Raw genomic sequence first — 144179 nt, forward strand, 5'->3', positions numbered from 1 at the left:
TGCCATTGGCAGCACTGAGACTAGGTGTTACGCAACATTCAAGATCAAATGCAGTCTCAAACTATCAACAGTATTATACAGTATGCCCTTCATCTTCATTGGCCGACTGTGCAAACATTTGAGAAGGATGAATGTGCTAACATTTGAGATCAAATCAAATCAAACTTTATTTGTCACATGTGCCAAATACAAGTGCAGACTTTACTGTGAAATGCTTACGTACAAGCCCTTAACCAACAGTGCAGTTCAAGAAGAGTTAAGAAAATATTTACCAAGTAGACTAAAATAAAAATGTACAATAAAAAGTAACACAATAAGAATAACAATAACGAGGCTATATTACAGGGGACACCGGTACTGAGTCAGTGTGCGGGGATACAGGTTAGTTGATGTAATTTGTACATATAGGTGGGGGTGAAGTGACTATGCATAGATAATAAACAGCAAGTAGCAGCAGTGTACAAAAGGGAGGGAGGGGGGGGTCAATGTAAATTGTCCAGTGGCGAGTTTATTAATTGTTCAACAGTCTTATGGCTTGGGGGTAGAAGCTGTTGAAGAGCCTTTTGGTCCTAGACTTGGCGCTCCGGTAGCGCTTGCCGTGCGGAAGCAGAGAAAACAGTTTATAACTAGGGTGACTGGAGTCTCTGACCATTTTTAGGGCCTTCCAATGACACCGCCTATTATGTAGCTCCTGAATGGCAGGAAGCTTGGCCCCAGTGAGGTACTGGGCCGTTTGCACTACCCTCTGTAGGGCCTTACAGACTGCCTAGCAGTTTCCATACCAGGCGGTAATGCAACCGGTCAGGATGCTCTCGATGGTGCAGCTGTAGAACCTTTTAAGGAACTGGGGACCCATGCCAAATCTTTTCAGTTTCCTGAGGGGGAAATGGTTTTGTCATACCCTCTTCACGACTGTCTTGATATGTTTGGACCATGGTAGTTTGTTGGTGATGTTGACACCAAGAAACTTGAAACTCTCAACCCGTTCCACTACAGCCCCGTCAATGTTAATGGGGGCCTGTTCGGCCCGCCTTCTTCTGTAGTCCATGATCAGCTCCTTTGTTTTGCTCACATTGAGGGAGAGGTTGTTGTCCTGGTAGCACACTGCCAGTTCTCTGACCTCCTCCCTATAGGCCGTCTCATCGTTGTCGGTGATCAGGCCTACCACCGTTGTGTCGTCAGCGAACTAAATGATTGTGTTGGAGTCGTGTTTGGCCACGCAGTCGTGGGTGAACAGGGAATACAGGAGGGGACTAAATACACACCCCTGAGGGGCCCCAATGTTAAGGATCAGCATGGCAGACGTGTTGTTGCCTACTCTTACCACCTGGGGGCGGCCCGTCAGGAAGTCCAGGATCCAGTTGCAGAGGGAGGTGTTTAGTCCCAGGGTCCTTAGCTTATTGATGAGCTTCGTGGGCACTATGGTGTTGAACGCTGAGCTGTAGTCAATGAACAGCATTCTCACATAGGTGTTTCTTTTGTCCAGGTGGGAAAGGGCAGTGTGGAGTGCGATTGAGATTGCGTCATCTGTGGATCCGTTGGGGCGGTATGCAAATTGGAGTGGTTCTAGGGTGTCCGGTTTGGATGCTGTTGATGTGAACCATGACCAGCCTTTCAAAGAACTTCATGTCTACCGAGCGGTAATCATTTAGGCAGGGGCGGTATTCATTTAGGCAGGTTACCTTCACTTCCTTGTGCACGGCGACTATGGTGGTCTGCTTGAAACATGTAGGTATTACAGACAGGGAGAGGTTGAAAATGTCAGTGAAGACACGTGGCAGTTGGTCCGTGCATGCTTTGAGTACATGTCCTGGTAATCCGCCCAGCGGCTTTGTGAATGGTGACCTGTTTAAAGGTTTTGTTCACATCGGCTACCGATGCATTCCTTGCATGGTTCTTTGTAATTAGTAAGAAGAGAAAGCAAGCCTGTTATTAACATAGGAACAACACAGCAAAGATGGTACAATATACAACAACAAAAAAATCTCCCAAAAGCTATTAAAAAAAGTACATCACCTTTGAACATTACTGTAATTACTTTAAATGTTTTTCAAAACCAAAATAAAGAACAGCAGTAGATTAATCATAATCGCACTGCAATTCATCATAGTCCCACTGCGTTACATCATAGTCAATCAATCAATCAAATGTATTTATTAAGCCCTTTTTACATCAGCCGATGTCACAAAGTGCTATACAGAAACCCAGCCTAAAACCCCAAACAGTAAGCAATGCAGATGTAGAAGCACTGCATTACATCATGGTGTCACGCCTGCCAGGCTGCCCTGCATTACGCACACCTGCCTTCCATCATCACGCGCATCAGCAATATTGGACTCACCTGGACTCACTCAATCACATGTTTATTACCTCCCCTATATTTGTCAGTTCCCCAGCTCTGTTCCCCACTGCTGCATTTATTGTCATATGTCCGTGTTCCCTGTGTTCCAACGCTGTTCCTGTCTTGCCCGTTCCCTAATAAATGTCTGACTCCCTGTACCTGCTTCTCCTGTCAGTCTTTACATTTACATTTTAGTCACTCTTATCCAGAGCGACTTACAGTAGTGAATACATACCTTTCATTTTCACTTCATGCATTTATTTTTAATCTTTTTTGTACTGGCCCCCCGTGGGAATCGAAACCACAACCCTGGCGTTGCACACACCATGCTGGCGTTGCAAACACCATGCTCTACCAACTCAGCCACAGGGAAGGCATGGGACTATGATGTAAGGCGCGGTCCTTACACATAGTCCCACTGTATTACATCATAGTTCCACTGCATTACATCATAGTTCCACTGCATTACATCATAGTTCCACTGCATTACATCATAGTTCCACTGCATTACATCATAGTCCCACTGTATTACATCATAGTTCCACTGTATTACATCATAGTTCCACTGCATTACATCATAGTTCAACTGCATTACATCATCGTCCCACTGCATTACATCATAGTCCCACTGTATTACATCATAGTCCCACTGTATTACATCATAGTTCCACTGCATTACATCATAGTCCCACTGTATTACATCATAGTTCCACTGCATTACATCATAGTTCCACTGCATTACATCATAGTCCCACTGCATTACATCATAGTTCCACTGCATTACATCATAGTCCCACTGCATTACTCTGTCAATAGTAATTCACATATTTCTGTGATTCAGTATTTGATCATTGGTGAGGTTTCCAAATTGAGTAATAGGGAAATACTAAGGTGTGCACTTTGATAACATCACAGTTATCAAGCATACCACACACTGTCCAAGAAGCATAAAACACACTGTCCATGAAGCATACCACACACTGTCCATGAAGCATACCACACACTGTCCAAGAAGCATACAACACACTGTCCATGAAGCATACCACACACTGTCCAAGAAGCATACAACACACTGTCCATGAAGCACACCACACACTGTCCAAGAAGCATACAACACACTGTCCATGAAGCATACCACACACTGTCCAAGAACCATAAAACACACTGTCCATGAAGCACACCACACACTGCCCATACCAAGAATACTGCACACTGTCATACCAAGAATACTGCACACTGTCCATACCAAGCATACCACACACTGTCCATACCAAGCATACCACACACTGTCATACCAAGAATACTGCACACTGTCCATACCAAGCATACTGCACACTGCCCATACCAAGCATACCGCACACTGTCCATACCAAGCATACTGCACACTGTCCATACCAAGCATACCACACACTGTCCATACCAAGCATACCACACACTGTCCATCCAAGCATACTGCACACTGCCCATCCAAGCATACCACACACTGCCCATACCAAGCATACTGCACACTGCCCATACCAAGCATACTGCACACTGTCCATACCAAGCATACTGCACACTGCCCATCCAAGCATACCACACACTGCCCATACCAAGCATACCACACACTGCCCATACCAAGCATACCGCACACTGTCCATACCAAGAATACCGCACACTGTCCATACCAAGCATACTGCACACTGCCCATACCAAGCATACTGCACACTGCCCATACCAAGCATACTGCACACTGCCCATACTAAGCATACCACACACTGTCCATACCAAGAATACTGCACACTGTCCATACCAAGCATACTGCACACTGCCCATACTAAGCATACCAAACACTGTACACGAAGCCTACCTAAATTGAGAGACTGAGTTTGTCCATGTGCTCCATGACCATGTTGTGAAATAGAAAGTTCTAATGATACTAGACTGTTGCTGTGTAGAGGTTTTAGTGATGGAAGGACCTGAGTTGGAGTTGCTAATTATGATCAATGCTGTGAGTACAGTTGAAAAAGATATGGCAAATAGAAATCAAAACTGGATGTTCAGAGCTAGATGGGATGGGTTGAGGGGAGCTGAAGGGTGGGACAAAAAACAGGGTTAGGGAAAATATTGACAAAATATATACACTTTTGAGCCTGTATATACACCATTTTGAGACTGTAATCGAACCCACAAATGCTGACGCTCCAGATACTCAACTAGTCTAAAGGCCAGTTTTGTTGCTTCTTTAATTAGCACAACAGTTTTCAGCTGTGCATAACATTATTGCAAAAGGGTTTTCTAATGATCAATTAGTCTTTTAAAATGATAAACTTGGATTAGCTAATACAATGTGCCATTGGAAAACAGGAGTGATGGATGCTGATAATGGGCCTCTGTACGCCTATGTAGATATTCCATAAAAAATCTGCCGTTTTCAGCTACAATAGTCATATACAACATTAACAATGTCTGCACTGTGTTTCTGATCAATTTGATGTTATTTTAATGGACAAAAAATTGCTTTTCTTTGAAAACAAGGACATTTCGAAGTGAACCCAAACTTTTGAACGGTAGTGTATATACAGTTGAAGTCGGAAGTTTACATACATTTAGGTTGGAGTCATTAAAACTCATTTTTCAACCACTCTACAAATTTCTTGTTAACAAAATATAGTTTTGGCATCTACTTTGTGCATGACACAATACATTTTTCCAACGATTGTTTACAGACAGATTATTTCACTTATAAATCACTGTATCACAATTCCAGTGAGTCAAAAGTTTACATACACTAAGTTGGCGGTGCCTTTAAACAGCTTGGAAAATTCCAGAGATTTATGTCATGGCTTTAGAAGCTTCTGATAGGATAATAGACAGCATTTGAGTCAATTGGAGGTGTAGCTGTGGATGTATTTCAAGGCCTACCTTCAAACTCAGTGCCTCTCTACTTGACATCATGGGAAAATCAAAAGAAATCAGACAAGACCTCAGAAAAAGAATTGTAGACCTCCACAAGTCTGGTTCATCCTTGGGAGCAATTTCCAAATGCCTGAAGGTACCACGTTCATCTGTACAAGCAATAGTATGCAAGTATAAACACCATGGGACCACGCAACCGTCATACCGCTCAGCAAGGAGACGCGTTCTGTCTCCTAGAGATGAACGTACTTTGGTGCGAAAAGTGCAAATCAATCCCAGAACAACAGCAAAGGATCTTGTGAAGATGCTGGAGGAAAGGAGGTACAAAAGTATCTATATCCACACTAAAACGAGTCCTATATCGACATAACCTGTAAGGCCGCTCAGCAAGGAAGAAGCCACTGCTCCAAAACCTCCATAAAAAAACCATGCTACGGTTTGCAACTGCACATGGGGACAAAGACTGTAATTTTTGGAGAAATGTCCTCTGGTCTGATGAAACAAAAATAGAACTGTTTGTCCATAATGACCATCATTATGTTTGGAGGAAAAAGGGGGAGGCTTGCAAGCCAATGAACACCATCCCAACCGTGAAGCACGGGGGTGGCAGCATCATGTTGTGGGGGTGCTTTGCTACAGGAGGAACTGGTGCACTTCACAAAATAGATGGCATCATGAGGATGGAAAATTATGTGGATATTTTGAAGCAGAATCTCAAGACATCAGCATGGTTGCAAATGGGTCTTCCAAATGGACAATGACACCAAGCATACTTCCAAAGTTGTGGCAAAATGGCTTAAGGACAACAAAGTCAAGGTATTGGAGTGGCCATCACAAAGCCCTGACCTCAACCCTATAGAAAATTTGTGGGCAGAACTGAAAAAGTGTGTGCGAGCAACGAGGCCTAGAAACCTGACTCAGTTACACCAGCTCTGTCAGGAGGAATGGGCCAAAATTCACCCAACTGATTTTGGGAAGCTTGTGGAAGGCTAACCGAAACGTTTGACCGAAGTTAAACAATTTAAAGGCAATGCTACCAAATACTAATTGACTGTATGTAAACTTCTGACCCACTGGGAATGTGATGAAAGAAATAAAAGCTGAAATAAATCATTCTCTCTACTATTACTATTTTACATTCTTAAAATAAAGTGGTGATCCTAACTGACCTAAGACAGGGAATTTTTAGTAGGATTAAATGTCAGGAATTGTGAAAAACGGAGTTTAAATGTATTTGGCTAAGGTGTATGTAAATATCTGACTTCAACTGTATATACAGTTTTTTTTACCCCAAAATATATGGGGGGATGATGCAGAAAATGACATTAATAGAAGCCACAATCTATCTCCAATAGTAAAGCTGATCTACCCCCTAAAAGAGAATTTTCAAATTAGAAGATAAGAAAATGTAAAAAAGTTGTGCATGTATGAATTCTCCAAAATCCTCCATGACGTGCATGCAAAGACGCGTTATCTAAATATAGCTGTTCTTTCTGAAGGTGTCTTCCAGGTTAGCAGCTGTTGCTTACAGCTAGGATGAAACGACCCACCCCAGCAGATGTAACCTTGTCTAGACACCTGGCCATTAAATATGTATTTCTCACTTATCAGTTCAGCTGGTTGAAATATAAAATGTCTGGTGCAGTATCAATTACTCACCATCCCATGTCTTTAACACTAAACCCATGTCTCTCTAGAGCCATACCTCTGTACTACTTTGCATGGCACTTGTTAAAGTGAAAAACAAGTGAGGAAAACTAAGGATAAATAGAAAGAACATTTAAAAAAGAGAAAAAAATAGTGGGAAACAGACCGTATTCATCCTCGTTTATATCCTTGTTTTGATGTGGTGATCCATCAATGGGATATAGGTAGTATGAAATAAAATAATGAATTACTACTGGGAGCATTTTTAAATTATAGTGAAGTGCCATACAATGCGCTGTTTTAAAAAAAAATACTATTTTGAAAGTCTCAAACTCATTGCATCTCCGTTGTAAAAGTAGCATGAGTACCCTCGGGTGGTTAGTTACAACAACACATGGAATATAACACCAAACACTCTGTGGTAACTGTGCCAGTTGAATTTCAAGCACTTAGGTTCTTTGACAAACTAAAGTTGGCTAAGCTGTGTCCATTGAATAGTCCAACATCAAATAGCACTTACTACAGTGGGGTCCATAATTATTGGCACCCTTGATAAAGATGAGCAAAAATTCATCAAATTCATCAAGGGTGCCAGTAATTACAGACCCCACTGTATGTGCCACACAAAAAACAGTCCCCCCCATAGTCATTGATTATGGCACTGTAACTTTGTTTTCATGACCACATCCTAGATGTCACGTGGTATCTGTGATCAATGTCTCTGCCCCAACAAGCAAGTGACCTGGAAAGCATTCTGGGCTCTGCTGTTAAACCAATATACGTAACTATACATGTTAATTACAAATACCATTCACAGAGTGTATGCACTTGTTGAGCGCTCTAATGCCTTTTGTAAAGGGGAATAGATTATGTTTAGAATGTCAGCAGGTCTATAATGAAAGTAGGTCCCCACATCCATATGACTATGGGTGCTAACCAGCAGGGGGGTTGAAACTCAGTTGTTAGTTATAGGCAGAGAGCATGATGGGAAGCCAACACATCTAGGACGATCAGTGATATAGACGCTGTGGGACGGAAAACCCGTTTGAAATCTGTCCCACCCAGCTCGCCATGGTTCAGTTGCCTGTGCGAGCGATTTCTGACGGTGCAGCTCCAAGCTCCAAGCACCAAATGCAGAACGGATCAGCAAAGGGATCAACGAATGGATCGGCGAAGACAGGTCGCGGGACAATGGCCAACTGGACCACCGGTGCCCCGCAGCGGCAGAACCATCCCCGGCCCCAGACGGCCAGGACAACCTCCTTCACCCGGCAGGAGTGCAGTTCCTGCTCTTCCATCGCCTCCTGTCCCATCTTCTCCAGAAGGCATACTGACCAGGAGGAGGACCCACCTCCACGCTGCCCCTCCAGCCTCTCCTCCCCCAGCCTCCACAAATTCATCTCCAATTCCAGCCAAAGTACCAAGGGCTCTCTACCCAGTCTTTACTCGTATGGCCCCAGCCCCAAGGGCTCTCTACCCAGCCTCCAAGGCTCCTTACCCAGCCTGAAGGGATCCATCTCTGGGTTGAGGCGCTCTTTGGCGAGTCTGGATCGCTCCAGCCCGGGCCCGCGTAGCTCCAGCCCCAGCCCGAGCCCCAGCTTGCGCAGCTCCAGTCCCAGCTTGCGCAGCTCTAGCCCCAGTCTTCAGAGCACATCTAGCTCCAGCATGTGCAGCGGCAGCTCCAGCGAGGATGACAGCTGGGATACCAACAGCTGGAGTTCCGGGGCCACTTGCCTGCTGCGCACCTCCATAAAGCAGCACAGCGACGAGGTGTTCCGGGCCCGTGCCAGCTCCCCTGGTCCTGGTGGCAGGGCTAATGAGGCCGCCACCAGTGACACGTCTACAGAGAATGTCTACCAGACCTTGGGGAACTGCGAGGGTGATAGCGGAATGGATAGAGCCGAAAACCAGGAGGAGGCGGAGCGAGTGTTGAAAGTAAAGTGGGATTCAACCCAAAGCCTGTCGTCATCCAGCAACCAGGGCCAAAGCAAGATTGTGATCTTCTCAGCACAGCAGGAGCAGAAACTGGAGGAGCGGCTCAAGTTCTCCCAGTTCCTAGATGAGGTCACAAACAGGGTGCTGGTTCCAGGGAGTCCATGGGAGTCCTTCAACCCAGTCCGACAGAGAACACTAGCTGCAGCTGCAGCCTCCTGGTACAGCCCAGTGTCTTCCTCTCTACAGCCCATTCAGGAACTACAAGAACCGAGGGTGGACTGTTTCCAACTGGAGCACCAGTGGAACAAGTACAGCATGCCCAGCTGTAAGGTGCTGGACCCTGGAGAAGGCCTGAGGAAAGTAGGCCAGGTGGAAAGCTGTGTCCACTCGGAGCTGGCGTCCGTAGGGAGAACCTATCTGGAGACGGACATCGACATTGTTAGGAGACAGGATGAGCTGGAGTTTAATGGTACCCTGGAGAGAGGGAGGGAGAGCCCTCGGGACAGAGAACGAGGGAGGGAAAGGGAGAGAAGAACTATGCATGGCAGTCCTGAAACTCCTCAAGTGAGCTTCGAGGGACAGAGAAGCCCAAGTCCATGTCCTGTCTTGTCCTGGCCCCAAGGCTTTTCCAAATACCCCAACAGGTCCACTTCGCTGCCTAGACCTGTCAAAACGGTGAGTACTAGTTCCCTTTAAAATACCACACATACATAATACACGTCCTCCAGATTACAATGTCTTCATTATGACAATGAATTAAGCATTTCATTTAAACGGGACTGCTTTATACACCAGATGCGAAGTCCTTATCAATGAGCTGCCTAGTGAGTAGAGCAAAACAGAGATTAATTATCAACAAAAAAACAAACTGGGGAGCAGAAAGGAGAAGATTACAGAGATCCATAATGACTTGACTTGGTCATGTTCAAGGCATTGAAATATAATTTGATCATAAGCAGCCTTGTTTAAAAAAAAAATACTGCAATTATACTTGACACACTCGGGTGTATATGCCATTTTCAAGCCTTTTTATTTGATCCATTGCTATTAAATGTGTCTGACAGATTGTCTAGTTATGGTGCACAAAACTACACACGCAGGACAGAGACCAGAGCTTGTTTGTATTGGCGTGATATTGTTTTACAACAGATACAGTATGTTTCACACTGCAGTTAAAACCATAAATTCAAAGGCACACACATTTAACACGCCTATGAATGGGATTCCTCTCCCGTTTCAAACATAATTTTACACTTAACCCAAGCATTTTTTACCAACCTTCATGGATTTGTGAAATGTCAATGGAATACACTGCAGTTATAGTATGTCTATTCTAGACATCTGTTACCCATATTAATTGTTCTAAATCGTAAGCAGCCAGACCCATAGACATACTGGTGGTAATCCTTCCCTTTGGCATATGTTGTAAAATATACATAGGCTTAATCCACAACCCTCTCACTCACTGTCCAGATGGAGAAGAAACCTGGATTTCCACCATTGCGCCTGCCTGTGAAGGTAGCCAGCATAAATCATTCACAATGCTCCTTGTTTCGTCTGAGCTGGGCTCTACCATTACAGCTTCTGCAATGTCTCTTTAACACTTCCTAAGGGCCCTATGGTATTATAGGCCACTGTATGTTGTTGCTGGTGTGGACTGGACTAGACACAAAGCCTACAATCAGAGGAGGGTCGTTTTCCTCATTAGAATTCAATGTGAATTCAACGTGTGCCAGCTCCCTAGCAACTCGGAACAACTGTCTGTCAGTGTGTGGGTGTGTGTTGGGGAGGGAGGGGAGGGAGGGGGACTCTGTCAGGAGAGATGGTCTCTGCCAATGAAGATGGGAAGCAGGAGAGATGGGAGTAGCACGGTGTGTGTGTGTGTGTGTGTGTGTGTGTGTGTGTGTGTGTGTGTGTGTGTGTGTGTGTGTGTGTGTGTGTGTGTGTGTGTGTGTGTGTGTGTGTGTGTGTGTGTGTGTGTGTGTGTGTGTGTGTGTGTGTGCGTGTGTGTGTGTTTGTTGTTGTTGTTTGTCTGCGATATACAGTACCAGTCAAAAGTTAGGACACACCTACTCATTCAAGGGCTTTCCTTTATTTTTACTATTTTCTATATTGTAGAATAATAGTGAAGACATCAAAACTATGAAATAACACATATGGAATCAAGTAGTAACCAATTTTTTTTTAAACAAATCTAAATATATGTTAGATTTTAGATTATTCAAAGTAGCCACCCTTTACCTTGATGACAGCTTTGCACACTCTTGGCATTCTCTCAACCAGTTTCACCTGGAATGCTTTTCCAACAGTCTTAAAGGAGTTACCACATATGCTGAGCTCATCCCAAACCATCTCAAATGGCCAGGTCATCTGATGCAGCACTCCATCACTCTCCTTCTTGGTCAAATAGCCCTTACAAAGCCTGTACAAGGGCCTTCTCTCATTCACTAGTGAGTCGTGACTCATCCTGCTAGATCACAAACACACTGTTGCTATGACTCGCACACACACACACACATACACACACACACACACACACACACACACACACACACACACACACACACACACACACACACACACACACACACACACACACACACACACACACACACACTGTTGCTATGACACACACACACACACAGTTTTTGCCTCTCATAGAGAAGTGTCAGATATGCTGAAGGGTTTATAAGCTGTTATGATGCTTAATAACACAATTGCAATGTCTGTGAAGGAGTAAATTATTTTTTATATAATCTGAAGTGTTCATTTGAATTATCATCGAAATCATAAATATAATGATAACAGTATAATGATAATAACAGTGAGAACCATCTGTTTTGTTATAATATTGTGCAGTATACTGCGTATTAGAACACGATCCAGAAGATCCATTGATTAATTGGTTCTGCACCACAAAACCCTTTTGTGTATAACCCATGTGGGGGAGACGCAAGCATACAAGTGAAGTCCTTCTCCACATTCATCTCCACATTCATCTCCACATTCATCTCCAGGGATCAACAGAGTGAAAAAACACAAAGATATTGGTGAGAATTATGTTCACGTGTAAAATTCAACAGATTCCGTTATCTGTTACTCGTGTTACTCCTCCCTCTCTCTCTCTCTCTCTCTCTCTCTCTCTCTCTCTCTCTCTCTCTCTAGCTCTCTCTCTCTCTAGCTCTCTCTCTCTCTCTCTCTCTCTCTCTCTCTCTCTAGCTCTCTCTCTCTCTAGCTCTCTCTCTCTCTCTCTCTTTCCCTACCCATGGCCCTGGGGCATCTGGTCCCAGCACACTGCATTTTTTCTCTCACAGTAAATCTGATGTTTTCCTCTCCTCTCTCTCTGCTGATGTTGTGTGTGTAAGTGAGTATGTATTTGTTTACGAGCGTCTTTGAAAGACACTTATACCACGAAAGCCTGCCCCATTAAAGATACTAGAGTGAGTGTCTCTGCTCAGTAACACCCGGGATGAAAAATTGCTTTATCCATCTAATCTTTTAATTTCTTCCCTCTTTCCTGCATATCTTCCCCCACTAGGTGTCTGATGGGAAGATGTATGACATGAGGTAGGCCACTTTCACTTTTCCACTTTTCTCCCATGCTGAAACACCTCAACCCCCTCCTCTCTCTCTCTCTCTCTCTCTCTCTCTCTCTCTCTCTCTCCCACTCATCTCTCTTCCCTCCTGCTTCATTCAGCTCTGATGTCTGTGTCCAGTCAGTATTGGTGGAGGGCTTATTTCATAGTGCATACCGCTACTGCTGCTACTGCTCAGAGCGCCGGATGCACAGACACATGAATACTGTGATCTTACTCGGTGAAAATGAGACGTAAAGCATATAAACGGTAAGCAGAGGAGATTGAGGGAAGCATACGTTCATGAGTGGGTGTGTGTGAGAGAAAAAGCTGCCGTACCATTTACACGTAATGATTGGGAATTCTTTGCTGTGGGTCTTATTGCGTGCCTTGTGGTGCTTTGCCTTGTTGCTAATCTGACACTCTGTGAAAGAACCATTGGCTGAGTGATGAGATGATGAGGGGGTATTGCCAGGCATTCAATGAGCTCCAAATTATATGTTTGTAGAATGTATGCAGTACAGGAAGTGGACTGGCATGTGTATTTATCTGTGCTGTGTGTTACTGAGAGATCTCCCAGTTAGTTGGATAATGGATATGGTTAATAGAGGTGTGTTAACAATTCAAGTCCATTCTTTTTCTCTTTGCCCATTGAGTTAATTTGTATTGTGAATGAGATTACATTGGGAATTATATAATAGGCTAAGCATTTTATCTGTCATTCAGTGACACCTCTGTAGCTTTACAAAAATGGTACCAAGAGAGACCAGGATGGAGGAATGTGTAACCTGAAACAAAGTTGTTATTATCTTCACCTGAATTGTTCCTCTTTTTATGTGTCCAAACTCATGACGACAATATTTTGTGGGAACATGGGAGATTGGTTAATATTTTATTTAGCAAAACGCTGAGTGAATTAGAACATTATTTCCAGCTCTCCATCGACTTCATAATGTTGTCTTCAGCACAATGTGGCCATAACATCTTAGGAGTTAATTGCCTTCACCTCAAGAATGAACCTTGAGGTGGGAAATTGATTGATTGATATGATGCCCATTTGCCATTAGTAAATTAAATGGGTAATCTTCAGTTACTACATCAATGTTTGGACTTATAAATGAATGATATATACCCCATTGATTCTTGAAGAATATCATTTATAAATGCTTCATGAGCTGAATTTAAAATGTCGTACCCCATCAGAAACCAAAATATAAGCTTGTTTTACTCCAATGTTTGTAAACAACGTAAATGTAAACAAACACATGGTTTAAAGTATCATTTTGATATCATGGATGCATCCAAAGCTCTGTCTATGAATTGAAGGGTGGTTACAGCGGTTCCATTTCTCCAGCACCATCTCTTTACCAAAACAGTGGCGGGGTGTTCGCTTTTGTTGTTGTTTCTACTGCAGATTGCCCCTTTAAAACAAGTAGCACCTTTGCCTTGACTGAGTCCAGAGGGATATTTGGAATCTCTGAAGTGTTTCACCAACAGCCTCAGGTGATGCATCTCATTTATCCACTCAAAGAGGGAAACAGCGTTGACATTTACATTACATTATAGTCATTTAGCAGACGCTCTTATCCAGAGCGACTTACAGTAGTGAATGCATACATTTCATACAATTTCATACATTTTTTTTTTTTTCTGTGCTGGCCCCCCGTGGGAATCGAACCCACAACCCTGGCATTGCAAACACCATGCTCTACCAACTGAGCTACAGGGTAGGATGCTCCTAGTGCCATGACATAGGTAGTTGACACCAAGGTGAAGGCTCAAAACTTAAGCGGTGTGTTCAGTGCGACCGAACTGTGTTAAAAGTTGAATTCAATGGAAACGGTACCAAACGACCAGTTGAATAATGGTGTGATTATGGTGGTCCAGAGAGCGATTGTGTACGGTGTACAGCATGAGATTTGCGATTTCAAATGGTCACACCCACATTGATCAAGCAACACCTCGCCAGTCACCACGCACACCAAGCGGGAACAAACGTACCTCAAAGGCTGTTTAAGAACGGTGCAACCATTTTGGGGGAAATGTGTTGTTCAGTACAAACTGCACGTAACGTGGCAAACGCTGTACTGAACGCACCACAGCACCACTGTATTACTGCAGTGCTCCACTACCTGAATAGTGAAGGAGGAGATTAACAGTAGCGCTCATCTATTAGCTCTCCCTATCATATGATGTTAGTATCCTGAGTATGATGCGTCCGTCGTCGATACACACTGTACACATTTTCAAACAACAACAATAACAACACTGGCGTTGTATGAACTGCCGCTGAGTGGGTGAGGGCTTGTGTCTTACCACATTCTCTTCATTAGATGTATACATCAACCACAGGAAGGTAAACTGTAGCTCTATTCCCCTGAGACTAAGGCCTCACACCAACAGCTGCTCCGAGGCCAAGTTAAGCCAGGCTTCTTTTATTTAGACTTTGAGATATATGCTTGTGTATTCTTTTGGGTACAGTACACCGTTAGTCTTTCCACTTGAACAGTGTGAGGAGTAGCATCCAAAGCTTAAGCTAGGGGGTCGGTGTTTACCCATGAGCCTAGCCTGGAGTAGTGTACTGAATGGTACAACCTCTCTCTCTCTCTCTCTCAGTCTAACACTCTCCCTCTGTCTAATACTCTCTCTCTCTCTCTCTCTCTCTCTCTCTCTCAGTCTAACACTCTCCCTCTGTCTAACTCTCTCTCTCTCTCTCTCTCTCTCTCTCTCTCTCTCTGTCTAACACTCTCCCTCTGTCTAACACTCTCTATGTCTCTATGTCTAACTCTCTCTGTCTAACACTCTCTCTCTCTCTCTCTCTCTGTCTAACACTCTCCCTCTGTCTAACACTCTCTATGTCTCTATGTCTAACTCTCTCTGTCTAACACTCTCCCTCTGTCTAACACTCTCTCTCTCTCTCTCTCTCTCTCTCTCTCTCTCTCTCTCTCTGTCTAACACTCTCTATGTCTCTATGTCTAACTCTCTCTGTCTAACACTCTCTCTATCTATCTATGTCTAACTCTCTCTAACACTCTCTCACTCTTATTATTTCCAAGAGGATGAGATCTGATGTTTATAAAAGCAATTTGTGTGGTCTGGCATCTGGAGGAGGTTGATGAGAAATAATTGGACTCGGAACACACTCCAGGGTTGTGGTTTGGTTACACATCCCATCGAATCTGGTGAGAGTTACTAAACAAATCAATTTCTGTTTATTGAGAATTTGTCTGACAGGTACAACACATCTCGTCTGGCTTTCTCACTCAAACACCCACACGCACAGCCACACTCAGCCCCCGAGTTCCGCCCCCTTCCATTACAACTGTTTGATCCAAACAAAGAGAGGTCTCCCCCCCCAGAAAAAAAATACATTGGAGTGAACCAATTTTCTGAGTGAATATTGCATTTACAAAAGCCTCCTGTCCAGACCAGTGTGTCACAGCTCTCTCTGCACTGTGATTCACGTGAGTCACGTCAGCCAGGCTTCAAGACACCCAATTCCAAAATGTAATTTTAACTAAGGGCTCACAGTATATTTCAGCTTTTATTTCTTTCATCACATAACCAGTGGGTCAGAAGTTTACATACCCTCAATTAGTATTTGGTAGCATTGTCTTTAAATTGTTTAACTTGGTTAAACGTTTCGGGTAGCCTTCCACAAGCTTCCCACAATAAGTTGGGTGAATTTTGGCCCATTCCTCCTGACAGAGCTGGTGTAACTGAGTCAGGTTTGTAGGCCTCCTTGCTCGCACACGCTTTTTCAGTTCTGCCCACACATTTTCTATAGGATTGAGGTCAGGGCTTAGTGATGGCCACTCCAATGACTCCAACCTAAGTGTATGTAAACCTCCGACTTCAACTGTAAATGCCCAGTCCCTCCTCCTCCATCTCATCTCCATCCCATACTACCTGTGCTCTGTTAACTCCCTACATGTCAGTCCTAGGACAAATCTAGCCAATTGGAAATGTGTCCAACTGTCACAGAGCCATTTGACCAGCATGTCAGAGAGCAGATAGGAAGCAGGGGAACCAGCACACCCTAGCAAAGCCTGACATCTCTGGATAACTGGTTCTCTCTCTCTTTCTCTCTCTCTCTCTCTCTCTCTCTCTCTCAAGGGAATGCTGACTCCTCTAAAGACAGAGGTACAGAGGCTTCCCTCCACTCCCTTTCCCAGCCCAGCACAGGGCTTTTGTAGGGAGAATATATCCAGCTGTGGATTCACAACCTCTGGATTGGGCTGATGAAGTGAAAAGGGTTTTGAATGTAAAAGCCTTTGCTGAGGAGCCAAATGTGAATGTCACGCTCCTTCGCTGTGCTGTACTGTGCAGAGGAGATACAGGATGCCCCCACTACTGGTTGTAAACTAAAACATGCATATCCATCATTCTTTAGGATTTCAGTAACTTCCTTGTCTTATTGGTGCTCAGTATATGTAATTGGTAGCAACAATGCATGCTGAATTTGGGTGGTCTGTTCACAGTTCCTTGTGAAAGTCTACCCACCCTTTTGCACAGTCTTCACATTTTGCTGCCTTTAAATTACATCTAAAAATGGATGTTTCCCATACCTGTTCCTACCTTTTTGAGTATGTCCTCACATCCCAAAGTTATTACTTGTGTAATTTTGAGAAATACAAATGGTTAAATGTTGCCCTGTGCAAAGTTGGTAGAATCTAATTCACAATGATTTACAGCTGTAATGGCTGCCAAAGGTGCTTCCATCAAGTATTACCTCTGGGATGTGAAGACACATGCAATCAACACTTTTATTTGATTTATTTTTTGGGGAAGATTTCTATATTTTTCTTTCACTTTCAAAATGTAGAGTAAGTTGTGTAGATAGGTAGGGTAAACATCTAATGTATTATATTTTTAGATACATTAAGAGTGCAAGGGGTGTGTAGACTTTCCCTAGTGACTGGTGTTGTCTTGGCAACCTCAGGATCAGTAAGGATTTTACACAGTATCAAATCAGATTTCTCTCAGGTCAGGCAGCATGCAGAGACAAGTTCAATTATTTTCACCTTTCTCCAAACCAGGGTATGAAATTAATCACAGTATTATACAGACAATATGGTGATGGATACCTGGGTTCAATCTTGGTTAACTTAGATGCTGTCTTTTGAAGCCTGCTTCGAGAGAGAGAGAGAGAGAGAGAGAGAGAGAGAGAAAGATTTAGACCCAACCAAATCATGAGAAAACAAAAACATAAATACTTGACAGATTGGAAATAATATATATATATACTCTGTATACACAGTACCAGTCAAGATTTTGGACACACCTACTCATTTAAGGGTTTTTCTTTATTTTAACTTTTTTCTACATTGTGGAAAAATAGTGAAAATATCAAAATTATGAAATAACACATATGGAATCATGTAGTGACCCAAAAGTTATTAAACAAATCTAAATATATTTTATATTTGAGATTCTTCAAAGTAGCCACCCTTTGCTTTAATGACAGCTTTGAACACTCTTGGCATTCTCTCAACCAGCTTCACCTGGAATGTTTTTCCAACAGTCTTGAAGAAGTTCACACATATGCTGAGCACTTGTTGGCTGCTTTTCATTCACTCTGCGGTCCAACTCATCCCATCTCAATTGGGTTGAGGTGGGAGGCCAGGTCATCTGATGCCAGGTCATCTGATGCAGCACTCTATCACTCTCCTTCTTGGTTAACACCCACCAAGTTTGGCACTCACCAAACTCAGATTTACTATAAGAAAAATTGGATTACCTTTGCTGTTCTTCGTCAGAATGCACTCCCAGGACTTCTACTTCAATAACAAATGTTGGTTTGGTTCAAAATAATCCATAGTTATGTTCAAATATCCTCTGTTTTGTTCGTGCGTTCAAGACACTATCCGAAGGGTGACGAAGGGTGACGCGCCCGACGCGTTTCGTGACAAAAAAATTATAAATATTCCATTACCGTACTTCTAAGCATGTCAACCGCTGTTTAAAATCAATTTTTATTCGATTTTTCTCAGAAAAAAGCGATAATATTCCGACCGGGAAACCCTGTTTTCGTTCAAAGACGAAAAAATAAAAACATGGAGTCGTCTCGTGCACGCGCCCCCAGTCTCATTGTTCTCTGATCGACCACTATCCAAATGCGCTACTGTTTTTAAGCAATGGGCTGCAAAGTCATCATTCAACATTCTGCCGCCTTCTGAGAGCCTATGGGAGCCGTAGGAAGTGTCACGTTACAGCAGAGATCCTCAGTTTTCAATAAAGAGAGTGTAGAAGGCCAAGAAATGGTCAGAGAGGGCACTTCCTGTAAGGAATCTTCTCAGGTTTTTGCCTGCCATATGAGTTCTGTTATACTCACAGACACCATTCAAACAGTTTTAGAAATTTTAGGGTGTTTTCTATCCAAATCAAACAATTATATGCATATTCTAGTTTCTGGGCAGTAGTAATAACCAGATTAAATCGGGTACGTTTTTTATCCGGCCGTGCAAATACTGCCCCCTACCCTAGAGAGGTTAAATAGCCCTTACACAGCCTGGAGGTGTGTTGGGTCATTGTCCGTTTAAAAACAAATGATAGTCCCACTAAGCGCAAATATGGACTTGGTATTTTATATGATTCCATATGTGTTATTTCATAGTTTTGATGTCTTCACTATTTATTCTACAATGTAGAAAATAGTACAAATAAAGAAAAACCCTGGAATGAGTAGGTTTGTCCAAACTTTTGACTGGTACTATATATATAAATATATATATATATTTATATATATATATACACCAGTCCCCTGACTCCTTAATTTTGTATCACATTCAATAAGCTGCACTTTACTGTACAGTGTGTTACAGTGCTATACAGTGCAGAGCCTGTTTTCCCTCTTTTTAATTTCCGGAGCCCTCCTGACAGATAAGAGTCGGGATTCAGGAAGGAGAGAAAGCTCAGCCCTCCTGACATAAGAGCAGTCAGGAACGTCAGGACTAAGGAGGGAGAGAAAGCTCAGCCCTCCTGACAGATAAGAGCAGTCATGAATGTCAGGACTAAGGAGGGAGAGAAAGCTCAGCCCTCCTGACAGATAAGAGCAGTCAGGAATGTCAGGATTCAGGAAGGGAGAGAAAGCTCAGCCCTCCTGACATAAGAGCAGTCAGGAATGTCAGGACTAAGGAGGGAGAGAAAGCTCAGCCCTCCTGACAGATAAGAGCAGTCAGGAATGTCAGGACTAAGGAGGGAGAGAAAGCTCAGCCCTCCTGACAGATAAGAGCAGTCAGGAATGTTAGGACTAAGGAGGGAGAGAAAGCTCATGCTGCTTTTGATCCTTTCCCAGTAGAACATCTCTTCTCTCCTTCAGCCCTACAGTAGAAGGTTCAACTTCCTCCCTTCTTAATCTCTCTAGCCTAGACTTCCTCTCTGCTGAATATCTGTGTTTTTCTAGACACTGAAGGAAGCTGGTTATACTTCATCAGCAGAGAACAAATGGAGCAGGAGAGAGGGAGCAGGCAGATTAGGTCTGTCATATTGTTCAGGAGAAATGTGAGCCAGGGCTGAAGTTACTGTCCTAGCTAAACCTACTTGGTTCTGTATGCTGTTGATAGTTTTCAAGCTTTTTCTTCCTGTATCGGAAACACTGTTAATTGAAATCAATTTCAAGGACTGTCGTCTCACTCTAGCAAAGTAATAATACAGGGTGCTTATATAATCCTGTTTCACTGTATGAAGTGGCTAACCTGTATGGGTATGAGATGTGAAATGGAAATGCATTTTTTGCATATCCCACTCTCCCTGGGGTCACAGCCAGGGGATCAGCCATTATTGATGGCGACCCTGGAGCAATTAGGGTTAAATGCCTTGCTCAAGGGCATAACAGCAGATTTCTCCCTTGTGGCTCAGGGATTCTATCCAGCAACCTTTCGGGTAACCGGCCCAACACTCCTAACCACCAGGCCACCTGCTGCCCTCTCATTCGGATTCTCTGGAAGTCATGTAGAAATGAGCTGGTCCCAGCTCTGTCATTGTTGTACAGCCAATTCTTATGGTCACATAGCAATAACAATAACCACTGGAGTTGTCTATACTGCACAAAGAGATCTGGAATCAGACTGTGTTAATGGGTGTTGTTGCTGGGCAACAGGAGAATAAGGATGGAGGATATGAACAGTTGGTGTTCAACTTTCCAGATGGTCATTGACTGGAAAGACTGGCCGTCCTCACAAGTTTCGCCACAATTCACAAGCTTAATTTGTCTGGTTAATGACTCCTGTGATATTTTTTATTGCCGCAAAATCTAATCTTATCTTTTTATATGGTATTTCAAACATCGTTATAATGTCTTTAACAACTTTTTCATTGTGATGAAATTTGGTGATTTTGTAAAAAACTTTGTTCTAACTAATTAGTGAAGCTATTTGGGCGTCATTTCAAATTGTGCTTCAATATGTCTAAGATCCTGTGCCAGATATTGTTAATGGACAGATGCTACGCAGAAACCGGTGTAGAGGACATCACTGAATACACAGCATGACAAAGTGATTTTAAATTGCACTGTGTGAACCAACAGTATAGAGCTGCAAGTAGAAAACCACACAGCTCTTAGTCCGGAGCCAATTACTTCCTGTAATTTCCACCTATTTAAAGCTCCTACCTCCAAGGTTCAACACTCAATCTGCACCGAGCCATATGGAGATGGTTCCTCTAGGCAAGACAGTCATTTTTGCCATGGCATGAATGGCAGGGCCGCTGGGCAAACTGGTCTTGATACTGTTGACTCCTCATTGGAGACCTCTCCAGAGGGAGCATGTGGCTCAGTGAGATTGGTTAGATTGGTTAGATTGGTGAACCTTAAAGGATAACCAATCTCATAGAGCCACATGCTCCGTCTAGAGAGGTGTCAGAGACTGATCCAGTCCACGATGTGCTTGTCACACCAATACACAATGACACCTCTACACTCTGACAACTCTACACTCTGACACCTTTACATATTGACACCTTTATGCACTGACACCTCGACAAACTGACACCTCTACACACTGACACCTCTACACACTGACACCTCTACACTCTGACACCACTACATACTGACACCTTTACATACTGACAACTCTACACACCGACACTGACACCTCTACATACTGACACCTTTACATACTGACACCTCTACACACTGACACCTCTACATACAGACACCTCTACATTCTGACACCTTAACATACTGACACATCTACACACTGACACCTATACACACCGACACTGACACCACTACATACTGACACCTTTACATACTGACACCTCTACACACCGACACTGACACCTCTACACACTGACACCTATACATACTGACACTGACACCACTACATACTGACACCTTTACATACTGACACCTCAACACACCGACACTGACACCTCTACACACTGACACCTCTACACTCTGACACCACTACCTACTGACACCTTTACATACTGACACCTCTACACACCGACACTGACACCTCTACATACTGACACCTTTAAATACTGACACCTCTACACACTGACACCTCTACATACAGACACCTCTACACTCTGACACCTTAACATACTGACACATCTACACCCTGACACCTATACACACCGACACTGACACCACTACATACTGACACCTTTACATACTGACACCTCTACATACTGACACTGACACTTCTACCTACTGACATCCCTACATACTGACACCTCTACCTACTGACAACTCTACATACTGACACCTCTACACACTGACACTGACACTTCTACCTACTGACACCTCTACCCACTGACACATCTACACACTGACATCTCTACATAATGACACCTCTACAGTCTGACACCTCTACACACTGACACCTCTACATACTGACATCTCTACACACTGACACCTCTACACACTGACACCTCTACAAACTGACACCTCTACACACTGACACATCTACATACTGACACTGACATTTCTACACACTGACACCTCTACACACTGACATCTCTACACACTGACACCTCTACCCATTGACATCTCTACATACTGACACCTCTACATACTGACACCTCTACACACTGACACCTCTACAAACTGACACCTCTACACACTGACACATATACATACTGACACTGACACTTCTACCTACTGACACCTCTACCCATTGACATCTCTACATACTGACACCTCTACATAATGACACCTCTACACTCTGACACCTCTACACACTGACACCTCTACACACTGACATCTCTATACACTGACACCTCTACACACTGACACCTCGACACACTGACACCTCTACACACTGACACCTCTACATACTGACAACTCTACATGCTGACACCTCTACATACTGACACCTCTACATACTGACACCTCAACACACTGACACCTCTACATACTGACACCTCTACATACTGACACTGACATTTCTACACACTGACACCTCTACACACTGACATCTCTACACACTGACACCTCTACACACTGACACCTCTACACACTGACACATCTACATACTGACACTGACATTTCTACACACTGACACCTCTACACACTGACATCTCTACACACTGACACCTTTACACACTGACACCTCAACACACTGACACCTCTACACACTGACACCTCTACACACTGACACCTCTACATACTGACAACTCTACATGCTGACACCTCTACATACTGACACCTCTACATACTGACACCTCAACACACTGACACCTCTACATACTGACACCTCTACATACTGACACTGACATTTCTACACACTGACACCTCTACACACTGACATCTCTACACACTGACACCTCTACACACTGACACCTCTACACACTGACACATCTACATACTGACACTGACATTTCTACACACTGACACCTCTACACACTGACATCTCTACACACTGACACCTTTACACACTGACACCTCAACACACTGACACCTCTACACACTGACACCTCTACACACTGACACCTCTACACACTGACACCTCTACATACTGACACCTCAACACACTGACACCTCAACACACTGACACCTCAACAGTACTGACACCTCTACATACTGACACCTCTACATACTGACACATCTACATACTGACACTGACACTTCTACCTACTGACACTTCTACCTACTGACACCTCTACACACTGACATTGACACCTCTACGCACTGAAACCTCTACACACAGACACCTCTACACACTGACACCTCTACATACTGACACCTCTACATACTGACACCTCTACACACTGACACCTCTACAAACTGACACCTCTACACACTGACACATCTACTTACTGACACCTCTACATACTGACACTGACATTTCTACACACTGACACCTCTACACAATGACATCTCTACACACTGACACCTCTACACACTGACACCTCTACATACTGACACCTCTACACACTGACACCTCTACATACTGACACCTCTACATACTGACACCTCAACACACTGACACCTCTACTTACTGACACCTCTACATACTGACACTTACATCTCTACACACTGACACCTCTACACACTGACATCTCTACACACTGACACCTCTACACACTGACACCTCTACACACTGACACATCTACATACTGACACTGACATTTCTACACACTGACACCTCTACACACTGACATCTCTACACACTGATACCTCAACACACTGACACCTCTACACACTGACACCTCTACACACTGACACCTCTACACACTGACACCTCAACACACTGACACCTCAACACACTGACACCTCTACATACTGACACCTCTACATACTGACACATCTACATACTGACACTGACACTTCTACCTACTGACACTTCTACCTACTGACACCTCTACCTACTGACACCTCTACATACTGACACCTCTACAAACTGACACCTCTATACACTGACACCTCTACTCAATGACACCTCTACAGACTGACACCTTTACATAGTGACACCTCTACACACTGGCACTGACACCTCTACACACTGACACCTCTACACACTTACACCTCTACATATTGACACCTCTACATACTGACACTGACAATTCTACATACTGACACCTCTACACACTGACACCTATACACACTGACACCTCTACACACTGACACCTCTACATACTGACACCTCTACACACTGACACCTCTACACACTGACACCTCTACATACTGACACATCTACATACTGACACTGACACTTCTACCTACTGACACCTCTACATACTGAAACCTCTACTTACTGACACCTCTACATACTGACACCTCTACACACTGACACCTCTACACACTGACACCTCTACATACTGACACCTCTACATACTGACACTGACACTTCTACCTACTGACACCTCTACATACTGACACCTCTACATACTGACACCTCTACATACTGACACCTCTATATACGGACACCTCTACACACTGACACTTCTACACACTGACACCTCTACAAACTGACACCTCTACACACTGACACATCTACATACTGACACTGACATTTCTACACACTGACACCTCTACACACTGACATCTCTACCTACAGACACCTCTACCCATTGACATCTCTACATACTGACACCTCTACATACTGACACCTCTACACACTGACACCTCTACACACTGACACCTCTACAAACTGACACCTCTACACACTGACAGATCTACATACTGACAATGACACTTCTACCTACTGACACCTCTACCCATTGACATCTCTACATACTGACACCTCTACATAATGACACCTCTACACACTGACACCTCTACACACTGACACCTCTACAAACTGACACCTCTACATACTGACACATCTACATACTGACACCTCTACACACTGACACCTCTACACACTGACACCTCTACAAACTGACACCTCTACACACTGACACCTCTACATACTGACACCTCTATACACTGACATCTCTACACACTGACACCTCTACATACTGACATCTCTACACACTGACTTCTCTACACACTGAAACCTCTACAAACTGACACCTCTACACACTGACACCTCTACATACTGACACTGACATTTCTACACACTGACACCTCTACACACTGACATCTCTACACACTGACACCTCTACACACTGACACCTCTACACACTGACATCTCTACACACTGACACCTCTACACACTGACACCTCAACACACTGACACCTCTACACACTGACACCTCTACACACTGACACCTCTACATACTGACACCTCAACACACTGACACCTCAACACACTGACACCTCAACACACTGACACCTCTACATACTGACACCTCTACATACTGACACATCTACATACTGACACTGACACTTCTACCTACTGACACTTCTACCTACTGACACCTCTACACACTGACATTGACACCTCTACGCACTGAAACCTCTACACACTGACACCTCTACACCCTGACACCTCTACATACTGACACCTCTACATACTGACACCTCTACACACTGACACCTCTACAAACTGACACCTCTACACACTGACACATCTACATACAGACACTGACATTTCTACACACTGACACCTCTACACACTGACATCTCGACACACTGACACCTCTACACACTGACACCTCTACACACTGACACCTCTACATACTGACACCTCTATACACTGACATCTCTACACACTGACACCTCTACATACTGACATCTCTACACACTGACACCTCTACACACTGACACCTCTACACACTGACACCTCTACACACTGACACCTCTACACGCTGACACCTCTACATCCTGACACCTCTACATACTGACACCTCAACACACTGACACCTCTACATACTGACACCTCTACATACTGACACCTCTATACACTGACATCTCTACACACTGACACCTCTACATACTGACATCTCTACACACTGACACCTCTACACACTGACACCTCTACACACTGACACCTCTACACACTGACACCTCTACACACTGACACCTCTACACACTGACACATCTACATACTGACACTTACATTTCTACACACTGACACCTCTACACACTGACATCTCTACACACTGACACCTCTACACACTGACACCTCAACACACTGACACCTCTACAAACTGACACCTCTACACACTGACACCTCTACACACTGACACCTCTACATACTGACACCTCAACACACTGACACCTCAACACACTGACACCTCAAAACACTGACACCTCTACATACTGACACCTCTACATACTGACACATCTACATACTGACACTGACACTTCTACCTACAGACACTTCTACCTACTGACACCTCTACACACTGACATTGACACCTCTACGCACTGAAACCTCTACACACTGACACCCCCTACACACTGACACCTCTACATACTGACACCTCTACATACTGACACCTCTACACACTGACACCTCTATACACTGACACCTCTACTCAATGACACCTCTACAGACTGACACCTTTACATAGTGACACCTCTACATACTTGCACTGACACATCTACACACTGACACCTCTACACACTTACACCTCTACATATTGACACCTCTACATACTGACACTGACACTTCTACATACTGACACCTCTACACACTGACACCTATACATACTGACACCTCAACACACTGACACCTCTACATACTGACACCTCTACATACTGACACTGACACTTCTACCTACTGACATCTCTACATACTGACACATATAAACACTGACACCTCTACACACTGACACCTCTACATACTGACACCTCTACATACTGACACTGACACTTCTACCTACTGACACCTCTACATACTGACACCTCAACACACTAACACCTCTACACACTGACACCTCTACACACTGACACCTCTACATACTGACACCTCTACACACTGACACTGACACTTCTACCTACTGACATCTCTACCCACTGACACCTCTACATACTGACACCTCAACACACTGACACCTCTACACACTGACACCTCAACACACTGACACCTCTACATACTGACACCTCTACATACTGACACTGACACTTCTACCTACTGACATCTCTACATACTGACACCTCTACACACTGACACCTCTACACACTGACACCTCTACATACTGACACCTCTACATACTGACACTGACAGTTCTACCTACTGACATCTCTACATACTGACACCTCTACACACTGACACCTCTACACACTGACACTTCTACCTACTGACACCTCTACACACTGACAGTGACACCTCTACGCACTGAAACCTCTACACATTGACACCTCTACACACTGATACCTCTATACACTGACACCTCTACACACTGACACCTCTACACACTGACACCTCTACACACTGACACCTCTACTCAATGACACCTCTACAGACTGATACCTTTACATAGTGACACCTCTACACACTGGCACTGACAACTCTACACACTGACACCTCTACACACTTACACCTCTACATATTGACACCTCTACATACTGACACTGACACTTCTACATACTGACACCTCTACACACTGACACCTCTACAGACTGACACCTCAACACACTGACACCTCAACACACTGACACCTCTACATACTGACACCTCTACACACTGACATCTCTACATACTGACACCTCTACACACTGACACCTCAACACACTGACACCTCTACATACTGACACCTCTACATACTGACACTGACACTTCTATCTACTGACACCTCTACATACTGACACCTCTACAAACTGACACCTCTACATACTGACACATCTACATACTGACACCTCTACACACTGACACCTCTACACACTGACACCTCTACACACTGACACCTCTACAAACTGACACCTCTACACACTGACACCTCTACATACTGACACCTCTATACACTGACATCTCTACACACTGACACCTATACATACTGACATCTCTACACACTGACACCTCTACACACTGACACCTCTACAAACTGACACCTCTACACACTGACACATCGACATACTGACACTTACATTTCTACACACTGACACCTCTACACACTGACATCTCTACACACTGACACCTCTACCAACTGACACCTCTACACACTGACACCTCTACACACTGACACCTCTACATACTCACACCTCTACACACTGACACCTCTACACACTGACACCTCTACATACTGACACATCTACACACTGACACCTCTACATACTGACACCTCTACATACTGACACCTCAACACACTGACACCTCTACATACTGACACCTCTACATACTGACACTGACATTTCTACACACTGACATCTCTACACACTGACACCTCTACACACTGACACCTCTACACACTGACACCTCTACACACTGACACATCTACATACTGACACTGACATTTCTACACACTGACACCTCTACACACTGACACCTCTACATACTGACACCTCTACATACTGACACCTCAACACACTGACACCTCTACACACTGACATCTCTACACACTGACACCTCTACACACTGACACCTCTACACACTGACACATCTACATACTGACACTGACATTTCTACACACTGACACCTCTACACACTGACATCTCTACACACTGACACCTCTACACACTGACACCTCTACACACTGACACCTCAACACACTGACACCTCTACACACTGACACCTCTACACACTGACACCTCAACACACTGACACCTCTACACACTGACACCTCTACACACTGACACCTCTACAAACTGACACCTCTACACACTGACACCTATACATACTGACACCTCAACACACTGACACCTCAACACACTGACACCTCTACATACTGACACCTCTACACACTGACATCTCTACATACTGACACCTCTACACACTGACACCTCAACACACTGACACCTCTACATACTGACACCTCTACATACTGACACTGACACTTCTATCTACTGACACCTCTACATACTGACACCTCTACAAACTGACACCTCTACATACTGACACATCTACATACTGACACCTCTACACACTGACACCTCTACACACTGACACCTCTACACACTGACACCTCTACAAACTGACACCTCTACACACTGACACCTCTACATACTGACACCTCTATACACTGACATCTCTACACACTGACACCTATACATACTGACATCTCTACACACTGACACCTCTACACACTGACACCTCTACAAACTGACACCTCTACACACTGACACATCGACATACTGACACTTACATTTCTACACACTGACACCTCTACACACTGACATCTCTACACACTGACACCTCTACCAACTGACACCTCTACACACTGACACCTCTACACACTGACACCTCTACATACTGACACCTCTACATACTGACACCTCAACACACTGACACCTCTACATACTGACACCTCTACATACTGACACTGACATTTCTACACACTGACATCTCTACACACTGACACCTCTACACACTGACACCTCTACACACTGACACCTCTACACACTGACACATCTACATACTGACACTGACATTTCTACACACTGACACCTCTACACACTGACACCTCTACATACTGACACCTCTACATACTGACACCTCAACACACTGACACCTCTACACACTGACATCTCTACACACTGACACCTCTACACACTGACACCTCTACACACTGACACTGACATTTCTACACACTGACACCTCTACACACTGACATCTCTACACACTGACACCTCTACACACTGACACCTCTACACACTGACACCTCAACACACTGACACCTCTACACACTGACACCTCTACACACTGACACCTCTACACACTGACACATCTTCATACTGACACTGACATTTCTACACACTGACACCTTTACACACTGACATCACTACACACTTACACCTCTACATATTGACACCTCTACATACTGACACTGACACTTCTACATACTGACACCTCTACACACTGACACCTATACATACTGACACCTCAACACACTGACACCTCTACATACTGACACCTCTACATACTGACACTGACACTTCTACCTACTGACATCTCTACATACTGACACATATAAACACTGACACCTCTACATACTGACACATATAAACACTGACACCTCTACATACTGACACTGACACTTCTACCTACTGACACCTCTACATACTGACACCTCTACATACTGACACCTCAACACACTAACACCTCTACACACTGACACCTCTACACACTGACACCTCTACATACTGACACCTCTACACACTGACACTGACACTTCTACCTACTGACATCTCTACCCACTGACACCTCTACATACTGACACCTCAACAAACTGACACCTCTACACACTGACACCTCAACACACTGACACCTCTACATATTGACACCTCTACATACTGACACTGACACTTCTACCTACTGACATCTCTACATACTGACACCTCTACACACTGACACCTCTACACACTGACACCTCTACATACTGACACCTCTACATACTGACACTGACAGTTCTACCTACTGACATCCCTACATACTGACACCTCTACACACTGACACCTCTACACACTGACACCTCAACACACTGACACCTCTACATACTGACACCTCTACATACTGACACTGACACTTCTACCTACTGACATCTCTACATACTGACACCTCTACACACTGACACCTCTACACACTGACACCTCTACATACTGACACCTCTACATACTGACACTGACAGTTCTACCTACTGACATCCCTACATACTGACACCTCTACACACTGACACCTCTACACACTGACACTTCTACCTACTGACACCTCTACACACTGACAGTGACACCTCTACGCACTGAAACCTCTACACACTGACACCTCTACACACTGATACCTCTATACACTGACACCTCTACACACTGACACCTCTACACACTGACACCTCTACACACTGACACCTCTACTCAATGACACCTCTACAGACTGATACCTTTACATAGTGACACCTCTACACACTGGCACTGACAACTCTACACACTGACACCTCTACATACTGACACCTCTACATATTGACACCTCTACATACTGACACTGACACTTCTACCTACTGACACTTCTACCTACTGACATCTCTACATACTGACACCTCTACAACCCGAAACCTCTACACACTGACACCTCTACACACTGACACCTATACATACTGACACCTCTACACACTTACACCTCTACATATTGACACCTCTACATACTGACACTGACACTTCTACATACTGACACCTCTACACACTGACACCTATACATACTGACACCTCAACCCACTGACACCTCAACACACTGACACCTCTACATACTGACACCTCTACACACTGACATCTCTACATACTGACACCTCTACACACTGACACCTCAACACACTGACACCTCTACATACTGACACCTCTACATACTGACACTGACACTTCTATCTACTGACACCTCTACATACTGACACCTCTACAAACTGACACCTCTACATACTGACACATCTACATACTGACACCTCTACACACTGACACCTCTACACACTGACACCTCTACACACCTCTACAAACTGACACCTCTACACACTGACACCTCTACACACTGACACCTCTACAAACTGACACCTCTACACACTGACACATCGACATACTGACACTGACATTTCTACACACTGACACCTCTACACACTGACATCTCTACACACTGACACCTCTACCAACTGACACCTCTACACACTGACACCTCTACACACTGACATCTCTACACACTGACACCTCTACCAACTGACACCTCTACGCACTGAAACCTCTACACACTGACACCTCTACACACTGATACCTCTATACACTGACACCTCTACACACTGACACCTCTACACACTGACACCTCTACACACTGACACCTCTACTCAATGACACCTCTACATACTGACACTGACACTTCTACATACTGACACCTCTACACACTGACACCTATACATACTGACACCTCAACACACTGACACCTCAACACACTGACACCTCTACATACTGACACCTCTACACACTGACATCTCTACATACTGACACCTCTACACACTGACACATCAACACACTGACACCTCTACATACTGACACCTCTACATACTGACACTGACACTTCTATCTACTGACACCTCTACATACTGACACCTCTACAAACTGACACCTCTACATACTGACACATCTACATACTGACACCTCTACACACTGACACCTCTACACACTGACACCTCTACACACCTCTACAAACTGACACCTCTACACACTGACACCTCTACACACTGACACCTCTACACACTGACACCTCTACAAACTGACACCTCTACACACTGACACATCGACATACTGACACTGACATTTCTACACACTGACACCTCTACACACTGACATCTCTACACACTGACACCTCTACCAACGGACACCTCTACACACTGACACCTCTACACACTGACACCTCTACATACTGACACCTCTACACACTGACACCTCTACACACTGACACCTCTACATACTGACACCTCTACACACTGACACCTCTACATACTGACACCTCTACATACTGACACCTCAACACACTGACACCTCTACATACTGACACCTCTACATACTGACACTGACATTTCGACACACTGACACCTCTACACACTGACATCTCTACACACTGACACCTCTACACACTGACACCTCTACACACTGACACCTCTACACACTGACACCTCTACACACTGACACATCTAGATACTGACACCTCTACATACTGACACCTCTACACACTGACACCTCCACATACTGACACCTCTACATACTGACACTGACATTTCGACACACTGACACCTCTACACACTGACACCTCTACACACTGACATCTCTACACACTGACACCTCTACACACTGACACCTCTACACACTGACACCTCGACACACTGACACATCTACATACTGACACTGACATTTCTACACACTGACACCTCTACACACTGACACCTCTACACACTGACACCTCTACACACTGACATCTCTACACACTGACACCTCTACACACTGACACCTCTACACACTGACACCTCAACACACTGACACCTCTACACACTGACACCTCTACACACTGACACCTCTACACACTGACACATCTACATGCTGACACTGACATTTCTACACACTGACACCTCTACACACTGACACCTCTACATACTGACACCTCTACATACTGACACCTCAACACACTGACACCTCTACACACTGACATCTCTACACACTGACACCTCTACACACTGACACCTCTACACACTGACACATCTACATACTGACACTGACATCTCTACACACTGACACCTCTACACACTGACACCTCTACACACTGACACCTCAACACACTGACACCTCTACACACTGACACCTCTACACACTGACACCTCTACACACTGACACATCTTCATACTGACACTGACATTTCTACACACTGACACCTTTACACACTGACATCACTACACACTTACACCTCTACATATTGACACCTCTACATACTGACACTGACACTTCTACATACTGACACCTCTACACACTGACACCTATACATACTGACACCTCAACACACTGACACCTCTACATACTGACACCTCTACATACTGACACTGACACTTCTACCTACTGACATCTCTACATACTGACACATATAAACAAAGACACTTCTACACACTGACACCTCTACATACTGACACCTCTACATACTGACACTGACACTTCTACCTACTGACACCTCTACATACTGACACCTCTACATACTGACACCTCAACACACTAACACCTCTACACACTGACACCTCTACATACTGACACCTCTACACACTGACACTGACACTTCTACCTACTGACATCTCTACCCACTGACACCTCTACATACTGACACCTCAACACACTGACACCTCTACACACTGACACCTCAACACACTGACACCTCTACATACTGACACCTCTACATACTGACACTGACACTTCTACCTACTGACATCTCTACATACTGACACCTCTACACACTGACACCTCTACACACTGACACCTCTACATACTGACACCTCTACATACTGACACTGACACTTCTACCTACTGACATCTCTACATACTGACACCTCTACACACTGACACCTCTACACACTGACACCTCTACATACTGACACCTCTACATACTGACACTGACAGTTCTACCTACTGACACCTCTACACACTGACAGTGACACCTCTACGCACTGAAACCTCTACACAATGACACCTCTACACACTGATACCTCTATACACTGACACCTCTACACACTGACACCTCTACACACTGACACCTCTACACACTGACACCTCTACTCAATGACACCTCTACAGACTGACACTGACACTTCTACATACTGACACCTCTACACACTGGCACTGACAACTCTACACACTGACACCTCTACACACTTACACCTCTACATATTGACACCTCTACATACTGACACTGACACTTCTACATACTGACACCTCTACACACTGACACCTATACATACTGACACCTCAACACACTGACACCTCAACACACTGACACCTCTACATACTGACACCTCTACACACTGACATCTCTACATACTGACACCTCTACACACTGACACCTCAACACACTGACACCTCTACATACTGACACCTCTACATACTGACACTGACACTTCTATCTACTGACACCTCTACATACTGACACCTCTACAAACTGACACCTCTACATACTGACACATCTACATACTGACACCTCTACACACTGACACCTCTACACACTGACAACTCTACACACTGACACCTCTACAAACTGACACCTCTACACACTGACACCTCTACATACTGACACCTCTATACACTGACATCTCTACACACTGACACCTATACATACTGACATCTCTACACACTGACACCTCTACACACTGACACCTCTACAAACTGACACCTCTACACACTGACACATCGACATACTGACACTGACATTTCTACACACTGACACCTCTACAGACTGACATCTCTACACACTGACACCTCTACCAACTGACACCTCTACACACTGACACCTCTACACACTGACACCTCTACATACTGACACCGCTACACACTGACACCTCTACACACTGACACCTCTACATACTGACACCTCTACACACTGACACCTCTACACACTGACACCTCTACATACTGACACCTCAACACACTGACACCTCTACATACTGACACCTCTACACACTGACACCTCTACATACTGACACCTCTACATACTGACACCTCAACACACTGACACCTCTACACACTGACATCTCGACACACTGACACCTCTACACACTGACACCTCTACACACTGACACCTCTACATACTGACACCTCTATACACTGACATCTCTACACACTGACACCTCTACATACTGACATCTCTACACACTGACACCTCTACACACTGACACCTCTACACACTGACACCTCTACACACTGACACCTCTACACGCTGACACCTCTACATCCTGACACCTCTACATACTGACACCTCAACACACTGACACCTCTACATACTGACACCTCTACATACTGACACCTCTATACACTGACATCTCTACACACTGACACCTCTACATACTGACATCTCTACACACTGACACCTCTACACACTGACACCTCTACACACTGACACCTCTACACACTGACACCTCTACACACTGACACCTCTACACACTGACACATCTACATACTGACACTTACATTTCTACACACTGACACCTCTACACACTGACATCTCTACACACTGACACCTCTACACACTGACACCTCAACACACTGACACCTCTACAAACTGACACCTCTACACACTGACACCTCTACACACTGACACCTCTACATACTGACACCTCAACACACTGACACCTCAACACACTGACACCTCAAAACACTGACACCTCTACATACTGACACCTCTACATACTGACACATCTACATACTGACACTGACACTTCTACCTACTGACACTTCTACCTACTGACACCTCTACACACTGACATTGACACCTCTACGCACTGAAACCTCTACACACTGACACCCCTACACACTGACACCTCTACATACTGACACCTCTACATACTGACACCTCTACACACTGACACCTCTATACACTGACACCTCTACTCAATGACACCTCTACAGACTGACACCTTTACATAGTGACACCTCTACATACTTGCACTGACACATCTACACACTGACACCTCTACACACTTACACCTCTACATATTGACACCTCTACATACTGACACTGACACTTCTACATACTGACACCTCTACACACTGACACCTATACATACTGACACCTCAACACACTGACACCTCTACATACTGACACCTCTACATACTGACACTGACACTTCTACCTACTGACATCTCTACATACTGACACATATAAACACTGACACCTCTACACACTGACACCTCTACATACTGACACCTCTACATACTGACACTGACACTTCTACCTACTGACACCTCTACATACTGACACCTCAACACACTAACACCTCTACACACTGACACCTCTACACACTGACACCTCTACATACTGACACCTCTACACACTGACACTGACACTTCTACCTACTGACATCTCTACCCACTGACACCTCTACATACTGACACCTCAACACACTGACACCTCTACACACTGACACCTCAACACACTGACACCTCTACATACTGACACCTCTACATACTGACACTGACACTTCTACCTACTGACATCTCTACATACTGACACCTCTACACACTGACACCTCTACACACTGACACCTCTACATACTGACACCTCTACATACTGACACTGACAGTTCTACCTACTGACATCTCTACATACTGACACCTCTACACACTGACACCTCTACACACTGACACTTCTACCTACTGACACCTCTACACACTGACAGTGACACCTCTACGCACTGAAACCTCTACACATTGACACCTCTACACACTGATACCTCTATACACTGACACCTCTACACACTGACACCTCTACACACTGACACCTCTACACACTGACACCTCTACTCAATGACACCTCTACAGACTGATACCTTTACATAGTGACACCTCTACACACTGGCACTGACAACTCTACACACTGACACCTCTACACACTTACACCTCTACATATTGACACCTCTACATACTGACACTGACACTTCTACATACTGACACCTCTACACACTGACACCTCTACAGACTGACACCTCAACACACTGACACCTCAACACACTGACACCTCTACATACTGACACCTCTACACACTGACATCTCTACATACTGACACCTCTACACACTGACACCTCAACACACTGACACCTCTACATACTGACACCTCTACATACTGACACTGACACTTCTATCTACTGACACCTCTACATACTGACACCTCTACAAACTGACACCTCTACATACTGACACATCTACATACTGACACCTCTACACACTGACACCTCTACACACTGACACCTCTACACACTGACACCTCTACAAACTGACACCTCTACACACTGACACCTCTACATACTGACACCTCTATACACTGACATCTCTACACACTGACACCTATACATACTGACATCTCTACACACTGACACCTCTACACACTGACACCTCTACAAACTGACACCTCTACACACTGACACATCGACATACTGACACTTACATTTCTACACACTGACACCTCTACACACTGACATCTCTACACACTGACACCTCTACCAACTGACACCTCTACACACTGACACCTCTACACACTGACACCTCTACATACTCACACCTCTACACACTGACACCTCTACACACTGACACCTCTACATACTGACACATCTACACACTGACACCTCTACATACTGACACCTCTACATACTGACACCTCAACACACTGACACCTCTACATACTGACACCTCTACATACTGACACTGACATTTCTACACACTGACATCTCTACACACTGACACCTCTACACACTGACACCTCTACACACTGACACCTCTACACACTGACACATCTACATACTGACACTGACATTTCTACACACTGACACCTCTACACACTGACACCTCTACATACTGACACCTCTACATACTGACACCTCAACACACTGACACCTCTACACACTGACATCTCTACACACTGACACCTCTACACACTGACACCTCTACACACTGACACATCTACATACTGACACTGACATTTCTACACACTGACACCTCTACACACTGACATCTCTACACACTGACACCTCTACACACTGACACCTCTACACACTGACACCTCAACACACTGACACCTCTACACACTGACACCTCTACACACTGACACCTCAACACACTGACACCTCTACACACTGACACCTCTACACACTGACACCTCTACAAACTGACACCTCTACACACTGACACCTATACATACTGACACCTCAACACACTGACACCTCAACACACTGACACCTCTACATACTGACACCTCTACATACTGACATCTCTACATACTGACACCTCTACACACTGACACCTCAACACACTGACACCTCTACATACTGACACCTCTACATACTGACACTGACACTTCTATCTACTGACACCTCTACATACTGACACCTCTACAAACTGACACCTCTACATACTGACACATCTACATACTGACACCTCTACACACTGACACCTCTACACACTGACACCTCTACACACTGACACCTCTACAAACTGACACCTCTACACACTGACACCTCTACATACTGACACCTCTATACACTGACATCTCTACACACTGACACCTATACATACTGACATCTCTACACACTGACACCTCTACACACTGACACCTCTACAAACTGACACCTCTACACACTGACACATCGACATACTGACACTTACATTTCTACACACTGACACCTCTACACACTGACATCTCTACACACTGACACCTCTACCAACTGACACCTCTACACACTGACACCTCTACACACTGACACCTCTACATACTGACACCTCTACATACTGACACCTCAACACACTGACACCTCTACATACTGACACCTCTACATACTGACACTGACATTTCTACACACTGACATCTCTACACACTGACACCTCTACACACTGACACCTCTACACACTGACACCTCTACACACTGACACATCTACATACTGACACTGACATTTCTACACACTGACACCTCTACACACTGACACCTCTACATACTGACACCTCTACATACTGACACCTCAACACACTGACACCTCTACACACTGACATCTCTACACACTGACACCTCTACACACTGACACCTCTACACACTGACACTGACATTTCTACACACTGACACCTCTACACACTGACATCTCTACACACTGACACCTCTACACACTGACACCTCTACACACTGACACCTCAACACACTGACACCTCTACACACTGACACCTCTACACACTGACACCTCTACACACTGACACATCTTCATACTGACACTGACATTTCTACACACTGACACCTTTACACACTGACATCACTACACACTTACACCTCTACATATTGACACCTCTACATACTGACACTGACACTTCTACATACTGACACCTCTACACACTGACACCTATACATACTGACACCTCAACACACTGACACCTCTACATACTGACACCTCTACATACTGACACTGACACTTCTACCTACTGACATCTCTACATACTGACACATATAAACACTGACACCTCTACATACTGACACATATAAACACTGACACCTCTACATACTGACACTGACACTTCTACCTACTGACACCTCTACATACTGACACCTCTACATACTGACACCTCAACACACTAACACCTCTACACACTGACACCTCTACACACTGACACCTCTACATACTGACACCTCTACACACTGACACTGACACTTCTACCTACTGACATCTCTACCCACTGACACCTCTACATACTGACACCTCAACAAACTGACACCTCTACACACTGACACCTCAACACACTGACACCTCTACATATTGACACCTCTACATACTGACACTGACACTTCTACCTACTGACATCTCTACATACTGACACCTCTACACACTGACACCTCTACACACTGACACCTCTACATACTGACACCTCTACATACTGACACTGACAGTTCTACCTACTGACATCCCTACATACTGACACCTCTACACACTGACACCTCTACACACTGACACCTCAACACACTGACACCTCTACATACTGACACCTCTACATACTGACACTGACACTTCTACCTACTGACATCTCTACATACTGACACCTCTACACACTGACACCTCTACACACTGACACCTCTACATACTGACACCTCTACATACTGACACTGACAGTTCTACCTACTGACATCCCTACATACTGACACCTCTACACACTGACACCTCTACACACTGACACTTCTACCTACTGACACCTCTACACACTGACAGTGACACCTCTACGCACTGAAACCTCTACACACTGACACCTCTACACACTGATACCTCTATACACTGACACCTCTACACACTGACACCTCTACACACTGACACCTCTACACACTGACACCTCTACTCAATGACACCTCTACAGACTGATACCTTTACATAGTGACACCTCTACACACTGGCACTGACAACTCTACACACTGACACCTCTACATACTGACACCTCTACATATTGACACCTCTACATACTGACACTGACACTTCTACCTACTGACACTTCTACCTACTGACATCTCTACATACTGACACCTCTACAACCCGAAACCTCTACACACTGACACCTCTACACACTGACACCTATACATACTGACACCTCTACACACTTACACCTCTACATATTGACACCTCTACATACTGACACTGACACTTCTACATACTGACACCTCTACACACTGACACCTATACATACTGACACCTCAACACACTGACACCTCAACACACTGACACCTCTACATACTGACACCTCTACACACTGACATCTCTACATACTGACACCTCTACACACTGACACCTCAACACACTGACACCTCTACATACTGACACCTCTACATACTGACACTGACACTTCTATCTACTGACACCTCTACATACTGACACCTCTACAAACTGACACCTCTACATACTGACACATCTACATACTGACACCTCTACACACTGACACCTCTACACACTGACACCTCTACACACCTCTACAAACTGACACCTCTACACACTGACACCTCTACACACTGACACCTCTACAAACTGACACCTCTACACACTGACACATCGACATACTGACACTGACATTTCTACACACTGACACCTCTACACACTGACATCTCTACACACTGACACCTCTACCAACTGACACCTCTACACACTGACACCTCTACACACTGACATCTCTACACACTGACACCTCTACCAACTGACACCTCTACGCACTGAAACCTCTACACACTGACACCTCTACACACTGATACCTCTATACACTGACACCTCTACACACTGACACCTCTACACACTGACACCTCTACACACTGACACCTCTACTCAATGACACCTCTACATACTGACACTGACACTTCTACATACTGACACCTCTACACACTGACACCTATACATACTGACACCTCAACACACTGACACCTCAACACACTGACACCTCTACATACTGACACCTCTACACACTGACATCTCTACATACTGACACCTCTACACACTGACACATCAACACACTGACACCTCTACATACTGACACCTCTACATACTGACACTGACACTTCTATCTACTGACACCTCTACATACTGACACCTCTACAAACTGACACCTCTACATACTGACACATCTACATACTGACACCTCTACACACTGACACCTCTACACACTGACACCTCTACACACCTCTACAAACTGACACCTCTACACACTGACACCTCTACACACTGACACCTCTACACACTGACACCTCTACAAACTGACACCTCTACACACTGACACATCGACATACTGACACTGACATTTCTACACACTGACACCTCTACACACTGACATCTCTACACACTGACACCTCTACCAACGGACACCTCTACACACTGACACCTCTACACACTGACACCTCTACATACTGACACCTCTACACACTGACACCTCTACACACTGACACCTCTACATACTGACACCTCTACACACTGACACCTCTACATACTGACACCTCTACATACTGACACCTCAACACACTGACACCTCTACATACTGACACCTCTACATACTGACACTGACATTTCGACACACTGACACCTCTACACACTGACATCTCTACACACTGACACCTCTACACACTGACACCTCTACACACTGACACCTCTACACACTGACACCTCTACACACTGACACATCTAGATACTGACACCTCTACATACTGACACCTCTACACACTGACACCTCCACATACTGACACCTCTACATACTGACACTGACATTTCGACACACTGACACCTCTACACACTGACACCTCTACACACTGACATCTCTACACACTGACACCTCTACACACTGACACCTCTACACACTGACACCTCGACACACTGACACATCTACATACTGACACTGACATTTCTACACACTGACACCTCTACACACTGACACCTCTACACACTGACACCTCTACACACTGACATCTCTACACACTGACACCTCTACACACTGACACCTCTACACACTGACACCTCAACACACTGACACCTCTACACACTGACACCTCTACACACTGACACCTCTACACACTGACACATCTACATGCTGACACTGACATTTCTACACACTGACACCTCTACACACTGACACCTCTACATACTGACACCTCTACATACTGACACCTCAACACACTGACACCTCTACACACTGACATCTCTACACACTGACACCTCTACACACTGACACCTCTACACACTGACACATCTACATACTGACACTGACATCTCTACACACTGACACCTCTACACACTGACACCTCTACACACTGACACCTCAACACACTGACACCTCTACACACTGACACCTCTACACACTGACACCTCTACACACTGACACATCTTCATACTGACACTGACATTTCTACACACTGACACCTTTACACACTGACATCACTACACACTTACACCTCTACATATTGACACCTCTACATACTGACACTGACACTTCTACATACTGACACCTCTACACACTGACACCTATACATACTGACACCTCAACACACTGACACCTCTACATACTGACACCTCTACATACTGACACTGACACTTCTACCTACTGACATCTCTACATACTGACACATATAAACAAAGACACTTCTACACACTGACACCTCTACATACTGACACCTCTACATACTGACACTGACACTTCTACCTACTGACACCTCTACATACTGACACCTCTACATACTGACACCTCAACACACTAACACCTCTACACACTGACACCTCTACATACTGACACCTCTACACACTGACACTGACACTTCTACCTACTGACATCTCTACCCACTGACACCTCTACATACTGACACCTCAACACACTGACACCTCTACACACTGACACCTCAACACACTGACACCTCTACATACTGACACCTCTACATACTGACACTGACACTTCTACCTACTGACATCTCTACATACTGACACCTCTACACACTGACACCTCTACACACTGACACCTCTACATACTGACACCTCTACATACTGACACTGACACTTCTACCTACTGACATCTCTACATACTGACACCTCTACACACTGACACCTCTACACACTGACACCTCTACATACTGACACCTCTACATACTGACACTGACAGTTCTACCTACTGACACCTCTACACACTGACAGTGACACCTCTACGCACTGAAACCTCTACACAATGACACCTCTACACACTGATACCTCTATACACTGACACCTCTACACACTGACACCTCTACACACTGACACCTCTACACACTGACACCTCTACTCAATGACACCTCTACAGACTGACACTGACACTTCTACATACTGACACCTCTACACACTGGCACTGACAACTCTACACACTGACACCTCTACACACTTACACCTCTACATATTGACACCTCTACATACTGACACTGACACTTCTACATACTGACACCTCTACACACTGACACCTATACATACTGACACCTCAACACACTGACACCTCAACACACTGACACCTCTACATACTGACACCTCTACACACTGACATCTCTACATACTGACACCTCTACACACTGACACCTCAACACACTGACACCTCTACATACTGACACCTCTACATACTGACACTGACACTTCTATCTACTGACACCTCTACATACTGACACCTCTACAAACTGACACCTCTACATACTGACACATCTACATACTGACACCTCTACACACTGACACCTCTACACACTGACAACTCTACACACTGACACCTCTACAAACTGACACCTCTACACACTGACACCTCTACATACTGACACCTCTATACACTGACATCTCTACACACTGACACCTATACATACTGACATCTCTACACACTGACACCTCTACACACTGACACCTCTACAAACTGACACCTCTACACACTGACACATCGACATACTGACACTGACATTTCTACACACTGACACCTCTACAGACTGACATCTCTACACACTGACACCTCTACCAACTGACACCTCTACACACTGACACCTCTACACACTGACACCTCTACATACTGACACCGCTACACACTGACACCTCTACACACTGACACCTCTACATACTGACACCTCTACACACTGACACCTCTACATACTGACACCTCTACATACTGACACCTCAACACACTGACACCTCTACATACTGACACCTCTACATACTGACACTGACATTTCTACACACTGACACCTCTACACACTGACATCTCTACACACTGACACCTCTACACACTGACACCTCTACACACTGACACCTCTACACACTGACACCTCTACGCACTGACACATCTACATACTGACACTGACATTTCTACACACTGACACCTCTACACACTGACATCTCTACACACTGACACCTCTACATACTGACACTTCTACCTACTGACACCTCTACATACTGACACCTCTACATACTGACACTGACATCTCTACATACTGACACCTCTACATACTGACACCTCTACATACTGACACTGACACTTCTAGCTACGACACTTCTACCTACTGACACCTCTACATACTGACACCTCTACACACGGACACTGACACCTCTACGCACTGAAACCTCTACACACTGACACCTCTACAAACTGACACCTCTACATACTGACACCTCTATACACTGACACCTCTACACACTGACACCTCTACACACTGACACCTCTACACACTGACGCCTCTACATACTGACACCTCTATGACACCTCTACATACTGACACCTCTACATACTGACACCTCTACATACTGACACCTCTACATACTGACACTGACACTTCTAGCTACTGACACTTCTACCTACTGACACCTCTATACACTGACACCTCTACACACGGACACTGACACCTCTACGCACTGAAACCTCTACACACTGACACCTCTACACACTGACACCTCTACAAACTGACACCTCTACACCACTGACACATCTACATACTGACACTGACTTCTCTACACACTGACACTTCTACCTACTGACATCTCTACATACTGACACCTCTACATACTGACACCTCTACACACTGACACCTCAACACACTGACACCTCTACACACTGACACCTCTTACTACACAGGGCGGTAGTAATTTAGGCAGGTTCCCTTTGATTTGTTGAGCACAGGGACTATGGTGGTCTGCTTGAAACGTAGGTATTACAGACTCGGTCCGGGAGAGTTTGAAAATGTCAGTGAAGTGTCACGACGTCCGTCGAAGTCGGTCCCTCTCCTTGTTCGGGCGACGTTTGGCGGTCGACGTCAGAGGTCTTTTAGCCATCGCCGATCCACTTTTTCATTTACAATTTCTTTTGTCTTTGTTTTCTACACACCTGGTTTCTATTCCCCAATTACATGTTCATTATTTAACCCTCTGTTTCCCACATGTTAGTGTTTATTGATTGTTCATGGCGGTACTTGTCGGCTGGTTATGTTTTCCGGGTTATGTATTTACGCCCGTTATTTTCGAGTGACCAGTATTTCTCCACACTTTGAGTATTGTCTGAATACTGGTGCTGTCGTGGAATTAAATACCTTGTACACTCATTTCTGCTCTCCTGCGCCTGATTCACTGCACCAGTTAACCACCGCCTGACATGAAGACACTTGCCAGTTGGTCCAGGCATTCTCTGAGTACTGCCTTGATCGTTATTTTCGAGTGACCAGTATTTCTCCGCACTTTGAGTATTGTCTGAATACTGGTGCTGTCGTTGAATTAAATACCTTGTACACTCATTTCTGCTCTCCTGCGCCTGATTCACTGCACCAGTTAACCACCGCCTGACATGAAGACACTTGCCAGTTGGTCCAGGCATTCTCTGAGTACTGCCTTGATCGTTATTTTCGAGTGACCAGTATTTCTCCGCACTTTGAGTATTGTCTGAATACTGGTGCTGTCGTTGAATTAAATACCTTGTACACTCATTTCTGCTCTCCTGCGCCTGATTCACTGCACCAGTTAACCACCGCCTGACATGAAGACACTTGCCAGTTGGTCCAGGCATTCTCTGAGTACTGCCTTGATCAGCCTGTTGCATGATGACGAGGAACATCATGGCCCGGTCCTAGATGACTTTGTAGAGTGGTGTGAGGAATCACACTTGGTCCTCAATACCAACAAGACCAAAGAGATGTGCATAGACTTCAGGAAGCGTACAAAACCTACCTCTGCAACTTCTATTAGAGGTCAGAATATAGAGATTGTAGAGGAATACAAATACCTGGGTGTCCTCTTGGACAATAAGCTTCAGTGGAGTAAATGTACAGACCTGATCTAGAAAAAGAGCCAACAGAGACTGTACTTTCTCAAAAAGCTGGGATCTTTTAATGTAAACTGTACTATACTGACTGTGTTTTACAAATCTTTCTTTGAGAGTATTTGAACTTTTAGTATTGTTTGTTGGTTTGGCAATGCCACTGTCAGCCAAAGAAATATGCTGAGAAGGATTATCACCACAGCAAGCAAGGTACTTGGAGTCAAACAGACAGGCCTGGATGAGATCTTTAAGGTCAGGGCCCTCCACGAGGCTCACAAAATAATTTTAGACCCAAGCCACCCCCTGTACCCGGACTTTGAACTACTCCCCTCTGGGCACAGGTATAGGGCACCCCTCAGCAGGAAAAACAGAACTAGACAATAATTTGTGCCAGGTGTGATATCCCTCCTAAATAGCTCGGGCTAATATTCCTTTCGGCTCAGTAAGGCCAGCAGGCTAGTCTTTAAAAAAAACATGTTTTATTGGTATGTATCTGTTATGAAAGTTGTATTGTGTAACGTTCGTCGTATATACTGGACCAAGGCGCAGCGGGTTGAGTGCTCATTTTATCTTTTATTTAGAACACTTAAATAACAAAACAAGAAAACGTACGAACGAACAGTATTGCAGGCTAACACAGCAGTGCAAAAACAACTTCCCACAAGGGACATGTGAAAACAGGGCTACCTAAGTATGACTCCCAATCAGCAACAACGATGTACAGCTGTTCCTGATTGAGAGCCATACCAGGCCAACACAAAGAAATACACAACATAGACAGATCATAGAAATACAAACATAGAACATAACCAAAAACCCCGGAATACTCTAAACAAACACCCCTCTACATAAACACATATCCCAACAAACCCGAACCACATAAAACAAACACCCCCCTGCCACATCCTGACCAAACTACAATAACAAATAACCCCTTTACTGGTCAGGACGTGGCATATTGTCAATTTTGTTTTGTATTTAAACGCCACTTTAAACGTGTACATGACGCTGCAACAAAATTTCCACATGGGGACAATAAAGCCAGTAAGTAAGTAAGTAAGTAAGTAAGTAAGTAAGTAAGTAAGTACACGTCCTGGTAATAAAGTTTTAAAGGTCTTGCTTACATCAGCTACGGAGAGCGTGATCACACAGTCATCCGGAACAGGTGGTGCTCTCATGCATGTTTCAGTGTTGCTGTCACGTCCTGACCAGTGTAAGGGGTTATTGGTTATTGTAGTTTGGTCAGGACGTGGCAGGGGGTATTTGTTTTATGTGGTTCGGGGTTTAATGGGATATGTATTTATGTAAGAGGGGTGTTTGATTTATGTGTTCCGGGGTTTTTTGGTAATGTTCTTGTTTTGTATTTCTATGGTTTTCTATGTTGTGTATATCTTTGTGTTGGCCTGGTATGGCTCTCAATCAGGAACAGCTGTACATCGTTGTTGCTGATTGAGAGTCATACTTAGGTAACCCTGTTTCACCTGTCCCTTTGTGGGAAGTTGTATTCGTGCACTGCGATGTTTAGCCTGCAGAACTGTTAGCTGTCATTCGTGATTTCGTTTTGTTGTTTTTGTGTGGTGTTCGTAATAAAGTAAATATGAGCATTCACGTACCCGCTGCATTTTGGTCCACTTCCTACGACGGCCGTTACAGTTACTTGCCTCGAAGCGAGCATAAAATGCATTTAGCCCGTCTTCTAGGCTCGCGCGACTAGGCAGCTCACGGCTGGCTTTCCCTTTGTGTAGTCGGTGTAGTTGGATTCAATCTTAGTCATGTATTGACGCTTTGTCTGTTTGATGGTTCGTCTGATGGCCTAAGTGTCCGGATTAGTGACCCGCTCCTTAAAAGCTGCAGCTCTAGCCTTTAGCTCGGTGACGATGTTGCCTATAATCCATGGCTTCTGGTTGGGATAAGTATGTACGGTCACTGTGGGGACAATGTCATCGATGCACTTATTGTTGAAGCCGGTGACTGAGGTGGTATACTCCTCAATGCCATTGGGATTACTCAGGGTCAGCCATATTAGTACTCAGGGTCTGCCATAGTAGTACTCAGGATCAGCCATAGTAGTACTCAGGGTTAGCCATAGTAGTACTCAGGGTCAGCCATAGTAGTACTCAGGGTCAGCCATAGTAGTACTCATGGTCATCCATAGTAGTACTCAGGGTCAGCCATAGTAGTACTCAGGATCAGCCATAGTATTACTCAGGGTCAACCATAGTAGTACTCAGGGTCAGCCATAGTAGTACTCAGGGTCAGACATAGTAGTACTCAGGGTCAGCCATAGTAGTACTCAAGGTCATCCATAGTAGTACTCATGGTCATCCATAGTAGTACTCAGGGTCAGCCATAGTAGTACTCAGGGTCAACAATAGTAGTACTCAGGATCAGCCATAGTAGTACTCAGGGTCAGCCATAGTAGTCCTCAGGATCAGCCATAGTAGTACTCATGGTCATCCATAGTAGTACTCATGGTCAGCCATAGTAGTACTCAGGGTCAGCCATAGTAGTACTCAGGATCAGCCATAGTAGCACTCAGGGTCAGCCATAGTAGTACTCAGGATCAGCCATTGTAGTACTCAGGGTCAACCATAGTAGTACTCAGGGTTAGCCAAATTAGTACTCAGGGTCAGCCATAGTAGTACTCAGGGTCAGCCATAGTAGTACTCAGGATCAGCCATAGTAGCACTTAACCCCCCCCCCCCCTCCCCAGACAAACACACACACACACAACAAACACACAAACACACACTTACCCTTGGCCTCGTTGTGACAGGCATGCAGTTTCAAAGGCAGGGATGAGGCATGAGGGAGTGTTAGTGAGTTTAGTAAGTTTAGTGATGAGTCACCACAGCAGGGGAGAACTATTTATTATGAACAAATTCCACCCAATGAGCTTCAAGTGTTACAATAACACAATGTGACGGATTCCCTCCTTGTTATGGTATACCTCTATGGTATATCTCTATAATGCAGATGCTCATCAAGCATCATCATCCTCCACTTGATCCACAAGTAACTAAATTCAAACATGGCCGATACACTTGTGTTTCTTAAACAATATACGAGACCTGGGTTCAAGTAGTATTTGACATATTTCTAATACCTTGATGAACCTTTGGTTAAACCTGTCTGGAGTGACAGAGGGGATGATTGTGCACTTTTGGAACTATGCCTTTGGGTTCAATTGCATTTGACAAAGCTCAATCGAGCACAGCTAAATAATTTGAACGATTTTAAATACTATTTGAACCCAGGTCTACAACTGGCAAATCAAGGACAGATTAAACAGATGATGTTGGCTGCTTGTCTTGTCTACTCACAACGTCATTAATGTTCTTCTTCTCATGGATAGAGCTTGCTGTGAGGATGTGGTTTCCTCAGAGAACATTCGAAAAATAGAGAACATACGAAAAATGGAGATACTGTATGTAAGTGTTGTTACATAGATGCTGTGTTCACTATGCATGATTAATACATAATTCAAGGTTTATTTGATGTAGTAAATAAATAAATGATTTATTGATGTATAGATAAGAATTTAAATGTGATGTAACAGGTAAATTAACGTTAGGCCATTGATTGTGTTTTTATGTTCCATCCCGGAACTAACGTTCTCTGTGTTACTGCTACGGAATTTGTTAATTGACTGTGTGCAATCTAACTTAAGCAGATCTTAGTCTGAGTCATAATTGTTGATGGCAGAGGCTAAGAAAGATAGTAAAGGGACTTTCAAGGGACTTTAAGAATTCAAGAACCTCTTTTCAGGACAAGCAGCCAACGAGGTATTTTGTTCAACCTATAGAACTTTGTTTATAGTCGCGCCAAGTTCCATTTGTATTGTCGCGCCAAGCGCCATTTGTATTGTTGCGCCGAGCGCCATTTGTATTTCTTTGTTTCAGTACTGTATAATTTATCAACGTTACTGTGTTCATTCAAACATATAGTTCTCACGGCGTGACGTGGATGCATCGGAGAAAAAGACGTGCAATGCAATAAACGCCCATTTCAAAGAACCAACCTGTGTCTGTTGTCGTGAAGAGAGCTACACTGTATGTATGTATGATATTACATGATTTATTTGACAATTAAAATTGTAAAAATACAACCACACATGTGCATTTAAAAATAATCGAGGACAACAGAAAAAAGTTTAGAAATGTATTTCCATTGTGGTCTTCAATGGAACATCAGATAATCCCTTTTGGGATGTAAACATTGAGTTGTATTTTTCCCCAGTCATTGCACAGTTCCCTAGTCTCATATTGTTGATTAGTAATTACTCTGCTGACAAGATCCACAGTGTTGGTTATTGCCTTTGGTGAAGTACACCGGGGAATACATAAGAGAAGCGTACATTTCTGGAGTGTTGCATCACAATCAATTGCTCTGCTTCGCCCACAGATAAAGTTGGACGAAACCTTTTTAAATTCTTGCCATTCGTACAGGCAACATTTCAAAATGTTGTTTTCACGTTTCTATACAAAGCACAGTTTTTGCATTGATTTACACCAGTTGCCTGTATTTAATTTTGGTTTGTTCTCATACTTACACCAGTGTCATTACAATGTAAGTACTGTAGACATTATTACCTAGCAAATGGGTCGGCAACAGGCAACCGGCGGGCCAAGTTCAGCCCGCAAGTGCAAAAAATGTGCTTCATTTTAGGAAATCTGTTCCTAAGTAGTCCCACAAACAAACAAAAAATATAGATATGTGATCATGTCTCAATGTAATCAAGGTATGACATTATTGCTATTTTCAAATACAATCTCTTTTTGGGCTTAGTTGTAGTCAATTTATTATAATTATGTCCCCCACTGACTAATCGCTCCGACAGAAATTGGCCCGCGGCTGAACCCAGTTGACCTCTGACCTAGTACCTACAACTGTTATACTACATCATGTAAAGTGGGACGGCTACTCCGCCAGTACGTGTTGTGGTCATTATGAAGTCAATCTGGTTCCTTGAATAAGATTTTAACAGGCCAGTCTGTTTTCCCTGAAAGGACCACACAGTCTCTAGGCTATAAAGTGTGATTACATTACATTGTGGGCATTAACATTTCAGACGTCCGTTAGCTCATTTATAAATATATCTGGGAGGTAGCTCGATCTCACCTCCCATGACTCATAGACACCAAATAACCTCCTGACGCTGGCACCAGGCACCACACTTAAGATAGATGGCGCATTGCAGACCTGTTCATCTGAATTAAAGAGCGTTTATATTTCATTAACACAAAGAGCCACGGGAGCTGCTCTCTCTGAGAATGGAATGAGAACGTTACGATTTTACAAAGGTTTTGTTCAGGGTTTGTTCGATGAGTGGTACATTTCTTCAGGAGGACGACTTGGCTGCTTACATGGGTCCTTTTAAGGACAGTGAAGACATACAGCTCATCTCGTGGCTTGTTTACATCCTCCAGCATCAGAAGCGTCTTACGTCGTAGGCCCAGTCCTTTATTGACTCTGCTGTGAGGTATTCTAGTACAGTCACAATAGCAGACACACAGGGAGGGAGTCACAATAGTAGACACACAGGGAGGGAGTCACAATAGCAGTCACACAGGGAGGGAGTCACAATAGCAGACACACAGGGAGGGAGTCACAATAGCAGTCACACAGGGAGGGAGTCACAATAGCAGACACACAGGGAGGGAGTCACAATAGCAGACACACAGGGAGGGAGTCACAATAGCAGTCACACAGGGAGGGAGTCACAATAGTAGACACACAGGGAGGGAGTCACAATAGCAGACACACAGGGAGGGAGTCACAATAGCAGACACACAGGGAGGGAGTCACAATAGCAGTCACACAGGGAGGGAGTCACAATAGTAGACACACAGGGAGGGAGTCACAATAGTAGACACACAGGGAGGGAGTCACAATAGCAGACACACAGGGAGGGAGTCACAATAGCAGACACACAGGGAGGGAGTCACAATAGCAGTCACACAGGGAGGGAGTCACAATAGTAGACACACAGGGAGGGAGTCACAATAGCGGACACACAGGGAGGGAGTCACAATAGCAGACACACAGGGAGGGAGTCACAATAGCGGACACACAGGGAGGGAGTCACAATAGTAGACACACAGGGAGGGAGTCAGAACAGCAGTGGGGAGTAAAGGGGAAAGAGGGGGGCGGGTAGCAACAAGCACAACTCCTTACTCCAGCAACTGCATAGTTCCGACCTCTCACTCTGCAGCTGACAGATAAGGCCACGGCTAGCGACCGTATTGAGCGTCTATCCCGGCTCCTCTTTGTCTTCTACCCGGCAGTGTCAAAGGGAGATTAAAATACAATAAGTAGTAGCGTCTTTGGAGCGAATGAGGCAGGCGACAAACATTCATTTTGCCTCGCTGTTCTGCCGGGCCCCGATAAAGTTTTACTGCAGCCCTGTTGGTATTTACACTGAAGGTTTGGCTCTTTAAGCACAGTGATAACACTTTCCCGGGGATATTTAGAACTTCTTTGTCATGATATTATCAGGTTAATAGGTGCCTGTAGTTGGCAGGAGTATCGTTTATCGGGTGAATTGCTAGACATTTACAGTATCTAGGCCTATTTTGTTTGTGCTGTTATTACAATAAGATGCTATCTGAGTGATGGGGAGTACTCAGTGGAGTCACAACTTTACACTTGACATTCTTTTCGAAATTCCCTCATGTATTTCAACTTCGTTTATGCCTTCAACCTCTTGAAATCTTGAAAAGAGATCATTAGTGGAGAGATTTTCTTTACTAACTGTCAAAAGCATACAATGCCGGAAGGTTCCATTCGACTAATCACTCACCGTACCCTAGATCCTGGAGTAAGGACGAGCATACGCATTAAGACTGGTGTCATTGTGAATTATCTGCAGCCTGAAGTTTCTCTTTCATTTTAGATTTTTGGGAGCCAATTTCTAAAGATGGGTAAACTGCTAAACTGAATTAGAGTTTGTACCGATCCATCACATCCTCCTTTGAAATGTTTGAAGGACAGAAACCAGTGTTGAAAAAAATCAGTGTTGAAAAAAATCTGTGTTAAAAAAACAGAATCTGTGATCGAAATCTGTTTTAAAGACATCTGTGTCACCATAATAGAAAATGACTCAAGTTCAAGTGAAAATACTAATTGAGTAAAAGTATTTGGTTTTAAATATTCTTAAGTATCAAAAGTAAATGTAATTGCTCAAATATACTTAAGGATCAAAAGTAAAAGTAGAAATCATTTCAAATTTCTTATATTAAGCAAACCAGACGGCATCATTTTTTAAATTTACAGAAAGCCAGGGGCACACTCCAACACATCATTTACAAACAAAGCATTTGTGTTTAGTGAGGCCGCCAGATCAGAGGCAGTAGGGACGACCAGGGATGTTCTCTTGATAAGTGCGTGAATTGGACCATTTTCATGTCCTTCTAAGCATTCAAAATGTAACGAGTACTTTAGGGTGTCAGGGAAAATTTATGAAATAAAAAATACATTATTTTCTTTAGGAAAAAAAGACTACTGAAGTAGTACTTCAAAGTATTTTTACTAAAGTACTTTATACCACTGGAAATGAGTGATAGAGGAATCAGTGTTAGAGAAATGAGTGATTGAGGAATCAGTGGAAATAAGATGTCTGATCACCTCCCATCCTTCAAGCTCCTCTTTGTCCTGTGTTAGTATCATCTCGTAAACCAATGTGGTGGCTAATTTCTGCATTACCAAATGAGGAGAGTTACAAACACACCAGTCCGAGTTAACTACATCTTTAATACTTAAGATACTTTTGCAAAAGCACTTGACCTTCAATGATGCACTCTTTCGAATGAACCAGGAAGGTGATTACACAATGGCTACAGAGATATTTTATAGCAAAGATACACCCCCTTCAACGTACATTGACAAACCACAGATACATAGAATGGGTTACAAGGTTAAGTTTTGTATGACAGATATCCATTTAACACAGCAGGCAGTAACTGCTATATCAACAGGGTTCATTGTATAGCCCAGTATCTGGTACCCCTAGAACCGTCCCTCCCTGGTACGGTATTGAACAAAAACACAATTTCATCCAATGCCATATATCAATTGTCAACTCTAGATACTCCCATCTCAAGCAAACCCCCTCTTGACCCTACTCCTGGACAGGCTCACTGGGGGGAGTGAGCCTCTAGGCCATATATTATCACAGGATAAGTGTGAGATCTAAGAGAGGACATACAATGGTCCAGATATTGCCATAAATCTCCCCACAATAAGGAAAAAGGAGGGAGTGACCTGCGCACAGACATTGTGGAGACAAATAATTGGTTCCCCATTAATCACACCATCCCTTCACATGGTTTAAGACTAGGTAAAGACATTCACATATGAAGACAATGTTTCACTCAGTCCTCCTCTCTTGCTGATATTCTGCATAGCAACAGAGACATGTAAAAAACAAGTCTGACCTCTCCCCTCTCTGGGCCCCAAGTGACTGAGCCCCAGCTAAGGGAAACGTGCAACTGAAAAAGACACCTGAGTCCAAAGGACACTTTCTAATGACAAGTATCTCACATAAGCATATTATACTAATAAAACATCTTAATTATCTATGTTACCCAACTAATTCTGATTCGTCCACCACACCATGCAGTCAATACTGCCAACATTAGCCTAGCAGCAAAGCAGCAGTCCATCTCTGCTTTAATTTACCTCCATCTCACAATTAGTCAACCAGACCTTTCCACTACTACTATTTCCAGGGTGACTGTACCAAGGTTAGCAACACTAGCTAGCTCCTTCACTGATATAACAGTCAGCCCAGGTGGAGCGTGATGAATAGACACACAATACAGTAGGTTCTGTCAGCTCTGAAGTGCTGATTTCTAAGGGAATAACCTGCCAGGTCATTTCATCGATGCTGCATAGGATTTAGCTGTTTGTGGATGCGTCTGTTGATGATTATGAATTGGACAGAGGGAGAGATATGAAAGGGGAGCTCATCAAGTTGCACATTGGGGCCTTTTGGAGGAAGTACTAATCTTACCTTTGACCTTCATCGATATCATCTGTGAAGAATGTGAGTTTGTTCAATAAGAGCAAATGAATGCATGAATTCACAGCACATAAAAGCTAGTAGTAGTAATGTATAACATGTACAATTGAATCTGTGACTGCAACGCTGTTTCTGTGATCTATTGGCAGGGTCAACACAGATAGACAACTGCTATCTGACTCCACAGGAAAAACTTATGGCCTGAGTGGTTGAGATTAGAGGTCACACTCTGCATCAGCATTATTGGGAATCGACTAGAAAACACATGAAAGTGAATGCAGAGCGAAGAATATGAAAAAGATATATATTGGGAAAACAGCCCTTAAAGCCCAGAGAAATGGTTGCAAACATCAGAAAAGAAGGTAAGATGGAAGTTTTCACTTTTAAAAGCCACCCTTATCATTTCATTCGATCATATCCACTTCAAGCCAAGAATCCACTTCATTCATTTTATTTCTTAACACCATAAACTATTTAAAATGCTGTGGTGGAAAAAGTACCCAATTGTCATACTTGGGTAAAAGTAAAGATACCTTAACAAATGACTCAAGTAAAAGTGAAAGTCACCCAGGAAAATACTACTTGAGTAAAAGTCTCAAAGTATTTGATTTTAAATATACTTAAGTATCAAAAGTAAATGTAATTTAAAAAATATACTTATATGTTGACGATTTTCTTGTTTTTTTTTAATTTACGGATAGTCAGCGGCATACTCCAACACTCAGAAATAATTTACAAATGAAGCATTTGTGTTTAGTGACCCTGCCAAATCAGAGGCAGTAGAGATGAGCAGGGATGTTCTCTTGATAAGTGCGTGAGTTGGACCATTTTCCTGTCCTGCTAAGCATTCAAAATGTAACGAGTACTTTTGGATGTCAGGGAAAATGCATGGAATAGAAAGTACATTATTTTCTTTAGGGACATAGTGGAGTAAAAGTAAAGGTGGTCAAAAATATAAATATTAAAGTAAAGTAAAGATACCCCCCAAAAAACGACTTAAGTAGTACTTAAAAGTATGTTTACTTAAGTACTTTACACCACTGTTCAAATTTCATCTCAACTAAAAGCCATTGTCATGGTACCAACTTCATTACATCAGTCTGTTATTCATTGAACACCTTATTTCTGTGTCAACTATTCAGATAAGGAAGACAAGCAACCTTGAAAAGCTAATGTTCTGCTATATGTTACCAAATACAGTCTATGATATTTCCCAATTTCAGTATACTAATTAGTATTTTTGCCTCAGAAATCAATGCAATGTGCATACTCCAGAGTAACTTTGGTCACTTGATGATAAGACCAAGAGCTATAATTAATCACATGTACTTCAGTCCATGGCACTATGCCTGCCAATCACTTACTGCTTTCAGTGAGAGTCTTGTAAAGACTTTGTAGGAAATGCAAGGGCTAGCCTAGCATGCCAGAGTCTGGGTTTAACCCACAACTGAAGTCTCTAAGACACCTATCATAAAGTCCAGACTGGCAGGCATAATGTGTTTACAGTAGACTTAAAGCTGCAATATGTAACTTTTTGGGGCGACCCAACAAAATTTACATAGAAATGTGGGTTATAGATCTGTCATTCTCATTGAAAGCAAGTCTAAGAAGTGGTAGATATGTTGCTATTTCTATTCTCTTCCCGTTCTTAAGTTTCGTTTTTGTGTCTTTTACTTTTGGCTTTGTACACCAGCTTCAAACAGCTGAAAGTACAATATTTTTGGTTCTGGAACATATATTTCACAGCAGTTTAGATGGTACAATGATTCTCTATGCTCTGCTTGCTTGTTTTGTCATATAAACTCAAATTAGGCAAACTATTAGAATTTTTGCAACCAGGAAATGGTGGAGCGATTCCTGCATAGTGCATCGTTAACTGACGTATTTCCTACAACCTCACTGCAGTTTTGAATACCATACATCAATAATTTGATACATTTTTAAATTATATATAGTTTTGGGCTCTTTTCTCCCCCCCTTAAGCTTGAAATGATTGACGTAAATAAGCAGACAGAGTCAAGCCTTTGTCCTACCTCATTCTAATGCACTGTAATGTCTTTAATCTTTCAAGTTGGTTAGCCTTGTCAATCTATTTCTGCAATAGCCAACCAGGCTGTGAGAGAGTCACATGATCCCTTAAAAGGGGCCGTCCTCTGAGTTTGGCGCTGGACTGCTGTGACATGAGACCAGTGTGGCACTGGTAGTGTGATAGTGAACATCTCCAGGAGTATTGTCTCTGAGCCAGAATCTATCAGTCTCCTCTAAATCCCCAGAGAAAACTGCCCCCTGCTCTTCATTCCCTTTCCTACCTACTTCATTCCCAGCCTCTCTCTTTTTCTTTGTCTGTGAATGTCTTTGTCTCTCACACAAGCACACACACAAGCACACACACACACACACACACACACAAGCACACACACACACACACACACACACACACACACACACACACACACACACACACACACACACACACACACACACACACACACACACACACACACACACACACACACACACACACACACACACACACACACACACACACACACACACAAGCACACACACACACACACACAAGCACACACACACACACACACACACACACACACACACACACACACACACACACACACACACACACACACACACACATATTCTCTCTCTCTCATTTACTATAGAAGGTCAGAGAAACTCATTACATCAGAGAAACTAATTGACTCATGCACTCTCCAGATAAAAATTCTCAGTATTCTCCTATAGATACATACTGTACACAATCTATATAAAACCAAACGTATTCACCAACCAAGCCCCACAACACCATTCACATCCTCCCTCCTAAACACACACAAATCCCTCATGGTGCTGCATCTCGATAGAATCAGAATCTCTTCCTGGTTTGCCAGTGATTTCATGCTGGAGAGGTGTGTAACGGGAGTGACCCATTACAGAATTGTGAGCTGGTTCCTGTTCCCTGGCTGTCAATGGAAAATCATTAGCGCTCTAGCTTCCATCCATCAATACATACCCACAGGCCTTCCTTGGCTGGGACTTTTCACACCAGCTGAATTAGATTTCACCTCCATTTCATACCTCTCTCTTTCGCTCTTATCTAAGTCCGATTGTGTTTTTATTTTGAACCTTTATTTAACTAAGTCAGTTATGAACAAATTCATGTCATGCAACTATACTGTAAACAATTAGTACCTTTTGAGAATGTCAAATGTATATTTTTAATCGCACTTCAGAAGACAGTCAATATGTAGATGACATATTGTATAATTATCAATACATGTGCAGATATTATATTATTTTTCAGAATGAGTGAAACATTGTGTTTAGGTCATGAATATCTAATGTATGTTATGTCTAGTCTTGAACTTGAATTAGTACATAAAGAATATTCAGCATTGCTCACATCCATGGTTGTGGAGTAATTGATTACGGTTACATGCATGAAAAAATACATTATGACACCTTTCTGTTTTATCAATTACATTTAATTCAACATTGAAAAAATGCGCTAGTTTAGGTTTGTTCCACCTTAGCGAGCCTGACCACAAGTCTGAGACCACTATGATGTCAGAGACTAGTATGATGTCAGAGACCACTATGATGTCAGAGACCACTATGATGTCAGAGACAGCTATGATGACACACCAAATGCATTTGATGGATCTTTTTTGTTTTCTTCTAATGCCTCTTAAGGGGAAAGTAATCAAAAAGCAACTGAAAGTAATCAGATTACATTACTGATTTTGGGTAATCCAAAAGTTACATTACTGATTACAATGATGGACAGGTAACTAGTAACTAATGGATTACATTTAGAATATAAACAGTACGGGAAAAAAATGTATGAAATGTATGCATTCACTACTGTAAGTCGCTCTGGATAAGAGCGTCTGATAAATGACTAAACTCCCCAACCCTGCTCACAGCCTGAATTAAGACCTAATGATACCATGAGCTGTTTTGACCTCGTTGTCTGTCTGCCTGTCACTCTACTTCCTGCCTAGTTCTCTACATGATCACAAGGATGATCTTCGCAAGCGTCTGTCTTACACCACCCACAAACTAGAGATGGTGGAGTCTGAGTTTGACTCCACCCGACAGTACCTGGAGACGGAACTCCGTCGAGCCCAGGAAGAGTTGGAGAAATTCACTGACAAACTACGCAGGTATGTCAGTCCCATTACACTATGTCATTCCTGTTACACCATGTCAGTCCCGTTACAACATCTCAGTCCTGTTACAACATGTCAGTCCCGTTACACCATCTCAGTCCTGTTACAACATGTCAGTCCTGTTACACCCTGTCAGTCCTGTTACAACATGTCAATCCTGTTACACCCTGTCAGTCCTGTTATACCATAGCAGTCCTGTTACACCATGTCAGACCTGTTACACCATGTCAGACCTGTTACACCCTGCCAGTCCTGTTACACCATGTCAGTCCCATTACACCATGTCAGACCTGTTACAACATGTCAAACCTGTTACACCCTGCCAGTCCTGTTACACCATGCCAGTCCTGTTATACCCTGCCAGTCCTGTTACACCATGCCAGTCCTGTTATACCATGCCAGTCCTGTTATACCATGTCAGTACTATTACACTATGTCAGTCTCGTTATGCGATGTCAGTCCCGTTACACCATCTTTAGTCTCTTACCACAGCTGTTGTGTCTAACAAATCGTGACTGTGTCATCGTTAACCTTAACTCAATGAGTCAATGTATTTACAAATCTACTAATTCAACTGAATCTGCATTGGGAATAATCAAATGCAAGGTTCTCCAACTATTGTCTATGATCCCTCCCTGCAGTAACACACCTTGATTCAACTAATCAATGTCTTCAGTCCAGACCATAATTAGCTAAATCATCTGTGTTACTGCAGAGCTGGATCAAAAGCCAGTAACTGTGAAAGGTAAAGCAATTTACAACCGAATTACTTATGTAGCCAATGGCTTTTCATTTCCCTAAATTACCCCTCATTTGGGCCAGATACAGAGAAAAATAAGTTTTGATTTGGAAGTTACCATATTGACATAAAGTAATAAACATAGCAAATGACTTAGGGGAGACGGGGACAATTCGAACACATTTTGGAGTTGTTTAAAATAAAATATGTATTTACTCTAACAATGTAGAGATTTCAAAATTTCACACAAACAATTTACATTTCTCTGCAAATGTTTAGAGACCTGTGTAAAATGTGGATTCTTCACAATTATATCTTGAAGGCCCAAAAGTCAGAAAATGTCCTGATGTTACAATTAACCCCAATTGCAAGGTTAGTTGTAACAGTATATGGGACAGTTGTACCAATGTCTTTAATTGTCAAAATGAGGGGTAGTATAACAATGTCACTGATATTTGGATGAAAATACACTAAATTTACTAAAAATATTTTACTTTTATCTTTTAGGGATGTCATAGTGAAGTATTATACTCTGTATTAGTTGTGAAAATGTTACATATGGACTTTTTTCCTTTTTCTAAGGAATTTTCTTAGTTGCACTGCCAAAGTTGATATAAAGCAGTGAAATGTGCTATAAATATATGAATGTGTCTCTATATTATATAATTCTAGATGAGAGTAAGTTGTAACACGGCGTTAAAACCAACCCCAAGCATAGGAGCCTTTACTTATTAATTAAAGTCTATACTAATCAAAAGATCATATCTTACTGATAAAAATTATATATGATAAAATACATGGAGAATGTTCCACAGATCAAAAATCCAAAAAGAGAAATAACCATATTTAAAAAATATATATATAAAATCCAAAACAAATCTTCATAGACATGTTGAGACACTAATCAAGCATTGGCACATTGAATAACACCTTGGTTTCTAATTTGAGTTATTTAACCTGTTTACAACTAACCTGTGTTACAATTGTCCAATGTATCCCCCCGCAATAGCAATATCAATTGAACTTGTGACAGTGAACAACGTAAGCATACAGAACATGTTCTGAGAGAAACCATTGTTGACCATTCTGCCAGGTAACCTCCAGGCCCACTTCAGTTCTAGAGCGACGTCGTTTCTTCTATAACAGACGTTTTGTAACAATGCAATGGATCTCCACAGCTCCTTCGTAAATGGGGTCATAAATACTACAATGTATCCAAACCCCCATGAGACCAGGGCCAGTGATAATGACATGCAGCACTATGTGGTAAAAAAAGAGATAGTAGCCTAATGCTGGTAATGATTGAACTAATGGAAAGTGGAGGTGAAAGAGCAGCTTATTCCATTAAAGCCCAGTAATGTTTTGGAAGCCGACCAGAAACAGTGTTTTGTGCTAGGAAACACACCTCGACGGGCGCTGAAACGTTGCCAAAATTCCTGCGCTCATTCATGAGTCATGCATCAGTCCTACGGGTTTGATGATGCATTTTTCACCGCTTTTTCTCTCCAAAAAAAAGCACGAAAGGAATTCAAAATTCTGCTTTGATCACATGAAATTGTTTTTTCCTTGCTTCCATTGTGAGGCTAGGATTCTCGTCCAAAAAGAATTACTGTACAGTATAAATAGTACAGTACAGACAACCAGAGATATCCATTGAATAATTTTTAAATCCAAACCATTGCTTTGGATTTTCATTTTCATCATCTTGAAAAAAAGTAAATGAATACTTGATTTTGAAAGCATGTTCATTCTCTGACTTACATAGCCAATGTTTCACCAATATGTACTCTTTCCTGTCATGCAGGATCCAGAGCAGTTATGCAGCTCAACAGAGGATCAATCAAGACCTGGAGGACAAGGTGCACAGGACGGTAAGACACCTGCTTCAGCCATACTGTACAGCAGACTGCTTCAGCCGTACACCACACTGCTTCAGCCGTACACCACACTGCTACAGCCGTACACCACACTGCTTCAGCCGTACACCACACTGCTTCAGCCGTACACCACACTGCTTCAGCCGTACACCACACTGCTACAGCCGTACACCACACTGCTACAGCCGTACACCACACTGCTTCAGCCGTACACCACACTGCTTCAGCCGTACACCACACTGCTACAGCCGTACACCACACTGCTACAGCCGTACACCACACTGCTTCAGCCGTACACCACACTGCTTCAGCCGTACATCACACTGCTACAGCCATACACCACACTGCTTCAGCCGTACATCACACTGCTTCAGCCGTACACCACACTGCTTCAGCCGTACATCACACTGCTACAGCCGTACACCACACTGCTACAGCCATACATCACACTGCTACAGCCATACACCACACTGCTTCAGCCGTACATCACACTGCTACAGCCGTACACCACACTGCTTCAGCCGTACATCACACTGCTTCAGCCGTACATCACACTGCTACAGCCGTACACCACACTGCTTCAGCCGTACACCACAATGCTTCAGCCGTACACCACACTGCTTCAGCTGTACACCACACTGCTTCAGCCGTACACCACACTGTTTCAGCTGTACACCACACTGCTTCAGCCATACACCACACTGTTTCAGCCGTACACCACACTGCTACAGCCATACACCACACTGCTTCAGCCGTACACCACACTGCTTCAGCCATACACCACAGTGCTTCAGCTATATATTCCTTTGAAGCCCACTCCAATACCACACAGTCAGTGGAAGCTAGTGGGAGGAGCTATAGGAGGACAGGCTCATTGTAATGGCTGGAATGGAATTAATGGATCGGAGTCCAACATGTTGTTTCCATATATTTTATGTGTTTGATACCATTCCATTTATTCCTTTCCAGACATTACATTGAACCTGTCCTCCTATAGCTCCTCCCACCAGCTTCCTCTACACACCGTGTTGGCACCTTTGGGACTTTTCGATTGGTTCCGCCAGTCAAAGTCAATCAGGCAGAACTAAAGTAACATCAACCTTCCCATTTGACATCATTGAGCTGATATGCATTGTGTAATGACCTAAAATCAACTCTATTGTTGCTGGCAGTTTGTTGCAAGACGTCAACAGCAAGGTGTCTGCCTCTGACAGTCTATACTGGTGTCAACGAAGCAGCTCAGATACAGCATCTAATCTCAGGTCTCCTGGAAACAGACATCCAAGACCAGCCTACATCAGACAGTGTGGGTTGTCAATGGCTCTCCTACAGCCCTTTCCTAACTTATAGGCTATTGAACTAAAGTGCACTCCATTTAGCCAGACTTGTAAAGGACTAGCCTTGTATATACCAGAAAGACAATTTGAATTGGCAACATTCGCACCTTAATTGGCATTCCGACCTTAAAGTTACTGTGTGTTACATCACCTTATGCGCCCATAAAGTTCTGTCGCTTTAACATCCACTTCTTTACCCCATCTCTTCACAGCTGGGAGGGAGGGGCATTAATGAGATGCTGGTATTGACATTACTGGGATAGATTTGTTGTGTCCTAATGATCCCTGTAAGTACCTCAGCTCTCACTCACTTTGTTCTCATAAATAATGTAGGAGGTGTACAGAGGCTTGCTCTGCTCTCCCTGTCAGCCATTCCAGTCATTCCCTGGGGTCTTGCAGCTCACCATGTCAATAAAGCATCTAAGGAATAAGCAATCTATAAAGCAGCTGGCCAGGAAGAACTTTATAAGGCAGCTGGACAGGCAGCTCTCTATAAGACAGTTTTCCATAAGACAGTCAGTCAAGTAGCTCTCTATGAGGCAGCTGTCTATAAGACAGTTCTCTATAAGACAGTTCTCTGTAAAACAGCTCTCTATGAGACAGTCGGACAGACAGCTCTCTGTAAGACAGCTCTCTATAAGACAGGACTCCATAAGACAGCTTTCTATAAGATAGTCGGTAAGACAGCTCTCTTTAAGACAGTTCTCTATAAGACAGCTCTCCAAGAGGCAGTCATTCAGGCAGCTCTCTATAAGACATATATCTATAAGACAGTCCTCTATAAGACAGCTCTCTATGAGACAGTTCTCTATAAAACAGCTCTCTATAAGACAGTTGGTCAGGCAGCTCTCTATAAGGCAGCTCTAAAATACAGCTCTCTATAAGGCAGCTCTCTATAATACAACTCTCTATAAGACAGCTCTCTATAAGACAGTTCTCTATAAAACAGCTCTCTAAAAGGTGAAGCAGCTCTCTATAAGACAGCTCTCTATAAGACAGCTCTCTAAGAGGCAGTCGGTGAGGCAGCTCTCAATAAGATAGCTCTCTATGAGACAGCTCTCTGCAAGACATCTCTCTATAAGGCAGCTCTCTATCGGACAGCTCCTTATAAGACAGCTCTCTATAAGACAGTGCTCTATAAAACAGCTCTCTATAAAACAGCTCTCTATAAGAAAGCTCTCTAAGGCAGCTCTCTAAAATACAGTTCTCAATAAGACAGCTCTATAAAACAGCTCTCTAATTGGCAGTCGGTCAGTCTGCTCTCTATAACACAGCTCTCTATAACACAGTTCTCTATAAGACAGCTCTCCAAGAGGCAGTCGTTCAGGCAGCTCTCTATGAGACATATATCTATAAGACAGCTCTCTATAAGACAGTTCTCTTTAAGACAGTTCTCTATAAGACATCTCTCCAAGAGGCAGTCGTTCAGGCAGCGCTCTATAAGACATCTCTCTATAAAACAGCTCTCCAAAAGACAGTTGGTCAGGCAGCTCTCTATAAGACAGTTCTCTACAAGACAGCTCTCTATAAGGCAGCTCTCTATAAGACAGCTCTCTATAAGACAGTTCTCTATAAGACAGCTCTCTATAAGACAGTTCTCTATAAGTCAGCTCTCTATAAGACTGCTCTCTAAGAGGCAGTCATTCAGGCAGCTCTCTAAAAGACAGCTCTCTATAAAACAGTTCTCTATAAGACAGTTCTCTATAAGACAGTTCTCTATAAGACAGCTCTCTAAGAGGCAGTCAGTCAGGAAGCTCTCTATAAGGCAGCTCTCTAAAATACAGCTCTCCATACGGCAGCTCTCTAAAAGACAGTTCTCAATAAAACAGCTCTCTTTAAGATAGCTCTCAATAAGACAGCTCTATAAAACAGCTCTCTTATTGGCAGTCGGTCAGTCTGCTCTCTATAACACAGCTCTCTATAACACAGTTCTCTATAAGACAGCTCTCCAAGAGGCAGTCGTTCAGGCAGCTCTCTATAAGACATCTATCCATAAGACAGCTCTCTATGAGGCAGTTCTCTATAAATCAGCTCTCCATAAGACAGTTGATCAGGCAGCTCTCTATAAGACAGCTTTCTATAAGACAGTTCTCTATAAAATAGCTCACTATAAGATGGCTCTCTATAAGATAGTTCTCTATAAAACAGCTCTCTAAGAGGCAGTCGGTCAGTCAGCTCTCTATTACACAGCTCTCCATAAGACAGCTCTTTATACGGCAGCTCTCTATAAGACACCTCTCTAAAATACAGCTCTCTATAAGACAGCTCTCAATAAGACACCTCTTTATAAGACAGCTCTCAATAAGACAGTTCTCTATAATACAGCTCTCTAACAGGCAGTCGGTCAGGCAGCTCTCTATATGGCAGCTCTCTATAAGGCAGCTCTCTAAAATACAGCTCTTTATAAGACAGCTCTCTATAAGACAGCTCTCTATTAGACAGTTCTCTATAAAACAGCTATCTATAAGTCAGTCGGTCAGACAGCTCTCTATACGACAGGGCTCTATCAGGCAGCTCTCTATAAGACAGCTCTCTATACAGCTGCTCTCTAGAAGGCAGCTCTCTATAAGACAGCTCTCTATACAGCTGCTCTCTAGAAGGCAGCTCTCTATAAGACAGCTCTCTATACAGCTGCTCTCTAGAAGGCAGCTCTCTATAAGACAGCTCTCTATACAGCTGCTCTCTAGAAGGCAGCTCTCTATAAGACAGTCGGCAGGCATCTCTCTATATGACAGCTCTCTTTAAGGCAGCTCTCCATAAGACAGCTTTCTATAAGACAGCTGGTCAGGCAGCTCACTATAAGTCAGCCTGGCATGCAGCTCTCTATAAGATAGCTCTTTATAAGACAGTCAGTCAGGCAGCTCTCTATATGCGTCACACTTTAGTGAGTTGAGAAATCATGTTTACTTCCCCTCCCACCATTCCAATCAGCTTTAGATTCCGCTCGGTAAATAAACAAGTCGATGGCTTGATAGTTATTGGTCCACAGGTCTCCGCGGCACTCCTTATGGGACATTTACAATGGAGTTCTTTGAATATTTTATAGCGTTTAAGACAGAAGGCTATCAAATATTAATGTTGATGATAAGGCTGACCTGTTGCTCAGGGTCAAGCATGAGTGCATTAAAAAGGGAGAGCTCCATCTCTGTCTCACTGAGCAACACACAGAGCACAGAGAGCACCACACACACCCTAATCTCTCGTGGACAGACTACATAACATAAATGGTATCTTTAACGTCAGTCAAAAGATTGCTGGATGTGACATCTAACCAGCGACAGTAGTTCTAGTGCTTCGATCTTCCGTCACTGCTTATTTGGATGTATAAGGTTTGGTGGAGGTGGTGCTTAAAGTGGGTGCGGAGTTTCAAGCAGAACGTTTTTGGAAAGGGGGAGGGGCTTTGGCTGAGTTTCTGTTTTAGGCTAGTGGAGACTTAGCTAGTCTCATTAGTGTATTTTCTCATGCATCTTCCCTAGAACCTAATCGAGCATCTGATGCAATTACGCAAGATTTTTTGGGGGTTTCCAAGATTACACACACTCAGCCACCCGTCACACACACACACACACACACGCACGCACGCACGCACGCACACGCACACACACACACACACACACGGTAAACCCTGGAGCTGGAACAGATTGGCTCTAGTGTGTGTGTGTGCTTCTACGTAAATCATCTATAAGCATATGTCACACTCTAAATGGTGTCTAACGTGTGACATAACAATTCCCACTGTAGGGTGAATTGTCAAATGTGACATAACGCACTATGTTTGTTTATACCCCATTTATAGAGTGTGACTTACGCTCATTAGATGATTTGTGAAGCATTCATGTAGTGCTTATGAAGCCTTTATGTATGCTATATAAAATCGTTATTAGTTGTACTTTGCTTAAAGTAGGGCCCATTATAACATAGGCATAATAACCAACAACAACTATCATGTAAAAAAAAAACGATCCAAAAAACTATGATGAAAATGATAAGAGTAAGAACACCTAAGAAGGGTTTACTGATTATTCCATACTCCTGCTGAATTGAGGTGGGGCAGTCTCTCTCAGTGATCGGCTACTGTATGTGGTCTGTGGTGTGAGATCTTAGATGAGAACTCCGGTATAAATCGATCGAAACACACGCAGGCCCCTCTCTTGCCACTCTCAAAGTAGTTACATGATCAGAGACGCAGCGCAATCAATGTCCAAAGTGATTGCCCTGCCATGGAACCTTGTTAGAAAACTATTAATCCCCCTATCTCCCCAGTCGAGAGCTCCCCTTCCCCATTCGTTCCCCCTTCAGACACCAAAGACAATGTCATTACTGTTCAAGATGAGTCCGCGGCCACGCTACAGGTCCATATTTAAGACGTATCATGATTAAAACTATATATATTTTTTTTATCTCATCAGAACAGAACTTTGAGTCACCATGGCTCCCTGTCTGTGAGGACATTTTAATAGAAGACGACCGTGTGTGAAATTAATTTATTTTCCCAATCACCTCTTCTTAGATGATTAAAGACAAAGTGATTTCCTCAGGCAACTGTTCATACAGAAGATAGTGATTTGACTAGTTCCAAAAGTATGGCCAATGAAGCACAACCAACGCACAACGTTGTCTCAACGTTGATTCCAGCCATCCCTATTTGTGGGCTACATGTTTTGTATTCTATCCATTGGTGCTGAGGTATAAGACTACATGACCGATTTTGAACATCGATCTAAGAAAACTCTGTAATTTACACCAATTCTATAGTGTTTGTGTATTATTCGTTGTTTCTTCACCCATCGCTTAGCCTGGCTTTTTGTAAGGTCTGAGTAATCCTCATTGCATCGTCATACGGAGAAAAGACAAGAGCCGAAAAATGAATCACAAATCATATTCTGTCACACACACTTCTTTTGTATTCCAGTCGTAAAATTATTAGTGGTTGGCTTTTCAAAAGAATAGTCTGTCTAGCGACCTTGGTGTAACTAATCACTGTTCATGACAGGAAATAGTAAAGGATTTCCTCAGAAGCATGGCTCATTCTGATTGCCATTCCTTTTTTATGTCTCGCAATGGTATTTTCAAGGGGAAAATATTTATCGAGCAGGAAACGGTCTTAGATAGACACTGTGAGAAAATAGGTTAAATCAAATCAAACATGCAATTAAAAAGTTCTGAGCAGAAACCAAGAAGGTCATTCAAAAAAAATTACAAACCAAACAATTGGACCAACACACTAAGAAGTTTACATTATTTTAAGTAGCGACAGGAGTTGTTTCTAAATGTGTTACCGGACTAGGGCCCAGAGATTTTCCTGATCAAGTCACATGGTCAGGGAACAACTCCTGGCCCTATTTGTGTGGAATGCAGCCCTCCCTGGCTGTGGTGACTGTAGTGTTGACAGAGGATTCTTGTTCATTGCTACTCCCCCTTCTGGGACGGCTACAAGGCTCTCCCTTTGGAAAATCAGATCACGCCTCCATTCTGCCCCCCCCCCCCCCTTCCTTCTATAGGCAGACACTTAAACAGGAGGTACCCGTAGTAAGGACTGTTCAACATTGGTCTGACCAATCGGAATCTATGCTTCAAGATTGTGATATGTTCCGGGTTGCCTCTGAGAATAATATTGACGTATGCACTTGCTCGGTGACTGTGTTCATCAGGAAGTGCATAGAAGATGTTGTTACCACTGTGACAATTATAACTTATTCAATCCAAAAACCGTGGATAGATGGCAGCATTCTCACAAAACTGAAAGCGCGAACACCGCATTTAACCACGGCAAAGTGACTGGGAACATGGACGAGTACAAACAGTCCAGCTATGACCTCCATAAGGCAAACAGACAGGCAAAACAGTGGAGTCACAATTCAACAGCTCAGACATGAGACGTATGTGGCAGGGACCAATGTGGGCCACCGCCACTCACGAGGACTGTGAGCTCTTGTTCTCCGTGGCTGACGTGAGTAACACATTTAAGAGTGTTAACCCTCGCTAGATTGCCGGCACAGGCAGCATCTATAGCAGCGTCCTCAGAGCATGTGCAGACCAGCTGGCTGGAGTGTTTACAGACATATTCAATCTCTCCCCATCCCAGTTCCTGAACCCAAGAAAGCGAAGGTAACTCAACTAAACGACTATCGCCCCGTAACGCTCACTTCTGTCATCACGAAGCGCTTTGAGAGGCTAGTTAAGGATCATATCACCTCTACCTTACCTGAACGCCAAGACCCACTACAATTTGCATACCGCCCCAACAGATCCACACTGATGCAATTGCCATCACACTGTACACAGCCCTATCCCATCTTGACAAGAGGAATACCTATGTAAGAATGCTGTTCAGACAACAGCTCAGCCTTCAACACCATAGTACACTCCAAGCTCATCACTAAGCTCGGGGCCCTGGGTCTGAACTCTGCCCTGTGCAACTGGATCCTGGACTTCATGACGGGCCGACCCCAGGTGGTGAAAGTAGGCTACAACCACTCGGCTATGCTGATCCTCAACAAGGGGGGCCCCACAAGGGTGCGTGCTCAGCCCCCTCCTGTACTTCCAGTTCACTCATGACTGCATGGTCTCTAACTCCATCATCAAGTTTGCAGATGACACAACAGCCTGATTACCAACAACGACTAGTTAGCCTACAGGGAAGAGGTGAGGGCCTTGGCAGAGTGGTGCCAGGAAAATAACCTCTCCCTCAACGTCAGCAAAATGAAGGAGCTGATTGTGGTCTTCAGGAGACAGCAAGAGGAAAACGCCCCATCCACATCAACGGGCCGCATTGGAGAGGGTGAAAAGCTGCAAATTCCTCGGTGTTCACATTACCGACAACCTGAAATGGTCCATCCACACAGACAGTGTGGTGAAGAAGGTGCAACAGCGCCTCTTCAACCTCATGAGGCTGAAGGAATTTGTCTTGGCCACTAAGACTCTCATAAACTTCTACAGATGCACCATTGAGAGCATCCTGTTGGGCTTTATCACCGCCCAGTACGGCAACTGCACCATCCATAACCGCAGGGCTCTCCAGAGGATGGTGTGGTCAGGCGGGGGCACACTGCCTGCCCTCCAGGACATCTACAGCACCCGGTGTCACAGGAAGGCCAAAACGATCATCAAGGATTTCAGCCACCCGAGCCACGGCCTGTTCACCCCCCTACCATCTAGAAGGTGGAGACAGCACAGGTGCATCAAAGCTGGGATCGAGAGACTGAAAAACAGATTCTATCTCCAAGCCATCAGACTGTTAAATAGTCACCACTAGCCGGCCTCCTCTGCCCTGAACATTAGTCACTGTTACTAGCCGGCTACCACCCAGTACTCAACCCTGCACCTTAGAGACTGCTGCCGTATATACAGTTGAAGTTGGAAGTTTACATACATTTAGGTTGGAGTCATTAAAACTCATTTTTCAACCACTCCATAAAATGTATTGTAAACAAACTATAGTTTTGGCAAGTCGGTTAGGACATCTACTTCATGCATGACACAAGTAATTTTCCCAACAATTGTTCACAGACAGATTATTTCACTTATAATTCACTCTATCACAATTCCAGTGGGTCAGAAGTTTACATACACTAAGTTGACTGTGCCTGTGCATGGCTTTAGAAGCTTCTGATAGGCTTATTGACATAATTTGAGTCAATTGGAGGTGTACCTGCGGATGTATTTCAAGGACTACCTTCAAACTCAGTGCTTGACATCATGGGAAAATCAAAAGAAATCAGCCAAGACCTCAGAATTTTTTTTGGAGAGCTCCACAAGTATGGTTCATCCTCGGGAGCAATTTCCTGAAGGTACCACGTTCATCTGTACAAACAATAGTACGCAAGTATAAACACCATGGGACCATGCAACCATCATACCGCTCAGGAAGGAGACTCGTTCTGTCTCCTAGAGATGAACGTACTTTGGTGCGAAAAGTGCAAATCAATCCCAGAACAACAGCAAAGGACTTTGTGAAGATGCTGGAGGAAACGGGTACAAAAGTATCTATTTGCACAGTAAAACGAGTCCTATATCGACATAACCTGAAAGACCACTCAGCAAGGAAGAAGACACTGCTCCAAAACCGCCACAAAAAAAACAGACTACGGTTTGCAATTGCACATGAGGACAAAGATCATACTTTTTGGAGAAATGTACTCTGGTCTGATGAAACAAAAACAGAACTGATTGGCCATAACGACCATCGTTATGTTTGGAGGAAAAAAGGGGATGCTTGCAAGCCGAAGAACACCATCCCAACCATGAAGCACGGGGGTGGCAGCATCATGTTGTGGGGGTGCTTTGCTGCAGGAGGAACTGGTGCACTTCACAAAATAGATGGCATCATGGGAATGGAAGATGATGTGGATATATTGAAGCAACATCTCAAGACATCAGTCAGGAAGTTAAAGCTTGGTCGCAAATGGGTCTTCCAAATGGACAATGACCCCAAGCATACTTCCAAAGTTGTGGCAAAATGGCTTAAGGACAACAAAATCTAAGTTTTGGAGTGGCCATGACAAAGCCCTTACCTCAATCCTGTAGAACATTTGTGGGCAGAACTGAAAAAGCGTGTGCGAGCAAGGAGGCCTACAAACCTGACTCAGTTACACCAGCTCTGTCAGGAGGAATGGGCCAAAATTCACCCAACTTATTGTAGGAAGCTTGTGGAATGCTACCCGAAACGTTTGACCCAAGTTAAACAATCTAAAGGCAATGCTACCAAATACTAATTGAGTGTATGTAAACTTCTGGCCCACTGGGAATGTGACGAAATAAATAAAAGCTGAAATAAATCAGTCTCTCTACTATTATTCTGACATTTCACATTCTTAAAATAAAGGGGTGATCCTAACTGAGCTAAGACAAGGAATTTTTACTAGGATTAAATGTCAGAAATTGTGAAGAACTGTGTTTAAATGTATTTGGCTAAGGTGTATGTGTCTCGTCCTGACCATAGTAAGTTGTTATTTTCTATGGTAGAGTAGGTCAGGGCGTGACAGGGGGTGTTTGTCTGTTTTTGTATTTCTATGTTCAGTTTCTAGTTTTGTATTTCTATGTTGGTGTTGTTTGGGTTGATCTCCAATTGGAGGCAGCTGATCCTCGTTACCTCTAATTGGAGGTCATATTTATGTTGATGTTTGTCTCACCTGTGTTTGTGGGTGATTATATTTTGAGTAGTGTGTTTTCTCTCTGCGCCACGGTTTGTTGTTTTTGTGTTTCAAGTATTAGTGTATTGCATTTCAGTTTCACGTTAAATAAAATATTTGGAACTACGAACACGCTGCATTTTGGTCCGATCCTTTTGACAGCCGTGACAGTATGTAAACTTCCGACTTCAACTGTATATAGAGTCATTGAACACTGGTCACTTTAATAATGTTTACATACTGTTTTACCCACTTTATATGTATATGCTGTATTCTATTCAAGTCTCATCCGATATTACTACTGCTCCTTTACACACCTTTTCTATTCATATACTGTCCATAATGTCTATACAAAACATCATATACGTACATTTACATTTTAGTAATTTAGCGATTTACAGTTAGTGCATTCATCTTAAGATAGCTAGGTGGGACAGCCACATATCACAAGCATAGAAAGTAAACATTTCCTCAATAACATAACTATTAGTAGAGTCAGAACTAGAAGGTGGGGGGGGGGGGTCAGTGCACGTGCTGGTTTATTAGGTACTCCAGAACAGCCTGAATTCTTTCGGCATTCTACAAGGTGTCAGAAACGTTCCACAGGTCCATGCTGACGTAGTTGCTGCAGATTGGATGGCGGTACATTCATGCTGTGAACAGCCCATTCCACTTTGCATCACTTATTTGTTGAACGCGGAACGGGGGAGAGCTCTGTTTGTTTTTTTGGAAAGTTTGTTGTTTTAAGTGTTCTATTGATCAAGTATGGTTATTAGCTAGCTACCTTTAAAGTCTGGATCCCGTGACGCGGTTGGCATCAGTTGCTGGGACCGCTGTTATCTGTCCAAGGATCCTGCTGACCAAGGGTCTGAGGAGCTGCTTGGCGTAGCAGCTAGCCTAGCTGCATATCAAGCTAGCAGGGTTTTCTTGAGGGCTTGAACGCAGCCCGCGATGTGGTTAGCCAATGTGGTTGGGACTCCGGATTGTCCCGGGCTTGTGGCTGTCTAGATCCCTGCTGTTTGTTGCTGTTTCCAACGTGCCCTGTCTGGAACTGCGAGGAGTAACAGCATGGCCTACGTTGCTACTATGACAAAGACCAAAGCCGGAGGGAGTACCGTTCAGGACAGTGGTGTCTCCCTATAACAGGTGAAGGATTTTTTATATAAAAAAATGGTTCTACAAGCAGTTGTTACAACAGCGAGAAAATAGCTTCAAGTGTTGTGTCCAATTACTGGTGGAGTCAACTAATAAAGGAATGGATGACCTGACCAGAGAGGTCCAGGACCTGAAGAACAGTTTGCAATTCTCCCACGGTCAGCTCGATGAGTTGAAACAGGAGAACGGCAAGATTACAGCAATCTGTAAGTCATTGAGAGAGGACATCAGTTCTGCATGTGAATCTATGATATAAATTATGGAGAAATCGGATTATTTCGAGGCACAGTCAAAAAGGAACAGCATTGTTGTGGACAGAATTGCAGAGCCTCCAAATGGACGGAGTCTGAGGACAAAGTGAGGGAAATTATCTCGGAGAAACTGAAGAGGTTGAGCGCGCCCTCAGGACTGGAAAACCCACCACCGGCCTAGGTGACAGGCCCAGGCTGAGAGTGGTCAAGTTCCTGAGGTTCAAGGACAAGGTAGCGGAACATACATCTTCCTCAACGAGGACTATCCGGAAGCTGTTCTCCAAAAGAGGAAAGAACTAAGCCATGAAAGCTTCCAGAGCGCTTGGGGACATTGCTTACATCTGCTATGACAGCCCCATTATCCACCCTCCCACCCAAAAGCCTGGAAGGGATGAGAGAGCCAAGCCTATGGGTTTGTAGTTTCAACCCCAAAACACACATACACACTTACGCACACTTACAACTGATTAATGGACTGCTGAATTTTTTTTTTTCACTTGCTTTGTTTGCTCTTTTCCATATTACGTCAACCTCTGAGAAGTTACCCAGGAAAGGGCTATAAATAGCCCATAGTAATATATGTAGCCTTAGAAATAAGGTTCATGAAATCGATAACTTGCTAACATCAGATAACACTAGTACATTAGAAATTTCTGAGACTCATTTAGATAATCCCTTTGATGATAAAGCAGTAGCAATACAAGGATATAACATCTATAGAAACGACAGTAATGGTTATGGGGGAGGTGTTGCTGTATATATTCAGAGCCATATCCCTTTAATGCTTAGAGAAGATCTTATGTCAAGCATTATTACATTGTTGTGGTTGCAGGTTCACCCGCCTCATCTAAAGCCTATTATTTTGGGGTGTTGCCATAGGCCACCAAATGCTAACAGTCAGTATTTAAATAATGTGTGTGAAATGCTTCATAGTATATGTGATGTAAACAGAGAGGTCTACTTTCTGGCTGTCCGCTCAAGAGGAATCTTCTCACTGTAAGCGGTGCCTGTAATCTGGATCAGGTTATTAATCAACCTACAGTTAAAGTCGGAAGTTTACATACACCTTAGCCAAATACATTTAAACTCAGTTTATCACAATTCCTGACATTTAATCCTAGTAAAAATCCCATTTTAGGTCAGTAAGGATCACCACTTTATTTTTTGTCACAACTTTGGAAGTATGCTTGGGGTCATTGTTCATTTGGAAGACCCATTTGCAACCAAGCTTTAACTTCCTGACTGATGTCTTGAGATGTTGCTTCAATATATCTACATAATCTTCCTCCCTCATGATGCCATCTATTTTGTGAAGTGCACCAGTCCCTCCTGCAGAAAAGCACCCCCACAACATGATGCTGCCACACCCATGCTTCACGTTGGAATGGTGTTCTTCGGCTTGCAAGCCTCCCCCTTTTCCTCCAAACATAACGATGGTCACTATTTACATTTACATTTAAGTCATTTATCCAGAGCGACTTACAAATTGGTGCATTCACCTTATGATATCCAGTGGAACAACCACTTTACAATAGTGCATCTAAATCATTTAGGGGGGGTTAGATGGATTACTTTATCCTATCCTAGGTATTCCTTAAAGAGGTGGGGTTTCAGGTGTCTCCGGAAGGTGGTGATTGACTCCGCTGTCCTGGCGTCGTGAGGGAGCTTGTTCCACCATTGGGGTGCCAGAGCAGCGAACAGTTTTGACTGGGCTGAGCGAGAACTGTGCTTCCTCAGAGGTAGGGAGGCGAGCAGGCCAGAGCTGGATGAACGCAGTGCCTTTGTTTGGGTGTAGGGCCTGATCAGAGCCTGAAGGTACGGAGGTGCCGTTCCCCTCACAGCTCCGTAGGCAAGCACCATGGTCTTGTAGCGGATGCGAGCTTCAACTGGAAGCCAGTGGAGAGAGCGGATGAGCGAGGTGACGTGAGAGAACTTGGGAAGGTTGAACACCAGACGGGCTGCGGCGTTCTGGATGAGTTGTAGGGGTTTAATGGCACAGGCAGGGAGCCCAGCCAACAGCGAGTTGCAGTAATCCAGACGGGAGATGACAAGTGCCTGGATTAGGACCTGCGCCGCTTCCTGTGTGAGGCAGGGTCGTACTCTACGAATGTTGTAGAGCATGAACCTATAGGATCGGGTCACCGCCTTGATGTTAGTGGAGAACGACAGGGTGTTGTCCAGGGTCACGCCAAGGTTCTTAGCACTCTGGGAGGAGGACACAAGGGAGTTGTCAACCGTGATGGCGAGATCATGGAACGGGCAGTCCTTCCCCGGGAGGAAGAGCAGCTCCGTCTTGCCGAGGTTCAGCTTGAGGTGGTGATCCGTCATCCACACTGATATGTCTGCCAGACATGCAGAGATGCGATTCACCACCTGGTTATCAGAAGGGGGAAAGGAGAAGATTAATTGTGTGTCATCTGCATAGCAATGATAGGAGAGACCATGTGAGGATATGACAGAGCCAAGTGACTTGGTGTATAGCGAGAATAGGAGAGGGCCTAGAACAGAGCCCTGGGGGACACCAGTGGTGAGAGCACGTGGTGCGGAGACAGATTCTCAGTTTCATCAGACCAGAGGACATTTCTCCAAAAAGTACAATCTTTGTCCCCATGTGCAGATGAATGTGGTACCTTCAGGCATTTGGAAAATGCTCCCAAGGATGAACCATACTTGTGGAGGTCTACAATTTTTTGTCTGAGGTCTTGGCTGATTTCTTTTGATTTTCCCATGATGTCAAGCAAAGAGGCACAGCATTTGAAGGTAGGCCTTGAAATACATCCACAGGTAAACCTCAAATTGACTCAAATGATGTCAATTAGCCTATCAGAAGCTTCTAAAGCCATGACATAATTTTCTGGAATTTTCCAAGCTGTTTAAAGGCACAGTCAACTTAGTGTATGTAAACTTCTGACCCACTGGAATTGTGATGCAGTGAATTATAAGTGGAATAATCTGTCTGTGAACAATTGTTGGAAAAATTACTTGTGTTATGCAGAAAGTAGATGTCCTAACCAACTTGCAAAAACTATAGTTTGTTAGCAAGAAATTTGTGGAGTGGTTGAAAAATGAGTTTTAATGACTCCAACCTAAGTGTATGTAAACTTCCGACTTCAACTGTACCAGGTTGTTTACAAACACTACAGGAACAAGATCATCCTTTTGTACTGATCACATTTTTACTAATACTGTAGAACTTTGTAGTAAAACTGTATCCATACCTATTGGATACAGTAATCACAATATAGTGGCTATATCCAGGAAAGCCAAAGTTCACAAAAATATTTTTCTGTGACTCTTATGTGGATGATGTTAAAAATATTTGTTGGTCTGATGCTACTAATAAGTAGCATCTAGACACTGCACTTGATGAATTTATGATATTGCTTCTTTCAATTATTGATAAACATGCACCTGTTAAGAAACTGACTGTTAGAACTGTTAAGGCTCCATGGATTGATGAGGAATGGAACAACTGCACATCTGACTGGCTGACATGCTAATTGAGAAATAATGTGACAACAAAAATAAAAATAAACTGTATTATGAAGCCAACATCAATGATGTAAAGAATGAGGGAAAAACAACCTTGGAGTACTTTAAATGAAATTATGGACAGAAAGACAAATTCAACTCCATCGTTCATAGAATCAGATGGCTTATTTTAATCATTACTTAATTTGCAAAGTGGCCAAAATTAGGCAGGAAATGTCAACAACGAATAGTGAGCGATCGTATTAATACATTAAAAAAAAAATAATTGAAGAAAAGCATTATAAGTCTGAATTTTGTAAAGTTAGTGTGGGAGAGGTGGAAAAATTGATATCGATCAATAATGACGAACCTGGCATTGACAACTTAGAAGGAAAGCTACTGAGGATGGAAGCTGACTCTATAGCCACTCCTATCTGTCATATCTTTAATCTGAGCCCAGAGGAAAGTCTTTGTCCTCAGGCCTGGAGGGAAGCCAAAGTAATTCCGCTACCCAAGAGTGGTAAAGCGGCCATTACTGGTTCAAACAGCAGACCTATAATAATAAAATTGTGTTTGACCAAATACAATGCTTTTTCTCTGTAAACAAATTAACAAATTGACTTTCAGCATGCTTATAGAGAAGGGCACTGAAAATGTACTGCACTGACACAAATGAATGATGATTGGTTGAAAGAAATTGATAATAAGAAGATTGTGGGAGCTGTACTGTTAGATTTCAGTGCAAAGTCATTCCGCTACCCAAAGCGGCCTTTACTGATTTTAACAGCAGACCTATTCGCTTGCTAACAGCTCTTAGCAAACTGTTGGAAAAAATGTGTTTAACCAAATACAATGCTTTTTCTCTGTAAACAAATTAACAAATTGACTTTCAGCATGCTTATAGAGAAGGGCACTCAACATGTACTGCACTGACACAAATGACTGATGATTGGTTGAAAGAAATTGATAATAAGAGGATTGTGGGAGCTGTACTGTTAGATTTCAGTGCAGCCTTATATTATTGATCATAACCTGTTGCTGAGAAAAATTACACTATCGGTCAAAAGTTTTAGAACACCAACTCATTCAAGGGTTTTTCTTTACTTGTACTATTTCTACATTGTATAATAATACTGAAGACATCAAAACTATGAACTAACACATATGGAATCATGTAGTAACCAAAAGAGTGTTAAACAAATAAAAATATATGTTATATTTTAGATTCTTCAAATAGCCACCCTTTTTCTTGATGACAGCTTTGCACACTCTTGGCATTCTCTCAACCAGCTTCATGAGGTAGTCACCTGGAACGCATTTCAATTAACAGGTGTGCCTTCTTAATCTGTAGGAGCGATCCATTTTTGTGAAAGGGGATGTGTACCTAATAAACTGTTCGGTGAGTGTATATTGTTATTCTGTCTCTCGCTGTTCAAATAAACCTACCATTAAAATTAAAAAATCAGCAGGGGATCAAATACTTTTTTCCCTCACTGTATAAATGTTTGCCAAAAATAATAATAAACTACAACAGAAATGCGTATTCAGACCCTTTGCTATGAGACTTGAAATTGAGCCAAGGTTTCAACCTGTTTCCATTGATCATCCTGGAGATGTTTCTACAACTTGATTGGAGTCCACCTGTGGTAAATTCAATTGATCGGACATGATTAGGAAAGGCACACACCTGTCTATATAAGGTCACACAGTTGACAGTGCATATCAGAGCAAAAACCAAGCCATAAGGTTGAAGGAATTGTACGTCGAGCTCCGAGACAGGATTGAGTCAAGGCACAGATCTGAGGAAGGTTACCACATTTGTTTTGCAACATTAAAGGGCCCAAAGAACACAGTGGCCTCCATCATTCTTAAATGGAAGAAGTTTGGAACCACCAAGACTCCTAGAGCTGGCTGCCAGCCAAACTGAGCAATCGGGGGAGAAAGGCCTTAGTCAGGGAGATGACCAAGATCCCGATGGTTATTCTGACAGAGCTCCAGAGTTCCTCTGCGGAGATGGGAGAACATTCCAGAAGGACAACCATCTCTGAAGCACTCCACCAATCAGGCCTTTATGGTAGAGTGCCCAGATGGAAGCCACTCCTCAGTAAAAGGCACATGACAGCCTGCTTGGAGTTTTCCAAAAAGGCACCTAAAGGACTCTCAGACCATGAGAAACAAGGTTCTCTGGTCTAATTAAACCAAGATTGAACTCTTTGGCCTGAATGCCAAGCGTCACGTCTGGAGGAAACCTGCCACCATCCCTACAGTGAAGCATGGTGGTGGCAGCATCATGCTATGGTGATGTTTTTCAGCTGCAGGGACTGGGTGACTTGTCAGGTTTGAGGCTGAATGGGCAAGAAAAAAGATTTAAGTGCCTTTGAACAGGGTATGGTAGTAGGTGCCAGGCGCACCGGTATGTGTCAAGAACTGCAACGCTGTTGGGTTTTTCAGCCAAGTTGACACAGCAGTGTTCCAACAGTTGTCTCAAGTTGGCTGGTTGGCTGGTGCTCGCTAAAAATCATTCTTTAACCTGTCTCTTCTCCTTCATCTATACTGATTGGAGTGGATTTTACAAGTGACTTCAATGGAGTCAATATAGGCCAGCATCTCTGTGGAATGCTTTCGACACCTTGTAAAGTCCATGCCTCGATGGAATTGAGGCTGTTCTGATTGAGGGTGTGTGTGTGCTTTCCTAGACCTCGACTAAGCAGGCAGCTCCCGGCCCTACTCACACTGCAGTGGGTGGTTCAGAGACACTTCATCCATAATAACAGTTCTCATCAGTGTGTGTTGCATTTCTGCGATGCTCACTAGTATGCCAGAAGTGCATGTTTTCTGAGTCACAGATTTCTCAAGGTGCCATTCACTGTGTTCTCATTAGTCAAAGCTTTTCAATGAAAACAAAGCATCATTCTGCTTTGTACAGCAAAAAGGTCACATGCTAGTTGAGTTTCCATTGTATTGATGTTGCTACTCGAGGTTCCAAAGATATCAGAGAGGATTTGATGATTTTCTGAAATGTTTGACTTGATCTTCTTAAATCATCCCTTCGTTTTTATCCCCCTGAGCCTCTTGCTCGTCTTCCCGTCTTCCCATTTGACCTACCCAGCATGCATTACCCCTTATCCATTAACTGGGCTTGTCGTCGATTGATGGAAATATCTCAAACAGCTATCAAACTGGACCTAGATTAAAGATATTAATTTCTTCAAAAACTACTGTCTCTCACCCTAAGAATTTAAATTGTGCCAAAAGGGGAAAAGAAAATCTAAAGAAAACCTAATGTTCAGTTGAAGCACATCAAACTTTTAATTAAATGACTTTTGTGTCACATATGGCCAGCCCTCTCCTTTAGGGACTTGTAGACATTTCACAAAATATTTTACCGATTGATCATTTAAAACTTTAGGGCAGGTGATTATTTATGAAATGGTTGAAATCCTTTTTTCTTAAGGTTAGAAATTGTGTTTTTTTCCACAGAAGCCTATATAATCTGGTTTTTCTCTCCCCGTCCCCAACTTGGGGCAGCAGTTAGCCTAGTGGTTAGAGCATTGGGCCAGTAACCAAAAGGTTGCTAGATGAAATCCCCAACTGACAAGGTAAAAATATGTTGTTCTGCCCCTGAAAAAGGCAGTTACTGTTCCTAGGCTGTCATTGTAAATACAAATTTGTTCTTAACTGACTTGCCTAGTAAAATAAACTAAAAACGTCCTTCCCCAACTTCAGTGTTGGCCTGGAGAAGATAGCAGCTCAGCGGAGACAGACAGCCATAAACGGCATGGGGAAATCATGATACCGCAGTCATTCAGAAACCAGTTTATTTCTCACCCAATACACAATTGTACTTATTAAACCCTCTCCTCTCAAAATCATTACAGGAAAACAGAACCCGGAAGTCAGACAAAGAACCGACCTTGTTTATCTTACTATTCCATTAGAATGTTACATAATACGGCGAGAGGAATCAATATCCGTTGGGTTTGTGCGAAACAGGGTACCATTTTGATTTGAAAGGTTGTCATGGAAACCGCTTCGCCAAATCCTGCGGCAGTGGTTGGATGGGAAGGTGAGGTGAGGGGAAACGTCTAATTGCCCTGTGCTTTGACCCTAATAACAGTCGGTCACAATTCGTGTCAATGGGACCTTCGGCATCGTTATATTGTACAGTAGGAAATGGAGCAGGACACGACTCAATCTAGGAGTCATTCTCGCTTCATTGTCACCCACGGAGCGTTCTATTCAGCAGAGAGGACAAAATGTAACCTTGGTCATTACAAATTGTTTGGTTGTTACCTTAGTCTATTCAGAGCCAATCTGGATGTAGATACAATAGCAATTTACGAGTGAGGTTGGTGTTATCTATTCTCATCATGTTTCCTCATCTCACGGTTTACGCAAGGAATGGCTGACTCAGATTTGATTAAAATGACGGTGCATGAGCCATTTGTCAATCTGATGTCAAGAGATAAAAGTTTTCATTGTTCCCTTGGGAGTGTAACATATAAATAAACCCACTGAAAAACACAGTTTAGCTCCAAATTGACAAGAATATCACAAGTGAGGGAGATAGATTACATCTGCATGTAAGAATACAATCTTTCAATATTCATCTATAAACCCAGTAGTGTTCTAGATTTGTCATATATGGGTGATTCCAAGGCGGCAGGAGCGGAAAATATTTTGGGTATCAGATTGTTTTGGCAATTTTCACATAAAAACTTAATTGGGAGGAAGGATGTTTGAAAAGCTTTATAGATTTGTATGACAAATCAATGTTGAGAAAATCATGATGAAAGTGGACATTTTAGACCCTTTTTAGATATAGTACATGCCTCCTGTAAGACCCTCTGATCTTTGAACTGTACATGAAACAGACAACATCTTGGTGTTAAGACTCCTTATAGTGTGCTCTAAAATATGGAGTATGTCTTGATTCTTAAATACAATTTTCCACATTCATTTATTAAACATTAACCCTTTACACTTGTGGGAATTGGTCTATATGGGTAGGGATACATTGAAATGTTTCTTACAGAAGAAATATGGAAAGCATATGCATGCCCATGGTAGCAATCAAAAGGCAAAGGTTTGGAGATTACAGGAATGAATGTTATTTTTACTGTGCTTTTCGCCACATTTGTTGATTACTAAATCTGAAAATACTCTGGATAAATTCAGTAACATGCTAAGAATATTCATGGTGAATTTGGGGTAGATGTAACATAAGACAATAAAATGACAAGGGTTTGAGTGAGAGGTCTAACTGGAGTCTCCAAGTGGACACACACCTCTCCAAAGTGTACACAGTTTCTATGTCATTTCAATGCAATTTTATGACTCAAAGAAGAGTCTTCAACTGTAAGGTGCTATTTTAAGTTCTCTTAGCTGTGCTATTGAGGAACTAGAGCAAGCGCACTTTAAGTTGTATTCTTTTGAAAACAGCTCTGCATCCCCACTTTTACACGATGTTTACACATTCCAAAAATGGTCCATTATAAATCGCAATCAGCGGGTGGACATCGATTTGAAAGCATGTTCTATTGCCAACATGGCTAGCGAAGTTACAAAATATGATCTTACAGTGTTAGGCAATTCAGAGAAGCAGATCGTAATTTTGGTGTGCATAGAATAGTCACGACTTGTGCATTCAGATGTATGTTCCCGCCAAAGTTCTCACAATACAACAAACATAGGCTCATTCTGTTCAGAGTATGACGCTATGTCATATTATAACTTTACATCAAACATAGTGATCATAAACGTTGACACTGTACTGTATATGACATGAGTTTTATGATATGGACATGTGAAGTGCACATTTGGACTAATGGATGTTTGGCTTGCTTGTAGGACATCAAAGCAGTATTTATTGTAATCCTTAACGTCTCATCTTTCAAAATACATAGAGTCTTCTTTATTTACAGCATTTCCCTCACTCAGACAACAAATAATGTGCAAAAGTTGCCCAATTAGCAGGAGGGAGGGAGGCATCTTGTCGCAAGCGGTGTTCAAGTTCAGAACAGCTGTCAGTCAAAACCAATACTGTGCTGTGAAGCGGTTGTTTTAAGACATACTGTTTGTAAAAACACAGTGAATGGGAAAATGGATTCAAAGGGAACTCGCAATCCTAAAGAAGAGCTGTGATTTGTTATTAATTTATTCAACATGATTTTTATTTTTTGGTCTAATAAACAATGTCTAATATTTTAGACATTGTTCGTAAAAATATACTGTTCAAACATCTCAGAGTGAGCTCTGGTACTTTTAATGATATGACCCATTTTATATAGAAATTGACATTACAGGTCATTAAAACTTCTTCTGGATCTGTGTCCCGTCCACGGGACGGTTGAGCTAACGTAGGCTAATGTGATTAGCATGACGTTGTATGTAACAAGAACATTTCCCAAGACATAGACATATCTGGTATTGGCAGAAAGCTTAAATTCTTGTTAATCTAACTGCACTGTCCAATTTACAGTAGCTATTACAGTGAAAGAATACCATGCTATTGTTTGAGGAGAGTGCACAATTTTGATCATGAAAAGTTATTAATAAACAAATTAGGCACATTCAGGCAGTCCTGATTTCAACATTTTGAACAGAAATGCATTGGGTTTTTTTCTTTGTATTATCTTTTACCAGATCTATTGTGTTATGTTCTACATTCCTTTCACATTTGAAAATGTTAACCTCTTAGAGGTTAATGTGAACATGTGTATTTCAGAATCTAGACATATTCGATATGTTAGAGCACACTAAGGAGGATAATGACACCAAGATGTTGTCTGTATCATGTACGGTTCACAGATCATAGGGTCTTACAGGAGGTATGTACAGGTCTAAAAAAGGCCTACAATTGCCAATTTCATCATGATTTTCAAAAAAATACAGTAGTTTGTGATGGGCCTCGGGGGACCCCTACAAGCTAATGAGCAGTCATTCTGACTGCAACATTCTAACAGTATTATCAATACATTTCAGATACGCTACAAAAATAATAATTTGGTTGTGTTTATGAAGGCCTTGGGTAACAGAATACGATTTGTATTTTATTTTAAATAACACAATAGCATTTTCATTAGTTTATGTTACTGTAGGCTACATGTAAAAACAAAAAACAAAACAAGTCAAGGGTTCAATCAATTTTATTTGTGGAGTGTCTTTGTTAGAATTATGAAACCGAATGCATATGTTTGGAACACGGTAACAGCTCCTTTTTAAAACAACAAAAAAATACAAAGAAATACCCCAACCACCAAGACGCACGGTCAAGTGTACAAATGATGAAAACATCAGTAGCATAAACAACATTATAAGCGCCAAGTGTTCTTGATAAATAGTGAAACTCAGCACGAAAGCAATAATGGCATTATGATGAATATACAGTGGGTATAGAAAGTCACCACCCTCTTTCAAAATGTTCACCATTTGTTGCCTAACAGCCTGAAATGAAAACACATAAAATTATACTTTTTCCGGCATTATTTACACACAGCCCGCCCTGTTCTTCATTCACAATTGGTGATTACATAATAACATCAACCTCATCAGACCCCTTGACTTTTTCCACATTTTGATACGTTACAGGCTTATTCTAATGGATAAAAAAATTATCCTAAGCAATATACACAATCTACCCAATCTACACAATCTGTGCCAAGCTTGTAGCCTCATTCCCAAGAGGACTCAAGGCTTTAATCGCTGCCAAAGGTGCTTCAACAAAGTATTGAGTAAAGGATCTGAATACTCATATAAATGTGATATTTCAGTTTTTTTATTTTTTATAAATTAGCAAAAAATTATAAAAACCTGTTTTTGCTTTGTCATTATGCGTGTAGATTGATGAGGGGAAAAAAACAATTTAATACATTTCTGAATAAAGCTGTAATGTAACAAAATGTGGAAAAAGTCAAGGGGTCTGAATACTTTCCGAAGGCACTGTATGTGTGAAATTAGTTTCGATATAGTTCATGTTCACGTTCGAGGCAATTATCTGGGAAATTATTAGCTGTACACTGCACTTTCAACTGTCGGAAGAATGAGCGGAGCAAGCCCTACTGTCGGGAGAAGGGGGGGCAACAGGGGAAAACCATTAGAAAAATTACATGCACTCCTGAAACTGGTTATAACTCTGGTTCTGTTTGTGAAATTAAGATTCTAACACTGACAGTGTGTTATAGAGACTTATTTAGGAAAAGTCAAAGACTTAAAAAATGGCAGAGTAATAAAAAAAATTGACCAGTCATAATGACTGCTTTAGCCGTTCTAGTGTTCATTTCCTATTTGAGAATAGGAATGAATGAGACCGCCAAAGACCAACCAGAGTGAAATATGATTACAATGTGGAACGTCATAGGAATGAATGAGACCACCAAAGACCAACCAGAGTGAAATATGATTACAATGTGGAACGTCATAGGAATGAATGAGACTGCCAAAGCAACATCACAGAGCTGATTAATAAGAGGCTTACAGAAGGGATTTGGATATCAATATCAACCTATTGCTTAAACTGACATTAATTGACTTCTATTTAATTTATCTCCCACCCCTGTATTTCAAAACAATTGTGACTATTGTGCGTTGGGGACTTGATGATGCATCCTTTGTCAAATCCTGCCACACAACAGGATGTTGAAAATTATTGGGTGAGGGGAGAAAGCATTTAGTAACCGTTTATTGTTTGAGGCTAAATCACAGGAAATACTAAGGTGTCAGGTTTCGGGGTCAAAAAATGACAGTCACTGCAACCGCAATACAAGAAGCTTTAATTTCTCAGGACTCCAAGATTGCTACTTTCTCTCACCCTGGCAGCGTAATTGATTTGATATGGGCCATGGCCAATGTAATCTTCCTTTAATTACGACCTGCTACTGGCAGAGAAAGAGCGTGAACACTGACTGACTGGCTGCTCTCCACCTCTTCTCTCGTTTGCTTTCTCCTGCTTTCCTTTGAATTTCTCTTCCTCTCCTTTCACTTCTCCTTTCACCTCTCCTTTCACTTCCCCTTCTCCCTCTTCCTGGTCTCTCAAATCCTAATTTCCTCTCTTTCTCTCCTCTTTCCACCTCTCCCGTCTGATTTAGTCCCAGCACCATGAGGATGAGAAAAGAGCGCTGAGTCGAGAGATCATCGTCCTCAACAATCACCTCATGGAGGCCAAGATCACCATTGAAAAGCTCAGAGAGGACAATGTGAGTATATAGCCAGCCATTGCGCAAAAATGAGTTTTTGAAGTGATTCACTGAAAAAACGACACACCCAATTAGACCAATGCCTGGTGATGGCCTTGCCATCCGTGCCAACTCTAACATGAACGTAAAAATCGCATTGTACATTTTCATCATCACAACTTCTTCATTCTTTAAAGTGCTAGAGTAAGATGTACAGTAGTGACCCTCAAATCGATAGGGGCCTGATCAGAAAAACGAGCACAATTTATTTTCTGGGCGGATGGATTTGTTCGGTAATTGATAGTGTGTTTGTTCCTTTGATTGTGTTCTCTCTAAGCGGAGGCTTGCCTTGTGAGACCCTCAACTTTAAATGGAAGTCAACTTTTGGGGTTGTCACAAGAGACATGAGGGGGAAGAACAGATATAGACTAGTAATCAATTTGTAATATCACTTTTGGGGACATTGTTTTTTGTTTGTCAAGCATTGTTGTGTACGCGAACGCCACATGCTGAAATTACTGTTTGGTCCCATTCTACTCTGATGTACAAATACCATGCAATTACATGGAATTTAAATGTATTTGTATATAACTGCAAAGTAATTATTGTAGTAACCTATTTGAAATAGATTTAAGTCAGTTACTCCCATTATAATTAATACTGTTCTTACGTCTGCATGGCACCCCAACCTATGACTCAACAACAGTGTCTATCTTTCCCATGCCAGGACCTGTACAGAAAGGACTGTAACCTGGCAGCACAGCTCCTACAGTGCTCCAAGTCACACCACAGAGGCCACAAGCTATCTGAGGTGAATTCTGATCTGCTCTACACTCACTGACCGCTAACAAACAGCCCTGTCTCAAATGCTCTTCTGTCAGGCTCTTGATGGCCACTTAATTTTCCCCTTGTTGATTTGACCATACAACTGAGCACAACAGAGGACAACCTGTCTCCAACAACATCTAGTCCACACAAAGGGGAAGTAGGAAGTGAAGCATGAGCAAAAATTCTCATAAATTCTCTTAGAAATGCCTCACAAACATGGGACGATTTTTTCAACGTAATGTCATGCATATATGGGCCAAGTAGCTATGCAACTACAGCATGAAATTGAAGGAGTTATTGAAATACAGTAAGATACCAGGGACCACAGCGGTTGTTATCGATTGACTCATTCAGCTGTCCATAATCACACTCATATTTTCATACTGAAATAACAGTGATTGGTTTTTGAAAGCACGTCCCTCCGAGTCAACTGAAACGTGAGACGCAGTACTAGTGAAGAATGTCAATGACCATTTCCAGAGAATTGACGAATCCGTGTGAAAAAGAACAAAAAACAAACGGTGAATATAGCTGAGCGCGATCAAAGGGATGCTGCATGATTCTCATTGGGACTTAACTCTGCTAATTACCAGCCAGATAAATTGATCGGTTTGCAGATGAGCCCCCTCAGGAAAGCTGCTGAACACGGCATGTTGGAGGCGCGTGTTAACCCTGCAGTCTCACCTGCTTCCCCACTCAATTCTCAATGGGGTAGGCAGGCTGCTAAAAATACCTGCTGAAGTCGGAAGTTTACATACACTTAGGTTGGAGTCATTAAAACTCGTTTTTCAACTACTCCATTAATTTCTTGTTAACAAACCATAGTTTTGGCAAGTCGGTTAGGACATCTACTTTGTACATAACACAAGTCATTTTTCAAACAATTGTTTATAGACAGATTATTTCACTTATAATTCACTGTATCACAATTCCAGTGGGTCGGAAGTTTACATACACTAAGTTGACTGTGTCTTTAAACAGCTTGGGAAATTCCAGAAAATTATGTCATGGCTTTAGAAGCTTCTGATAGGCTAATTGAAATCATTTGAGTCAATTGGCGGTCTACCTGTGGATGTATTTCAAGGCCTACCTTCAAACAGTGCCTCTTTGCTTGACATCATGGGAAAATCAAAAGAAATCAGACAAGACCTCAGGAAAAAAATTGGAGAACTCCACAAGTCTGGTTCATCCTTGGGGGCAATTTCCAAACACCTGAAGGTACCACGTTCATCGGTACAAACAATAGTATGCAAGTATAAACACCATGGGACCACGCAGCCGTCATACCGCTCAGGAAGGAGACGCGTTCTGTCTCCTAGAGATGAACATACTTTGGTGCAAAAAGTGCAAATCAATCCCAGAACAACAGCAAAGGACCTTGTGAAGATGCTGGAGGAAACAGGTACAAAAGTATCTATATCCACACTAAAACGAGTCCTATATCGACATAAGCTGAAAGGCCACTCAGCAAGGAAGAAGCCACTGCTCCAAAACCGCCACAAAAAAACAGACTACGGTTTGCAACTGCACATGGGGACAAAGATTGTACTTTTTGGAGAAATGTCCTCTGGTCTGATGAAACAAAAATAGAACTGTTTGGCCATAATGACTATCGTTATGTTTGGAGGAAAAAAGGGCAGGCTTGCAAGCCGAAGAACACCATCCCAACCATGAAGCACTTGGGTGGCAGCATCATGTTGTGGGGGTGCTTTGCTGCAGGAGGACTGATGTACTTCACAAAATAGATGGCATCATGAGGCAGGAAAATTATGATGTGGATATATTGAAGCAACATCTCAAGACATCAGTCAGGAAGTTAAAGCTTGGTCGCAAACGGGTCTTCCAAATGGACAATGACCCCAAGCATACTTCCAAAGTTGTGGCAAAATGGCTTAAGGACAACAAAGTCAAGGTATTGGAGTGGCCATCACAAAGCCCTGACCTCAATCCTATAGAAAATTTGTGGGCAAAACTGAAAAAACGTGTGCGAGCAAGGAGGCCTACAAACCTGACTCAGTTACAGATTCACCCAACTTATTGTGGGAAGCTTGTGGAAGGCTCCTTGCTCCAATTTAAAGGCAATGCTACCAAATACTAATTGAGTGTATGTAAACTTCTGACCCACAGAGAATGTGATGAAAGAAATAATAGCTGAAATAAATCATTCTCTCTACTATTACTCTGACGTTTCACATTCTTAAAATAAAGTGGTGATCCTAACTGACCTAAGACAGATAATTTTTTCTATGATTAAATGTCAGGAATTGTGAAAAACTGCGTTAAAATGTATTTGGCAAAGGTGTACGTAAACTTCCAACTTCAACTGTTGCTCCGTACTTCAAACAATAATGTTTTTTTTCTGCCGAGTGTCTATTGTCAACCAAAAAGCAACTTTGGGTACTTTTTCTCTCTTTTTTTTTTACCTGTAGCTCTGTGTTTGATAGTGAAGGGAAGAAAGGGAAGGGAAGAGACAGGAGACACAGAGAGCAGGGGAGAGGAGACACAGAGAGCAAGGGACAGTCGTATGCACTGTTAGCAGAGTGGACAGTTGTATGTAATGTTAGCAGAGGGGACAGTTGTACGTAATGTTAGCAGAGAGGACAGTTGTACGTAATGTTAGCAGAGGGGACAGTTGTACGTAATGTTAGCAGAGGGGACAGTTGTATGTAATGTTAGCAGAGGGGACAGTTGTACGTAATGTTAGCAGAGGGGACAGTTGTACGTAATGTTAGCAGAGAGGACAGTTGTACGTAATGTTAGCAGAGGGGACAGTTGTACGTAATGTTAGCAGAGGGGACAGTTGTATGTAATGTTAGCAGAGGGGACAGTTGTATGTAATGTTAGCAGAGGGGACAGTTGTATGTAATGTTAGCAGAGGGGACAGTTGTACGTAATGTTAGCAGAGGGGACAGTTGTATGTAATGTTAGCAGAGGGGACAGTTGTATGTAATGTTAGCAGAGGGGACAGTTGTATGTAATGTTAGCAGAGGGGACAGTTGTACGTAATGTTAGCAGAGGGGACAGTCGTATGTAATGTTAGCAGAGGGGACAGTTGTATGTAATGTTAGCAGAGGGGACAGTTGTATGTAATGTTAGCAGAGGGGACAGTTGTATGTAATGTTAGCAGAGGGGACAGTTGTACGTAATGTTAGCAGAGGGGACAGTTGTACGTAATGTTAGCAGAGGGGACAGTTGTACGTAATGTTAGCAGAGGGGACAGTTGTACGTAATGTTAGCAGAGGGGACAGTTGTACGTAATGTTAGCAGAGGGGACAGTTGTACGTAATGTTAGCAGAGGGGACAGTTGTACGTAATGTTAGCAGAGTGGACAGTTGTATGTAATGTTAGCAGAGGGGACAGTTGTACGTAATGTTAGCAGAGGGGACAGTCATACGTAATGTTAGCAGAGGGGACAGTTGTACGTAATGTTAGCAGAGGGGACAGTTGTATGTAATGTTAGCAGAGGGGACAGTTGTACGTAATGTTAGCAGAGAGGACAGTTGTACGTAATGTTAGCAGAGGGGACAGTTGTATGTAATGTTAGCCGAGGAGGGAGTTGTGTGTGTTTGCGCGCGCGCGTGTGTGTGTGTGTGTGTGTGTGTGTGTGTGTGTGTGTGTGTGTGTGTGTGTGTGTGTGTGTGTGTGTGTGTGTGTGTGTGTGTGTGTGTATTGATGTACCTGTGTCCATGCTGATGGATGTAACCCAGAACTCAGCGAAGTTAACAACTGAGGTATAAGAAGAAAGCTCCTAGATAAAGCACAGGAGCGGAGGGGTTGCGAAAGTCCCACCGGGTCTCCGAGCTGGACTGAGTAAACACACGAGGATAAATTACTTCTCTAAACTCAAACTCTAGATTGGAGCCTAGGGAACATGGTTGATAAAACAACTGTGTGGATGTGGCGAGCATTCCATAATGGCGAGTTTGTGAATATGTATGCGGAAATATGATAGTGGTTGTCAGACAGCATGGTCAATTAAGGAATGTTTCGTTGTCGATAAAGTTTTGCTGGAAAAATCGCTGAAACATGGCTTTGTTAGAGTAGTAGTCCTCCTTTCTGTTATTTATTGCTGTCATTTCTGAATCAACTTCTCTTCAGTGAACTCCCATTTATTCATGTTTGTCTATCCATGTCTTTCTTCTTTCTGTCTTTTAATATTTATCCTCAACGCCCCTTTCTACGTCTCTCTCTCCAGCTGCCCATTGACTTCCAGGAGCGGGTGAGCTCCCACATGGAGAAGCAAGGCCGCGGCGTCACCATGGCGCTGTGCCACTCGCCCTACTCTGATGCTGTGCCCACCGCCGTCATCGCCAAGGTGCTAGAGAAGCCGGAGCCGGGCAGCAGCTGCCCCAACACCCGTTCGCCCAGCCCCCAGCCATTGGAGGATGAGGGCCATGACCAGAACTTTGTGCCCACTAGCGTGGGCGGCGGCACCGAAAGCCTCCAGCGCCGCACAGCTTACCGTACATCGGACCTGTACTGCAGCGACACAGCCCTCTACTGCCCCGAGCGCTGGCAGGAGCGCAGACAGAGCGTGGACGTCCATGCCCGCCCCATGGGTCTCCTCCTCCAGGCCCAGAACTCCACAGACTCCAACCCCGAGGAGGAAGCCTTCCATTCGGGTAACTTCTCCCATCACGGGGCCCCCTCCTTCCATGGAGAGTTTGCCGTGGGCTCCTTGAGGGCCTCTAGCTCCTACTCCAGCTTCAGTCAGGCGTCGGAAGACGAGAAGGGCGGGGAAGGCTGCGGCGGTGGCCCCAGCAGCACCATGTCCTCCTCCCACCAGGGGCTCTACATGGACTGGCGGGATGGGGGTTACGGCGAGCGAAAGAGCACCTCCTCCTATGAGAAGGACAGCCCTCCTGGCCACAGTGTCTTCCCCAAGTCCCACAGCTTCCAGCATATGGCAATGCCGCCTTCCCCCAACCCTGCGAAAGGCAGCGGTGGCTCTTCACCGGCATACGTATGCACAGCATCCTGCGGCTACAGTGAGCCGTACCACTCGCCACTTATCACATCGTCACACAGCGTGGGCTCAGCCCAGGGAGGAGGAGGAGGACCCCGGGGTGCGGAGCGCTCCGATAGTCAGGCCAGCATGGTCAGCATGGGTGTCCCCACCGAGGAGGAACTGACTGGACGCTGGAGGCAGCTGAGCGTAGAGGACATCAACTCGTACTCCTTCAACCGCAACCCGGGCCGTGTGTCTCCCTACAGCTTCTCCGAGCAGCACTTTGCCATGGGCCCGGCCAAGATTAAACTTGGGCCTCTCTACAGCAGCTTCCAGGAGGGGGACGACAATGTCTTCCTCCACAGCCATGTGCTGGACCAGTGTTTGGCTGCTGCCGCCGGTGGTGGCCTCTCACCCAGCCCCAGTCCCAGTCCCAAACACCCCAGCCTGGGCCTGCGGGGCAAGCCGGACAATCCCCCGCCCCTGTACAGAGCCAAGGTAGACAGCCAGGACTCAGAGTGCAGCCTGCAGTTCCTCTCAGGGAGCCTTAAGGATAAGGAGAGTGGGGCTGCTGGAGCGGCAGGGGGGAGCATGAACAAGGAATACGTGGACGTGAGCCCCAACAGCTCAGCTGAGTCCGTACACCACCAAAGCTCCCTGGAAGCCTCCAGTCTGCAGCACTACCAGAGGGAGAGAATGAGGCCCAGCCCTAGCCCTGCACTTCCCAAAAAGAGTTCTCAACAATACCAAAAATTTGGAAGTACAGGAACAGGACTGAGCAGGAAGGACAGTCTGACCAAGGCCCAGCTGTACGGCACCCTCCTGAATTGAACCGCTCAGTAACTGACAGGTATAATGCATTATGATGTGGTTATAATGCATTATGATGCGGTTATAATGCATTATGATGCAGTTATAATGCATTGTAAGACTTGTCATAAGCACGTATGACCCCCTTAGAAATTCTTAATATTATCTCAATGACTAAATGATAGCAATTTTGAAAATGTGTTTCATAAAAGGACTTAACAAACTGTAAACCTTGTAATAAGACATGAAAGCTCATACGTGCTTACAACAAGTAATAAAGCATTATACCTGCCGGCTTGAAGTAGTGTTACCAACAGCTTCTCCTCTTATGCATGATGATTGTGTAGGTCTCCATGTTTCCTGTGGCAAACACACAGTTGGTGTGGATGTGAGATGTTCTTGTAATCCGGCGAAGGCACGTTTCAAGCTGTATGAGAAGCTACACAGCTGTTGTTGTTGTTTTGGCTGTTTGTTTATGTCATGATGCGGTGTAGTTATCAGAGATAACAGCCACTAGATTTCCGTACCGTTTCTTACAGTATATCATCCCTTAGTCTCTCAGACAGCCATTCAGCAAGCTCAAAGCTATTTTGTGGAAGGCTCATAAATCAAATTATCCCTTAACAATGACAGTATTGAGGCAGTAACTACTCTACATATACTATTAGCATTTGAAGTATGTCAGTAAAACATGCCATTTAGTACCAAGCACATTGGTATCCTTTAGTACCAAGCATAACACGTCCCATTCATTTGGGCAACAGACTGACTATTAGAACTTCATTAGCATGGCATAACACCAACTAAAGGCTATCCATTATGTATATGATGTCCTGCTTCCAAGGCCTCATTTTCTCATCGACAAACTGCATGTTAATTATGCATATATGAATGGACTGGTTCTTCTAGGCGGCAAGTCATGGATAGCTCCTGAACATTAGAGAGGCACGACAGAAATAAATGTTCCTTTCTCTCACTCAATTAGCATATTTATACTTAGGAGGAACACGTCTGAGAAATAAATTCAGCATGTATTGGAATTAGATAAATCAAAGGCAGATTTAAAATACATATACTGTCGGTAACACAATATCAAAGACATAGTATACATGTAAATACAACAACTGTAAAGTTGGTGGCGCAATATGGGGTATTTTCCTGCCGCTAATACTAACAATATAAAGGAATATATTTACAATATGATTGGCAGGAAAGTACACCCACAGAGCAGACATTGACAAGAGATAAATGATTTAAAAAGTTGCACAGCAGGTTGTCCAATATTCCATGTATCCAGGCTAGTGTTACTCTGTATGAATATTTCATGTAGGAATTTGGCCCAAAGCACCCAACGTTTTAATGCCCAAATTGGAAAAGAGCATGAATTCAATGCTGTTGCTTGAATTCATGAATACCCAACAACTAGTAAGTACATTTTGCCTTAATTCTGTTCAGTAGCTAGTCTACTCCTTTACTACAAGTCTGACAGTGGTGTGTATATATATATATATATATATATATATATATATATATATATATGAGTGTATGTATATGTATACAGTGCCTATAGAAAGTCTACAACCCCCCTTGGATTTCATCAAATGTTATTGTCTTACAAAGTGACATTAAACATGATATAATTGTATTTTTTTTTGGTCAACAATCCACACAAAATATTCTCATCTCAAAAGTGTTTTTGTTGTTGTTGATTAATGAAAAAAAAATACTAATACACCTTGATTGATAAGTATTCACCCCCCTGAGTCAATATGTGATAGAAATACCTTTGGCAGTGATTACAGTTGTGAGTCTTCTTGGGTAACTCTCATAAGAGCTTTGCATACCTGGATTGTGCAATATTTGCACATTATTCTTTTCAAAATCCTTCAAGCTCTGTCATGGTGTTGGGTATCATTGCTAGACAACCATTTTCAAGTCTTGCAATAGATTTTCCTAAACTGTATTCCTTCGCTGTGTTTTTTGTTGTTGTTGCAATATTACTTTAGTGCCTTGGTACATATATATGCATGTATTGGAATATTTTCATTCTGTATATTTGTTTTCTTCTTTTCACTCTGTAATTTACAGTTGAAGTCGGAAGTTTACATACACTTAGGTTGGAGTCATTAAAACTCGTTTTTCAACCACTCCACAAATTTCTTGTTAACAAACTATAGTTTTGGCAAGTCGGTTAGGACATCTACTTTCTGCATGACACAAGTAATTTTTCTACCAATAGTTTACAGACAGATTATTTCACTTCTAATTCACTGTATCACAAAATTCACCCAACATATTGTGGGAACCTTGTGGAAGGCTACCTGAAACGTTTGACCCAAGTTAAACCATTTAAAGGCAATGCTACCAAGTACTAATTGAGTGTAAGTAAACTTCTGGCCCACTGGGAATGTGATGAAAGAAATAAAAGCTGAAATAAATCATTCTCTCTACTATTATTCTGACATTTCACATTCTTAAAATAAAGTGGTGATCCTAACTGACCTAAGACAGGGAATTTTTACTAGGATTAAATGTCAGGAATTGTGAAAAACTGAGTTTAAATGTATTTGGCTAAGGTGTATGCAAACTTCTGACTTCGACTGTAGGTCATTACTGTGGAGTCACTCCATTGTTGTTGAGCCATCGTCCGTTTTCTTCCATCACAACCATTGAACTCTGTAGCTGTTATAAAATCACCAATGGCCTCATGGTAACATCCCTAAGCAGTTTCCTTCCTGTCCTGCAGCTCAATTCAAAAGGACGACTGCATCGTTGATGTGTCTGGGTGGTTTAATACATCATCCACTAAATAGTTACTAACTTGACCACGCTTAAAGATATATTCAATGTCTGATTTGTTATTGTTACCCATATAGCAATCACTGTGTTTTTTTTTATGAGGCTTTCAAAAAGCTGGTCTTAGTAGTTGAATCTGTGCTTGAAATTCCTTGACTGAGGGACCTTACAGATGTTATATGGGGGACAGAGGAAGGGTTAGTCATTTAAAATCATCTCACACAGAGTGAGTCCTTACAACTTATGATTTGTTAAGCCACATTTTATTTCTGAACTAATTAAGGCTTGCCTAAAGAAAGGGGTTGAATACTTATGCAATGACTATATTTTAGTTGTTGCATATTATTATTGGTAAAAAATTGTAGAATTAAAAATGTTAACTTTGACATTTTGGAGTATTTTGTGTAGCTCAATTACAAAACATTACAATTAAATCTATTTCAATCCCACTTTGTGACGCAACAAAATGTGAAAAAAGTTCAAGGGGGTGTAGACTTTCTTTAGGCCCTGTATGTTGTTAAAAATATTTAATTCAGACCATTAATATACCAGCCAGGTTTTCTACTCTACAATCTTGAACATTGATCAGCAGCCACATTGATCTCTAACCAAAAGAAAGCACTTCTTGCTCTGACAAGTCCTCTCACTGTGGCGATTTATTTTGGGAATAAACTTCCCCCAAAACTTTATGACCGAGATACATTGTTCATGCCCTGGTCTCAGGATACCATCTGGGGGACGTGAACACCTCCAAAACACTGCTGAAGCCAGGGACAGAGAGGGCAAAGAGGCGACGCCTCCCCTCTGTGCGCTAGCGTAACTGTAGCTCTTCCACCAGGCGTCCATTTTGGTTCTTTGTGTCCGTTTTTGCAGAGGTGACATTGTGAACAGACCTGATGGTTTCCCTAAAGAGCAACAGTACTTCAATCTTAACTACTGTACAGAAGGGACCGAGATTATGACCCCCATAGACAGAGTATTTTTGTTGTGGATGTAACATAAGAAAATGTAAATATATGTAATCATTACTATTGATATTTTTATCCTGGTTAAGTTGATGTTCTTTCATTTTGACCCCTGAATAAATATCCACCTGTCCTGTTCTACCTCAGACTCCGTACGACAAATTACTTTTCAAGGAACAACAGGGCAGCTGGTTGTTTGATGCATGTTTCTATATTTTTGCTGTATGTTTATTTACTTAATAAAGAGGAGTATTGGACTGACATTTTGTGATCACCTATCATAATTATACACTGAGTGTACACAACATTAAGAACACCTTCCTACTATTGAGTTGCACCCCCCCCTCCTTTTGCCCTCAAAAAACATCTACAAGGTGTTGAAAGCTTTCCACGGGGATGTGTTGAATCCAGTGCTTCCCAAAGATGTGTCAAGTTGGCTTGATGTCCTTTGGGTGGTGGACCATTCTTGATACACACAGGAAACTGTTGAGCATGAAAAACCAGCAGCATTGCAGTTCTTGACACAAACCGATACGCCTGGCACCTACTACCAGTGGTCTAAGTACTTAAGTAAAAATACTTTAAAGTACTACTTAAGTAGTTTTTTGGGGTATCTGTACTTTACTATTTATATTTTTGACTATTTTTACTTTACTACATTCCTAAAGAAAATAATGTACTTTTTACTCCATACCTTTTTCTTGACACCCAAAAGTACTTGTTACATCTTGAATGCTAAGCAGGACAGGAAAGGGGTCCAATTCACACACTTATCAACAGAACATCCCTGGTCATCCCTACTGCCTCTGATCTGGAGTACTCACTAAACACACATGCTTCGTTTGTAAATCATGTTGGAATGTTGGAGTGTGCCTCTGGCTATCCGTAAGTAAATTAAAAAACAAGAAAATGGTGCCGTCTGGTTTGCTTAATATAAGGAATAACAAATTATTTATACTTTTACTTTTACTTTTGATACTTTAGTATATTTTAGTAATTATATTTACTTTTGATACTTAAGTATATTTAAAACCAAATACTTTTAGACTTTTACTCAAGTAGTGTTTTACTTGGTGACTTTTGCTTTTACTTGAATCTTTTTCTATTAAGGTATTTTTACTTTTTGTCAAATATGACAATTGGGTACTTTATCCACCACTGCCTACTACCATACCCCCTTCAAAGGCACATACATTTTTTGTCTTGCCCACTCACCCTCTGAATGGCACAAATGGCTTAAAAAGCCTTCTTTAACCCGTCTCCTCCCCTTCATCTACACTGATTGAAGTGGATTTAACAAGTGACATCAATCATCAATAATACACCTGCAGATGTAAACAATGCCACCTGGTACAAAATCTCTGGCCTTTGGGAATATTTCTTCAGATTGACAAATTGGACTGTGACAGGCATTGACATTCCTTTGATACGTGTCTCTTTAATATGCCACCTGTAGCCGGGCGGGTAGGAGCGTTGGCCCAGTAAACGAAAGGTTGCTGGATTGAATCCCAGAGCTGACAAGGTAAAAATCTGTCGTTCTGCCCCTGAACAAGGAAGTTAACCCACTGTTCCCCAGGCGCCGAAGATGTGGATGTTGATTAAGGCAGCCCCCCGCACCTCTTTGATTCAGAGGCTCGGTTAAATGCGGAAGACACATTTCTGTTGAATGCATTCAGTTGAATACATTCAGTTGTACAACTGACTAGGTATCCCCCCTTTCTTTCTCATACAAAGCTTTTTTGTTGTGTTGGAGCCAGGCGTGTTACTTGCAGGGTGGACATGACCCCCCAATATTAGAAACTGGCCAATTTAACTCCCTCCCCCTCCCAAGTAAAATCCCCACTGTAAGTGGAGGGCAGCTACTGGCTTTGCACCACATTGACTCAGCACCAAATTTTCAGTTGCGCCCGGTCACCCAGAGCTAGTTTGTGGTAAAGGTAAAAAGAGCTGAGCACGGCTTGTAAGGAGAACAAAGAAACAAGCAATTTCTCCTCTCTTTCCCATTTCATCAGTCTGCAATGTTTTGCTTTGGTCTGCAGTTAGTTTAGCAGCTCACAGTACATGCTCTCTTTCTTTCTTTTTGTGGTGTTTGCTGAGGAGAAGTAGCTAGCTATATTCACGAGCTCTCCAATGTATAAATGTTTTTAAAGTTTATAACATGTAACTGTTTCATAAATGTATTCCTATGTTGTTGTGTAACTAGCAAACTATAGGTGATATTGTGTAAAAATAGTTTTATACAGAGTGATGCAATGCTAGGTTGGCTATTTTAGCGAGGCTAACATTAGCTAGCTAAGCTAGCACAGTATCTGGATCTTCCCCTTTTCTACTGCACTTTCAGATGAGCAGCACTCAGTGAGTCAGTGGTCACCCTTAGTGAAAAAGTTGCTAGTGCCCTTAATGTAGGTGCCAATGCCAAAGAGGAAAAAAGTAGAGAAAAGTACAGGACATAAGATTTCTTTAGGGGGAGTGCCGAGGACTGAGTAAATGAGTAAATGTCTACATAGCTAGCTAGCTAGCTAACTACACTGTACAATTCATAATAGACTGGTACTATATAGTCAGCTAGCTAGCTATACAGACAGACAGACAGACAGACAGACAGACAGACAGACAGACAGACAGACAGACAGACAGACAGACAGACAGACAGACAGACAGAGAGTGTACTGCCCATGTTGAGGCAGGGAGAGGATGAACAGGTCAGCAGTTGTGTTGTTGCCTACATTCTGATTTCATTTGGTTGTCATGGCTAAGGTCAGAGACAGTCAGTAGAGAGAGAGAGGGAGAGGGAGAGAGAGAGAGAGCACTGCCAGGATTGCCATTTCAGTGGTTTTCCCGCCAATTTGGGCTACTTTGAAAATTATATTGCGGGTGAAAATATATTGGTCACGGTTTGAGGATTTTTGGGCTACTTCTAAGTTCCACTGTGGCCGGCATGGCATTTCTCTTTTATATATATTTCACTGTGACCTGCTGCTGCTGACTAGCAGGCAGTGAGGCCGGCTGTTGCTGAGTGAGTGGTGTGGAGGGCCGGAGAGGTGTGTGTTGAGAGAGCACTGCAGCATGCAGCTTAGTCCACTATCGGCTGAGTCATGTGAGTGAGAGGAGACAGATCAGCACACATGCACATCGTGACAACTTTTTACCAGTTAACTTGTCATTATAGAGACACCTGTTTTTTTCCCAACCCTTTTTCCATAAAACATATTAACACGCTAGAATTGATTCGCATCAAGAAATAACGGTGACAAAGCACTGAAGATTGACTTTGGGTGCACTAGAGCGCATTAGACAATTTGCTTGGAGCTGGTTTAAACTACATTCTAATGTCAACTTTGCTTATGGAAAACCGTATCAAGCATAGTGTTTTATGCATGCTCAGTTCTTGGGTCTCGGGGCTGCAAAACAATGGCGGACAATCTCTCTTCCTGGGACAGGGTTGCCATGTTCGTATTTTCTTACAATTTGCCTATTTTGAAAACGATGTTGCAGGTGAAAATGTATTTATTGGTTTCAGGTTTTTGGGCTACTTCTAAGTCTTACTGCGGCCCCCATGACATTTCTCTTGAGAAAAAAAAAATGTTCTGCTGCTGACTTTCAGACAGTGAGGCAGGCTGTTGCTGAGTGAGTGGTGGGGAGGGTGGGTGTGTGTGTGGGCGTGTGTTGAGCGAGCACTGCAGCATGCAGGTTAGTCCATTATTGGCTGACTCACATGAGTGAGAGGAGACAGAGCAGCACATGCCGTGAACTTTTTACCAGTTGTAGGTAGGCTAATTAACTTCTCATTACGCGTGAGTGGACATTTGAATTGGAAGGTATGGAACTCCCCTGCATGCTTCTGTTATAGGGAAAAGTCCTCAATGAAACTGACATTAAATGTTGAGAATTATGCATTTTCCTCGTTGGCCATCAAGTAGCCTATTCATTTATATGTCATTGTAGGCTTCTGTAGGCCAGGGTTTCCCAAACTTGGTTATTTGGATGAGCTGTGTAGTGCAAAAACTAAATGTGCACCGGGGGGGGCATGGACCAAGTTTGGGTATCTCAATTGGGTTGAGGTCAGGTGATTGTGGAGGCCAGGTCATCTGATGCAGCACTCCATCACTCTCCTTCTTGGTTAAATAGCCCTTACACAGTCTGGAGGCGTGTTGGGTCATTGTCCTGTTGAAAAACAAATGATAATCGAACTAAGCGCAAACCAGATGGGATGGCGTATCGCTGCAGAATGCTGTGGTAACCATGCTGGTTAAGTGTGCCTTGAATTCTAAATAAATCCCGACAGTGCGATTTATTTGATTCAGTGATTGAAATTACGACCCCATCCTCAGAAGCCTATTCCAGCAGGCTATTGGGAAAAATAAGCACTTCTTACCTCGAAATACGCCAAGCTATTCATGTCGAAATAATTAGTCTGTTAATTTGAACTAAGCAAGCTGCTAAATCGTTCAGGTTACATCTTGCAGCCTGAGCACTGCCGATGTTGAGGTAGGCCGTCATTGTAAATAAGAATTTGTTCTTAACTGACTTGCCTAGTTAAATAAACTTTAAATAAAATAAAAAATAAAAAGGTACAGGGAGAGGACGAACAGGTTATCAGGTGAGAATTTGGAATTTCAGTTACAAGGCAGTTTGGTAAAGCACGTTGCACAGCAATTTACAGCACACAGATTAGAACTATTGGTTCAACTCCTCATCATACAGCTGACTGTAGCCCAAGCTCTGTAACAAATGTTGTTGCCTTCATTCTGATTTCATTTGACTGTCATGGAGGTTGAAGAAGTGGCTGCTCTCAACAATGACACAAAGCACATTGAACCAAGCAGGAGAAGCTGGATACCACAGAAAACAACAAATCCTCACATGATATCAGAACGTTTATATTTCACACAGCAAGAATGTTAGGAAAGTTTGCTTGCCAAAGTCTTTAAGGATCCAATAACTACTTTCTCAGTTCTTAGATGAGTCTATCATTTTCAGAATGAGTTGGCAAGCACATTTCCTGAACATATTGCTGTATTGGTAGTGCCCATATTGGTATAATATACAAGTTGCTGAATATAGAGAGTAATTCTGACTTGCTTCGTAATTGGGTCAGTGTCTGAATATGGCAGATAGGCTTGAGCTGGATCCATACCCGCTACTGTCTGATAATAATAATAATAAACTCACAAAGCCAATGCTTTTAACAGTTTACCCTTTGAAATGTTAATTCAAAAACGTGTCTTTGATCCTCTGCCCTGTAACGTAGCATGACTGCATTTTACCCACCATGCAAGATTGCGGCAGCCTAAACAACAGCAGTCGAGCCCTTTGGGAGTGACATACTTAAAACCCAACATTTCCATAAAAAGCCTTTGTGTTGCCACCTTTCCCGTTGCCACCTTGCTCAGTGTTGTAGGCAAGCATACAACTTTCGTATACAAAGACCACACACAGTACAACACATGACAATGAATTTAGAATAGGTTGTAAAATGGAATTAAATACTTTTATTATAGCTGTGCCAGAGGTTGATCACACCGTTCATCTACAATATGAGTGAACATCCTATACACTAAGTAAGCTATGTTACAATATACATACAGTCCATTTGACAGTTTCCCTATCCATTTGATTGAAGTTATGATATGAGCTAACCAATGGACAACTGACAGCAGTTTGATATACAGGCAAGTCTTTGAATGGAAGCGAATGTCAGTGTGAAGACTAAGTGTCATGGTATCATCCCTTAGCAGTTTCTTCTCCGGCAGCTCAGATAGGAAGGACGGCTGGATGTTTGTAGTGTCTGGGTGTTATAATTAAATCCCCAAAGAAGAAAATCATCTATGAGAGCTCTCGGAATCATTCCCCTTACATACAGTCCTTCTGTGCCAATCACTGCCAGATCCTGATCTCGTCACCCCAGTCACACGTCGTCACCACAGCGGGCAGCACAGGGTGCAGAGACACTCGCAGGCCTGCTGGTGTGGGTGCAGCGTGTTCAGTGTCCGTGTGCTCTGCTGGTCGTAGAAGTGGACGGTGCCCCGTGACCAGTAGGGACCCATCTGGAGAGGAAGTCACACAGCACAGCATAGCCCTGCACCTAAACCCCTACACCATTAGCAACACACTAAAATCAATGAATAGACTATACACTGAGTGTACAAAACATTAAGGACATCTGCTCTTTCCATGACATAGACTGACCAGGAGAATCCAGGTGAAAGCTAGGATCCCTTATTGATTTCACTTGTTAAAGCCACTTCAGTCAGTGTAGATGAAGGGGAGGAGACAGGTTAAAGAAGGATTTTTAAGTCTTGGTGCAACTCAATAAGCTGGAGACTCATATCTCCCTCACTAGATTTAAGCACCAGCTGTCAGAGCAGCTCACAGATCACTGCACCTGTACATAGCCCATCTGTAAATAGCCCATACAACTACCTCATCCCCATACTGCTATTTATTTTATTTATTTTGCTCCTTTGCACCCCAGTATCTCTACTTGCACACTCATCTTCTGCACATCTATCAATCCAGTATTTAATTGCTATATTGTAATTATTTCACCACTAGGGCCTATTTATTGCCTTACCGCCCTCATCCTTCCTCATTTGCACACACTGCATATAGATTTTTCTATTGTATTATTGACTGTATGTTTGTTTATTCCATGTGTAACTCTGTGTTGTTGTTTGTGTTGCACCGCTTTGCTTTATCTTGGCCAGGTCGCAGTTGTAAATGAGAACTTGTTCTCAACTTGCCTACCAGGTTAAATAAAGGTGAAATAAAATAAATAAATATTAGGAAGGTGTCCTTAATGTTTTGTACACTCAGTGTACATTGCAAATGGCCCAGGCTCACATTTTCCACTTTTAGTCAGACACTTGCAGTGCACAAAATAATTATAAATGTTGGCTATTCATGCAAAACAAGTTTACAACACTGAAGATCAAGATTGCATTGAGGTTGTAATCCTGTGCTGCCTGCTGGAGATTCCCCCTTACGCTACCATGTCAAGCCATTAGACCAGCTTGTGGAAAAGCCCTATATAAATCCAATCAATTACTTTACTGTGGCATTGCATCCATTTCATATACAGCACAAAGTTTACTTTATTAACGCTGTCATCACATGAGAGATTTCAAGATATAGACTTCCTATCCTATTGTGAGTAATAAGCATCACAGTGCTGTTTTGCACATAACCCTTAAACTGTGGAAATAACATGCATAAACAAATACATTCGATGTTTATTATTCTTATGCTTTTTTTTTTTACACAAAGGATCAACGTTGAAACTACACTTTAGTGACAGCTAAACATGCTTTCTTTGTTGCTTTCTTTCTTGTTAAATGACTTTCTTACATCAGCATGAGAGCTAGCTATAGGCTACTCACTCGTTGGACAAACATTGACAGAAAAAAAACTCAGCAGGTTCTTTCTATATTCATGTCACACATATCTGAATGTCACATTCTCTCTGTGACTCATTAGCGTTATTGTTTCTGGGTAACCATGTTTGTTTATAGAGTACTGTAAATGACAGGCCGGACGGAGCACTGCTATCAGCTATAGACCTGTGTGTGGAGCATATGGATCTCTCACAGCCTAATCACCACTGACCTTGGGTCTCTCATACCGCCTCCTCTTGTCATTCCGTATGGCCGCTGTGCAGACAATAGGGCCATGAAGTTGTCATTGGTGTGCGCTACAAAGGACTCTTCCTTGAGGTAAAGGGCTAGGCTGGGGAACATGTACAGCTCCTGGATTCATTCAACTGAATGGTAGAAGGTCAGAGAACATGCAACTGAATGGTAGAAGGTCAGAGAACATGCAACTGAATGGTAGAAGGTCAGAGAACATGCAACTGAATGGTAGAAGGTCAGAGAACATGCAACTGAATGGTAGAAGGTCAGTGTAACGTCCGTTGTTGGAATGAGACCAAGGCGCAGCGTGGGTTGGGTTCGTCATACTTTAATAAAAATGGTGAACCAGCAAAAACCAAAACAATATGCGACACAGCAAACGAACAGTTTCGCAGGCTACTCACAGCTATGCAAAAACAACTTCCCATACCAGACAGGTGGAAAAAGGGCTACCTAAGTATGGCTCCCAATCAGCGACAACGATGTACAGCTGTCCCTGATTGAGAGCCATACCAGGCCAAAACACAGAAATACAAAACATAGATAGGGAACATAGAATGCCCACCCCAACTCACGCCCTGACCAAACCAAAATAGAGACATAAAAAGGAACTCTAAGGTCAGGGCGTGACAGTCAGAGAACATTCAACTGAATAGTAGAAGGTCAGAGAACATTCAACTGAATGGTAGAAGGTCAGAGAACATTCAACTGAATGGTAGAAGGTCAGAGAACATTCAACGGAATGGTAGAAGGTCAGAAAACATTCAACTGGCTTGGCATTCATACTCAATAATACTGTATTTTCTGCCACTAAAAAAATGTAATTGACTTAAATAGTCAATTTGGTCCAACACTTACTTACATTACAGGAAGAGGAATACAGTTTCTCAGTCGCTTTGGTGCATTTTTCACATCATCCCTAACATGTGCAAAATAATAAGTGCATTTCTCAGAACAAGTTGTACAAACTGCAATATACAATAGATGTGTTTCTTAAGCTAGTCAGTCACTAAAAATCCTTAGTACATCTCTCAAAGGTAAATACTCGCGCCAATGATCATGTCAGTGTCATCAGAATGATAAGTCATTGAGTCATTGTTCACGAACAAGGTCGTCAAAATGTTTAGGCATGTTGTCAATGGAACTGTGTACTTTGACAGTATTACCTGATGTAATACAGTTTGGATGACAGTTACTGTATTGAAAATGCACAAGGCTGCACTTCTATGGCATATATCAATTTCCACAGTACTATTTACATATTACTGTATGTGGGTTATTGATTGAAAGAGACTGGACAACCCAAGGGGCACAAGGGAAAAAAAACTACATTAGAAAGAAACACAGGAAACCACCCCTAAGGCACAACTTTGCCCGCAGCGCTGTTCTAGTGTCTCTACACATCCAGACCTTCCTGTCTGTCGGCCCACATATTCTCATCCACATCACACCGGATATTTTCCCTTCCAATGCAACGTGGAAAGAATCTTTTGGAATGCCTTCTCCATCCTCTGCAGGCGTCTACTGTGATGTCCTCACATGCTGCATCCATTGCAGCCAGCAGGGTCATCTGTGTGTGTGGCTAACGATTGTACACCTTCCACCTCCATGCTGAAAAGAACTCCTCAATTGGGTTAAGGAATGGTGAATAAGGTGGGAGGAATTCTATGAGCATCCTCGGGTGGGTCACAAACCATTGCCTTATGATGTTTGATCGATGGAAACTCACATTATCACAAATGACCACATACTTTGGCAAATCCTCTCTAAACAGACCCCTGTCATCATCAGGGATGAGCGCCCTGTAGAGAGTCTCTAAAAAGTTGAGTAGATGCTGGGTGTTATATGGCCCTATAAGGGGGATATGGGTTAGGACACCATGCTCCGAAATAGCAGCCCACATGGTGATATTTCCTCCCCGTTGGCCTGGCAAATCCACAGTAGCTCTGTGACCGATGATATTCCGACCCCGCCTTCTGCATTTGGTCAGGTTGAAGCCAGCCTCATCCACGTATACAAAGTTGGGAGAGGGTTCACTTGATTCCAACTCCATTATACGCTATATCCCAGAACACACAGTTGAATTTGTTTTGGTTAGGAAGAGTGACATAAAATGTACATATATTGCATGTTCCTTCCACAGCAATGGAAATGTGTGCAGTTTATGCTGACTGTACTATGTATCACTATAAAATGTTGCTGTAAAGTAGTTACATAGATATATGTTTTACCTGTACATACTGGTACCGTAGCTCCTTAACTCTGTCCTCATTCCTTTGGAATGGTACACGGTACAGCTGTTTCATACTCATCTGGTTTCTATGCAGCACCCTGTCGATGGTTGAGATGCTAACCGTATGGATGTTTTCAAAGACATCGTTGTCTTCTATAATGGTCCTTTGTATTTCCCTGAGTCTCATGGCATTGTTTGCTCGGACCATGGTGCAAATAGCCTCCTCCTGTTGAGGTATGAAAAGGCGTCCTCTGCCACCGGTTTGAGGTAATCTTGCAGTCCTATGTGGGGAAAAATGCAGTGATGCATCGCACACTTTCACAGACAAAAACTATGCGAACACACATTTTACTGTAAAACATACAGGTGGGTGCATGTAAGGTGCAGTATGTATCTGTATAGAGTATATTTCTGTATGCTGTGAAATACAAGTGGACTACTCTAATATGAAGCATTGTAGGAAGTATACAGTATACTGCTTATATACAGTAACTGTGCACTGTACATTGGTGGACATACCTGTTCTCTCTTCGAAACGTTTGAACTATTGAGGACACGGTTGATCTCCCAATATTCGGCTGCACCCTTCGACCCGCCTCAGCCATTGTAAGGCCATGATTCACAACATGGTCTACAATAGTGGCCCTTATGTCATCAGATATGCACCTATGTCCTCTTCTGCCTCTTCCTCTGTTTTGCCTTCCACCACGCATCCTTGCTCCTCTTCTTCCTCCTCTTGGCTGTTGACCCTGTTCGTTTCCTGGTCCATCCATTATTGGAAAATTGCAACTCCTTGTTGTGGTCTGTCTATATATGCTTGACAATTGATTCTTCATGAGATGCACCTTTGAGCAATTTAGACAACTGGTTGATTGTTGGTTGAACTAACGCTTTACATTCCTTCATGAGTGAGGGTCAATTTCACCTGCACCATTCATCAATTCACGTTTTTGTACAAAAGGTCTAATAGAAATGTGTAAAACTATGCTTGACAGTTTATGACAAATAGTTCAACAATTTTGCATGTAATGGCTTATGCAAGGAACTAATGCCTAGACGTTTTGAGGGGTAAGACTATTCAACAGAGAACCATCTACTATATTTTGATCAACATGACATGAGCAATTGAAAATGTGGAAAAAAGCTGACACTTGTACATTATCAGTTGCAATATGTACAAAAGCAATTGCAATTTGTTCAAAGGAATAAGAAATTGCTTTAATGATGCCACTTGTGCAAGTGACTAGATGATTTGGAATTTGTACAAGTAGTATCAAGAATGGCACTTTTGATCTAAGAAATGCACCAAAGCGACTGACAAAAACTGTAATTGTGTATTATGGAAGACAAAACAAGTGAGAGCTTTAAGATAGATACTTTACATACATACACTGATAGATACATTCCATTATTACCAGTTACTTCTTTGCTCCTTAAAGGTACAGTATGTTTGCATGGACAACATGGCTGAGGTGAAACAAGCTACGTCATGTCCAAAGAACTGGGAAGGTACTAACTGATAGAACTGGGGAAGTACTAACTGAAATTGTCCAATAAGAAACGCTAATTTACATCCGTTGCAAAACATTTTGGTACAGTATGCCCTACTGAACATGACCGTGGTCTTACTTACATGGTAGATCTGATTGGTGACCTTAGCAATGGTTTGGAAGTTGAGCGTGCGCTCCGCAGAGTCCTGGCTGACTGAGTCACTGCTGGTCACAAACTCCCTGCCCCCGGTCAGGAATAGGATGGCCAAAGTCTGCAGTATTCCTGCTCTGTACACCCTCTGAGAAGAGAATATGGGGCATAAATAGAATAAATAAAACATGCTGGTGAAACTTGGCTCCTCTAGCAGATATGACAATTCCATATTCTCTGCAACCTGCATTGACACCAACTCGCAGAACAAATTGCTGTTGCATTAAAATGTACTAGCGGCTAGCTACTTGGGAACGTGCCAGTTTGAACTCATACCAAAAAGGGTACAGTGCACCATAGTATAGATCAGCATGCCTTGACAATGTTGTTAGCCCTATGAATGACTCTCTCTGTCTTGGTGACGGGAGAGCCACAGAGAGATCAGACCTGAGTACAAATATCTTTCAAATTGATTGTCTGATAGAGCCTGCTTCTAGTGCCAGAATGGAAAGGTTTGTACTTTTATGGCTATTTCATTGGTTCCATTGTGAAATTATTCTAAAGAAAATACATACTATTTGAATCCAGATCTAACAGAAAAGGCCTACAGTGCTGGGGAGAAGAGAGGGTTAATGATGCATCTGACCTTGCAGGTATGGGCATCCCAAGCCTTGACTTCTGCACTGTAACCCCCAGACAGGAACACTTCAGGGTCGTTGGGCTACACAGCCAAGCACATCACCTTGAACTGGTTTCCCACCTTCACGATCTGCTGTCCTGAGGAACCAAACAGAAACCGCCATAAGAACCCCCCAGAGAACCTCTAACAAACCTCTAGCAAACCTCTAGCAAACGTGTTACAAACAGGAGATAAGTATGGAACGTTACAGCTCTGATTAAGCATATATAACAGAGCAAATGGACACAGCGTCATTTTGAAAGTCATTAATCAATTTGCGTCCTCTCAAACGTATAAGTATGAAACTTGAGTGGTCGTCTTTGAAGTCGAGGAGTTTATCGTTGTCACTCGCCATCCTATACCGCACAAAATCTACCTCGGTCGACGTTATTACGCTGTCAGATTGAACGTCATGTGCAATCACCGTCATGTATGTCAGTGTACAATATCTATGTTTTTGTAATTTTCCAGGATTTAACTAATGATACAGTGGCCTTCGCGAGGATTACCATAGAGCTGCTCCCATTAAACATGTTCAACCACCAGAGTAACATGAAACTAGAAGAAAACTAGAAGAAAGCCTCTTTACAGGGACAATGACAGTAGCTACAGTATGTTTCCATTAACTTGTCCAGTGATTTTTTTTCTCGACATTTTAGAAAGTTCGGATAGAAAATAGATTGCTTGCTAGGGTGCATTTCCATTCAACTACCTTGTGTTCTCTAAAAACTGCTGGACCTAATGACCTAAGGAAAATACTTCTTTGCAAAAACCTTACAGTGTATGATAAAAATGTATTGGTTGAAGTGTTTCCATTACCCATTCTGGCAAATTACGCCTTAATAAATTGGCGACAGTCTGCATGCCCTCCCACCTATCTTTCATGTCTCAGGTAGTCCGCAACAGCCAGCATGTATAGAATGCAATAATTTACTAATATTTGAAATATTCTAGTAATTCTCATGTGCCAATGTATTGTCACTGTCCGTGCCATGGTGAAACTTGCACTGCTGTAGATATGAAATAATTGAATTGTGAAACTTGCCAGCCAACCAGAAAAGTAAGGCAAAGCACTTCAGGCATTCTTGAAAGTCAGGACAATCCTTGTCCTGCGAAAAAAACATTTTTATAGTTAAGAAAATAGCAAATTTAGCAAGCAGTTAACATTTAGAATTAAATGTGGAGGGGAGCCTTATAGTTATGCGGTGACATCACGTACCCTGCGTACCTTCAAAAGGATTCGGCAATCATCATTTATTTGAAAGACACAGTTTCCATCATAATTTGTCACAATAAAGAAAGTTAGACAAAATAAAAGTCCACCCCTGTCGAACGGATAAAAATGTTGTCCATCTTAAGAAAATGGCTCTTATGTCTCCAAGACTCTGCACCTCAGTACAAAAGGCATCACTGCAGTACCTGGTTCTAATCCAGGCTGCATCACATCCGGCCGTGATTGGGAGTCCCATAGGGCAGCGCACAATTGGCCCAGCATTGTCCGGGTCTGGCTGGAGTAGGCCGTCATTGTAAATAAGAATGTGTTCTGAACTGATTTAAATAAAGATTAAATTAAGATTAAATAAAATAAAACGTAAATACAATTTTTAAATCTGTTGTTTCCATTTTGTATATATATTTTTTACATTGCTTTTGTTGAAAAGGGTCAATGGAACCCTGTCTAGTGAGAGCTTCACTCTTCAGGTTCAAAGAAGATACTGGTATGTGTGTGTGTGTGGTTTGGTTTTACTATCCTTGTGGGTACCAGAAGTCCTCACAAGGATAGTAAAACAAGGAAAATTCTGAAAAGTGGGGACATTTCACCTGTCCTCACAAGGAAAAATGCTATTTTAGGCTTATGGGTTAGGTTTAGGGTTAGAATTAAGGTTAGGAGTTAGGGTTCGGTTTAGTTTTAGGGGTTTGGGGTTAATGGTTGAGGAAAAGAGGATTTGAAAGGGGAATTCGTTTTTGGATCAGCACAAGGATAGTACAACAAATATACAGAGCCTTCGGAAAGTACTCAGACCCCTTGACTTTTTCCACATTTTGTTACGTTACAGCCTTATTCTAAAATGGATTAAATAAAAAAAATCCTTATCAATCTACAGACAATACCCCATAATGAGAAAACGAAAAGAGATTTTTAGATTTTTTTTGCAAATGTATTACCAATGAAAAACAGAAATACCTTATTGGCATAAGTATTCAGACCCTTTGCTATGAGACTCGAAATTGAGCTCAGGTGCATCCTGTTTCCATTGATCATCCTTGAGAAGTTTCTACAATTTGATTGGAGTCCACCTGTGGTAAATGAAATTGGAAAGGCACACACCTGTCTAGATAATGTCCCACAGTTGACAGTACATGTAAGAGCAAAAACCAAGCTATGAGGTCAAAGGAATTGTCCGTAGAGCTCCGAGACAGGATTGTGTCAAGGCACAGATCTGGGGAAGGGTACCAAAACATGTATGTAGCATTGAAGGTCCCCAAGAACACAGTGGCCTCCATCATTCTTAAATGGAAGAAGTGTGGAACCACCAAGACTCTTCCTAGAGCTGGCCGCCTGGCCAAACTGAGCAATCGGGACAGAAGGGCCTTGGTCAAGGAGGTGGCCAAGAACCCGATGGTCACTCTGACAGAGCTCCAGAGTTCCTCTGTGGGGATGGGAGAACCTTCCAGAAGGACAACCATCTCTGTAGCATTCCCCCAATCAGGCCATTATGGTAGAGTGGCCGGACGGAAGCCACTCCTCAGTAAAGGGCACATGACAGCCCACTTAGAGTTTGCCAAAAAGCAACTAAAGGACTCTCAGACCATGAGAAACAAGATTCTGTGGTCTGATGAAACCAAGATTAAACTCTTTGGCCTGAATGTCACGCGTCACGTCTGGAGGAAACCTGGCACCATCCCTACGGTGAAGCATGGTGGTGGCAGCATCATGCTGTGTGGATGTTTTTCAGCGGCAGGGAATGGGAGACTAGTCAGGATCAAGAGAAAGATGAACAGAGCAAACTACAGAGAGATGCTTGATAAATAACCTGCTCCAGAGTGCTCAGGACCTCAGACTGGGGAGAAGGTTCACCTTCCAACAGGACAATGACCCTAAGCACACAGTCAAGACAACGCAGGAGTGGCTTCGGTGAATGTCCTTGAGTTGCCCAGCCAGAGCCCGGACTTGAACCCGATCCAACATCTTTGGAGAGAACTTAAAATAGCTGTGCAGCGATGCTCCCCATCCAACCTGACAGAGCCAGAGAGGATCTGCAGAAAAGAATGGGAGAAACTCCCCAAATACAGGTCTGTCAAGCTTGTACCATCATACCCAAGAAGAGTCGAGGCTGTAATCACTGCAAAAGATGCTAAGACAAAGTACTGAGTAACGGGTCTGAATTCTTACGTGAATGTGATATTTCCGCTTTTTATTTGTAATAAATTTGCAAGCATTTCTAAAAACCAGTTTTTTCTTTGTCATTATGGGGTATTGTGTTTAGATTGATGAGGATTTTTTTTAAAATTAAGAATAAGGCTGTAACGTAACAAAATGTGGAAAAAGTCAAGGGGTCTGATTACTTCCTGAATGCACTGTACAGTGAGCACCAAAAGTATTGGGACAGTGACGCATCACTTTGGGTGACAATGACTATGAGGTTAAAGGGCACACTGTCAGCTTTAATATGAGGGTATTTTCATCCGTATCGGGTGAACCCTTTAGAAATGACATACTTAACTTTTTATTACTTTAATACACATATAAGGGAACTTTTGGTCCCCTAAAATGGAGCTATGTACAGAAAGTGATGTTATTTCTAAACGGTTCAGCCGATATGGAAGAAAATACCCTAAAATTAAAGCTGACAGTCTGCAATGTAACCTCATAGTCATTGTATCATTTCAAATCCAAAGTGCTGTAGTACAGAGCCAAAACAACAAAACATCTGTCACTGTATACTTTTGGAGCTCACTGTGTGTGTGTGTGTCTGTGTCTGTGTGTGTGTTTTCTGTGTCTGTGTGTGTGTGTGTGTGTGTGTGTGTGTGTGTGTGTGTGTGTGTGTCTGTGTGTGTGTGTGTGTGTGTGTGTGTGTGTGTGTAGATGAGAAGAGCCCTGCGTCTGTCTCTCTCAGCTTTGAACTGATTCCCCTATAGCCACTTCAATCCCCCCTGCTCTGCCCTCGCTGATCCAAAATCCAGCAAAGCAATTACCCTGTCAGTGTCCCATCCGAGACCAGGGACCAGCGCTGACACACCGCCGGCAGCCACTAGCCGTATCACCATTTAGAATCAGTGTTAGCCACCGTCGCTGGCTGCTATGCTAACAACATGCCGCTTCTGTGTACTCTACAAGCCCAGCCATCACAGTTGATGGATGTTGAAACAGTTTATAAAACAGCCATAGGTCTACCTGATCATATGCAGACTTATTATTGTTGGGAGCGTTTATTTGAGGGCGACTGCCAAGTCTTGTTAGAGATAGGCCTATAAACTAGAGCAGAGCTGTGTATTGCACATGTACACTGAGTGTACAAAACATTAAGGACACCTGATTTGTCCATGACATTGACTGACCAGGTGAATCCAGGTGAAAGCTATGATCCCTTATTGATGTCACTTGTTAAAGCCACTTCAATCAGTGTAAATGAAGGGGAGTAGACAGGTTAAAGAAGGATTTTTAAGCCTTGAGACAATTGAGACATGGATTTTGTGTGCACCATTCAGAGGGTGAGTTGGCAAGACAACGATTTAAGTGCCTTCGGTAGTAGGTGTGGTAGCAGCTGTCAGGCGCTCCAGTTTGTGTCAAGAACTGCAACGCTGCTGGGTCTTTCAAGGTCAACAGTTTCCCGTGTGTATCAAGAATGGTCCACCAAAGGATATCCAGCCAACTTGACACAACTGTGGGAAGCACTGGAATTAACATGCTTTCAACACCTTGTAGAGATTTGGTTTAGACAATATAGCAAAATAAGGGAAGAATGGGTTCTGAAAATGAAATTGCCAAGACAACATTTGTGGTTGTTGGTACCGTATCCAGAACCAAGCATGCATGTTCTACTTGCTTTTGTTTAATATTTTCATGTGTGGTTGTCTTGTCACGTCTTGAGCTATTGAGATCAATCAAATATATAAATTGCATTTTCTCTCTCCGGTTGCACATTTTTGCTGAAAGCATTTATCCTGTTCAATATAGGAATGCTTTACGTGGACTTGCATCTCTTGTGGGGAGTTATGGCAAGATTTGATTTGAGGCTATAAATATTGGGCAAATTACATTGAGCAATATGCCATGCATCTCCCTACTGAATGGATTCCTTTGAAAACAAGCTGATTAAAACAAGATAAATTGTGTTGTTACTTTACAGCCGTGGGTGTAATCGTCAACTCAGCAGAGCTTTCAAATTCATGAGGCACATATATGATTGGTAACGTTCCAAGATATTTACAATGACGAACTGGAGCTATAAAGTAATCTCAGTGTTATTACAATGGAGGGCTCTAGAACAGTTGTTCCCAACCTTTTCCGGTTACTCTACCACCAAGTACGTTTTGCTCTGCCCGGAGTACCCCTCATGTGCATTTTACAAGTAAGCCTATGGTCTCATTAATCTTCTCAAGTACCCTCTGTGGACTCGGGTGGCAGGTAGCCTAATGGTTAGAGCATTGGGCCAGTAACCGAAAGGTTGCTAGATCGAATCCCCAAGCTGAGAAGGTAAAAATCTGCTATTCTGCCCCTGAACAAGGCATTTAACCCGCTGTTCCTAAGCCATCATTGTAAATAAGAATTTGTTCTTAACTTGCCTAGTTAAATAAAGGTTAAATAAAATAGGCCAAGTACCCCTGGTTGGGAACCACTGCTGTTGGGTTTCAATAATGTTTTGGTACAATGTGTGATACTTAATAAAGTATGATGTATTTAACAAAAGATAAACTCGATCCAAGAATCACAGAAGCATGTCATATTTTTGGATCTATGCCTTTAACCATGTCGAACAAATTAGTCTTTGAAAACCAAAAGCAGCTTTTATCTCACACAAGTAAAAAAAAATAGCTAATTTAAACTGACAAAGAAGTGATGATATAAAGATGTGTTAAAAAAAAAGAAGAAAAAAGAATCCACTGTTTTGGCCAGCGGGTCTCTGCAAGCGTTTTCTTATATAATTATAGTGATGTTGAGCTTCTAAACAAAACCAAAAGATTGAGGGGCTTAAATATAATTAATCCTGAAAGGGTGCGACATCCACAGTAACAACCTGCAGGGGGACCATTCCAGACTCTGCCTAGGCATCAACCCTGTAAAAGGTACCCCAGGGCCAAGCTTCTCCTCATTAATTAATCTAACACACAAACAAGACTTCTATAAGCAGTGTTAAAGACTCCATCACCAGTGTTAAATACCCCCTCCCCGGTGTTAAATACCCCCTCACTGATGTTAAACACCCCCTCCCCAGTGTTAAATACCCCTCACTGGTGTTAAATACCCCCTCACCGGTGTTAAATACCCCCTCCTGGTGTTAAATACCCCCTCCCCAGTGTTAAATACCCCCTCACTGGTGTTAAATACCCCCTCCCCAGTGTTAAATACCCCCTCACTGGTGTTAAATACCCCCTCCCCAGTGTTAAAGACTCCAGCACCAGTGCTAAATACCCCCTCCCCGGTGTTAAAGACTCCATCACTGGTGTTAAATACCCCCTCCCCAGTGCTAAATACCCCCTCACCAGTGCTAAATAACCCTCACTGGTGTTAAATACCCCCTCACCGGTGCTAAATAGCCCCTCACCGGTGCTAAAATTCCCCTCCCCGGTGTTAAATACCTTCTCCCCGGTGTTAAATACCCCCTCCCCGGTGTTAAATACCCGCTCACTGGTGTTAAATACCCCCTCACTGGTGTTAAATACCCCCTCACTGGTGTTAAATACCCCCCTCCCCGGTGTTAAATACCCCCTCCCCGGTGCTAAATACCCCCTCGCCGGTGCTAAATACCCCCTCACCGGTGCTAAATACCCCCCTCCCCGGTGCTAAATACCCCCTCCCCGGTGTTAAATACCCCCTCACTGGTGTTAAATACCCCCTCACTGGTGTTAAATACCCCCTCCCCGGTGTTAAATACCCCCTCACCAGTGTTAAAGACCAAGGTTACTATAGTAAACAAAAACTGGAAATAAAATAAAAACTAACATTGGAAAAACAATTTTGTAAACTGAAATACAAACTAAAAACATTTGAAAAAATACTATACTGAAACTATTATCTTTGACTGCAAAACTAACTAAAATAAAATAAAAACCATCATAAACTGTTATGTTTTAGTTTTTTTATTCTAATCTTTGACAAAAATCAAATGGTGTTTTCAACCTTTTTTCTAATGGGGTTTTCAAGCTTTTTTTGCTAATGGGGTTTTCAAGCTTTTTTCTAATGGGGTTTTCAAGCTTTTTTCTAATGGGGTTTTCAAGCTTTTTTTGCTAATGGGGTTTTCAAGCTTTTTTGCTAATGGGGTTTTTCAAGCTTTTTTCTAATGGGGTTTTCAAGCTTTTTTCTAATGGCATTTTCAAGCTTTTTTTGCTAATGGGGTTTTCAAGCTTTTTTGCTAATGGGGTTTTTCAAGCTTTTTTCTAATGGCGTTTTCAAGCTTTTTTGCTAATGGGGTTTTCAAGCTTTTTTGCTAATGGGGTTTTTCAAGCTTTTTTCTAATGGGGTTTTTCAAGCTTTTTTCTAATGGGGTTTCCAAGCATTTTTTCTAATGAGGTTTTCAAACTTTTTTTCCTAATGGGGTTTTCAAGCTTTTGAATTTGGTGGGTAAATGCTGCCAATAGATGCAGATGTTTCAAATAGGCCAAGCTTTTCCATCACTATCACTAGCTATCACTAACTAACAGGGCATAAATCTGAGGGCGAGCATGGAGCATGACTGGGACAAGCTAGAACAGCATGTGATGTTGTTGGAACCGTTTGCAATCCACACCGACCAACTTCAAACTGACAGCAAGTCACGGTCTGATGTGGTGCCGTGCTTTCTCAACCTTGAGACACACTTGCAGTCAACTACTGTTGCAAAACAGTTGGCACAGGTCCTCCTAAAGTCACTGCGTGAGCGCTTCGGTTGCATACTGATTGCCCTGGCAGCCAACTTCTACCCAAACCCTGCAGCACCTTCTCTGATGGACCCAAGTGTGTCTCTGCCACTTCGGTCAACAAAGATGGAGACACTGATGAGTCAAGCAGTGTCTTTTGCACTTCACAAAATTGGACACTACAGCCGTGGAGCAGCAGGACCCCAGGAAGATGCCAGCCCGATTAATCCAGCAAGCTTCTCGACCACAGTGCTTTAGAAATATAGCTTCCTCGCATCGAAGATTGTGTCTAAGGTCACCATCTAGCCGGAGGGTCAACCTGGCAGGGCATTAAGTACTCTGTGTGAGCTGTGGAAATACCTGGAAGAGGTAAAGGGGGGCATCACTGCCTCATTGCCTGCGTGCGTACTGGGTCCGCGGTCAAACGACCACCCCTCATCACTATCAAACGCTCCCTAAAACACTTCAGCGAGCAGGCCTTTCTAATCGACCTGGCCCGGGTATCCTAGAAGGATATTGACCTCATCCCGTCAGTAGAGGATGCCTGGTTGCTCTTCAAAATTGCTTTCCTCTCCATCTTAAATAAGCATGCCCCTTTTAAAAAAATGTGGAAATAAGAACAGATATAGCCCTTGGTTCACGCCAGACTTGACTGCCCTTGACCAGCACAAAAACATCCTGTGGCGTTCTGCATTAGCATCGAATAGCCCCTGCGATACGCAACTTTTCAGGGAAGTCAGGAACCAATATACTCAGTCAGTTAGGAAAGCTAAGGCTAGATTTTTCAAACAGAAATTTGCTTCCTGTAGCACTAATTCTAAAAAGTTTTGGGACAATGTGAAGTCCATGGAGAATAAGAGCAGCTCCTCCCAGCTGCCCACTGCACTGAGGATAGGAAACACTGTCACCACTGATAAATCTACGATAATCGATAATTTCAATAAGCATTTTTCCACGGCTGGCCATGCTCTCCACCTGGCTACCCCTACCCTGGCCAACATCTCAGCACCCCTGCAGCAACTCCCCCCCTTCACCCAAATCCAGACAGCTGATGTTCTGAAAGAACTGCTAAATCTGGATCCCTACAAATCAGCTCGGCTAGACAACCTGGACCCTCTCTAAAATTATCAGCCGAATTTGTTGCAACACCTATTACTAGCCTATTCAACCTCTCTTTTGTCTTTCGTATCGTCTGAGATTCCCAAAGATTGGAAAGCTGCCGCAGTCATGGGTGCACCACAGTCATGTTCAAGGTCCTAAACGATATCATAACCGGCATCGATAAAAGACAGTACTGTGCAGCCGTCTTCATCGACCTGGCCAAGGCTTTCAACTCTGTCAATCACAGCATTGTTATCGGCAGACTCAATAGCCTTGGCTTCTCAAATGACTGCCTCGCCTGGTTCACCAACTACTTCTCAGATAGAGTTCAGTGTGTCAAATCGGAGGGCCTGTTGTCTGGATCTCTGGCAGTCTCTATGGGGGTGCCACAGGGTTCAATTCTCAGGCCAACTCTTTTCTCTGTATACATCAATGATGTCGCTCTTGCTGCTGGTGATTCTCTGATCCATCTCTACGCAGACGACACCATTCTGTATACATCTGGCCCTTCTTTGGACACTGTGCTAACAAACCTCCAAACGAGCTTCAACGCCATACAACACTCGTTCCGTGGCCTCCAACTGCTTTTAAATGCTAGCAAAACTAAGTGCATGCTCTTCAACTGATTGCTACGCGTACCCTCCCGCCCGACTAGCATCACTACTCTGGACGTTTCTGACCTAGAATATGTGGACTACAAATACCTAGGTGTCTGGTTAGACTGTAATCTCTCCCTCCAGACTCACATTAAGCATCTCCAATCCAAAATTAAATCTAGAATCGGCTTCCTATTTCGCAACAAAGCCTCCTTCACTCATGCCGCCAAACATACCCTCGTAAAACTGACTATCCTTGACTCAGGCGATGTCATTTACAAAATAGCCTCCAACACTCTACTCATCAAACTGGATGTAGTCTATCACAGTGGCATCCGTTTTAACACCAAAGCCCCATATACGAACCACCACTGCGACCTGTATGCTCTCGTTGGCTGGCCCTCACTACATATCCGTCGCCAAACCCACTGGCTCCAGGTCATCTATAAGTCTTTGCTAGGTAAAGCCCTGCCTTATCTCAGCTCACTGGTCACCATAGCAACACCCACCCGAAGCACACGCTCCAGCAGGTATATTGCACTGGTCATCCCCAAAGCCAACACTTCCTTTGGCCGCCTTTCCTTCCAGTTCTCTGCTGCCAATGACTGGAACGAATTGCAAAAATCTCTGAAGCTGGAGTCTTATATCTCCATCTCTAACTTTAAGCATCAGCTGTCTGAGCAGCTTACAGATCACTGTACCTGTACACAGCCAATCTGTAAATAGCCCACCCGACTACCTCATCCCCATATTATTACTTACCCTCTTGCTCTTTTGCACCCCAGTATCTCTACTTGAACATCATCATCTGCACATCTATCACTCGATTATTAATGCTAAATTGTAATTATTTTCGCCTCTAGGGCCTATTTATTGCCTACCTCCCTACTCTTCTACATTTGCACACACTGTACATAGATTTTTCCACTTTTATTTTCTTTTGTGTTATTGACTGTACGTTTGTTTATGTGTAACTCTGTGTTGGTGTTTTTGTCGCACTGCTTTGCTTTATCTTGGCCAGGTCGCAGTTGTAAAGGAGAACTTGTTCTCAACTAGCCTACCTCTTTAAAATCTGTTAGGGATAGGGGGCAGTATTTGCACGGCCGGATTAAAAACGTACCCGATTTAATCTGGTTACTACTTCTGCCCAATAACTGGAATATGCATATAATTAGTAGATTTGGAAAGAAAACACTAAAATTTCTAAAACTGTTTGAATGGTGTCTGTGACTATAACAGAACTCATATGGCAGTCAAAACCCTGAGACAAATCCTAACAGGAAGTGGAAATCTGATGTGTGGAATCACTTCAAACCTTTGCCATTGAAACACACAGGGACTTATTAATCATTTAGCACTTCCTAAGGCTTCCACTAGATGTCAACAGTCTTTACAAAGTGGTTTGAGTCTTCTATGGTAGAAACTGACCCAAAGAGAGGCTTGGGAAGTTGGTCACAGGGGGAGGGCCATTACTACTATGACGCGGGTGCCCATGGGAACCCTTTTGTTCCCGAAACGTTTAGTAAGACAATGCAATCGTCCGCCTTGAATATTATTGAAGCTCTGGTTGAAAAAGGCCCTAAAGATTTATGTTATACAACGTTTGACATGTTTGAACGAACGTAAATATATATTTTTTGCACATTCGTGACGACAAGTCCTGCGCACTTCAGTACATTATGAGTAGCCTTCGGAACGCGCTAACAAGAAGGAACTATTGGGACATAAATTATTAACTTTTTCGAACAAAACTACATTTGTTGTGAACCTGGGAACCTCAAAGGTAAGGGAATATTTACAATAGTATTTTTGATTTTAGATGGTTCCAAGATGGCGCTAACATGTATCGCCTATTTTTCTGAGCATACCACATCGTTTATTGCAAAGTGTGATTTCCCAGTAAAGTTATTTTTAAATCTGGCAATGTGGTTGCATTCACGAGATGTTAATCTATAATTCTTTGAATGACAATATTACATTTTAACAATGTTTTCGAATAGTAATTTTGTAAATTGTAGCGCTATTTCACCGGAAGCATTTGAGGGAAAATGTTTTCTGGATGTCACGCGCCGATGTAAAATGCTGTTTTTATATATAAATATGAACTTTATCGAACAAAAAATGCATGTATTGTGTAACATGATGTCCTAGGAGTGTCATCTGATGAAGATTGTCAAAGGTTAGTGCTGCATTTAGCTGTGTTTTGGGTATTTGTGATGCATCTAGTTGCTTTGAAAATGGCAGTGTGATTGTTTTTGGCAGGGTACTCTCCTAACATAATCTAATGTTTTGCTTTTGCTGTAAAGCCTTTTTGAAATCGGACAACGTGGTTCGATTCAGGAGAGGTGTATCTATGAAATGGTGTAAAATAGTCATATGATTGAGAAATTGAAGTTATAGCATTTATGAGGTTTTGTATTTCGCACGACGCGATTCCACTGGCTGTTGACTAGGGTGGGACACAAGCGTCGAACGTTCCCAGACAGGTTAAATAAATATTAAATGAAAATGTTTACAGAATCACCTCTCCAGTTCCAAGGATGACTGTGCATCCAAAGCTGTGGCCCGTGGCACTGGATCTGGTTTCTGCCCATGCATCCCAAGCGCTCGTGGAGAGAATATTCTCTGATGACAACTGTCATCCGGCTTGAGATTCCGAACGACCACCTCTCTGGAACGCAGAATCTTCTTGAAGATAAAACTGAAAATCTTGTTTGGTTGAACACAGATACACACAGACACACACAGACACACACACACACACACACACACACACACACACACACACACACACACACACACACACACACACACACACACACACACACACACACACACACACACACACACACACACACAAGCTGGCTGTGAACTGATAGATTTGTGAAGAAGTGTTTTATTGCTTACAGTGCCTTCGGTAAGCATTCTTCCCTCTTGACTTTTTCCATATTTTGTCAGGGAGATGACCAAGAACCTGATGGTCACTCTGACAGGGCTCTAGAGTTCCTCTGTGGAGATGGGAGAACCATCTCTGTAGCCCTCCACCAATTAGGCCTTTATGGTAGAGTGGCCACTCCTCAATAAAAAGCACATGACAGATGACCTGCTTGGAGTTTGCAAAAAGGCACCTAAAGACTCTCATATCATGAGAAACAAGATTCTCTGGTCTGATGAAACCAAGATTGAACTCTTGGTCTGAATGCCAAGCGTCACATCTGGAGGAAACCTGGCACCATCCCTACGGTGAAGCATGGTGGTAGCATCATCATGATGTGTGGGGATGTTTTTCTACGGCAGGGACTGGGAGACTAGTCAGGATCGAGGCAGAAATGAACAGAGCAAAGTACAAAGAGATCCTTGATGAAAACCTGCTCCAGAGCACTCAGGGCCTCAGACAGGGGCGAAGATTCACTATCCAACAAGCACACAGCCAAGACAACGCAGGAGTGGCTTCGGGACAAGTCTCTGAATGTCCTTGAGTGGCCCAGCCAGAGCCCAGACTAGAACCCAATCGATCATCTCTGGAGAGACCTGAAAATAGCTGTGCAGCAACACTCCCCATCCATCCTGACAAAGCTTGAGAGGATCTGCAGAGAAAAATGGGAGAAACTCCCCAAATACAGGTGTGCCAAGCTTGTAGTGTCATACCCAAGAACAATTGAGGCTGTAATCGCTGCCAAAGGTGTTTCAACAAAGTACTGAGTAAAGGGTCTGAATACTTATGTAAATGTGAAATTTCCCTTTTTTATATTAAATAAATTAGCAAAACTTTCTAAAAACCAGTTTTTGCTTTGTCATTATGGGGTATTGTGTCTAGATTGATGAGGGGGAAAAATATTTAATACATTTTAGAATAAGACTGTAACCTAACAAAATGTGGAAAAAGTCAAGGGGGTCTGAATACTTTCCGAAGGCACTGTATGTTTTTGTGGTTGCTGCTGTTTTCATGAACCCTGTTGGAAGGGGTTAGTCAGTGATATATGTTTAATATTACATCAGCATGACATGTCAAATGTGCCATGACTTCATTTTTTGATTTTTGCTCTCTCTTTCTGTCAGATAAAGGTAAAGGTTCTTGATTCTTCTTACACCTACTACTAAAGTTAAAAAGCTTGGATTGATGTTTTTAATCAAACAAAATAAAAACTAGTAAATCAAGTCTGAAAACGAACTGAAACTAAACTGAATTTAAAATAAAATAGAAAAACAAAACAAATATGAATTCACAAAACTATAATAACCTCCCCTCACCAGTGTTAGTTTTATTTTTTATTTATTCATTTTTTTTCGTACCAAAGAAAATAAGTGACAGCCAAAACAGTACAAATAAAAAACTTGTAAAAACCACACCACAAATATAAGTTCAAAAAAAGAGTTTGTTCAATCAGTTCAACAAAGCATATTAATTATAATTGTACATGATATACTCATGCACAGTCAAAATCATGTTTTTCATTAAATAGGGTGATATTTGAAGGAAACCAGATCAAAGTATGATGACCAAAGTATGAAAATTGACTGTTGCTTCTACATTGATAAAGTTTGATCATAAAGTTACTGGTCCCCTCCCCTGTGTCAAACACTAGGATTCATTATTCATCTAGGGTATGTGGGACGAAATCGTCCTACCTACTCAACAGCCAGTGGAATCCCGTGGCGCGATATTCAAATACCTTAGAAATGCTATTACTTCAATTTCTCAAACATATGACTATTTTACACCATTTTAAAGACAAGACTCTCGTTAATCTAACCACACTGTCCGATTTCAAAAAGGCTTTACAACGAAAGCAAAACATTAGATTATGTCAGCAGAGTACCCAGCCAGAAATAATCACACACCCATTTTTCAAGCTAGCATATAATGTCACAAAAAACAAAACCACAGCTAAATGCAGCACTAACCTTTGATGATCTTCATCAGATGACACTCCTAGGACATTATGTTATACAATACATGCATGTTTTGTTCAATCAAGTTCATATTTATATCAAAAACCAGCTTTTACATTAGCATGTGACGTTCAGAACTAGCATACCCACAGCAAACTTCCGGTGAATTTACTAAATTACTCACGATAAACGTTCACAAAAAACGTAACAATTATTTTAAGAATTATAGATACAGAACTCCTTTATGCAATCGCGGTGTCCGATTTTAAAATAGCTTTTCGGCAAAAGCACATTTTGCAATATTCTGAGTAGATAGCTCGCCATCACGGGCTAGCTATTTTGACACCCACCAAGTTTGGCACTCACCAAACTCAGATTTATTATATGAAAAATTGGATTACCTTTGCTGTTCTTTGTCAGAATGCACTCCCAGGACTTCTACTTCATCCACAAATGTTGTTTTGGTTCAAAATAATCCATAGTTATGTTCAAATATCCTCTGTTTTGTTCTTGCGTTCAAGACACTATCCGAACGGTGACGCGCGGACGCGTATCGTGACAAAAAAATTCTAAATATTCCATTACCGTACTTCGAAGCATGTCAAACGCTGTTTAAAATAAATTTTTATGCGATTTTTCTTGTAAAAAAGCGATAATATTCCGACCGGAAAACGTCCTTTCCGTTCAAAGACTCAAAACCCGTCTCATTGTTCTCAGATCGACCACTTACCAAATGCACTACTGTTTTTCAGCCTGGGACACCAGAGTCATCATTCAACGTTCTGGCGCCTTCTGAGAGCCTATGGTAGCCTCTGGAAGTGTCACGTTACAGCAGAGATCCTTTGTTTTCAATAAAGAGAGTGTAGAAGGCCAAGAAATGGTCAGAGAGGGCACTTCCTGTACAGAATCTTCTCAGGTTTTTGCCTGCCATATGAGTTCTGTTATACTCACAGACACCATTCAAACAGTTTTAGAAACTTTAGGGTGTTTTCTATCCAAATCAAACAATTATATGCATATTCTAGTTTCTGGGCAGTAGTAATAACCAGATTAAATCGGGTACGTTTTTTATCCGGATGTGAAAATACTGCCCCCTACCCTAGAGAGGTTAAGGGGACAAGGTGACATCACCTTAACTCTCTTTTTAATACACCAATGGTAACATGATATTCTCTTACCTAATTTAATACCGCCTTGTAGCCAACATTTGAGAAGGCGTGTTTGTAGAGGGTCGTGGTTTATGTAGCTAGGTACCTACTCTGATGGTACCAGATTTTGACTGTAGGTAGTCAACAAATATAATTAAAAGTTTACCCTATTCATCTATGGCAAAGATACTTATAAAATTACTTCAGAAAGTATTCACACCCCTTGACTTTTTCCACATGTTGTTGTGTTACAGCCTGAATTAAAAATTGATTAAATTGAGATGTTTTTAATCACTGGCCTACGCACAATACCCCATAATGTCAAAGTGGAATTGTGTTTTTCGAAATTTTCACAAATTAATAAAAAATTAAAAGCTGAAATGACTTGAATCAATAACTATTCAACCCCTTTGTTATGGCAAGCCTAAATAAGTTCAGGAGTAAACATTTGCTTAACAGGTCACATAATAAGTTGCATGGAATCACTCTGTGTGCAATAATAGTCTTTAACATGATTTGTGAATGACTACCTTATCTCTGTACCCCACACATACAATTATGTTTAAGGTCCTTCTGCCGAGCAGTGAATTTCAAACACAGATTCAACCAAAAAGACCAGGGTGGTTTTCCAATGCCTCGCAAAGAAGGGCACCTACTAGTGGATGGCTAAAAAGAAAGTAGAAATTAAATATCCCTTTGAGCATGGTGCAGTTATTAATTACACTTTGGATGGTGTATCAATACACCCAGTCACTTCAAAGATACAGGCATCCTTACTAACTCAGTTGCTGGAGAGGAAGGAAACCACTCAGGGATTTCACCATAAGGCCAATGGTGATTTTAAAACAGTTACAGAGGTTAATGGCTGAGATAGAAGAAAACTGAGGATGGATCAAACCATTGTAGTTACTTCACAATACTAACCTAACTGCCAGAGTGAAAAGAAGGAATAAAAAATATTCCAAATCATTCAAAAAATGTGGCAAAGCAATTAACTTTTTGTCCTGAATACAAATCGTTGGGGCAAATCCAATACAACACACTACTGAGTACCACTCTCCATACTTTCAAGCATAGTGGTGGCTGCATCATGTTATGTGTATACATGTAATCGTTACAAACTAGGGAGTTTTTCAGAATAAAAAGAAACAGAATGGAGCTAAGCACAGGTAAAATCCTAGAGGAAAACCTGCTTCAATCTACTTTCCACCAGACACTGGGAGATTAATTTACCTTTCAGCAGGACAATAACCTAAAACACAAGGCCAAATGGAGTTGTTTACCAAGAACACAGTGAATGAGTGGCCGAGTTACAGTTTTATCTTAAATCTACTTGAGAATCTATGCCAAGACCTGAAAATGGTTGTCTAGCAATGATCAACAACCAATTTGACAGAGCTTGAAGAATGTTGCAAAGAACAATGGGCAAATGTTGCACAATCCAGTTGTGGAAAGCTCTTACTGTACCCAAAAAGACTCACAGTTGTAATTGCTGCCAAAGGTGCTTCTACAAAGTATTGACTCAGGGGTGTGAAGAATTATGTAAATGATACAATTATGTATTTAGTTTTCAATAAAATTAGCAAAAATGTCTAAAAACATGTTTTGACTTTGTTTTATGGGGTATTGTGTGTAGATGGGTGAAAAAAAAATTTAATCCATAATGAATTCGGGCTGTAACACAACAAAACGTGGAATATGTCAAGGGGTATGAATACTTTCTGAAGGCACTGAGTGTTTCCCCTTTCATCTATATCTGGTGTTAGTTAGTTAGGTCTTCAGCTGGCATGGAACAAAAGGGGGGAAGGGTTGTTCAAAACTCAGATTCAGTTGTCAAGTCAACACATCCGTCAGTGCTGCTGTGAACTGCATCACCTCAAACATGCCAAACAGGAGATGTATACATTTTTTTTTTTTAAATCATTGATAATCATTGATTCAATGTTGTTTGAGTTGCTTTGTGTATCAACAAATTTGCTTGAGAGATGATTTTACTGCAATACTGCTCACTGCATCAAAGTTGCTTGGCATAGGCACTTCAAACAGCTGTCAGTCAAGGCGAGCTCATGAATTTAAAAAATAACTAGAGACAAGGGACTCTCTTCCCAGCTAGCACATAACGTTCTGAGAACCATATGTTTCTTAGAGCTTGGTGAGAGTGTGGTTGTCCTATGGTTATTTTGTATACAACCTTCCCGCAACTTTCTGTGCAGAATAGTGTCTTGGCTTTGGAACATTCTCAGCACATTAAAAGAACTTGACAAAAGAAAAATGTTATTTTCTTGGTATTTCATTACTTTAATAGAACATTTCCAAAAAGTTTGAACATGGTTACATTTAATTAACATTTTGGTAATGTTCTAGGAATGTTCTCCAACTGGTTTGACATTGGGAAAGTTCTCAAATAGTTCAGAGAACTTTAAGAAACAACGTTATTCTATGGGAATTTCAATACTTCAGCATAACATTTCCTACAGGTTTCCTCATGGAAACAAAACTCTCTTTATCCTCTAATCTTGTTAGTGTGTTCAGGTGTGTTGGCCGTGCCCACTAATTGGTCACACTTGACCTTTGAAATGGGGTCAATTTGAATAGACTAAAAAGGACAGCTTTGTATGCGTAAAAAAAATGGCGTAGTGGACTAATTCCATAGATAGAGAACAGAATCTCACTGATGCTGTGTCACAATAAAAAATACATGTGTTTGCATGATTAATGTCAAAGGAAATTAATTTCCATGTGTCCTATCTGTGATTGGTGTATTATTAAAAGTCTTATTGAAGCATTCAGTGAAAGTTTTAAGAAAATTTGTCTACAACCTTAAACAAACCTATGTCTTAATAAAACCACCCAGGAAAAAACTGGGAGGTTTTATTAAAACACATAGGTTTGTTTAAGGTTGTAGACAAATTTTCTTAAAACTTTCACTGAATGCTTCAATAAGACTTTAAAGCAACCAGAGTAAACGTTGTCAGAATCTCCCGGAAACCTAAAAATAAATGTTCCCAGAACAGCCAAAATGTTCACTTCTATTCTAAGAACATTTAAAAAAAACATGACGTTTTACTGGTCAGGAAACGATCAGCAAAGTTTGTGGAATATTTCTTCTGGCGTGTGGCCAGGAAGGGTGCATTTCCCATCTTCGCCTTTAATGGCTGTCCCCCCATGGTGATGTGGGAGAGATCTTAGATATGTCATTGAGATTCAAAGTTAATGTTTGGTGCGATGATGAGAAGTCAGAACCCTTTGCATAATAAATAAGGCCTTTCACGTTTTAATTAAGAAACGTTAATTAGCTTAACGAAGTTGGAAGATAAGGGGAGGAGACCGTTTCCTGTGCTAGAGCTGGTCTCTGAACTCCTAATATAAAAGCCAGTGAACATTAAAAGCTGTCTGATCCTCAACGCTGGCCTACATGCAGTGTCGATTTTACCATGTAAATCTTGGTGGGGCAAATGAAAATATATATTTTTGATGCATGCCAGCCAAGCCACTACACAACACTAAACAATACATGAATTGCACTATAACGGCGATAAATGGTTCCCACAAACTGTTAGGGCCTACGTACAGCTGTCCCAACAGCAGAGCTTTCAGTTCAGCACCATGGAGTGAATCCTTACCACTGCTACACCTGGCTTTCAGCAGAGCCTTGTCTGGCAGCGAAACAGTTCATTCAGTCTCATTTACTGCCTTTTTAAAAAACATAGCTGATATGGCTGACTTGATTAAACAAATTTGGTTTCTACTGACAATTGAGATGTACAAACTATGGCACAAGGGGATGACGAGGGGATATCATAAGGTGAATGCACCAATTTGTAAGTCGCTCTGGATAAGAGCGTCTGCTAAATTACTTAAATGTAAATGTAAATGACGAGCAGATAAGAGGCAATCTGTAATTTGGATTAAGACATTAATGAGTGAGCTAGGACGGACATAGTCAATATAACTATTTGTTTAGCACTTTTGAAATGTACAGCGACAGAATTCAGAACATGGGCCGTTCTTCAGTATTCTCCCTGTACACCAGGCCAGAACCATAGGATAAATAAAGGGGGCATATAAGCAGACAATTAAAGCTCTTACAATATTCGATGATGACATTTCTCTCAAGCAGACTAAAGGCTACATGTGCACCACCAATTCAGAACAGCCGGCTACATTATGAGGGGGAAAGGGACAAAATTATTAGGGTGAGGCACATGGGCTATTAACAGCTTAATACACAACATACACTTAGCATTACTTTCTTAGAAACAGTATACATAAAGTGCCTTCGGAAAGCATTTGTTAGGTTACAGCCTTAATCTAAAATTGGTAAATAGTTTTTTTCCCTCATCAATCTACACACAATACCACATAATGACAAAGCAAAAACAGGTTTTTATAAATGTTTGCAGATTTATTAAAAATAAAAAAACAGAAATATTACATTTACATAAGTATTCAGAACCTTTAGTCAGTACTTTGTTGAAGCACTTTTGACAGAGATTACAGACTCGGGTCTTCCTGAGTATGACGCTACAAGCTTGGCACACCTGTATTTGAGGAGATTCTCCCATTCTTCTCTGCATATCCTCTCAAGCTCTGTCAGGTTGGATGGGGCGCATTGTTGCACAGCTTTTTTCAGGTCTCTCTAGAGATGTTTGATCGGGTTCAAGTCCGGGCTCTGGCTGGGTGACTCAAGAACATTCAGAGACTTGTCCTGAAGCCACTCCTGTATTGTCTTGGGTGTGTGCTTGGAGTCGTTGTCCTGTTGGAATGTGAACCTTCGCCCCTGTCTGAGGTCCTGAGCGCTCTGGAGAAGGTTTTCATTAAGGATCTCTCTGTTCTTTGCTCCGTTCATCTTTGCCTCGATCCTGACTAGTTGCCCAGTCCCTGCCCCTGAAAAACATCCCCACAGCATGATGCTGCCATTACCATGCTTCACCGTAGGGATAGTGGCAGGTTTCCTCCAGATGTGACGCTTGGCATTCATGAGAGTCTTTTGGAGACTTTTGGCAAAATCAAAGCGGGCTGTCATGTGCCCTTTACTGAGGAGTGACTTCTGTCTGGCCACTCTACCATAAAGGCCTGATTGGTGGAGTGCTGCAGAGATGGTTGTCTTTCTGGAAGGTTCTCCCATCTCCACAGAGGAACTCTAGAGCTCTGTCAGAGTGACCATTGTGTTCTTGATTACCTCCCTAACCAAGGCTCTTCTGTCCCGATTGCTAGCTCTAGGAAGAGTGTTGGTGGTTCCAAACTTCTTCCATTAAAAAATTATGGAGGCCACTGTGTTCTTGGGGACCTTCAATGCTGCAGAAATGTTTTGGTACCTTTCCCTAGATCTGTGCCATTACTTCGACCTCATGGCTTGGTTTTTGCTCTTATATAGACAGGTGTGTGCCTTTCCAAATCATGTCCAATCAATTTAATTTACTACAGGTGGACTCCAATCAAGTTGTAGAAACATCTCAAGGATGATCAATGGAAACAGGATGCACCTGAGCTCAATTTCAAGTCACATAGCAAAGGGTCTGAATACCTCTTAATTTTTTATACATTTGCAACAATTTCTAAAAACCTGTTTTCGCTTTGTCATTATGGGGTATTATGTGTAGATTGTTGAGGATACAATACATTTTTGGACTCACCTTTTGCTGTGCTCACTTAAACAGGAAGGTGTCGCGGTGGTCCTTCTTGTGTGCTCTAGAAAGAGGCCTGAATAGTAAAAATAAAGAAAAACCCTTGAATGAGTAAGTGGGTCCAAACTTTTGACTGGTACTGTATGTATATATATATATATACAGTGGGGGGGAAAGTATTTGATCCCCTGCTGATTTTGTACGTTTGCCCACTTACAAAGAAATGATCAGTCTATAATTGTAATCGCGTCTGACCTACAAGGGTTTTGCCACCAAGGACTAAGTCATGTTTTGCAGAGGGGTCAAATACTTATTTCCCTGATTAAAATGCAAATCAGATTATAACATTTCTGACATGCGTTTTTCTGGATTTTTTGGTTGTTATTCTGTCTCTCACTGTTCAAATAAACCTACCATTAAAATTATAGACTGATCCTTTCTTTGTCAGTGGGCAAACGTACAAAATCAGCAGGGAATCAAATACTTTTTTCCCCCCACTGTACATTTTATGCGGGGGGGGGCTAAACAAGTGGGGCTCAAAACAGGTGGGGCTCTGAATGATTCATCGCCACTGCCTACATGATAAGAGAGAGAGAGAACATTGAAGATAGTTGGGGGCTAAAACAAACATCATAACAAGCTTAACAAAAAGCAGGGCACTAGTAGTTGATCTACATACCATATTATGACATAATCTTCCAAAAACACAATGGCTGGCTGAAGGCAAAAGCATAATGAAGCCAAAAACAAAATCATAAACGTAAGATAGTGGATGCTTACGACATAGGGGTCCGCTATCTTACATTTGGTAGCAGCAGTGGGATCCAGGTCTGGATGGGGGGGAGGGCTCAAAAAGTGCCCTGCAAAGTCTAAACAGCTCCTGTTGTATACTTCTACCTGCGGGCATGTCTTCTGCCAGTCGCTTTCAATCCCACTGGCCCAAGAACAGCTTGGAAAAGCCAAAGCAGCAGCTGCCACTTCTCACTAATGCCCTTCAAATGAAATTAATTTATTCAACTCTCCACCTCTCTCTCTCTCTCTCTCTCTCTCTCTCTCTCTCTCTCTCTCTCTCTCTCTCTCTCTCTCTCTCTCTCTCTCTCTCTCTCTCTCTCTCTCTCTCTCTCTCTCTCTCTCTCTCTCGCTACTGAACTGTGACAGTCACTCTGTGGGCCAAATACGACTGCCTTAGGACTCAACAAATTGAATAAATGGGACAGAGCTTCTTGAGACGGATGAAACACTTAAGATTTCTTTGAAAGATGGAAACATGGTACCATTGCGTGAATATAAATGGCAGAGCATTTGTCGAGGTATCTCACTCTAGACCATTGAGGTCAGGGGTTCAGATAATGTAAGTGCAGGTTCTCTAACAGCCAGTCAGACAGCCAAGAGCTGTGCTGTTTTGATCGAGGGCCCATCCTCTAAACAACCCAGCCTTCCTCATTGCGGTTGAGAGCCTCTACATTATTGAAGAGCATCAAGAGCCTATGAATCACATCTGTTGATTACGAGCTGATGTTCCAAACACAAGCACGCCACTCCAGCTCCACTGCCCCAGCTCTGCTATTAACATATATATGAATTTGTGACTGTCAGCGCAGACATAACAAACACCGCTGCATTGATATTCTAATTATCTCAATACCTCGGGTGTGGCCGTTCACCAGAATGCATCATCACGACGAACATAAATCTAGTACTACGGGCCATTGCGGCTGAGGATTCTCAGGCGTTGCAAGGGAGCCTAGTCTCCCTGCCTGCCAGATAAAAGAGCACAGCACACCGGTATTCAAGAGTGGCCTGCCAAAGGAAAGGTTGACAGACAGAGCCCAACGATCATGCCAAATGGTCATAAAGAGTCCTTATTGTAATTTTCTGTTGCAAGTCACAACTAAACTAAGGTAAACATCATATTATTTTCAAGAACGTTCTCAGAGTATCTGTGGGATACCGTTCCGATAAAACCCTAAAAGATAGTACATCCCCTGTTTGCTGGGTCAGTCATTGGGTCACTGGTCCCTTATTGAGTTAATACACTCTGTTACCAATAAAAGGAAGGGTAAACAGGAGATGATGTCACAGCAGGCTGGTGATTGTGGGTTGGTGGTTGGTTGGGGGTGTGTGGGCATGCTGGCTTCTGCCTGTGGATCTGCTATCGATCACCACTCCGAGCTACCAGGGTATTTAATGGGCGGGCGAAGCAATTATCTAGGGGCTTTATTGGCAGATTGGACAGCCGCACGGGGAGAGGAGGTGCACACTGCAGCGACTCATCGCGGGAATGAATGTGGTGACCTAAGAGATGACTCATCATGGAAATGAATGTGGTGACCTAAGAGATGACTCATCATGGGAATGAATGTGGTGACCTAAGAGATGACTCATCATGGGGATGAATGTGGTGACCTAAGAGATGACTCATCATGGGGATATGGTGACCTAAAAGATGACTCATCATTGGGATGTGGTGACCTAAGCGATGACTCATCATGGGAATGAATGTGGTGACCTAAGAGATGACTCATCATGGGGATGAATGTGGTGACCTAAGAGATGACTCATCATGGGGATATGGTGACCTAAAAGATGACTCATCATTGGGATGTGGTGACCTAAGCGATGACTCATCATGGGGATGTGGTGACCTAAGAGATGACTCATCATGGGAATGAATGTGGTGACCTAAGAGATGACTCATCATGGGGATGAATGTGGTGACCTAAGAGATGACTCATCATGGGGATGAATGTGGTGACCTAAGAGATGACTCATCATGGGAATGAATGTAGAGGCCTTAGAGGTGACTCAACATGGGAATGAATGTGGAGGCCTAAGAGATGACTCGTCATTGGGATGTGGTGACCTAAGAGATGACTCATAATGGGGATGAATGTGGTGACCTAAGAGATGACTCATCATGGGGAAGTGGTGACCTAAGAGATGACTCATCATGGGAATGAATGTGGTGACCTAAGAGATGACTCATCATGGGGATGAATGTGGTGACCTAAGAGATGACTCATCATGGGGATGAATGTGGTGACCTAAGAGATGATTCATCATGGGGATGAATGTGGTGACCTAAGAGATGGAGCACCACTGGGAGCTTTAAACCATTGTCCTATTGAATGGTGTCTTGTTTGTTTAGGCTGCGAGAAAACAATTAAGTGTGTTGACAGTTGATAAAACACACTTAAAAATGTCCAACGCAGCCATTTATATCTCAATATTAAATCATTTCTGGGTAACAATGAAATGTGATTATCTTCAATTAAAATGATTAAAAAGAAACAAAAAAATTGCTTCTTAGCAAAGAGCAATTTCCCAAGGAATAATTTTACTAGGACTGTCTGGGGAGTGGATAGTTTCTGAATAGTAGCAGATATTGGCAGAGGTGTTGAACTCTTTCTTATTGGTATATTAACTCATTTACTGCCTGGCGATGTCACCAGGCATAGCAAAACTGCATCCTACCAAAACAGGCTGAAATTTCAGGCAGTCTTTTCAAACAGCTCTTACACTAAAAGGGCATTATCATAATTTTCACAATGTTACATTATTATTCCAACATCATAATGTGAAAATATATATAAAAACAGAGGAAAAATCACAATTTCAAATGCACTGAGCTTTTAAGAAAATAGGATAACATGCATTAAGGGGATGGATCACTCCAAAGAGGATTTTACCAGATTTCCCATTAACCTTGGCTATTAGACAGTTTTTAAGTGCACAATCTGATCACCTACACACTTATCAAATGCCAATTGTCTTAACGATTTTCCATAATTGGGTTAGGGTTCATTTTGTCCCCCACAAATGGCATTTTTCAATGGTCTAATTTACAAAATCAGATGTTAGACCTTGGAGAATCTGTGGTACAATGCCTTCAGAAAGAATTCATACCCCTTGACTTATTCCAGCCTGAATGCAAAATGGATTAAATATATTATTTCCCCTCACCCATCTACTCACAATGCCCCCATAATGCCAAAGTGAAAACAGGTTTTTAGACATTTTTGCAAATGTATTGCAAATGAAATACAGAAATATCTAATTTACCTAAGTATTCACACCCCTGAGTCAATACTTTGTTGAAGCACCTTTGGTGGCGATTACAGCTTTGAGTAGCCTTGGGTATGTCTGTATCAGCTTTGAGTAGCCTTGAGTATGTCTGTATCAGCTTTGAGTCATCTTGGGTATGTCTGTATCAGCTTTGAGTAGCCTTGGGTATGTCTGTATCAGCTTTGAGTAGCCTTGGGTATGTCTGTATCAGCTTTGAGTAGCCTTGGGTATGTCTGTATCAGCTTCGCACATCTTTATTAGGGAGTGTTCAGCCATTTTTCTTGCAAATTTCTTCAAGCTCTGTTAAGTTAGATAGGGAGTGGAGCTGAACAGCAGTCCTCAAGTCTTTCAAGTCACTCAAGGACTTTCACATTCTTGTTCTGAAGCCATTCCATCGTTGCTTTGCTTAATGCTTGGGGTCATTGTCCTGTTGGAACATAAATCTTCCTCAGTCTAAGGTTGTTTTGCACTCTGAAGCAGGTTCTCATCAAGGATTTGGCTGTATTTGTCTCCATCCATTGTTTCCTCTATCCTTACCAGTCTCCCTGTCCCTGCTGCTGAAAAGCATCCCGATAGCATGATGCTGCCACCATCATGCTTCATGGTAGGGATAGTGCCAGGTTTCCTCCAGATGTGACACTTGGCATACAGACCAAAGATCAATCTTGGTTTCATTTGACCACAGAATCTTGTGTCTCATGGTCTGAGAGTCTTTAGGTGCCTTTTGGTAAACTCCAAGTGGGCTGTTTTACTGAGGAGTGGCTGCCGTCTGGCCAATCTACCATAAAGGCCTGATTGGTGGAATGCTGCAGAGATGGTTGTCCTTCTGGAAGGTTCTCCCATCTCCACAGTGGGACTCTAGAGCACTGTCAGGGTGACCATTGGGTTCTTGGTCACCTCCCTGACAAAGGCCCTTCTGTCCCGATTGCTCAGTTTGGCCAAGCGGCCAGCTCTAGGAAGAGTCTTGGTGGTTCCACACTTCTTCCATTTAAGAATGATGGAGGCCACTGTGTTCTTGGGGACCTTCAATGTTTTGGTAACCTTCCCCAGATCTGTGCCTAGACACAATCCTGTCTCAGAGCTCTACGGACAATTCCTTTGACCTCATGACTTGGTTTTTGCTCTTACATGCACTGTCAACTGTGGGACCTTATATAGACAGGTGTGTGCCTTTCCAAATGAATTTACCACAGGTGGACTCCAATCAAGTTGTAGAAACATCTCAAGGATGATCAATGGAAACAGGGTCTGAATACTTATTTAAATAAGATATTTCTGTTGTTTATTTTTAATACATTTGCAAAAAAATCTAAAAACATATTTTCGCTTTTTCATTATGGGGTATAATGTGTAGATTGCTGAGAAAAAAAAGATTGAATCAATTTTAGAATAAGGCATGTTTTGCCACTAATATAAAATACCAGTGACTTCCATTGTTCCACAGAGAGCGTTGGTCACCTGTCTCCACTGCAGTTACCATGGCTGTGTTGTCAAAGAAGCCAGTGAGGAGGCGTCGCCCACAGGGGAACCAACAGGCATCTCCCACCGCCCGTGAGTGGGAGTAGTATACCATTCGGCACCACCCACTCTCTGCACATTCCCAAATCTGCAGCACATGGGGTGTATTCATTAGTGAACACCGTAGCAAAATATTTTCCTATGAAAACAAGAGTTTCTTATTGGACAAATTCAGGTAGGGCTCTCACCGTTTGGTTCTTAGTGTTTGGTTCTGTTTGGTTCCTAGTGAATACACCCTTGAACACAGTGCAGTGGTTAATTAGACATTAGTCAGGCACTTTATCAGTTGTAATGGGAATTCGCATACGCCGCACAGAGAGAGCACAAAGAGGCTTTTCATCACATTATTCTGTATCAGAAAATTAATGTTCTTTAAGAAGGTGTTACATTCCCACTTTCACACTACAGCTAAATAATCAGCAATATGGGGGCTTTCAGTCTTTGTTACCAGAGCCTGGATAATTTCTCTATAAATGATATGGGGAAAAGAAAAATGCTCTATAATACATGGATACTCATTAGTTTCTTTTGCAGTTCTTCACTTCAAATAAAATCGGCCTAGATTAAAAAGGGTCGCCTCGGTTCTTTTATTCAACAAGTTGGGACATATTCTTTCCCACCTCTGGTGTAATAACCATTTTAGCACTGAAACACATAGAGGCCTACTCACAATGGTAACAAACTCTGTTGTTCGAATGATGAGAGTAAACACCTTACAGCTGCACCACCCGTTTTTGTCTATGACATCACACAGAGCAGGGCAACTTCCTGCTTAGAGACATCATCATCACCATAAACAATAACAACAGGATTCAAATCTGCCAAGATGGACACTACTGGCATATTCTAACATGTGCCCTTTCTGAAGGCATCACGTTTGTTGTTGTTGATTTCTTAAAGAGGAAGTTGCCTGCCCCACTGTCAAATTGCTAAGTCTACCTATAATGTTTATGCAGGAGGAATATTAAAACAACTCTCCACTGTAGATCAAGCATCTTCAAAAGGCATTTGCCTTCCAAGAGCACATTGGCTCAAGGGTTTTGTGCTAAATTAAGTCCACAAGCAAACCCTCAAACTAACTACAAAACATGTCTGCCTCCTAGATCAACGGCTTTGGTGGACAGCCAGAGCTATTTGTGATGGATCTTCGCTGTCATGAGCAGGTGAGCCAGAGGCAGAGCCTGTGATGATATGACAGGACCACTGGTTTAATAAGTCCTGTCAGTCTCTTTTCATCTTGAGGTGCTCTACCGTCTCGTCAAGTACAATCAGGAGTCAGAACACACAAAGAGCCGATAGCTACAGAGAACTGAAGCTAGCCACAGCCATTAGTGCCTTTCCACCCAGTTATTTTTTTAACCAAGAGGAAAAGCAAAGATACTAAGCCTGAGGCATCTGAAAGGTAACATCTACTAACAAGGTGTTTGCCATCCACAGTTGAGCGACATCTATTACAAGTTGCATAAGAGATCCAAAAAATGACATGCTCTTTTCAGACGGAGTGAATGAATGTCAACATGAAGGCAATCGAGGTAATGGCGGAAATCCACACCTAGTAGGATCACGCTGAGATAATGATCTGGCTAGCTGGAAGCGACGTAGAAACCGGAGTAAAATCCATGGGCTGGTGTACGCACAGACAATCTCATATCCTCTTTACGGCCTCCCACATCGGGAGCCTCAGGGAGCCACACAGTCCTTTAGGATGGCAGTGAATTACTTTAGAGGTGGATAGAGGACAATCTGAGCCTCCGTGTTCGCCTCTCACTTTGGCTGGGAAACAAACAAACGCATATTCAACACAAACTGATAGGCCTGCATTAAAAGGGACAGTTTGGGTATATCATGTATAACATGCTTATTGAATTTTAATTATCTTCTCTTGAAATTCTCATTATCTATGTTGATGAATACAGTATATTGGATTATGTAGCCTACATATTTATATCTATAGTAGTTTATGTTCTAACTTTGGGATTTGCTATTTCCGCATTGTTTATTACAATGTACTTTTTTCTGCTGCTAAAATTGATAATATTAGTAAAAGCCTTTAATGTTTTTTGCATCTGGATCAAACTGCTCTTGATATAGTTTATTAGATACACCACCACGTTTGCGAAAATTGTTTACTCCTACTTACAGTGAGTTACGTGGCATGCTATAGAAAGCAGGCAGACAGGCATTGAGGCATTCAGTTACTGTTTGATTGAATGTTAGAATGGGCAAAACGAGTGACCTAAGAGACTGAGCGTGGTATGATCATCGCTGTCAGGCACACCGGTTCCAGTATCTCAGAAACGGACGGCCTCCTGGACTTTTCACACACAACAGTGTCTAGGGTTTACCGGGAATGGACAAACAAAAAACATCCAGTCAGCGGCAGTCCTGTGGGTGAAACCAGCTCGTTGATGAGAGGTCGAAGGATAAGGGCAAGAATCATGCAAGTTAACAGGCAAATAACGGCGCAGTACGACAGTGGTGTGTAGAACGGCATCTCGGAATGCACAACTCGTTGGTCCTTGTCACGGATGGGTTATTGCAGCAGACAACCACACCGGGTTCCACTCCTGAAATACCACATTTAAATAAGTATTCAGACCCTTTACTCAGTACTTTGTTGAAGCACCTTACGCAGCGATTACAGCCTTGAGTCTTCTTGGATATGATGCTACAAGCTTGGCACACCTGTATTTGGGGAGTTTCTCCCATTCTTCTCTGCAGATCCTCTCAAGCTCTGTCAGGTTGGATGTGGAGTGTAGCTGCACAGCTATTTTCAGGTCTCTCCAGAGATGTTCGATCGGGTTTAAGTCTGGGCTCTGGCTGGGCCACTCAAGGATATTCCGAGACTTGTCCTGCATACAAGGGTCTGAATCCTTATGTAAATAAGGTATCTGTTTTTGCTTTGTCATTATGGGGTAGTGTGTAGATTGATGAGGAAATGTGTTTATTTAATCAATTTTAGAATAAGGTTGTAACGTAACAAAATGTGGAAAAATGGAAGGGGTCTGAATACTTTCTGAATGCAGCGTAACAGTATCCGTGGCATCTGCCAGTCCCTTTGGTCTAATCTCCCTGGGCAACGTTCTGAAGTTGAGTGGCTGGTCTCCTGTGTGTGAAGGCCGAAACAAAAGATGAGAAGTTTCTATGCCCTAACATATCCACACCCACAGAGGGGCTGTGAAGATCTACAGTATGAGTCAGTGGTGTCTCCCTCTATTTCACGATTGAACACGGTACTGTACGGAGCATAAAACGAGAAAGGTATGACAGCTCCCATTCTTCACAGAGAGAGAGTCAACAGGATGTGTGACACGTCAATCCAGGAACAAGCTATTCCAAACAGAATTCCCAAGAACCTTAGGGGAATATTTTGGAAATTTAAAGCAGTAATAAGGACATTTTCAGGGAATGCCTGAGCAAAAATTAAGACACAAATAGAGCAGAAAATAACTGGAGTAAAATAACTACACAACACTATATCCATCCCTATCATGAACAACAGCAACAGTAACGTCTAAAGAAGTGCCGCAAACTAGTCTTTGTAAGGGAAACACTGCCATCTTAAGCATAGATTCTGACAGTAGGCATACATGTGTACTGTAGAGAATGAATGCTTGATGGTTTGCAACATTTTCCATTTTACTGGTCACTTCAAGTCCTTGTAAATGACTCATTCTTTAAAATCAGCCTCCTAATGTGCTCTAAGTAATTAAAATACAATTGGTATTCATGCTATCCACCTAAACACTGGCAAACAAAAACTACTGTAACCATGGTGACTGTCTACAGCTACAAACGTAACACTCCTGCAGTCAAATGACAAACAGTAACTTTCTGACCTACCTGTGTCCAGTGGTGTAAAGTACTTAAGTAAACATACTTTAAAGTGCTACTTTACTTTTACTTCACTACATTCCTAAACAAAATAATGTACTTTTTACTCCATAGATCTTCCCTGACACCAAAACTATTTGTTACATTTTGAATGCTTAGTAGGACAGGAAAATGGTCCAATTCAAACACTTATCAATAGAAAATCCCTCGTCATCCCTACTGCCTCTTATCTGGCAGAATCACTAAACACAAATGCTTCCTTTGTAAATGATGTCTGAGTGTTGGAGTGTTGGAGTGTGCCCCTGGCTTTCCGGAAATACCAAAAAAACTAAAAAAACATCTGGTTTGCTTAATATACAGAATTTGAAATGATTTATACTTTTACTTTTGATACTTAAGTATATTTAAAACTAAAAACTTTTAAACTTTTACTCAAGTTGTATTTTACTGGGCGACTTTCACTTTTACTTGAGTAATTCTCTAATAAGGCAACTTTACTTTTACTTTTTCCACCACTGCCTGTGTCCCCTACAGACATGTCCCGCCTTCCTCAGCTTGGCTCATGTCATTGTTTGGGTTTCATTGGATGAACATTAAAATATTTACACATTACATATTCCAATTGGGTGCCCCATCCAAATAATTTGTAAGATTGATCGACTTAAGACAGTTTATCATACGAACAATAAATATTGATCTGAGTAAATTCATTTCTATCCTCAAATAGTTTTTCTTTAAGTAATTGGATAAAGGAATCCAATATGAATATAGTGTCATTAACTGATTTGATCCCGAGATACAGACACACGAATACCTCACAAGCCGTGCCATCTGTTTCTAAAATAGTCTGCCAGGGAGCCTAGCAGCGATACACTTGTACTCCTGAATGAAAAGGAAAGACTGATCATGAATATTTAAATTGTTAATTATACCGAGCCAATTGGGTAGCAGGCAGCTAATGCTCTCTGGCACTGTGCGGGGGACTCAATTTCCTTTGGATCTAAATATTGAAATATTTTGTTGTCTGCACCTGCAGCACATGACCTTTGAGAAGATGAATTGCTAGCTGGTTGTGGACTTCCAGGGTCTTATTCATTGAGGCTCTCATACAATTTACATTTTAGTAATTTAGCAGACAGTTTACAGTTACCTAGGTGGGACAACCACATACACTACACAACCAAAAGTATGTGGACACCTGCTCGTCGAACATCTCATTCCAAAATCATAGGCATTAATATGGACTTGGTCAAGCCTTTGCTGCTATAACAGCCTCCACTTTTCTGGGAAAGCTTTCCACTAGATGTTGTAACATTGCTGCGAGGACTTGCTTCCATTCAGCCACAAGAGCATTAGTGAGGTCGGGTACTGATGTCGGGCGATAAGTCCTGGCTCGCAGTTGGCGTTCCAATTCATCCCAAAGGTGTTCCACATGGTTGAGGTCAGAGCTCTGTACAGGCCAATCTAAAAAATAAAAATATACTGTATACATATATTTTTTTATTAAATCAATCTAATATTTATATATTTCTTAATTACATTATTTTACTTTTAGATTTGTGTGTATTGTTGTGAATCATTTTTAGATAATACTGCACTGTTAGATACTACTGCACTGTTAGATACTACTGCACTGTTGGAGCTAGGAACACAAGCATTTCGCTACACCCACAATAACATCTGCTAAATATGTGTATGTGACCAATAAAATTGGATTTGATTATAGTTATTCCACACCAATCTCAACAAACCATTTCTGTATGGGCCTCGCTTTGTGCACGGGGGCATTGTCATGCTGAAAGAGGAACGGGCCTTCGCCAAACTGTTGCCACAATGCTGGAAGCACAGAATCGTCTAGAATGTCATTGTATGCTGTAGCGTTATGATTTCCCTTCACTGGAACTAAGGGGCCTAGCCTGAACCGTGAAAAACAGCCCCAAACCATTTTTCCTCCTCTACCAAACCACCAAATGAGCTGTTATTGTGAAGTGGAAACGTCTAGGAACAACAACGGATCAACCGCGAAGTTGTAGGCCACACTCCCCATGCGCAATGCCAAGCATCGTCTGGAGTGGTATGAAGCTCGCCACCATTCTGGAGCAGTGGAAACGCATTCTCTGGAATGATGAATCAACTTCACCATCTGGCAGTCCGATGAACGAATCTGGGTTTCCAGGAGACCGCTACCTGCCCGAATGCATAGTGCCAACTGTAAAGTTTGGTGGAATAGGAATAATGGTCAGGGGCTGTTTTTCATCATTTGGGCTAGGCCCCTTAGTTCCAGTGAAGGGAAATCTTAACGCTATACAGCATACAATGACATTGAAAGGGGTTTGTGGGTTTGATGGCACAAGCTGGGAGAAAAATGTTTTGCAACAGGAAACAGAAATACATTTTTCTTATTGGTAAATTTCAGCTACTCCTTCTGGGTTTCATTCTGTTTTCCTCCATTTGGTGCCTAACCCGGTGAAATGTGGTATGGCGGAGTGCAGGAAAGGATAGGCCATGGGTCCTGACATACATTGTTCTGACTGTGACACAGGTGTTTCTAAAGGCAGCATGTCTCTGTCTGTCTCCATCTCATTGCAAGGGGGTTATCATCCAGCTTACCAACGCCACTGAGCCACTTCAACTGAATGTCAGATAACCTGTACACTGTGATTACCCACTTACCTGCCCCTTGGACTGACATAAGTCTGAAATAATGCTGTGTCGGCTATGATTTATGCTACCACGCGTATGACCAAAAACATGGAGCACTCACGCACACAGACAGACAGATACTCACAGACAGACAGACAGACAGACAGACAGACAGACAGACAGACAGACAGACAGACAGACAGACAGACAGACAGACAGACAGACAGACAGACAGACAGACAGACAGACAGACAGACAGACAGACAGACAGACAGACAGACAGACAGACAGACAGACAGATACTCACACACACGCACACAGACAGACAGATACTCACACATATGCACACAGACAGACAGATACTCACACACACACACACAGACAGACAGATACTCACACACACACACACACACACACACACACACACACACACACACACACACACACACA

The 144179-nt window shown here is 42.6% G+C and overlaps 1 protein-coding gene across 3 annotated transcripts; it reads left to right on the top strand.

Annotated features, from left to right (window-relative positions):
• The first annotated feature begins 12528 nt into the window (after positions 1-12528).
• Positions 12529-95818, top strand: LOC106611855 (brain-enriched guanylate kinase-associated protein). Of its 3 annotated transcripts, none has more exons than XM_014212492.2 (7): positions 12529-12666; positions 56544-56756; positions 60417-60578; positions 63128-63194; positions 87632-87739; positions 88446-88529; positions 92742-95817. In XM_014212492.2, the coding sequence occupies exons 2-7, from the start codon at positions 56686-56688 to the stop codon at positions 94323-94325; spliced, it is 2076 nt and encodes a 691-aa protein (XP_014067967.2). In that variant the 5' UTR covers positions 12529-12666; positions 56544-56685; the 3' UTR covers positions 94326-95817. The 3 variants fall into 3 exon arrangements, with proteins under 3 accessions (XP_014067967.2, XP_045570184.1, XP_045570185.1); XM_045714229.1 differs by lacking the exons at positions 12529-12666; positions 56544-56756 and adding exons at positions 64373-64506; positions 64750-64824 and having other exon boundaries at positions 60555-60578; positions 92742-95818; XM_045714228.1 differs by lacking the exons at positions 12529-12666; positions 56544-56756 and adding an exon at positions 60164-60199.
• Positions 95819-144179: the final 48361 nt, after the last annotated feature.

The sequence above is a fragment of the Salmo salar genome, chromosome ssa01 (genome assembly GCF_905237065.1).
Source record: "Salmo salar chromosome ssa01, Ssal_v3.1, whole genome shotgun sequence".
NCBI classification, from domain to species: domain Eukaryota; kingdom Metazoa; phylum Chordata; class Actinopteri; order Salmoniformes; family Salmonidae; genus Salmo; species Salmo salar.

Coding starts and splice junctions, on each gene's coding strand:
- LOC106611855 (XM_014212492.2), top strand. CDS start 56,686: ATGAAAAAGATATATATTGGGAAAACAGCCCTTAAAGCCCAGAGAAAT. Junction 63,195..87,631: donor AGGACAAGGTGCACAGGACG/GTAAGACACCTG, acceptor CGTCTGATTTAG/TCCCAGCACCATGAGGATGA. Junction 88,530..92,741: donor GAGGCCACAAGCTATCTGAG/GTGAATTCTGAT, acceptor CTCTCTCTCCAG/CTGCCCATTGACTTCCAGGA.